The sequence below is a fragment of the Leptopilina heterotoma genome, unplaced genomic scaffold, assembly GCF_015476425.1.
Source record: "Leptopilina heterotoma isolate Lh14 unplaced genomic scaffold, ASM1547642v1 Lhet_61, whole genome shotgun sequence".
NCBI classification, from domain to species: Eukaryota; Metazoa; Arthropoda; class Insecta; order Hymenoptera; family Figitidae; genus Leptopilina; species Leptopilina heterotoma.
The window spans coordinates 1,006,482-1,109,977 of NW_025111142.1; the positions used below are offsets into that span (position 1 = coordinate 1,006,482).

At 22.2% G+C, this 103,496-nt stretch overlaps 7 protein-coding genes across 8 annotated transcripts; 4 read left to right on the forward strand and 3 right to left on the reverse strand.

Moving 5' to 3' along the window:
- Nucleotides 1-9,281: 9,281 nt before the first annotated feature.
- On the forward strand, nucleotides 9,282-10,680 carry LOC122509688. Its single transcript, XM_043623916.1, has 3 exons — nucleotides 9,282-9,498; nucleotides 9,816-9,993; nucleotides 10,342-10,680. Exons 1-3 carry the CDS (start codon nucleotides 9,429-9,431, stop codon nucleotides 10,433-10,435), a joined length of 342 nt encoding a protein of 113 aa, XP_043479851.1. The 5' UTR covers nucleotides 9,282-9,428; the 3' UTR covers nucleotides 10,436-10,680.
- A 183-nt stretch (nucleotides 10,681-10,863) lies between these two features.
- Nucleotides 10,864-13,174, reverse strand: LOC122509689 (trypsin epsilon-like). Of its 2 annotated transcripts, none has more exons than XM_043623918.1 (6): nucleotides 12,878-13,055; nucleotides 12,520-12,605; nucleotides 12,146-12,249; nucleotides 11,892-12,051; nucleotides 11,664-11,786; nucleotides 10,864-11,489 (listed from the first exon to the last, which is right to left on the reverse strand). In XM_043623918.1, the coding sequence occupies exons 2-6, from the start codon at nucleotides 12,580-12,582 to the stop codon at nucleotides 11,199-11,201; spliced, it is 741 nt and encodes a 246-aa protein (XP_043479853.1). In that variant the 5' UTR covers nucleotides 12,583-12,605; nucleotides 12,878-13,055; the 3' UTR covers nucleotides 10,864-11,198. The 2 variants fall into 2 exon arrangements, with proteins under 2 accessions (XP_043479853.1, XP_043479852.1); XM_043623917.1 differs by lacking the exon at nucleotides 12,878-13,055 and adding an exon at nucleotides 13,119-13,174 and having other exon boundaries at nucleotides 10,866-11,489.
- An 8,326-nt stretch (nucleotides 13,175-21,500) lies between these two features.
- Nucleotides 21,501-76,629, forward strand: LOC122509690 (torso-like protein). The gene is made up of 4 exons (XM_043623919.1): nucleotides 21,501-21,973; nucleotides 64,436-64,784; nucleotides 67,287-67,613; nucleotides 75,791-76,629. The coding sequence occupies exons 2-4, from the start codon at nucleotides 64,482-64,484 to the stop codon at nucleotides 76,184-76,186; spliced, it is 1,026 nt and encodes a 341-aa protein (XP_043479854.1). The 5' UTR covers nucleotides 21,501-21,973; nucleotides 64,436-64,481; the 3' UTR covers nucleotides 76,187-76,629.
- LOC122509624 lies at nucleotides 36,615-37,463 on the reverse strand. Its single transcript, XM_043623819.1, has one exon. It carries the CDS (start codon nucleotides 37,461-37,463, stop codon nucleotides 36,615-36,617), a length of 849 nt encoding a protein of 282 aa, XP_043479754.1.
- A 5,247-nt stretch (nucleotides 76,630-81,876) lies between the features above and the next one.
- On the forward strand, nucleotides 81,877-83,645 carry LOC122509691. The gene is made up of 4 exons (XM_043623921.1): nucleotides 81,877-82,176; nucleotides 82,756-82,940; nucleotides 83,028-83,194; nucleotides 83,333-83,645. The coding sequence occupies exons 1-4, from the start codon at nucleotides 82,008-82,010 to the stop codon at nucleotides 83,532-83,534; spliced, it is 723 nt and encodes a 240-aa protein (XP_043479856.1). The 5' UTR covers nucleotides 81,877-82,007; the 3' UTR covers nucleotides 83,535-83,645.
- Nucleotides 83,646-85,532: 1,887 nt separating this feature from the next.
- LOC122509692 lies at nucleotides 85,533-91,313 on the forward strand. Its single transcript, XM_043623922.1, has 4 exons — nucleotides 85,533-85,831; nucleotides 89,804-89,985; nucleotides 90,346-90,512; nucleotides 90,806-91,313. The coding sequence occupies exons 1-4, from the start codon at nucleotides 85,663-85,665 to the stop codon at nucleotides 91,005-91,007; spliced, it is 720 nt and encodes a 239-aa protein (XP_043479857.1). The 5' UTR covers nucleotides 85,533-85,662; the 3' UTR covers nucleotides 91,008-91,313.
- A 971-nt stretch (nucleotides 91,314-92,284) lies between these two features.
- On the reverse strand, nucleotides 92,285-103,145 carry LOC122509597 (tetratricopeptide repeat protein 5-like). The gene is made up of 8 exons (XM_043623778.1): nucleotides 102,864-103,145; nucleotides 101,643-101,993; nucleotides 101,151-101,390; nucleotides 101,000-101,053; nucleotides 93,678-93,863; nucleotides 93,358-93,530; nucleotides 93,117-93,261; nucleotides 92,285-92,641 (listed from the first exon to the last, which is right to left on the reverse strand). Exons 1-8 carry the CDS (start codon nucleotides 102,945-102,947, stop codon nucleotides 92,522-92,524), a joined length of 1,353 nt encoding a protein of 450 aa, XP_043479713.1. The 5' UTR covers nucleotides 102,948-103,145; the 3' UTR covers nucleotides 92,285-92,521.
- Between the last annotated feature and the right edge of the window lie 351 nt (nucleotides 103,146-103,496).

The window sequence follows — 103,496 nt, forward strand, 5'->3', positions numbered from 1 at the left end:
TCCTTAATTAAAGTCGTATATGAATACTATTTTTTTCATGTATATTAAATATATAATATTTAACTAAAATAATATAATATATTTCTTGAGATAAGTATTGAAATATAATTTATTCTTAAATAATTTGAAATTTTTAGGGGTCAAAATAAAAGAAATGCAAAATGAAAAAAACAATTGAAAGAATATTGTTGAGAATAAGGAGAGTATTAATAAATACATAAAAAAAATATATCTCAATCAAATATACATCGCTTTATTTTATTCACAGCCACAAATATACACATAGTCCAATTTTTAAAAATATGGTCATTTTTATTCTAAAAATAATAAAATATATAATTTCCACAAGAAACAGTACATATTAAACTAAATGTAAAATAAAATGAAACGCCTTTTACTGTAAGTTTTTTAAAATTAAGAAAATTTGTCAAATTTTGAAAAATGAGAATTTTAACAAACTTTGAACTGTTAAAATGCAGTACATTTCGAGATGTGAATCGAGTTTTGTCAAAAAATTGTGAAAATAAATGAAAAGTATGAGTTTTCAAAATTTAGCAGATTTCTTACATTCCCAGACAAATCATTTCAATTGTTCGATGATAATGAAAATGGTCATGTCGTGTTTATTTAAAATTTCCTGAAAAATCTCTTGTAGAGATTTTATTGTTGCGTTTTCTTGTTACACTGCCTCAAAAAGTGCTAAAAATGCGGTTTTTTTGGAAACTTTAATCTCGTTTTGTATGAGAATGACCGAATGAAAAAATTTTTTTCTGGTACATTCTTATTCAGTGACACCTAAACTTTGAATAAATACAGAAAATTTTAAATAAACACGACTTGCCTATTTTTTTGTAACCCAGTGCAATCATGCGATTTATACCTAACTATAAATCATTATAAAACCATTATTGGTTTTAATTAAGGGCATGTGGAATCAGCCAACTTCAATTGATACATGTATTAATATTCCAACCGGTTTTCTTCAAAAATATAAGATATATCTTGACAAAATATAAGAAAAATAATATTTTATTTATTGAGGCATATATCTCTAGTCCAATTAATACAAATATTTGCTTTTAAATATTATTTTTAATTTAATAAAAAGTTTGATATTTTTTGAGAAAAAAAGACAATCAAATACAAATTAATATTGAAAAAAATGAATAAATTTATATTTTTCTATTCAAACTTTCATTTTTTTGACAATTTTTGAGAAGAAAAGACAATCGAATACAAATTGTCATTGAAAAAAATGAATAGTAACATAGAAAAATATAAATTTATTCATTTTGCTTCCTCGTGAGGAAGCTTTGTAGTCGTTTAATTTACAAAATTTTTAAAAATCCTTTTAACAAATTTTCTTCTATATGGGACTATGTTATATAAGACCCTGAACAATTGTCCGGATGTATGTATGTGTGTGTGTGTGTGTGTGTGTGTGTGTGGATCCCGATTTTTGTGAACACGATAACTCGAAGAGGTTTTAACGAATTTGGCTAAAATTTACCAAATATATTTATCATAAAAATATCTCGAATTGGATTGATAGACTTTAAAAAATTCTCAAAAAAATAATTTTTTTTGACTTTTTTCTAAAAAATTTTTTTTTTTTTTTAATTTTTTTAAGTTGGTTATTGAAGTTAGTATATAATAAAATCTTATTCTTTGCACCAAGACGAATCGATTGGTATATAAAAAGTATAAATTGTATGAGAATTTACAGAGTTAATCACAATTAAAGCTGAAAAATTCGCGTTTTTATCAAAAAATGAGTGCTTTCCGCAAAATTATGTTGCCGTATAAGAAAATCTTACTCATTTATTTCTAAAATCTTATTCTTTGCACCAAGACGGATCGATTGGTATATATAAAGTATATATTGTATTTAAATTTATAGAATTAAAACCAATTATAGACAAAAAATTTGCACTTTTAATAAAAATTCATTTTTTCTTAAAAATCATGTTGCTGTACAATAAAATGTTATTATTTATTGAAAAATAAATCAAAAATCTTATTCTTTGCATCAAGACGAATCGATTGATGTATATAAAGTATATAATCTATTGAAAATTATAGAATTAATTACAATCAAATTTGAAAAATTCACTTTTTTACACAAATTTTTTTTATTTATTTAGATTTATATTACTGTTTAAGAAAATTTTATTCTTTCTATTAAGACGAATGCACTTGATTTTATAAATGTTAAATTGTATTAAAAGTTATTTAAAAATTAAATATACTTATTGTTAATGCTTCCTCCACGAGGAAGCAAATTTTTTTTGCTGATCGTAAAGAGGAAGCAAAATGTTCATGTAATGAACATCTGGATTTACAACTTGTTTTTCAATATTAATTTGTATTTGATTGTCTTTTTTTCTCAAAAAATATCAAACTTTTTATTAAAGGAAAAATAATAATTAAAAGCAAATTTTTGTATTAATTTGACTAGAGATCTATGCCTCAATAAATAAAATATTATTTTTCTTATATTTTGTCAAGATTTATTTTCTATTTTTGAAGAAATACGGTGGGAATATTAATACATGTATTAATAATTGAAGTTGGCTGATTCCACATGCCCTTAAATAAATATAATTAATGATTAATAATAATTAACTACTTAAATTAATTTATAAATTTATTCATTTTCTTATTTCACCTTTGAAATGTTGCAAAATTTCATTTTTCTATATTATATTTAAATGTTAAAACATTTTCATTTACCTAAATTTTATTTACTCGAATTTTTACATGATTTAAAGAATTTTTAACCTAATTCCCATATGACATATTTTTCAAATTTCCCAACTATTTTTTAACACATAATACAAGTCTCAGAAATTTCATTTTTGTCTTAAAATATTACAGAGATGGGAAAAATATTTTCAAATTTCATTGCTATTTTAGGACAAATGATATTTCTGGGAATCGGATTAAAATATTAAAAAATAATTCCTAAAATTTTGAAAATTACAACAAACGAAATTTCGGATAAATGAATTTTATGTTGAATGGTTTTGGCATAATATTTTTCTCGTAAAGATCATCCACAGCATCCACAGTACCCTAGCTGAGTTAATATGTTCAGTCATTTTAACCCTCTTTTAAATAATCTTATTTACACTTTATGAAGAATTGTATGCAACCAAAAATTGTAGTGCAAGTTACTGCAAACTATATGAAACATGAATTATATAATTTACAATTAAATCGAAAGCTAAATTAAATCAAATTATGTTATTACCTTCTCTATAAATGCCATTCCCAATTTTTGAAATCCAAACATTGAAAAAATTATTGGCAATTGTGTTATTCGTTGGCGTAAGTCATCCATCTAATAAATTGAAACAATTATCAGCATTAATGACTAGGACATTAAAATATTAATTTAAATTATTATAATTAAATAAATATATAATGCTTCTATTCATTCAGCATCAATAAAAGAAAATTTTTTTTACTTCTAATGTTTTGGTGTAGTCACTTCTTAGTTATTTGAAATATCATAATTAAGATGCTAAATATATGTAATTTACTTTTGCTTTGATTCCGAACATTCTTATTACCTCTATTACAAGTGAGTCGTTTATTTTGTAATGTACTAATTTGGACAGAGTTTTTATCATCTCATCGCTCTAAAATAAATTTTTTTTAAATTTATCAATAAACTTGTAAATCTTTTTTTGTAGAATAAATTATTTAAAATTTAACATTATATATTTACCTGCTTCTCGATTTGAAAACATGGCGCGACAATGAGAAAAAATCTTAAAGCGCTTTTAATAATTTTTAATAAACATGCATAAAACGTATAAATCATTCCATAAGAATATGCCGATATTGCGACCCGTGTGGAAAATGAAAATTGGTCCTAGCCAGGTCCTACCTATTTTGCCCTGTTAATAGCTTGGTCCTAGGTTGGCAGTGTAGGTTGGACCAACAATGGCTGGTGATGCGATTCTAGTCTGGTCCTAACTTGGGAGCCTAGTTAGGACCAGTTTATTTATATATTTTATTATAATTTTAATTAGTTTATAATATTTTCTAAAGAAATAACCTAAATTATTAATAATAAGTATTAGTTTTAATTAATTATTATTTTTTTCAATTAAATGATGGCCAAAAGCGAATTCATAAATAATGTTAGTATATGTAGAGATTAATATATATTCCTCTAATATATACATTAAAAATTATAAAAAAATTAGAATTTTGTTAATTAAATTATTTTACAGTATATATAATCATTAAATTGCATACTTATACGAATACAATGCAGAAAAATCGGAATAAACGCAAACCTAAGAAGTAAATAAAATCTAACGCACGCGGGAATCGAACCTACGACCTACGGACTACGAGACTAACGCCCTAACCACTATGCTAATGAAACTAGTTGAGATCAAAATTTTTATTGTCAGTGACTTGTGGACTTGCTTTTGATGATTCAATATAGTAATTATTGACACTAATACACAATAATAAATAAAAAAAAATAGTTTAACAACAACAATAATAATAAAATAATATCCAAATATAAAAATTCAAAAATTAATATTTTTATATTATATCAAGAAAAAAAATATCTATACATTTTCGTTAAAAACAGGTTTTTCATTGTTCTCAATCATTTTTAACATTAATTTCTTGGTCTAAAAAAAATATTCGTCTTTTGGACTTAGAAATTTTTCCTAATTAATTAAGCGGGTGATCCACTTTTTAAAAAAATGTCAAAAAAATTTATGTTAAAAACACGTTTTTCATTATTCTAAATCATTTTAAGCATTAATTTTTTGTTGCAAAAAATTTTTTAGACTTGGACTTAGAAATTTTTGCTAATGAAACTAGGAAGCCCAGGTAGGTCCTGGGTTGGACCTGGGTGGGTCAGCCCACATTCGAATTGCAATATCTCTTAGTGTTTAGCACCAACTTAAACGAAACTTAAAATCAGCGAACGAAATTAGAAATATATTTTCCTAATGATAATTATATTGCAGTCTGTATCTGTTTAAATAAATAAATAAATTTTGCTGTTTTATTAACTTTTGTAACAAATTACTTAAAAATTTGCAGTTTTTTATCTAACTTCGCGATTATTACACTTGAGTAGTGAAATATGAAGATAATTTATAATTTTAACAATTCAGCATTTGTTTAAACAAAAAATTGTTGTTATTTATTAATTTTTAAGACAATAAAGCGCCTAGACACTTTGTAGTCTTTTAAAATTTTGCAATTAACTAATCTGAGTATTTACTTATTGCAAAATTAGAAAAAACTGCTAGTTTCTAGGTTGATTGTGTAAAAAGTTAGTAAATAACAATTATTTGTTTAAACAATTGCTGAATTAATAAATAATAATTTGAAAATTAACTTTATTTTATAGTATTTGTATAACTTTCTGATTTATGTCAAACAATAAATTGTTTAAACAAATATGATTATCAATTAATTTTATAAATATTAATTAAGAATATTTATCAATTTTTACATGTTTTTCATGTATCAATTTTGACTCTTTATTTTCCTAAAAATTTTTCTAAGTCATAACTGGATCTCCTAGCTAGTACCAAGTTAGGACCAGCCCAGGATATATAAAAAGGGGTTGCCAAGTTAGGTCCAAGCTAGGGCCAATAATCATTTTAGGCATAGCATGGTGATTTCTACACGGGCGATGCTATCCCATGCCGCTAAATTATATAGGTTAGATAACATTTGCAAAAGTAAATGCATTTCATAAATTTGATTTAACTGCTGAGAATGAATGTAAAGACTCAAATAAAGGCATCTGAAAAAAAATTTTTGGTAAATTAAATATAAGAAACTTATTTATGAATATGTATATACTTACTTTATTTTTTGCAAACAACTCTTCTTTTCTTCTGTCAAATTTTCAGACACCAAATAAATTGTTTCTATTGACGAATGAAAATCAGAAGCATCAGATGCATTTGCGTTGAATGCAGAATGTTGTAACTGATCATGTAAGATGGATCCATTTGAATTTTTCTTAAACTTTTCTATCAGCAAGTTGTTTAAGAATTTGATTTTAATGGCAATGAATCTGTTACATAAAATAAAATAATCAGTTATTTCTCAAATAACATGTTTCTAAAAGACTTGTAAATTATTTTCAGTTGCTTTCTGATTTTAAAATACCATAAATATATACGTACTTAATATTAAAGTGTACATTCAAATCTATGACTGTTGAAAAGTAGAACACACATAATTGTATTGCAAACAATTGAGATTCTTTGTACATACAAATTTCTGTCATGAAGCCTAAACATAAAAAGGCAAATATCCATCCTAGCAGACTTTTAAAAGTTGTACTATAATTTTCCTTGAAGCCAAAATTTCTAGTCGCGTCATTCAGTTCCATCATACTTTTGTAAAGATCATCCAACTTCTATTAATTTGAAAAGCACAAATAACAATTCTTGCAGGAACTTTTAACATATGCTTGAATTTTGCCATAAAATTATTATCACGTACCTTAAAATTAAACCAACCGTTTATGTGAGCAGCAAATATTATTATTACCTCCATGACAAATATTCCTTCCAAAATATACTCAAATGGGCTTATCCATAAACTAGATTGTAATTCGTAAAAATCGTCACAAATCATCAAACAAAGAATACCTGTAGTAAGAATAAAATGAATAATAATAAATTAGAAAATAATAAAAATGAATAAAAAATTTTTGCAAGTCAATAATAAATTATTATTTAGTGGAGCCTTTTGCAGAACATACCTAAAAATATTATCCCCGGAATGAAACGGAATTTATTATATTTCGTACCGCCTAAGGGGTATCCACTGAAGCCAAAGATTGACAGCCAGTTCATGAAAATCAGAGGATAAATACTTTCACGAATGTTATTCGGAACCCACTTTACAAGTTTCAATAATCTCTCCATTGCTCTTCCTTTTTGTTCGAGTACAACAGTGACAATGTAGTAAATAATTATGAAAGCTCACTTACTATGTTTAGAATATATTTTGCAAATTATACGCTTGCGTTCTCTTCATGCTACACATATAATTGCAGCAATTATACGGCAACAACTGAATTATTTAGATTGATTTCTATCAACATTTGCACGTTTATTGCGAATCCTCTCATGTCAACTTCTTTTTAAAATCAGCCAGATCTATGACTTTCTGATATCTGATATGTTATTTATAGAAAAAATAGAATTTTTTCTCTTATAAGGAACTCAACTTCTCTTAAAATCAACATCGCTTTTTACTCAAATAAACTATTTAGTTTTAGAGCTGACGATTTTCAATTTCTGATAAGTATTTTAAACACTTTGTTGTATGAAACAAATGTTTCATTGAAATGAGGAAAATTTTTTAAAATAATTGAATTTTCAAGAAGAATTTTTAAATCTATAATCATAATAATTAGTATTTTGTATTAAGATATTTTTGTAAATTTTGAACATAATTGAATTTCTTATCAATCATTTGTAACTTCCTTTATATTCAAATTTTGTTGGGTTTTAACTAAAATTCTTTTATAAATTAATTATTTTTAATAATTAATTAAATATGTATTGGCAATTTTAACTAATTTTAGACGATTTTGAATTATTAAATTTTTCCAAAAATCTAAGTTCATTAAAATTTCTCATTAAACTCATTCAACATTGAAATTTTATAAAATTTCAAATTGAAACCGTTTGAAGAATATTTATTTATAAAAATTGTAAAGCCAACTCTTTAAAAAATTGAATTAATTTTGAAATATTTATGTAAAATTATTCCTAAATGATTTATTTATTTTATGATAGTTGTTCAAGATTTAAATTATTTAAAAAGAAATTTTTGTCAGAAATTGAAAAAATTGAAGGGTTTTGTATTAGAATTCGTTGCAACTTTATAGTTTATGAGTCAAACAAAAAATACACAATTATTTAGAATTTTACATTAAAATTGTACTGAAAATAATTAAATTTGTATACGATGAGCTTTATTATTTATGAAAATAATTGAATTCATAAAACAAATTTATTATTTATAAAAATAATTAAATTCATAAAAAAAAATTTATTATTTATGAAATTATTTGTATTATTGAGAAGAAATTTACAAAAAATTTGTTAATAAAATTGAATTCATGTGCATTTTTTATTATTTATGAAAATAATTTGTAACTGTTTGTGTACAATTTTATTAAAAAAATGAATTCTTTTAAGAAATTTTCAAAAAATTTATAATAAAATTCTTATAGCAAAATTATAATTATTTTTAAAAATAATAAAATTTTCACAGGTATTCAATTATTTACAAAGTTTTTAAAAAATTTCTTCGTAATAATTCAATTGTTTTTATAAATAATATTACAATTTTTTTTTTTTAGAAATTTATTTATTATTATAATTAAATGATAAAGCTCATAGCAGAATTTCAGTTATTTTAAATGGAATATTTTAATCAAATTCCCGACCAACAAATAAATAATTTTTAAAAAATCAGCAACTATTTTGAATCTATATCGAGGATTTCAAATCATACTTTATTTACATTAGGATCATATAAAGAAATCGTTAATTGTTATCTAACACAATATAATTTAATTATTAATCTTGATAAAAATGGAACTCTTTATAATTGGGGTTGAAAAATTTCTACATTTTTATTTTGAAATTAAAAGTTAGTGATATAATCCAAGGAGAAATTTAAATAGAAAAAACAGTAAATAATATGAAATATTGACAAATTTGAAATAAAGAATAATGAAGCGCATAAAATCATTAAAAGAGATAAGTGAAAATTATATAGTACTATCGATCCTTCATTATTAACAGATAATAAAAATTACAAGTTTGTCAAAAATTTCTATATAATTTTTTTCAAATTCACAATCAAATATTAAATTTAAAAAAAAAATTTCGAAAATTTTCTATTATATCACAAATTAAAATGTAAAAATGTAAATATTTTTCCTTTTTTTATCACAAAATTCTGCTATAAATAAAATAGTGAAAATTCGTAACTTTTGGAACCATTGTCAATTAAAATTAAAATTAGAAATTAAAATTAAAATATACTTTTTGTGAAAAATTACGCAAAATAAAAAATAATTAAAAACAATAAATTAAAACTCTTTTTAATAAAAAATGAATTTTCAAAACGTCGCTAGCATCTTATTAAAATTTTGTTTATCTGTAGTAATAAGCACCCTATTTAACAATTTTTCATCGCTTTTGTCATAAATTTTTGTTATAATTAGAAGCGATAGCAATAAATTTTAATGTAATTTGTTGCCTGTTGTGCAACTTCTCTTACTATATATACACTCGTTATCCTAAGAAATGTATGTAGGCCAACAATTTACTTCAAATTAATTTCTATCAACATCAATATAAGCATACAAACGAGTACATAATTTTCAAAAAAAAAGAATGCATTTCTCTTCATTATTGATATTGTTATTATTGATTAAAGTATATGATTGCGGTTCAATTATGAAAAGTAAGTTTATAAAATTTTCTTTAATGTTAATAATACAGATTTTTGTTTTTTTAACTCTACAACGCCGGAAGAACAAATATTTTACAAAATTTTTTAAACTCTACCAACCCAAATGCTTTAATGCTATCCTTCTGGTTTGACGAAATTTTGAAAAGTCATTTCATTTCTATCAAAAAATCTTAATTCTTGACATACTTTATGTTTACTCATGTCATAAACTGAAAACATTCTGACAGAAATCATACGATTTTTCAAAATTCCATTAAGCTGGAAGGACAGCATTATATAATAGTATATATAATAAAAGTGAAATACAGGGACAGAGGTACAAGATTATAGCTGTGTAACATGTATTAACCAAACACATGTTAAGCATGGATATTGCAGAGCAAAAAATAGAATTTGCCCAAGTCGTATTTTGCCCAACGATAAGGTTGTTGGACATAAAGACTGTCCACAAGGAGAATATTATTGCTGCTATCAAAGATACTTAGAGTAAGAACAAAATTTAGTAATTTAATTCTTTTAATGATTATTTCTTTTTTCTAATATAAATGTAGATGGTCATTCCTTTTTGTGTCCAGCAAAAAATGTGCTTGTTCGTAAAACCCAGTAGCACGTAATGTTTCAGTAACATTGACAACATTGAGGCAATATATTGGTAATGTTAAGGCAGTGTTCTCAATATTGCTAAAACATTACGTGCTACTGGGGAAGGAAGCAATAACATTATTTAGTTCTTTAGAAAATATTATTTACAAATCGATTTATTGCTTTAGTATATTTCTATATATATAGAGAAAAAGTTGTTTAAACTATTTATTAAAATTTTATAATTTAAAGCCCATCTCTGCTTCCTGAAAAAGGTCGTTCTACCGGACATAAACAACCATATCCAAAAGACTTTTGCAAATCCTACACCGGAAAAAATGCCTAGGACCCGTATACCAGGAATTGACTAGGGTTTCTAGTTACGAGAGGAACCCACTATAGAATCCTAGTCAAAGTAATAAAATTCAAGCATAGTTAAAGTGACCAGGAAAATAAAGTCAAATTGACTACGAAAATAATATGTATTAGATTTACACTGTGTATCATAATTATTTGAAATTGCTAATCAAATTCTTATTGTCAAATAAAAGAGAAAAACTTATTAAAAGAAAAAAAAAATTAATTACTGTATTTGAACATATTATTATACCTTAGAATTAATTTAAACTTATGAAATAAATATTTTACGCAGGGGGGAATCCTTATTACTTTTACTAGGTTAAGATTAACTATAGGGTCATAGTTAATAATACCAACGAGATTATTTTCGATGAAAAAATAAATTTTCAGCTTAACCTTTATGCCAGAAAATAAAATTCAAAATTCTCTAAGTCTTGATGTACGAGTACGAGTGACAAAACTTTTAAATTTAAAAACTATATATTCATTGACTCAAAAGCATATACTGTTAAATTAAAAAATTTTGTTCATTGATTCAGAAGGAATACCTTCAATTAATAATGATTAAATATTTATTTAAAAATGAAGTTTTTCGAGGATAAATGGAGTCCAAAGGAGAATTAATGATTCGAAATTGTATTTTAACATCATCATCATCATCATCATTAGCAGAACTATAAGAATGAAAGATTTTGATGTTTTTTAAAATTTCTTTTAATTTTTGGATGTATAAATAAATATTGTAGATGTTAATTAAGATCCGGGTACTTTTCAAGACGCTCTTGTCCAACGTAATATTTAATCCACTCGTAATAATAAGGAATTCCAGTGAGTAACAGTGGTAATTTTGTGACATTGCAAAATTCCTCATAGATCATCACTGCTGCCAATTTCCCTTTGATAACACCTGGATTTCCCGAATCTCCAAAACAAGATTTTAAATCTTTTCTATTGAGTAGCAAAAGACGTTCGTTAAGTTTATGTAACCGAACGTCATTTATTTCTAATATTTGTTCCCTCAAGTGGCTGAATTGTTGATTCTGAAAATTAATTGTAAATGTAGAAAATTATTTTAAAATGTACAAAGATATTTTAAAATATAAAAAATATTTAAAAATATATAAAAAAATATTTAAAAATATAAAAAAATATTTAAAATTATAAGAAATTAAAAACAGAATATTTAATTTCCATTCTGTTATAGAAATACTAACATATTCCCGTCCATAGCCAGTGATCGTCATAGTTAATTCATTTTCGATATTATTGTACACATCCTGAAGGCTCATCAGCGGAATGTAGTTAATTTTATACGAAAAATGCAACAAACTGGTTAACTGAAGGAATAATATTTTTAAAATTAGGAAATATTTATTAAATTAATTTCTGGGACGCAATAAAAGTTTATATAAAAAAAAATTGTAGCAAAAATTCGTACTTACCTCTATGAGTGCAATATTGTGATAAATCTCAGAGGAATCGTACTTCTCGTGAATGTAAACCTTATTTACACTGTGATAATTAGTGTTCTCGGTAAAATTATAATTTTCATAGGAACTTACGAGGGTGGATCCAGTAACAACTTTAAAATTCTTATGTTGACTGAAATAAAAGAGAAATGGAAATAAAATTTTTATTATAGGAAATAATGTTATTAAATTTGAATTTTTATTGAGAGAAAAGTAACTTCTCTTACTTTATAGAAAAGAAGTAGGCTGCAGAAATAAGATGCCGCGAGGTAATTATTGCTGCACCGCAAAATTCAAGTTTTGGAAAGGATTTATCAGCGAACACTACAGCCTGAAAATTTCACGAAAAAAATTCAATTATTTAAAAGAAATTGATAAAATCCATCCAAAATTCAATTATTTTCGTAAATAATCAAATTTCCACAGGAATTCAATTAATTTAGAATAGAATTTTCAAAAAAATGAATTATTTAACAAAATTTTAATACAATTCTTTTTATAATTAAAAAGTAATTTTAATTTTAAAGTAAAAAAAAAAAAAAAAAAAAAAAAAAAGTTTCCTGTTATAAAAATCTATCAATATCAACGACAAATCACTTACGTTGTACGGTGCTAAGTGAATGTCTATTTGAATGCCATTATACAGAACGTCAGAAGCAGACATTTCTGCGTCTTCCGATCGCCAGTCTTAAAGAACAAACAATCAAATATAAAAAAAATTTTGTAAAACTAAAAAGCGTGTAAATAAAATTAACATTGTTTAAAATTTGTCAAAAAATAACTATCATTGTTTGTTAAAAAAGCAATACAATAAAGCACTAAAATGATACCAAGGTATAAATACACAAAAAAAATCAATTATATAAAAATAATCGTAGTTTTGTTAAAAGTATCAAATTGATACAAAAGTGGATTAAATTGATGCCAAAAATCTGGATCAATTTTATTATTTCACTCACATTTTTGGTATCAATTCGTTGTGATTTGATTTTTATAATTCAACAGTGAAAAATGTTTCAATGAATAATATTTAAAAATAATATTCACGCCCTGAGAAATTTAAAATTCTTTTTAAAAACTAATCGATGGCGACTTTTCTTTAAATGCACTTAATTTTTTTTAAAACTCTCCCTTTAAATAAATTTTCTTTTAATAAATTTTTAAAATCCCTGGAAGGGAACTGAATTTTTTCAAAATTACCCGCATTTACAAATGAGATGATGTGAAAGAATAAAGAGAAAACGACGAATCTCATGTTCGGGAAAATACTGGTAATTCATTCAAGTCGATGGCAGTGGCAAAGTTTTAGAAAAAAAAATCACCGGAAGCTCATACGTGTTAATGATATTACTATCTCTTCTGGTATATGTGGAATTTTTAGAATAAACACATAATTAGATCAAGGTTATTGGACTAGATATAATTTATGAAGTCTAGTTATAATTAAAAAGACAGTAAAAATATATTTCTTCTAAATTTATGAATTTTACATCTGAAAATCACCTGAGTTCTAGTAGGGACTAAACTCTGCACAATCCATGAAAAATAGATAATTTTATTTCAAATTTATAATTTTATAATCAAATTCTTTAAAACGATTCAATTATATTCAAAAAATATTCGAAATACAATTATTTTCAAATTTTTAGTATGTTCATAAAATTTCGTAAAACTATTCAATTATTTAAAAAGCAAGTTGTTCATTTCATGATCATTTAGCATCCTCAATATAATATATACAAATTGTTTAATTTTTTAACATTGAATAATTATTTTAAAATGTTAAGATAAAATTTATAAAAATACAAAATTTCAATTTTTTGTGAAAACTAACAGAAATTCAATTAATTTAGAAGATCATTTATTAAAAAATTTTGACAAAATCAATTATTTAACAAAAGTTTTATACAATTCTTCACAATAATTCAACTATTTTCACTAATAATAATATTTTTCAAAAAAAAAAAAAAAAAATTTTTTTTTTAATTTTCATAAAATTTTAAGCAAAAATTCAATTATTTTCATAGATAATAAAAACTTATCGAAGAATTCCAATTATTTTTAATACTATTTTAAATTAATTAATCAAAAAATTCAATTTTTTTCACAAATAAAGTTTTTCACAAGACTTCAATATTATTTAGAATAAAATTTTCATAATATTTATTATATTTTGAAAATATTATTTTTATTTAAAACAATATTTATAAAATTCTTATGAAGAATTCAATTATTTTTAAAAATAACAAATTTTTTTACAGGAATTCAATTATTTTCATAAATAATAAAATTCTTCTTAGGAATTTCATTATTATTTTTAATTTTAATAAATTTTTTGCAACCATTCAATTATTTTCATAAATAATTAAATTCATTGCAGGATTTCAATTCTATTTTTAATATAATTTTCTTGGAATTGCTCAAAAAATTTAATTATTAATAATAAAATTATTCGAAAAAAATCAATTATTTTCAAAAACTTACAAAAATTCTTCGCAGAAATTCAATTATTTTCGAAAAAATCTAAAAAAAAATTGTCAACATTTCAATTATATTTATAAATGAATAGCAAAATTCTTCGACAAAATTCAATTATAATATTAATAAATTAATTATTAATTAATTTATAATTACCTAATGTTATTAATTTATTTTATTTTTTTTATTAATTTTTATTATTATTATTAATTAATAATAATTAATATTTTTCAGGAATTTTAATAAAATTCATTGCAAAATTTAATTATTTTCAAAAATTTGAAAAAAAAAATTCTCGTCAACATTTCAATTACATACCTTTATGAATAGCAAAATTCTACTCCGAAATTCAATTATATTCAGGAACATTAATAAAATTCATTGCAAAAATTCAATTATTTTCAAAAATTTTATCAAAATTCATAAAAAAATTTCAATTATTTTCAAAAATTTTTCATAGTTCAATGATTTTCAATATTCTACAATAAATATTTTAATAAAATTTCCCAAAAAATTCAATTATTTAAAGAAAAAATGTTGATAAAATTCTACACGAAAATTCAATTATTTTCTAAAAGCAAATAAAAATTTCACAGGAATTCAATGATTTAAAATAGAATTTGCAGAAATTTTTTCGAAAAAATCATATATTTTAAAATATGGCATTAAATTCTTCGCAGAAATTTAATTCTTTTATCAAAAATATCTAAAAAAAAAAATGTCAACATTTCAATTAACTTTATAAATGAATAGCAAATTTTTTTTAAACAAAATTCAATTATTTTGAGGCATTTTAATAAAATTATTTGCAAAATTCAATTATTTTCGCATAAATAACAATATTTATCAGAAGAATACAATTATTTTTAAAAATAATAAATTTCTTCTTGGAAATTCAATTATTTAAAAAAATTCTAATAAAATTCGTTGCAAGAATTAAAATTTCTTTTCAGAATTAGAAAGAAGTAAATATTTTTGATGAAAATCAGGAAAAAGTCAGAAAAATAAAAAATATGAAATGGAATTTTTGTCAGTTTTGTGAATATTGTCTAAAACTAGTTACAGATTTTTATTACAGCGCAATCTATGTAAGCGAACGAAGAACAGTTAATAAAATATATCTACTGCCGATAACAAGAATTCCATCTTACCAGTATTGGATTATTTAAATATTCTTAAAAATCAAATTAATTCGTTTTCCCTTTCTTGCATATATATCGAAATCAACTAATAAATTACAAGCTTATCTCATTACATAAATACAATTATCTAATCTAATTTCAATTTTATTCATAATTAAAAAAAAAAAAAAAAAAAAAAAAAAATTAATTAATTAATTAATTAACATTAAACAATTAAGAGCAAAAAAAATTTATTTTAACAAAAATAATATAAAATTACTCGCAATTTGAGAAAAAAATAATTTTTATTTCAATGCTATAATTATGAAAAAAAAAAATTTTTATTAAAAATCTTTCCTCGTACTAAGCACAAGGTTATAGTATAATATTAAAATATATTATAATAAGAGAATCGAGGATACGTTGTCAGGAATTTAAATAAGATTAAAACAATTGTTCAAAAAAAAAAAAAAAAAAAAATTATATTTATAATTTTACATTATTACCAGTAATTGAAAAAAAAATTTATATTACTACAATCAAGATAAATGCACTGCTAAATAGTTTAGATAGAGAAAAAAAATACTATTTATTTTTAATTTCGAAAAAAAATTAAAAAAAGGATAAAATAACTATGTTAATTTGTAAGCAAATTGGAAAACCTACTTTCTCCTCTTTTCGAATTTACACAATAGTCCTGAAGATAAATGTTAAAAAAATTGCAATAAATTTTTTTTTCTTTTTCCAATAAAAAACGAATAGGTACCTGTTCACGTTTAGTTGGCCCTGACCCAAGAATTGAAAGTGTTCTCCATTCTGACAAAGATCCTGAATTGGTTTTACTTTGTCCCAAATGGATTATTATTATTATTATTATTATTATTATTATTATTATTATTATTATTATTATTATTTTTATTATAATTTTTATTAAATAAATAAAATTTATTAATTTTTATTAAATAAATAAAATTTATTAATTTAATATTGTTATTGTAACTCGAGATTGTAATTTGTCTGTATTTTTTTTCTTGCAAACCTAATAAAAAAGAATTATTATTATTATTATTATTATTATATAAATAAAAATTAATTTTTAATTAATTTGTACAATATTTTTTATCTTTTCGCTTTTCCTAATTTACTAACCATATTTTAAAAATTATAAATTAAGTACAAAATACTTTTATTTAAACATTTAAATAACAACTTTTATAAATAAACTTCCATTTCTTTTCAAATAGCACGTTGTTTATGTATATGTTTACATTTCATCGACTACACTAATGAAATTTGTATGGCAAATAATTTTTCTTTGCAATTTTTATCTCTTTGTAAGCAGATTTCTCAAAAATCTCTAAGTACAAAATAATAATAATAATAATAAAAAAAAAAAAAAAAAGAAATGTAAAAAAAAAAAATTTAACTTTAATAAAATTCTTCTAAACAATTCACATAATTTCAAAAAATGTAATAAAATTCTTCGAACGAGATTCAATTATTTTCAATATAATTTTGAAAAAAAAAATTCACAAAAGAATTGAATTTTTTTTTAATAAATTTTAATTAAATTCTATATAAGGATTCAATTATTTTTAATAGAATTTTCATTAAATTCGTCGAAAAAATTTGAAAAAATTTAATTAATTTAATTAATTTTCACAAATTATCCATAAAATTCTACAAAACAATTCAATTATTTTCAAAAATTTCATAAAATTCTACGCACGAGATTCAATTATTTTCAATAAAATTTCAAAAAAAATTTCTCAAAAGAATTTAATTATTTTTTAAAAATTCTTAGAAAAAATTCAATTATTTTAAAAATTATATAACAAAATAATTTCTAGGAATACGATTATTTTCAAAAATTAAAAAAAAATTTTTGTCAACATTTCAATTATCTTTATGAATAGCAAAAAACATCGTCGAAATTCAATTATTATTCAAGAATTTTATTAAAATTCATCGCAAAATTCAAATATTTTCATATTTAAACAATATTCATCACAAGAATTCTATTATTTTCAGAAATTTATTAAAATTCTTCGCAAAAATTAAATTATTTTCGAAAAAATCTCAAAAATATTGTCAACATTTTCAATTATCTTTATAAATTGATAGTAAAATTCTTCAACAAAATTCAATTATTTTCATAAGTAACAAGATTCATCACAAGAATTCAATTATTTTTAAAAATTAATAAAATTTTTTGCAGAAATTCAATTATTTTCGAAAAAATCTCAAAAAAATTGTCAACATTTCAATTATCTTTATAAATGAATAGCACAATTCTTCGACAAAATTCAATTTTCTTTTCAGAAATTTTAATAATTGCAAAATTCAATTATTTTCATAAATAACAGTATTGATTACAAGAATTCAATTATTTTCAAAAAATTGTAATAAAATTCATTGCAAAATTTCAATTATTTTCAAAAATATTTCTTATTTCAATGATTTTCAATATTCTACTATTTTAATAAAATATTTCGCAGAAATTCAATTATTTTCAAAAAATCAACAAACAAAAAAAATGTCAACATTTCAATTATTTTTATAAATGAATAGCAAAATTCTGTGATAAAATTTAATTATTTAAAATAATTATAAAAAAATACTTCGTTGGAATTCAATTATTTACAAAAATTTTAATAAAATTCTATACAAGAATTGAATTATTTTCAATAAAATTTTTATTATTTAATTATTTTTTTCAAGATAAGAGATAAAAAATTTTTGAAAATAGAGAAAGTATTATTATTTTGACGAAAGTTTTTATCGGTATAGATAAAACTGATTATAAAAAAAAATTCTGTTTTAATCGATAATCATGTTAAAGTTTGAATGACAGATATTTTTTTGTCAGGGTAAAGAGTGAGATTTATCCTTAAAATATGCGACAAATGTGTCATTTTGTATTTGACTTCCTCTTCCTTCCCTTAGATAGAACTTTATCTTACTCAAAAAATTACGAGATTAAAAAGAATATCCCTGGAACCTTTAACTATTATGTATTTTTAAAATTATCTATTTAAAAAAAAAATATTTACTATTAAAATTTTTAATTCCTAAAGTTACAGATGCTAAAACTGTAATCCAATTATTATAGCACCTGTTTATTAACTTTCAGAATTTAATTTTATACCTAAATATTCTTTAAAAAAAAAAAACAATATAAATATTTTTAAAATAAAATCTGGGTGCTTGTTTAAGATTCATTAAAAATAATATTAAAACAGTATTTTGGAAATTATATTAATTTTAATATTTTAAAAAGCAAACACATGAATTTTTTAACTGATTCTTGAAAGGTAATTTTTAAAAATTTACCTATATCCTCCTTATTCTTATTTTAATCGCAAAACTTTTTTCACTTCTGATCACTTATGATATTTTATATATATTTTTTTATTCTCTTGTCTTTCACTTTTTATCATCCCATATATTAAGAATATTATTAAGAATGATGAAGAATATTTAAGAAAAAAAACACGTGTTCTTCACTTTGTAATCTGTAGTATTCTGTAATTCTCTGTAATATTCATCATGTATCATGTATAATACTCAGATTTTGATCGCTCGACGTAGACTTAAAATTTTGAAAAAATAAAACCGCCCTCAAGATTGGCAGTGTCTAGCCATTCATTAATATTTTTCAAAATACAAAATAATAATTTGCACATGGAAAAAAAGGAAAAAATAGGTGAAAACATTCTTTTTCAATGTTTCGAAGCAGTATATAAACACGGTGGGAAGAATGATAAAATAGAAAAAGAAACTCGCTTGCGTGAAGAGCGATGGGCTTTGAAAACCACACGAATCCTGAATAATAAGCACGTTCGGTTAGAGAGCAATAATATCATATCCGCGCGCATGGAAGATATTATTATAAATACATATACATATATAGAGATTGTCTGCACGCATGTTGACCTTCACCCTTTTGTTTTATTTCAGGTAAATTGGTTCAAAAATATTCCCCATATGTGATTTACAGGTGTTTAACAGAAACATTCTTATTATAACAGAAAAATAATTTTTAAGATTCAAACGTTTTTTTTTTTTTTATTAAATTTTCTTGAATAATCTACAAAACGACAAAATATGATGTTTTAGATATTTTCTAGAATAATTTTTCGTACAGAAAAATTGTTCTAAATTTTTTGAACCTTTTTTTGTCCAAGTTTGACGGTCTGCACTTTCTAAGAAAAAAATTACACGTTAATGGCCTATAAGTAATTTTTATAGTGTGGCAAATGACATTTAAAATAAGCCTAAGATCATTAAAAAGCGTTCATTATTTTAGAACTTTTAGAAGTTATTCAAATTTTTGTAAAACAATGAATATGACGATTTTTCTAAAAATATCTAAATGAAATATTGTCGAAATCTTAAATTAAATTAAAATAATTAAATTAAAAAAAAAAAAAAAAAAAATTAAAAAAAAAAAAATTTTAATTAAATCTTAAATCTTTATCTTTCAAAAAAGAAAAAAATTTTACATTCCATACGTTTTATATTTTAAAATGTTTTTCAATCACCTGAAAATGGGTGGTCTCTCAATTTTGACCGGTAGTGTTAGTTAGTTAGCTAGTCAGTTAGTCATGGTTACCACAAAGCCTGTAAATCCTGGAAAACCTGGAAAAGGTATGGAATTTAGAAAAAGGTAAGGGAAACCTGGAAATAGTATGGAATTTAAAAAATAATCTCGAATTTTGCCTGTTTTAAAAGATTTTGAGAACAATTTGTTCTAGCAATAGTTTAGGAGCAGTAAAAAATTATATGACTAAAAATTGTTAGTAATCAGAAGATAAATTTCGCTCTAAATAATTTTTCATCCTCTGCTGATTATCGGCTGTGGTTACTTTTTATGAATTGTGAATTAAATAATTTTTTACGACTCAGATATTAATTGGAATTATTCTAGCAATAGTTTGGAACAAGTAAATAATTTTATGACTAAAAATTGTTAGGAAACAGAAGATGAAGTTCGTTCAAAACCATTTTTCATCTTCTGCTGATTATCGGCTGTGGTTACTTTTTATGAATTGTGAATTAAATAATTTTTAATGACCCAGATATTAACTGGAATTGTTCTTGTTATAAGTTAGGACCAGGAAATAATTTTATGACTAAAAATTGTTCGTAAAGTTCGCTCAAGAATAATTTTTTATTTTCTGCTGATTATCGGCTGTGGTTACTTTTTAGGAATTGTGAATTAAATAATTTTTTTGTGACCCAGATATTAACTGGAATTGTTTTAGTAATAAGTTAGGACCAGTAAAAAATGTTATGACTAAAAATTGTTAGTAAATTTCGCTCAAAAATAATTTTTCATCATCTGCTGATTATCGGCTGTGGTTAGTTTTTAAAAATTGTGAATTAAATTAATTTTTATGACCCAGACATTAATTGGAATTATTCTAGCAATAGTTTGGGACCAGTAAATAATTTTATGAGTAAAAATTGTTAGTAAGCAGAAGATAAATTTCGCTCTAAATAATTTTTCATCTTCTGCTGATTATCGGCTGTGGTTACTTTTCATGAATTGTGAATAAAATAATTTTTTATGACGCAGATATTAACTGGAATTGTTCTTGTTATAAGTTAGGACCAGTAAATAATTTTATGACTAAAAATTGTTAGTAAATAGAAGATACAGTTCGCTTAAAATAATTTTCCATCTTCTGCTAATTAACTGTTTACTATAGAAAACAGTAATTACCAACTTTTTAAATGTACTCGAATAAATTTAAATACAAAAATGAAATAGTGAATTTTTTTTTGGCAGAGGGGTGGGGGTATCGAAAAAGTCATGGTCAAAGTTTGGTCCATTTTGAGAGTATAGAGTGTATGACACGCACACGTGCGTGCGTGCTTGCATGTAAAAAGAAGTGCTCCCCGCACGCTCACCAAAAATGAGACAAGACAAACGAGAAGAAAAGTTCTCCACACTCCTGACACACGATGGAAGGCAATGATTCGTTGTTGGTTTGTTGCATGTATTAAACAAGCGACATTCACGAGTGGCCTCACGGCTATCCGATTCAGATTTGCCTGTGCAGTCGCAGCCGGTCTCTTCGGTACATAACGACGACGACGACGAGGACGACGACGACGACGCACTCTCAACAGTGAGCGTCGCGACGCCAATCGAAATTTTTGTAGAGTCGCGCGTGTTTCGAAAAATTGCGCGCGAATTTATTTCAAATTGGTGCGCGAGTGTTTTTCATTTTTTTTTGTGATAATTTTTGTGTGCTCTTAAATCAATAATTAATACATTATCATCAAGCATGATTAGTGGAATTTTTTGTTTAAAAATTAAATCAAAAAAATAAAATTTATTTTTTAAATTTTAAGTTCTCTATGGTGGCAAAAGAAGGGACAAAACTCACCGGTATTTGGTGTTCTGGTGTATAATTATCATGACGTAGATCTAGTTCTTGAGCGCAGGTAAATTTTGTCTAAAATTAAAAAAAAAAGAATCATGAAATTATTATAATCTGTCAGTTGGTAAACATTATGTCAAAATTATTTTTTGTATATTTTTAATCCATGGGTAAAAAATGTCAAAAACTTTGCCCATAGATTCAAATTTTTTTTTTTTTTTTTTTTTTAACTTTTAAACTATAAACAATCTTTTTTTCTTCTTTCCAAAAATTTTCAAAAATTTGAAGTTTTCGCACATTCAATAAAAAATTAATTTTCGTTCTCGAAATTCTTGAAATGATAACCAATTTAGATTTTTTAATCTTATTTTTGACTTTTATCTTTAAAAAAAAAAATTTTTGATCACAAGTAAAACACTTGAAATAAAAAATAAAAATGATAAAGTTAAGTTATAAAATAATAGAAAAAATATTTTTTTTTTCGAGGGTGAAAAATATTTTTTTTTTCGGGGGTAAAAAATATTTTTTTTTTTTTCGGTGGTGAAAAATATATTTTTATTGCTTGTTCCAAATAAATATTCATTGATTAAAATAAAAGTGAAACGTCACGTCGATTTTTATTTTGAATCAGCAAATTTTTGTGCATCTCGCAACGAATATGGTCGGTTTTTGTTGCTCGGTGCGCAAAATTTATACAGTTCTAGTTTTATGATATCGAGAATGGAAAAAGTCTCTGAGCGCGTAACAGGCCAACTTTTTCCGCATAGAGTATCTCTCTCTCGTGAACTGACGAGAGTAGATCGTGAGTTCTGCTCCACTTGCAAAACTATTTGACTCGCAAATTGTACCTTTTTCTATTCTCTCCACCCCCCCCCCTCTCCCTCCACCAATTTTTCTTACCATTACCACCCCCAACTTAATTATTATTATTATTATTAAATTCGAAAAATTTAAAATATTTTCATAAATATGATAAAATTCTTCGTAGAAATTCAATTATTCACAAATATATATTTGTTTTCAAAATTCATTGAAAGAATTTATTTTTTTTCGAAGATTTTAATAAAATTCTTTGATAAAAAAAAAAAAAAAAAAAAAATAATTTTTTTTTTGCAAAAATTTTAATATAAAATTCTAAATAATAATGAAAATTATTTCTGAAAAAAAATTATAATTTATAGAAATTATAGCATTTTTTTTAAACAAAAATTTTTAATAAAAGTTTAATAAAATTTTTCAAAACTATTCACTTATTTTCAAAAAATTTAATAAAATTCTTCGAATGAGATTTAATTATTTTCAATACAATTTTGAAGAAAAAAATTCACAAAAGAAAAAAAAATTAAAAAATTTAAAAAAAAATTAAATAAAATAATAAATCAAATAATAAATAATAATAAATAATAATAATAAATAAAATTCTATATAAGAATTGAATTATTTTCAATAGAAGTTTAATTAAATTAAATTCGTCGAAGAAATTTGCAAAAATTTAATTATTTTCATATACATATATAATAAAATTCTTCGCAAGAATTCAATTTTTTTTTGCAATTTAATTTTAATAAAATTTCTCCAATAAATTCAATTATTATTTTTTATATAAAATTCTTCATAAAAATTAAATTATTTTTAAAATAATTTTAATTGAAAAACTCAAAAGAATTTCATTATTATTCTCGCAAAATTTCCATAAAATTTTTCAAAATACATTATTGAATAATATTCAAAAATTTTAATAAAATTCCAAGGCAAAAAATTATAAACCTAAATTTTTTTTTATACTTAGGTATTTTTTTTAAGGTAAACAAATTATTTCTCACAAATTATTTCAGAAAATTGTAATAATTACAAAAATAACAATTATTTTCAATAAATAATTTTAATAAAATCTTTCGGAAGAATTCAATTATTATTTTTTTAAAATTAAGTAAGTATCATTTATACACAAATTTTTTTTTTTTTTTTTTTTTAAATGGTATACATATTTACAATTTTTTGTCCCTTTATTTATCAATTTTACATTTATTGACGATAAATACATTGTTTGATGATATAAAAATATTTTTAACTAACTTCCTGAACTATAAAAAATAATTTTTTTTTTATCACCGACAATTATAATATTTATTATGTAACAATGGTTGATAATAAACACAATACTACAGTTCGAGTATAAAAAGGCAAGAAAATTTCAAATTCATTCAAATATTCCAAAACATTTTTTTGAAGTCAAATTGAAAAAAAATCAATAATGAAAACTTATTCAGCAATTCTTTTTGCAACAGTTTTAGTTGTTTGCTGGGCAGCAATGGCAGTGGCTGGTCCTGAGGTTAAAACTATAGGTTAGAGACAAAAAAATTTTAATATTTTTAAAATATTTGAATTTCTTTGGGAAGAATGTTATTATTTATAAAAAAAAATTAAATTCTTACCATATTTTTGATTTCATTAAATTTTATTTTTTTTTGAAAATAATTGAATTCCTACGAAGTACTTAATTTTGTTACAATTATTAAAATAATTGAATTCTTTTAAAAGAACTTTATTTAAATTTTTGAAAATAATTTAATTGCTTTGAAAAATTTTATGGAAATTTTGTGAAAATAATTAATTCTTTTCAGGAATAAGGAATTCAATTAAAATTTTATTGAAAATAATTGATATTTTTTAAAGAATTTTATATAAATAATAATTGAATTCTTTAGAGAAATTTTATTAAAATTATATTAAAAACAATCTCGTACGAAGAATTTTATTAATGTTTTTAAAAAAGTAATTGAATTCTTTTGAAGAATTTTTGTGGAAATTTTGTGAAAATAATGAAATTAATTAAATTTTTGCAAATTTTTTCAACGAATTTAATTAAATTAAATTCTATTGAAAAAAAATCAATTCTTATATATAGAATTTTATTCAAATTAGAATTTAAAAAAAAAAATTTATTAATAATAATTAAATTGTTTAAATGAATTTTATTAAAGTTGAATTTTTGTAAATTTTCGAATCTGAAATTATTCAAAAATTGAATTTGATTTATTAAAATTTTAGAAATTTACTATAATTTATGTTATAATAATAAATTAAATATCTAATATTTTGCTGTAGTTATTCATATTATTTATAAAAATTAATTATTCAATTATTTTTGGAATTTTTGTGAAAATAATTAAATTTATTAAATTTTTGCAAATTTTTTTCGACGAATGTACCTAATTAAAATTTTATTGAAAATATAATACTTTAATAATTCTTATATAGAATTTTGTTAAAATTATTAAAACATAATTTAATTTTTTTGGGAATTTAGAAAAATTTTTTTGAAAATAATTGAATATTATTTTGTAGAATTTTATAAAAATTGATTTTTTCTTTAAATTTTGAATTTTTAAACTTCAATTACGTCAATTTTTGCAATATTGAAATTATACTGAAAGTAAGATTTATTTTTTACACTGTAATAAGTTTTTTAATTTTAAATTAAATTACTATTTTTTTATAGTTAAAAAATAGTTATTTTTTAGTAAATAATAATTCATCATTGTTTAGTAATTAATAACTAGTTTTTTTTTAAATTCTAGTTTACTTATTTGGTACCAAAAATTAGTTATTTTTTTTACTAATAATTAGTTTAGTACAAATTTTTTGTACTGTCAATTATTTATTTCTGTAGCCATAAAATTATGTATTTTTTAAAATACCTAATAATTATTTTTTTTTTACTAATAATTACTTACTTTACCAATAATTACTTACTGAAAATATTAATATAAATAAATTCACAATTATTTAAATAATATAAATATGAAAATTAAATTTTTTTCTGTTATCTTACAATTCAATATTTCAAAAAAAAAAAAAAAAAAAAAAATATTTTTTATAAAAATTTTGCATTACGTATTTATTATAAATAATCGCGAAAAATTTCAGGCGATTGATTGGTTTTTTTTTCTACAGTTGAGATTTTCATTTTCTTATCAACAATCACGTGCAGGAATGTAGAAAATATTTATATACGTCTAAATGTATATGAATAAAAAAAAAATATTAATATTAATTAACAAATTAAATTTATCGATAAAAATAATGTAACTGACTCTTTATTAATGTAATAAAAATAAAAAAAAATAATAATAAATTGAAATTAAGTTAGAAAATAATTAATTTAAAAACGAAAAAAAATCATTCGTGATAGAGGTATAAATATCAAATTATTATTATTATTATTATTATTATTATTATTATTATTATTATTATTAAATTATAATAAAATATAAATAATAATGTTAATAATAAAAATAGTTATATTATTGTTACCATCATTTTACTTTTCTGATTTTTATTATTATTGTTATTTATATTTATTTTTAATTTTTTATTATTATTTATATTATTATTAATATTATTCTCTTTATTTATTTGATTGATTTTATAATATATAAATTTTTTTTTCATAACAATAAATAATTATTAATAATAAATAAATTAAAAAATATTAGTAGGTGTTATAAAATATCAGTGAAATATTTTTTTTTTTTGAAATAATAATAATAGAAAAATTAGCAAACAATTTTTCCTTTCATGCAAATGAAAAACGTGATTTATGTTAAGATTTACGACTACATATATAAACGTTTCATGTGGAGTGAAAAGTACCTTGGACTTAAATATATGTACATATACAAACACATTTTTTTTTTTTTTTTTTTTTTTTTTTTTAAAGTGCATTTTACTACATACCTGTGGACCCTGTGGACCAGAATTAAATATTTTATTGAGAAAGTGTCTGTGGACTGTGTACGAGGAAACGTTCATAAATATTGTCACGCTCTCTTGGGGGGTTAAAGGAAAGGGGGGTGGTGGGTATTAAACGTTGTCAAATTTTTTCTCGAGTATAACATTTTTTGTGTTATGTTTAATAGGGGTTAGTGTTTAAAAATTTTTAAAAAGTAAAAATTAAATAAAGACTTTAAAAATTATAAAAGTACGAAAAAATCGCTGTACTTGTAATTGGAAAAAACAAAAAAAAAACTTTTTAAAAACTTTTTTTTTTTTTTTTTTTTTTAACTATAAAATAGTAAAAGAATAAAAATTACGTTTGTTATATAATTGAATTACATAACTGTCGAATTAGTCAATATAAATAATTTATTCACCATCGTTAATGTCACTTTTAATTAACCCATTTAATGCGGCTAAGAGTTCGTAATTCAATCCTTAATTTTGCATATATGAACTATATTATACGTTAAATAATCCGCCGCGTTAGGAAATAATCTATATTATCTTAAAAGTATTGTGAATATATATAATAATAATAAAATAAAATTTTTAGACCCGTTATATATTTTTTATCGTTTCCATAGTGTTAACTATATATTTAAGCGCTCGCATGTTAAATGTGGTGAGAATTAGAGTTTGCAAACTATTATAAAAAGTTCTTCCTGAAACAGGAGTGAAATTTCCCTCTGTTTTCAATTTTTTTTTTTTTTTTTTTTTTTTTTTTTTTTTTTTTTTTTATTCACTGTTGGTACTCGCAGACAAAAAGTCTTTGGACAATAAACCGCTTTTGAAGTAGCTTTGAAGTCCTGAGAAAGAAACTTGTTTTACTAGTGAAAATGTCACTGCCTTGACAAGTTTAACGTAATCGTAGTCAAGTCAAGGCTAATTCGAGGGCTATTTTTTATCATTTATTAAGTGTCAACGTTCGTATTATTTCACACTAACAACTTATAGTAAATAAATTTTTTTTAAAACTATATTTATTAAAAAAATCGTTTCTTTAAAACGATTCAATTATTTTCAAAAAATATTCAAAATTCAATTATTTTCAAAAAATATTCAAAATTCAATTTTATGTATTTTCAAAAAATATTCGAAATTCATTTTCAATATCTAATATTTTCATTAAATTTTCCAAAAGAATTCAATTCTTTCAAAACAAAAAATCGATAAAATTCATCCAAAATTCAATTATTTTCATTAATAATAAAATTTCCATAGGAATTCAATTAATTTAGAATAGCATTTTCAAAAAAAAATTCGAAAAAATGAAATTAATCAATTATTTAACAAAATTTTTATACAATTCTTCACAATAATTCAATTACTTTTACTAATAATAACAATTTTCATAAGAATTCAATTTTAAATTTTTTTTTTTTTTTTTTTTTTTTTTATTAAATTTCTAATAAAATTCTAAGCCAAAATTCAATTATTTTGATAGATACCTAATAAAACCCATCGAAGGATAACAATTATTTTTTATACTATTTTAAAATAATTCAATCGAAAAATTCAATTATTTTCACAAATAAAGTTTTCCACGAGTATTCAAGTATTTAAAATAAAATTTTCGTATAATATTTATTATCGAAAAAATTAATTATTTAAAACAATGTTTATAAAATTCTTATGAAGAATTCAATTATTTTCAAAAATAACAAAATTTTTCACTGAAATTCAATTCTTTTTAAACAAAATTTTTCGAAATAATTCAATAATTTTTATAAATACAAAAAAATTCTTCTCAGAAATTCAATTATTTTTGGAATATTTTAATAAAATTCTTTGCAACTTTTCAATTATTTTCATAAATAATAAAATTCATCGCAGGATTTTAAATATTTTTAATAAAATTTTACAGGAATTGCCCAAAAGTTGTATTTATTCTTAATAATGTCATTTTGATTCCTCGAAAAATTCAATTATTAAAAAAAATTTTTTGTTAATTATTTGGAAGAATTCAATTATTTAGAAAAATATTAGAATTTTTTTACAGGAATTCAATTATTTTCAAATATTTTAATAAAATTCTTTGCAAAATTCAATTATTTTCATAAATAATAAAACTCATCAAAGAATTTCAATTATTTTTTTAAAATTAATTAATCGAAAAATTCAATTATTTTTACTAATGAATGTTTTCCACAAGAATTCAATTATTTAAAATAAAATTTTCACAATATTTATTATATTTTGAAAAAATTAATTAATTTAAAACAATGTTTATAAAAAATTCTTATGAAGAATTCAATTATTTTCAAAAATAACAACATTTTTCGTAAAAATTCAATTCTTTTCATTGAACAATAAAAATTTCTCAGGATTTTAATTATTTTTGAAAATTTTAATAAAATTCTTCCCAAGAATTCAATTATTTACAGAAATAATAATATTCTTCGAAAGAAATCAATTATTGAAGATAAATAACAAAATTATTCCTGGAAATTTAATTATTTTGAGGCATTTTAATAAAATTCTTTGCAAAATTCAATTATTTTCATAAATAACAATATTCATCACAAGAATTATATTTTTTTTAAAGTAATAAATTTTTTCTCGATAATTCAATTATTTAAAAAAATTCCAATAAAATCGTTTGCTGGAATTCAATTATTGTCATAAATTTTATTTGAATTCTTTGTAAAATTTAATTATTTAAAAAAAAAATTCGCAATTCAATGATTTTCAAACTTTTCATAAAATTTCCAAACATAATTCAATTATTTAAAATTTCTTTTGTATAAATCTTCGTAAGAATTCAATTCTTTTCATGAATAATAAAAATGAATTGAATTTCTCAGGAATTCAATTATTGAAATTATAGAATTTGCCTAAAAATTAATCGAAAGAAATGAATTATTTAAAAATTTTTATAAAATTCTTCGCAAGAATTAAATTATTTTTACAACTATATTTAAATTCTTTTACGAATAATAAAATTCGCTGCAGAAATTGAATTTATTATCGCAGGATAAGAAAGAAGTAAATATTTTTGATAAAAATTAGGAGAATATAATAAGAATAATATTTATTTATAATTATAATTTATAATAATATTTATAATAAGAATATATTGTTACATTGCATAAGTACTATAAAATCATTTAACGATTGATTGTTCATGATTTATCACAATTACTACAAATGACGAATATAAAGACGCTTTACTACCGTTTGACCTAAGAAAGACAAACAACAGTCTTCCTTTTTATTAACTGATTTTATTTATTATTTTATTATTATATTTTATTTTTTTATTTATTATTTTACTGCATATTTTTCAATTTTGTGTCATTTCTTTTTTATTTTAGTTTTTGAATTACAATTTTCCTTATTTTATTACTTTTCTTTTTATATTTATCATTTTCTTATTTACTTGATTTATTGACAAGTTTATTACTTTTTTTTTAATTTCTTCTTCTCTGAATTATTTTTTAATATGTGAGAAAAAATTACTAATTTTTAGTCAAAACTAACTGAAACTAATTTTTTTTTTTTTTTTTTTATAAGTCAGTTATTTTTTATTCTAGAGAGAAGGGTCAGAAAAATTGATTTCTTCATTAGAAAAGTAGTGACAACATAAGTAAAATGTATTCCAAAAAAATGTTGTTTTAAATTGTTTTTTTTTTTTTTTTTTTTTTTTTTTTTTTGTTTTGAAAAAAGTATTTCTTTAGATAGTTAGTACCACGCACAATATTTCTATATTCTGACACAGATCCAGTTAGATAAAAAGTGTACTTTCTTCGCTCTAAAATAAAAGAATGCGTACGCACAACAATTGTAAGCAACGTATTCATTTTAGTGTATAATTATAAAAGAAAAACGTAAAGTGTTACAATTACATTGGTATATGTATACTTTGTGTTAAATATTTTTGCATTCTTGCATACTAATGTAATTCTTATTACTAATGTAAAAAATTTCAAAAATGTTTAAAACAGTTTCAAGTGAAACATAAAAATAAAAGAAAAATTATCACTACGCACAATATTTATGGGTTCTCGTTTTTTTTAGAAAGAAAAAATTTTCTAAATGCAAATAAAAATTTATCGCACTAGAGCAGAGTGAAGAATTAATAAAGCAAAAAAAAAAAAAAAAAAATTAATTGAAAATTATTCATAAAACTCCGGAACGTTGAAGAAAAATATAGATAATATAATTGCGGAGAGACAAAATCAATTCTAAAGATTCAAGAATTGAGAAATGGTGAATGTGCGCGTATCTTCAAGATGCAGTGAATGATAAATATTTCCAAAGATTCTATCTTCGAATATTTCGTAACTGTTGAAACTGTAATTTCGTTTAAATCTACTGACATCAGAACTGTTTAGCAGATGCTTTGTCTACAAGGCAAAAAAAATGCTTTATTATTCGATAATAAAATAATAAAAAAAAAAAAAAAAAAAAAAAAAAAAAAAAAAAATTCAAAGCCAAACGTCAGGCTGATTAATTAAAATTAGTAATAACTTTTTTACTAATAATAAACTAAAAAATAATAAACAATTCAAATTTAGAGAGTCAAGTACTGTGGGTGACATTCATCTATATCTAATTCCCTATTAATTTGCTCCTAAACCAGTTTGTCAATTTTAAAGTCTTTAACAACTCTTGTAGTGATCATTCTACTGGAATAAATTAAATAAATTATTTTTAATAATAATTGTCTTTTTTTTCAACATTTCCTTTCGCTTTCTTAAATCCCAGATTGTGACAATCTAATTTTGTTAATGTTCCTTTTGGTTTATTGTTTCAATTGGACAAGATGCTTAACTACATTTTCATCGCAGTGCTTCGAGTAATGGATGCGCAATAAAACGACATTATAAGCAATAAGCAATTCAAGCCATTGGATTGATATAAAATTAATGATGGATAATAATGATACATTATATAAAGTTACTCCATAATCATATTGAATATTAGAAAATCAAATATAAACCGCTTAGAATAATTGTAAAATTTATTTTTCTATTTACTTTTAAAAACAATATTGTTACTGAAAAACTAAATTACCTAGAAAATGACTTATTTACTCTACTTACTTATTGTGTTAGAAAAAAAGGTCATAATATACTTTTAAATCTTGTCGATCCTTGACGTTAACGAATCCAATGATTGTTTTTCAAAATTCAAAATGGCGGATTCAAGATGGCGGTACAAAAAGATCAAAATCACTCGGATTTGCTTGATTCTCAAAAATTATAGTCACAAATTCTTCAAAACGATTCAATTATTTTCAAAAAATATTAAAAATTTATTTTTAATATCTAATATTTTCAAAATAATTTTGCAAAAGAATTGAATTTAAAAAAAATTAATAAAATTCATCCAAAATTCAATTATTTTCAAAAAAAAAAAAAAAAAATTGGAAAAAATAAAATTAATCAATTATTTAACAAAATTTTTATACAATTCTTCACAATAATTCAATCACTTTCAATTATTTTTAATACTATTTTAAATTAATTAATTGAAAAATTCAATTATTTTCAAAAATAACAATTTTTCACAGAAATTCAATTTTTTTTTAAACATTTTAATAAAATTTTTCGAAATAATTCAATTATTTTTATAAATAAAAAAAAATTTTCACAAACTTTCAATTATTTTTGAATATTTTAATAAAATTCTTTGCAACTATTTAATTATTTTCGAAAATAATAAAATTCTCACAGGATTTCAATTATTTTCAATACAATTTTACAGGAATTGCGCAAAAAATGTAATTAGTCTTAAAAATTTAATTTCAATTCCTCGCTAAAATTCAATTATTAAAAAAATTTTTTTTCATTCTTTGGAAGAATTCAATTATTTACAAAAATATTAAAAATTTTCACAGTAATTCAATTATTTTCTAATATTTTAATAAAATTGTTCCCAAGAATTCAATTATTTACAGAAATAATAATATTCTTCAAAAGAATTCTATTATTAAAGATAAATAACAAAATTATTCCCGAAAATTCAATTATTTAAAAAAATTTTAATATATAATTCTTTGCAAAATTCAATTATTTTCGTAAATAACAAAATTTTACGTACGAATTCAATTATCTTCATAAGTAATAAAATTCTTTGCAAAAATTCAATTATTTTCAATTTTTTTTTAAAGAATTTTTAGTCGTTCGGGTAATTTATAAGAATAAATAAAAATACAACAATTTAAATTAACAAAATCAATAATTTATTAAAAATATTTTGTTCTCGGAGCGAGGTTGTGCTCAGGACGAGAAGTAGGCAATTACTGAATGTAAAATGGCTACTACCAAACTTAAGCGTCGCTTGGGAAAAGAGATAGAGAAAAATTAGCCAAAAATATGTAAAGGATAGAAAAAGATGAAAAAGTGGTAAAGAGTGGGAATTGCAAGTTTAAACCTGCATATTTGCTATTATCCTGTACGAACCGATTTTTATGATAGGGTCTCGGTGTAGGTATACACGTTGACCGTAAAGGGAAGAAAAGTTTCGTACAGAACACTTTTAAGGAAAACTAAATTTACATTTAGAAAACTGTATAAGTTACAATTTATATTAATATTATTTTTGAGCACAACCAAGAATTCAACATAAGAAACATAATGATATTTCATGTAGTGTGTTACATTATGTGTGTGTATGTGTGTTTATTTGTTTGTGTCAATTCCGTGTAATAAAAAATGATATTAGATTACAGTCGCCACAGTACCCCCCTGCTAGTGATTGAGTCACGAAAAACCAGCTTGTAGGCGGTCTGGAAATCGTACTCTTCTACCTGATCGCGTACGTAAAGTGCGATCGGGAATCTCATCTCTTGGTGGTACTGCAGCATTCCCGGGCTCCGGAATAGGTTCCGGTACCGGAACTTGTGGTGGAACAGGAAATGGTTGGTAGAGCGGCATTGGTCGTGCTAGGGCACGTTCTCCCTGAACGTACGCTGGCACTTCTTCTTCATCGCTGTCACTCTCGTCAATGGTAACGTCATCCGTTACATAGGCTGGCTTCAAACGGTCAACTGAAACACAAATGTTCTTACCACGCACTTCAATAACAAATGTTTTATTGGAGCGCGTGATAACTTTAAAAGGTCCCTCATATGGATTCTGGAGTGGTGCTTTGACAGAATCTGTGCGAAGAAACACGTAATTCGTCGTTTGAAGGTCCTTGAACACGAATGTTGTTTTGGTTCCATGCCTGGAACCTTGCGTTGGTCGCAATTTGTTCATGTGTTCCCGCAGTTCCTTCACGAAGGCGGATTGTGTTGTTGCGCTCTCTGAATATGCTGCAGACGACAGGAACTCTCCAGGAAGGCGAAGTTGTTGTCCATACAGCATTTCTGCGGCTGTTGACTGCAGATCTTCTTTCCAAGCTGATCTGATTCCTAACAAAACTGAAGGTAGGATTTCAGTCCAGCGAGAGTTGTTGTGGCACTTGATGGCTGCTTTCAGTTGTCGATGTAACCTCTCCACCATTCCATTTGCTGCAGGATGATAAGGCGTTGTCCTGAAGTGAGTAGTACCTGTCAGATGGTTAAGTTCTCTGAACAGGTGCGACTCAAATTGTCTTCCTTGGTCAGTGGTTATCTTCAATGGTGTTCCGAATCGCGAGATCCAGTTAGAGAAGAAGGCACGGGCAACAGTTGCAGCTTCTTGGTCCAGCATTGGCACAGCCTCGGGCCAACGAGAAAAAACGATCAACGCAAGTCAGGCAGTATCGACATCCTTCAGAACTTGTCATTATTATTATGTCCAAGTGAACATGTTCGAAGCGTGCAGATGGCAGTTGAAAAGTTCCAGGCGTAGAATGCACATGTCGCGTGACTTTGGCTCGTTGACATTCAACACAATTTTTGGCCCAGGATCCGCAGTCTTTTTTAGCTGACGGCCAAATATAACGTTGCGTTATCATTTTGATCGTTGCCTTCACACCTGGATGGCTTAGATTATGAACCAAATCAAATATTCTTTTCCGGAACGGTTCCGGAATGTATGGGCGAGCAACTGGTGTACTCACATCACAAACTAACGAGATGTCTGAATTTGGCATCTTTATTAGTTTGAGTTGCAAAGAAACTGATTTTTCAGTTTCCAACCTTCTTAATTCAGGATCATTCCTTTGTCCCAATTCTAGCTCCTTCAGGTCCAGAGTGGATTCTACTTCTTCAACGCGTGAGAGAGCGTCAGCCACGACATTCTCCTCTCCTGCGATGTGACGGATGTCGGTGGAGAATTGTCCTATGTAATCCAGGTATCGGAATTGACGTGGTGTAGATTGATGATCCTTTTTCTTGAACGCATATGTTATAGGCTTGTGATCGGTAAAAATGGTGAAAGTACTTGCTTCAAGCATGTGTCGGAAGTACTTCACTGCTGCGTAGATGGCCAGAAGTTCGCGATCGTAAGTTGAGTACTTACGCTCAGTGCTACTCAACTTCCTTGAGAAGAAAGCAAGAGGTTGCCAATCATCATTTACCTGTTGGTGCAAGGCAGCGCCGATTGTGTTATCAGACGCGTCGCAAAAGATGGCTAGTGGACAGTTGACGGTCGGATGCGAGAGGAGCGTGGCGTCCGCCAGACTCTGCTTTGTTTCTTCGAACGCAGCTTCTGCCTCTTTTGTCCATTGAACGGGCGTTTTTCCCTTCACATTTCCTTGAAGCAGGTCGTTCAAGGGAGCCTGGACATGTGCAGCATTTGGTATGAACCTTCTATAAAAGTTAATCATACCTAGAAACCGACGAAGTTGTTTCACTGTCTCTGGTCGCGAAAAATTCACTACGGCGTCAACCTTCCCGGGCAGAGGTTGAGTACCACTTTCACTAACATGGTAACCGAGAAACTTCACTTCTTTCTGTCCAAACACGCACTTTGACGGGTTCACAACAACACCATAAAGTCTTAGTTTCTCGAACACTATTTTGAGATGTTGAAGGTGTTCCTCCGGTGAAGAAGATGCAACAAGGATGTCATCTATGTAGGTGAAGCAGAAGTCGAGATCACGTAACACTTCATCCATGAAGCGTTGAAAAGTTTGAGCCGCATTTCGAAGTCCGAAAGTCATGAACGGAAACTCAAACAAACCGAAAGGCGTTGTGATGGCAGTTTTACATATATCGTCATCTGCTACCGGGATTTGGTGAAACGCTTTTACCAAATCAATTGTTGAAAAAATGTTTTTTCCCGCCAGATTGTGTGAATAATCGTGAATATGTCGAACCGGGTAACGATCAGGTTCCGTTCTTGCATTTAAACCGCGATAGTCACCACATGGCCTCCATTCGTCATTATCTTTCGGAACGAGATGGAGAGACGACGACCATGAACTTTCCGACGGTCGCGCGATACCGAGTTTCACTAATGTGTTGAAATCTTTTTTAGCAGTATGTAACTTTTCTGGAGCTAACCGACGCGGTTTACTTGACACAGGCGGTCCTGGTGTCGTTCGAATATGATGAACCGTATTATGTTTCACTGACGAGGTGCCAGCAGGACGAGTAATTTCCGGAAATTTTGATAACAGTTCATGATAAGCACTTGAACCAGAGATAACTTTAATGTTCGGTGATTCACTCGTTACACTTTTTCCCGCAGAAGTTAGGTTAGTTTTCTTGTCGATTAACGATCGATTTTTTACGTCTACGAGAAGTTCGAAAAAAGCTAAAAAATCGACACCGATGATCGGTTTTGTGACGTCAGCTACGACAAACCTCCAGGGAAAATCGCGACGAAGTCCCAAGTCAAGCGTCATGACAGATGTACCGTATGTCGCGATAGTTGATCCATTCGCGGCGGAAAGTTCGTAGGAGGATTTGGGAAGTTGGTCGCGGATCATAGACCGCGGAAACACACACAAATCTGCTCCTGTGTCCACCAAAAATTGCACTTTGGAACTTCGATCCTGAATAAAAATACGGCGTGATTGCATTGGGCCAGTACCGTCTGACGCCATTAAGCACTGGCCTTCGCGTTTCCCGCTTTGTACGAACACGGCGTCGTACACTTCGTAGCGTTCGGTCCATGACGCGCGTGGTACCAGCAGACGCCTTCGGCTGCATAATTACCGCGAGATCGAGAGCGCGCGCGAGATTTCGATCTTTCGCGAGACCTGTGAGGTCCATTATTACCGCGGATTTCCGACACTTCGAGTTGCAACTTTGTTACCTTATCTTCTAAAGAAGTTAGGACTCGGGTAAATTGTTGCACCAGATCTTCTGTGATCCTGGACGTTTCTGCAACCATTGGCTTTGACCTTGTGAGATCATGAATGTGGTCTGCCATCTCAGCCAGTTTGTCTAAACTTGCATCCTTTTGTACGGCGAGTATCGGCTGCATAGCGACAGGAAGTCGTCCGGACCATAACGTTTTCAACATCGCATCAGTGACTGTTGATCCTGCGAGTCCTCGGAGATGACGGAGAAATTGAGAAGGCTTCCTATCTCCAATATCTTGAGATTCTAGCAACATACGAGTTTTTTCCTCTTGAGAAGAACACAATCTTTTTATTATTTCCTCCTTTAATTTTGTGTATGGTTTCTCTTGTGGCACATTGAACAATATATCACGCACTTCATTTGACACTCGCGAATCAAGCACCTTTGTCACGTACATATATTTTTCACGTTCCGAGGTAATATTTCCCGCGAGAAATTCTTCCTCCGCTTGCACGAACCACAATTCCGGATCAGAAATATTGAAAGCAGATAACTTGATTCGTTGCCGATTACCCGCGAGCGCGTCACGCAAAAGTCCCAAAAGCGCGCCTGCTTGGTTTCCAAAATCGTTTTCTTCGTTTGTCATTTTGAATTTAAATAATAAAATATTATACTCAAAATCACTCAAGCACGACTTAAAACGCGAAAAGATTATCGCGGTTACGGATGAGTCTGTTGTATTCTAATTAGTTACACAAACGACCTTTTTTTTATTTTATTTATCATGAACTTATCACGTCGGGGTCACCACTTTAGTCGTTCGGGTAATTTATAAGAATAAATAAAAATACAACAATTTAAATTAACAAAATCAATAATTTATTAAAAATATTTTGTTCTCGGAGCGAGGTTGTGCTCAGGACGAGAAGTAGGCAATTACTGAATGTAAAATGGCTACTACCAAACTTAAGCGTCGCTTGGGAAAAGAGATAGAGAAAAATTAGCCAAAAATATGTAAAGGATAGAAAAAGATGAAAAAGTGGTAAAGAGTGGGAATTGCAAGTTTAAACCTGCATATTTGCTATTATCCTGTACGAACCGATTTTTATGATAGGGTCTCGGTGTAGGTATACACGTTGACCGTAAAGGGAAGAAAAGTTTCGTACAGAACACTTTTAAGGAAAACTAAATTTACATTTAGAAAACTGTATAAGTTACAATTTATATTAATATTATTTTTGAGCACAACCAAGAATTCAACATAAGAAACATAATGATATTTCATGTAGTGTGTTACATTATGTGTGTGTATGTGTGTTTATTTGTTTGTGTCAATTCCGTGTAATAAAAAATGATATTAGATTACAGTCGCCACAAATTATTGTAAAGATTTCAATTATCTTTAAAACTAGCAAAATTCTTTGCTAAATTTCAATTATTTTTAAGAATTTTCATAAAATTTTTTTTAAAATTTCAATTATTTTCAAATATTTTTGCGAAAAATTGAATTATCTTTAAAAATAACAAAATTCTTTTCAGAAATTTAATTATTTTCAAAAATATTGATAAAATTCATGCCAAGAATTTCAATTATATTCATAAATAATAAATTCTTTGCTGCAATTTAATTATTTAGAAAAGCATTCATAATATTGTTCCCAAGAATTCAATTATTTTCATAAATAAAAAAAATTCTTCTCAGGAATTCAATTATTTTTGTAAATTTTAATAAAACTCTTTGCAACTATTCAATTATTTTGAAAAATTATAAAATTCATCGCAGGATATCAATTATTTTTAATACAATTTTACACGAATTGCTCACATAAAATGTAACTATTCTTAAAAATTTAATTTCAATTCCTCGAAAAATTCAATTATTTAAAATATTTTTTTTTCTTTATTGTAAGAATTTAATTATTTACAAAAATATTAGAATTTTTCACAAGGAATTCAATTATTTTCATAAAATTGTTTGAAAGAAATGAATTATTTTAAATACAATATTAATTAAAATTTTTTTTGTAATAATTCAGTTATTCTTTTAGATTTTAATGAAATTCTTTCCAAGAATTCAATTATTTACATAAATAAAATTCTTTAAAAGAAAATTCAATTATTAAAAATAAATAGCACAATTATTCCCGTAAATTCAATTATTTTGTGGCATTTTAATAAAATTCTTTGCAAAATTTAACTATTTTCATAAATCACAATATTCATTACAAGAAATCAATTATTTTTAAAAGTAACAAATTTTTTCTTCGAAATTCATGTATTTTAAAAAATTCTAATAAAAATTTAATTATTTTTAAAAACTTTTTGCAATTCAATGATTTTCAATATCTACTATTTTCATAAAATTCCCAAACAAAATTCAATTATTTAAAAAATTTTTTGTAAAAATCCTAGTAAGAATTCAATTCTTTTCATAAATAATAAAAATTTCTCAGGAATTAAATTATTTAAATTAGGTTTGAAACCTAATTTAATAATAATAATTTTTATTAGGTATTATTATTAGTATTATTATTAGTATTATTATTAGTATTATTATTATTACTATTATAATTATAATATTATATTAGGTAGTAATTAGTAATATTATAATAGTAATTATTATAATTCTTGTTATAATTATTTTATTATTATACTATAAGTAATACAAAAATAATAGAACAAAATTAATAACAATTTTCGATCTACTGTTTTGTAATCCTGTTTTTTTTTTAAATGCAGTTTTTCCTTTTAATATTTACACAAATGGTATATATATATACATGATTTTGAAGGTAAAAATGTACCATTATTATTATTATTTGCCTCTAACCATTTGGGAATAAATTAAAATACAGAATACTTAAACATTCTTCTATTGAATTCAAAATTTACTTATGTAAATGACTTTAAAGAAACCTTCTATTTTACCCGTCTGTTAGTTTTTCTTTAAAAAAAAAAAACTATATAAAAATTGACAGAAGTGCAGTTTGATTTTTATATAGTTTTCTAAAAGTATCGAACGGTTAAAGGAAGAAGGTTTTCAAAGTAATATTCTGAAAATATTTATAAATATCGATTCAACGGATTGAGATCGTATTCGGTACTCGACTCGTGTTGCAGGTGAGACTGAATCAGCATTGAGTAAATGTGCACTGGGCCGTATCACTCTTGCAATTTGTGAGTGTGTTTTTCTCTTTTTTCTCCTCCTCTTTCTTTTTTTTCCTAATTATATTCCAATATTTTAACAACTCCTTACTCTTACCAATTTTCGCATAATTAGTTTTTCGAAAAGAAAAAAAAAATTATGTTTATGTCTATATTGACAGATTATAATTATAAGTTTTCCATTAATTTTATTATTATAATTAAATTTCTAAATTGGATATTTTAAAAAAAAAAAAATTATTATTTTCTAATATTCATATTTTAAAATTACTTTTACTCCAATTATATACTTTATAATATTAATAAATTAGTATAATTAATATCAATTACTACCTAATATTATAAAATTTGTGTCTTTATATATTATATTTATATTATATTATATTATATTATATTATATTATATTATATTATATTATATTATATTATATTATATTATATTATATTATATTATATTATATTATATTATATTATATTATATTATATTATATTATATTATATTATATTATATTATATTATATTATATTATATTATATTATATTATATTATATTATATTATATCATATTATATTATAATTTATTTTATAATTTATATACTATTAATATATATATATATATATATAATAATTAGTAATTTTAATTACAATAATTTATAATTAAAATACGAAAGGGCACTGACCGTAGATTTGTAAAACAAATAAATAAATAAAAATCAGCAATTATATTATTATAATAATTAGTAATTATAATTATAAAATTTAGTAATTACTATAATAATAATAAGTAATTTTTAATATATAACAATTAAACGCTTCGTACTCGATAATTAATTTTAAAAAAATGTCAAAAAGTAGTTTTAAGACTAAAAGAAAATTGTAAAAATGCATCTATCGAAAAATTAAACTTGAAGACTCAATTTACTCATAATTTATTCAAATTGACTTACATTCAAAAATTGAATAATTTTTTTAAAATAAATATTTAAATAGGTACCTATTTATTTTTTCACAGGAATTAAAATATTTTAAATGATTTCAATGTAAAGTCTTTTTTGAAATTTAACTATATTTCTAAAAATTACAACTGTAATTCTTTCAAAATTGAATTATTAAAAAAAAATTTTTTTTTAAATTCTTCAAACATTTCATTAATTTAATTTAAAATAAAAATATTGTTACATGAAGTTTTACAATAATTAAATTTTCAAAGATTTGAATCGAAAAAATCTTTTGAATTATTATCTCAATTATTATCTAATATTTTTACTGAAATTCAATTTTAAATCAATTCTTCAAAGAAAGTTCGATGAGAATTTAATTATTTTATTATATTTAAGAAAGTAATATTGAATTCTTTAAACGAAATTTATTAAAATTTGTTAAAATAATTGAATTCATATAGAAAAATTTTATTATTTATAAATGTAATTGAATTTCTGCAAGGAATTTATTATTTTTAAAGATAATTGAATTTTTGTCAAGAATATTCATTAAAATTTTTGAATATAATTAAATTTCTCGGAATTAATTTTATTATTATTTTTGAAGGATAATTGAATTCTTGGCAAGAATTTTCATTCAAATTTTTGAAAATAATTGAAATTTTAAAAAGAATTTTTAAAAAATTCTTGAAAATAATTGAATTTTAGCGAAGAATTTTGCTAGTTTTAAAGATAATTGAAATCTTAACGATAATTTAAAAAAAAAATGAAAATAATTTAATTGTTGTAACGAATTTTATTAAAATATTTTAAAATAATTGAATCCCTAAGAAAAAATTTATTAATTATAAAAATAATTGAATTTTTCAACAAGTTTTATTAAAACTTTTTAAAATAAATGAATTTTTGCGAAGAATTCATTACTCTTAAAGATAATAAAAATTCTTGGGATGAATTTTGTCAATATTTTTGGAAATAATTGAATTTCCGAGAAGAATTTTATTATTTTTAAAGATAATTGAATTTTTGTCAAAAATTTTATTAAAATGTTTACAAATAATTGAATTTCTTGGGATTAATTTTATTATTATTTTTTAAGAATAATTGAATTCTTGGCAAGAATTTTGATAAAAATTTTTGAAAATAATTGAACTTTTGACAAGAATTTTATTAAAATTCTTGAAAATAATTGAATTTTAGCGAAAATTTTTGTTGGTTTTAAAAATAATTGAAATCTTTACACTAATTCTTTAAAAAATTTTTTAAATAATTGAATTTTTGCAATGAACTTTATTAGAATTTTTTTAAATAATTGAATTCCTAAGAAAAATTTTATTAATTATAAAAATAATTGAATTTTGCAGAGAACTTTATTAAACTTTTTTTTTAAATAATTGAATTATTGCAAAGAATTTTATAAAAATGATTTTAAATAATTGATTTTTTTCGAGAAATTTTATTAAAATTGTCTTTTAAAGAATTGAATTCATCAGAAGAATTTTATTAAATTTATAAAAATAATTGAATTCCTGCAACTAATTTTATTTGATTTTTTTAAATAATTGGATTACTAAGAAAAATTTTAAAATTTATAAAAATAATGGAATTATTGCGAAGAATTTTATAACAATGTTATAAATAATTGATTTTTTTCGTGAAAAATTTAATGATTTGAAAACATTTATATATTTTTATAAAATATTATTCTTATACAAAATAAAATTCTTCTCAGTAATTCAATTATTTAATAGACAATTTATATAAAACTTTTTAAAAAAAAATTAATTGTTTAAACTTTAAAAACATTTTTATAAAATTCTATGCAATAATTTAGTTATTTAAAAAAAATTTTGTAAAGTTCTTTGCAAAATTCAATTATTTTTAAAAATTATAAAATTCTTCTTAGGAATTCAATTATTTAAAAATTAAAACACAATTTTGATAAAATTTTTTGAAATAAATCAATTATTTGTAAAGATTTTTTATAAAAATAATTAATTTTTTTTTAAATTTTATGAAAATTGTGTTTTAAATAATTGAATTCCTGAGAAGAATTTTATTATTTATAAAAATAATTGAATTTTGCAAAGAACTTGACAAAATTTTTTTAAAAAAAAAATTCTCCCTCAGAATTCAATTATTTAAAAAAAATTTTGTAAAGTTCTTTGCAAAATTCCATAATTTTTATAAATGATAAAATTATTGTTAAATAATCGAATTCTTTTAAAAAAATTTAAAAAATTAATTTAATTAATTAATTAAAATAAAAAATTAAATTAAAAATTAATTAATTAATTAATTTTTTATTAATTTAATTTTTAAAATTTAATTAATTTTTTTTTTTTTAACATAACCATAATGATAATAATTAGTGATTTACTAAATAATATCGATTCAATATTTAACTTGTTATTGATATTGTTATATAATATAATGACTTCCCAGGCGAGAACTGACGCTGGATTCAGGCTTTACGGAACCTTCGTTGAGGCTTGGTCAACATTGATCAAGCCTTGGTGGGACGGCGGAACGAAGGTTGCTTCTAGCTATAATGTAACACTTATTTAAGACTGACGCTCCAGTCTTTGTTGTAGATTGGCGTTCAATGTTCAATCAATGCTGCGGAACCCTAATGCAGGACTGAAACAAGGCTGCTTCCACTGTTCCCAAATTTAGGCGTCTCTCGCGCTCATTCAATATAATATGGATATATGAATTGTATATAATAATAATAATAGTAATAATTATAATTATAATAGTAATGAATATTATTGTTATTATTTTTATTCATATTATATGCGTTTGTTAATTTAATGGCATTAAGTTACTATTATAATAATTATATTATTATCATATAAATAATATATTACTAACAATAAATGTCATTTGAAATAGTAATATTAAAAAAATAATTTTAGTAAAAGAAAACTATTTTTCTGTTAATCGGTACATTTTTTTCTCGATTTTTCAGCAGACTTTTTAATATTATTTACAAACATATTCACATTTTTTATTCACAACACAACACACAATTTTATTATTAGATATAACGCTTAAAACAAAGAATGAAAAATATTCGCTCGCATGTGGGATCGAACTCACGCACCCCGCCCCTAACGCATACCGGAAGTCCTAAACGCACGCATTTAAACCGCTCGGCCACAGAAGGCTGGAAGGCACCTCGCCTAATCTACTATTTCAATGCCAGCGCCGTATATTCTGTATATACGGCGCGTCACTCAATATTTGTTCAGCATGGGACACCAATGTTCGTCCCATGTTCGATTCAAGACTCGGTCAATCTTGATACAATATTCACTTTCTTTATTACCGTGTGCACTGAACAATATTAAATATCAATATTTATAAATTATTTATTATTAAAATATTTTTTATGATAATTTTATAAGTTAAATTATATGACGGGTTCCACGTTAAGTGACCCAGGTCAAAATTTTAAATGTTTGGGATCGGGTTAAAATTTTGCAGAAACAGTAGTCCTATTAGATACAATTAAAAATACCAAATATTATTAATTTATTTAAACAAATATTAAAACTGGAGGGGGTCAAAGTTTAAATTTTTGGTCTAACATGGAATATTTGAAAAATTTGTAGTTTCTTTAAAACAAAACGAAAATACGTTTTCTATTTTGGGTTTTTCTGCTGTTTTTCAACACTCTCTAATGGTGTAAACAAATGTAGAGAAAAAAAATGTTAGACCTTGAAAAATTAAATTAAAAAATAAAATTTCATTTTTTCATCAAATGGACAGTTTTTATTTTTTAAAAAAAATTTTTATCATAAAGGTGACGTTTTTTCCTAAAAAAAATGTATAGGTCAAAACGTGGGACAAGAACTTTTAACTGGTCAAAATAAACATTTACTTCTGCAATCCACCGCCCCTGCTCGTTGTTGGGCTATATATTGTTTATAACAATTGAAATAAATTATTTTATGCTTTATTAATTATCTGGTGGTCATATTGGATGAATTTAAATTGATTTAGATCGTGTGCATCAACGAAATAAGAAAATAAACCTCCTTTTTTTAAAAAAGTGTATTAATTTGTTAACTTTGATTTAAAAAAAATTATAAATAATTAAAATCTCCAAAATCAGCCTCGAAGGATGTCTTAAGAATTTATTCCCCTTTAACTTAAGACAAAGAACACTCAAATCGGTTAAAAATTGTAAGCTATAGACATTTTTTAATAGTAAATTGTAAAAAAAATTCCACTGTGGGACGGTGCACGGCAGAAGTAAATGCTTAATTTGACTAGTTAAAAGTTCTTGTCCCACGTTTTGACCTATACATTTTTTTTAGGAAAAAACCTCACCTTTATGATAAAATTTTTTTTAAAAAAATACAAACTGCCCATTTGATAAAAAAATGAAATTTTATTTTTTAATTTAATTTTTCAAGGTCAAACAATTTTTTTTCTCTACATTTGTTCACACTATTAGAAAGTGTTAAAAAACAGCAGCAAAACCCAAAATAGAAAACGTATTTTCGTTTTGTTTTAAAGAAACTACAAATTTTTCAAATATTCCATGTAAATTTTTGACCTGGGTCACTTGACGTGGAACCCGTCATATATATTATTTTTTTTCTCGCACAGTGTCAAATTATTATTTTCAAAGTTTAAGAGTTTCGTTTATCTGAAAAATTATTAGTGAAAAAAATGTTCATTAGGTAGTAATAAATATTTATGCTTAGTAGTTTTACACTAGGATTAACTGTTTAGTAAATATTATCAAAAAACTATTTTTTGTCAAACGCGCGCGACTAAACACAAATAACCTTGAAACTCCAGCATTACCAACTCAACACATACGTTAAACTCTTGAGTTGGCAATGCTAAAGTCTCAAGGTTATTTGTGTTTAATCACACGCGTTTGACAAAAAATAGTTTTTTGATAATACATATTTACTAAACAGTTAATCCTAGTGTAAAACTACTAAGCATAAATATTTATTACTACCTAATGAACATTTTTTTCACTAATAATTTTTCAGATAAATGAAACTCTTAAACTTTGAAAATAATAATTTGACACTGTACAAGAAAAAAATAATAATGTATAATTTAACTTTATTTATATAAATCTTATATAATTAATAATAATAATAATTATTATTATTATAATAATAGAAAAAATAATATTTAATATTTATTTTTAATTTAATATTTTTTTATAATAATAATAATAATTATTATTATTATTATTAATAAATTAATAATTAATATAAATATTATACACTAAATAAATATTAATATTTATTTACCAATTGATATCTTAATAATAATAATTAATAATAATTTTTAAATAGTATACAAAATTATCATAAAAAATATTTTAATATTAATTAATTTATAAATATTTATATTTAATATTTTTAAGTGCACACGTCAATAAATAAACTGTCAAGATTGATTCAGGCTTGAATTAAGATCAGATGTTCGAGCTTCACTCACGAAGATTGACCGAGTCTTGAATCGAGCATGGAACGAACATTGGTGTCCAATGCTGAATCAACATTGAGTGACAGTGGTATAAAGACTGCTTCAACACTGGGTTACCCAGGCTGGGCGTTCAAGGCTCAATAAATCTTCAATCCATCGTCAGCATTGGTCTTTCGCGCCTGGGTTAATGTTAATTTAATATTAATTCTGAACACGTTACCTATTACATTCAAATATTATTTAAATACACAATCTGATAGAAAACAAGAAGCTAGGAATTTAATTTAATTTCATTGTATTAGAATTTTTTATCTTATGTTTAGGTCAATAGCTTTAGTATGTAAATTTTTCGAATTTTAAAATAAACGAATAATGCTGTTTAAAAAAAAAAAAAAAAAAAAAAAAAAAGTACTGTTTTCTTATACAAGTATTAAGTATGCCCATCGTAATTACACACTTGTTCCATACAAAGCGAGAACGGAAATTGCAATTTCACACGTCGTCAACTCTCTAATCATCTCCACAATCGGCGTTAATTTTTCATCATGTTCTCCTTTTTTCTCCCCTGTAATCAGACCCTTCATGAATGTAAAACTTAATTAATGCATAATTCACGATTAAATAAGTGTATTTTTAATGGCAATATTTATAGCGTTATGTAATTGACTGATTACTTCACGCACATTTAGTATTATACTTCTAGAATGTTTATTATTTCTATATTAATATTTTTATTTTTATCACACTTTTTTAATTTTTACCAGTTTTTTATTTATTATTATTTTAATCATAAAGTTTTTTTATTTATTTTTATTTTTATCATAAAGTTTTTAATTTTTACCAGTTTTTTTAACACATTCGTATTTTTAACTATTATAAATTTTTATTATCTTTCTGTTTTACTCGTTAGTATTTTTTCTCGTTACTTTAATAAATTTTTTTAAAAATATTTTTTATTATTTTTTGTATAACATTTTTGTTCTATATATTATTAATTATTAGTGAAGAAAGGTACCTAAGAAGCAAATAATTTTAAGGTTATGTTTGTGTTATTTTTACTTAATTAAAAGTATTAAAAAATTTGGCGTTAAATTTTTAACTAACATCATTTTTTATTGAATATTTTGGATGTAATTTTTATTGTTATTATACTTTTCTAATTTTTACCATTTTTTTTACACTTTCATAGTTTCAGTTCTTATAAATTTTTATTATTTTTCTGTTTTTCTCTTTAATATTTTTTCTCGTTATTTTAATAAATTTGTTTAAAAATTTTTTTAAAAAATATTTTAAATTATTTTTTTTGTAACGTTTTTGTTTTATATATTATTTATTATTAGTGAAGAAAGGTACCTAACAAAACATAACCTAAAATTGTTACTTTTTTCAAGGTATTTTTTTTAGGAGTGCGTCACACTTTATTATTAATGTAACTACTATTTTTTCTAAATAAAATGTTATTTTTGTATATTTGCATTCTTCATTTACGATTTATTTTTCATTTTATTTATAACATTGAAGGGACAAGCCCCTTTTGTAGAGTTTGACCTTTATATTCTTTATTTTTACTTTCCCTTTTAATTTTACTTTCTCAGATGATTATTTTTTAATTTTAATAAATTATAATAAATTTTTATTGAAATTTTTTTTTTTTTTACACTGTTTAAATTTAATTTTCAAAACAATTATTTTAAAAATTAAAAAGTCTTTTTTTTAATATTAATAATACCTATAAAAATGTAAAATTACAAGAAAATATAAAAAATACGAATTAAAATATAAAAAGTAAAAAATAATAATATTAATAATATATTTAAACAGTGTATTACAATTAAAACAAAAACGAACCTTGTGAAAAATAAAAATAAAAATATAAATTAAATTATAAAAAAAAGATTTTATAAAGTATGTATGAATGATTTAGCAAAAAGTAGGTACAAATTTGCGGTAACTAATATTATTCAGCGAAAATATAATTTCTTTCCATTAATATTTCTTGAGCAATCTTATGAGTCTTGTAAAATATCAGTTTAACTTTGGTATTTACGATTACATTAACATTTCTTTTTTTTTTTTTGCAAATATAAAAAAAATGTAATATTTTAAAATTTATTTTTTTAAAAATCTTTTCTATAATGATATAACGGAAATTTAAATAGAAATGTCTCGCAACCCCTTAAGCTAGTTATCGCGTGATAATTTAAACGTGTAAAGCTAATTTACTGACGACTTTAAATTTTAAAATAAGTGCTACAAAATAATATATATAATATTAACAATAATTACTTATATTAAAATTTCCATTTTATTTTATTTACCTTTTTGTTATTTTTGCATTATAATTTTTTTTACTATTATTTTTACTTTATCATTTTTTTTAATTATTTGTTCGTTAATTATATTTATAATTTTTATCTATTTTGTCACCTATTTTTAGAAAATGAAAATGAAAATGAAAATGAAAATGAAAATGAAAATGAAAATGAAAATGAAAATGAAAATGAAAATGAAAATGAAAATAATAATTCGTTAATTATATTTATAATTTTTATCTATTTTGTCACCTATTTTTAGAAAATGAAAATGGAAATGAAAATGAAAATGAAAATGAAAATAATAATAATAATAATAACAATAATAATAATAATAATAATAATTATTATTATTATTATTATTATTATTATTGTTATTTTTTTATTATTATAAATAATAATTGTATTGTTAATAACATAACTTTTCTGGTTATTTAATTTTGTAGACAAATAATTATGAATAAAAAAATTTTTTTTTTGAGTCGGTTGCATTAAAATTATTGGTCAATATGCAATATTGTCTCTCTAAAAATTGAGACCATTCAAGGTTTATTGTCACAATAATTTTCGTCTCACGACATGGTTAATTTTATTTAATTTTCTTGCATATACTTTCACTTTACAACTCGCGGCTCTAGAAAAATAATATATCAAAATTAAGAAGATTTTTCACAAGAGCAAAATATTAATTAATTTTCAACGTGCACACACTACGCATTTAAAGGTCAAATATATGCATGAACTTTATATGAGTCAACTAATATTTCCAATTTTATAATTTTTACATTAATTTTGATAATGCAATCAGAACGCATTCAACGCACTTGTTTTATAAATTTTAATTTTTTCAATCAACTTATTACAATTAATTTTACTTATTTCTATTTCATTCAATATTTAACATTTAATAAAATATTTAACATTTAATAAAATATTTAACATTTAATAAAATATTTAACATTTAATAAAATATTTAATATTTAATAAAATATTTAATATTTAATAAAATATTTAACATTTAATAAAATATTTAACATTTAATAGAATATTTAACATTTAATAAAATATTAACATTTAATAAAATATTTAACATTTAATAAAATATTTAACATTTAATAAAATATTTAATATTTAATAAAAATAATTTTGTTTTTTTAAATAAATAATTTTTCTCTCTGCCATTATTTTTGTAAATAAAAAATTTTTTAAATTATATTTTAAAATACAGTGAAACCTGTCGGAATGCAACTCGATTTTTTAAATTTTATTACAATAAGCAATCTTTAAAAAATTGTTTTATAATTTTATGTTGTAATATTTTTACAATATTCTGGAACTCAGTGAAAATAATATTCTTGTTGGATATTTTTGAATAAAAAATAATTATAAAAATAGAATTGGATTCCAACAGGTTCGACTGTAGCATCGAGTAATCGATGCTCAATTTCATAACATTTAATAAAAAAAAAAAAAAAAAAAAAAAAAAAAAAAATTGTTAATTTTTGATGAAAATGTGTTTTTTGCCCCATTGTAAATAAATATAGGCATATATTAATAAAATCGCGTGAGTGTAAGTATGCTACATGATTTCATTGAAACTAAAACACAAAGTACGCGGAAAATCTATTACAAGATCGCATTTGAAAAATAAAAAAAAAAATTGAATACAATTCTTTTTTATTCTCATCAATTGGGATTCACACACTTGTTTTTTTAATATATGTATATGTATATGTATGTTTTATTCACCTTGTGATGAAATCCATTATACGCATAGATATTAAAAAAAGAAGAAAAAAAATAAGTCAATGTCACGACCTTTATATGCGTAATCGGAGAGTGACATTCCAACTAGCAGATGAGAAAGTATAAACATTGAGTAATACTACCATATAAAAAACAAATCATCTTTATATGAACGAGAAAAAATGCAAATTATCATTATGCATTATTATTGTCACACCTCCTAAGATACTAATTTTTCAAAAAAAAGGTCAGTAATTCAAAAAAAAAAAATTTTTTTTAATTTTTTAAAAAACTTTTTTTTATTTGACAATTAAAAAAAAAGACTAACTTTTTCTTTTGATTTGAGTTTCATACAAGTTCTCCCTTTAAAAATGTCATATTTTATAAAAGTTATAACTTTTTTAAAAATTTTTTTAAATTTTTAAAGATTTTTAAAATTTTTTATTTACATTTTTTTATTAATATACTTGTTTTATGTGTTAAATTAAATTCATAATTGTTTACAATAATATCTATGAATTGCGTTTTTAGCGGAATTAATTTAAACCTATATTACAAAAAATTGAAAAACGTATAATTATTATTAAAAATTTGAATAAAATTTATTGCAAAATTCAATTCTTTGCAGAAATTCGACTAATTTCAAATTTTTTTTTAAAGAATTATCGTAAAGATTTCAATTATCTTCAAAACTAGGAAAATACTTGAGAAGAATTTAATTATTTTTAAAGATAATTGAATTTTTGTCAAGAATTTTATTAAAATTTTTAATAATTACAAATAATTTTAATTTTTGTAATATGAACAATTTGACAATGACAATAATACTAATAATAAAATAACAATTAGCAAAATCTAAAAATGATATAATTTCCATGAAAAATTAAATTGAAATTATAAAAGAAAGTGCTGATTTCGCGTTTGCAAATAGTAGGATGCGGCGTCAGTTTAAATCGCGAAAGAGCCGTGTCATTTGTTTCTTAACGGTGATGCAAACAAGATTAACAAAAAATGTGTTTCAGTAGGTTAATATCTTCACGGAATAAAAATTGCTTAGTATATGTTTCATTTAATGCCAACTTTTATTCCTCTTACAAAAGAAAAAAAAATTTTTTTCTTCATTTCCCACATAAAATTTCATCGCTTTATAGTTTTATACACATTCAATGTTTTAAACATTATAAAATATTATAATATTTAGAAATCTTATACCTTTACATAAAATAATTTTTTATTTTTTAGATTATAAGATATTTCTTCTTTTTTCTTTATTTAACAAAAATTTTTATAAAATTCTTTGAAAACATTCAATTATTTTCATAAATAATAAGATTTTTACAGAAATTCAATTATTTAATATATAATTTTCATAGAATTTTTCGAAATAAATCAATAATTATTTAAAAACATATTTATAAAATTAATTGCAATAATTCAATGATTTTAAAAAATAGTTTATTTTTTTAAAAATTAATTATCGAGTACGAAGCCTGTTATTATTACTATTATTATCTTATTTCTTGATAAAAAAAATAATAACAAGAAAACTTGAAATTTCTATTATTATTTTGAACATCGGATTCGTAATCAACGACTCTGAAAAATTTATAATACCTACCGAGTTTTAAAAAAAAATCAAATTAAATTTCCAAACTTCGGTCCGCCATATTGGATCCGCCATTTTGAATTTTGAAAATCTGACTAATTATATCCCAAAAAAACCACTTATCAGATTAATAAGTCTTTCGAAATTATTATTTCTTTTATTATTATTGTTATTTTATTAAAAAAAAAAAAGAAGATTAACAAGAGTAGTTAAATAATTTAATAGAAAAATTATAAAAACAAAAAATGTATGAAAAATATAGTTAATTCGAGATGTGTGGTAGTTATAAGAATAAAACTTATTTATAACCATCTCCATTGAATTAGAATAAGCCAAATTACCTCGTTAAATAATACAGACGAAGCGTAATGTCGTGATTTAATTAACTGGACTAGAAAATCTCATGAAATTGATTGCGTTCGTTCATGTAAAATGTGAAATAGTGTGAATGACAGTGCAATGTGTGCGTAAATTTGCTGGAGATTTCAATTGACTGATAAAAAGCAGTTCACAATGGAGGCATAGAATAATTATTGTAAACAATGAAAATTTTTACTATACCTTTTTCGATTTATTATAATATATATACTACCTATTTTTTTCACAATAACACACAAATAAAAAACATGCTTTTTTTTATTTGAATGTTTTTTTTTTATTGGAAATTTTATTTCCTTCTTTCTTGAGAAGAAATATTTTACTTTTTTTTTCTTTTATTTTTGTACGTATTCAAAAAAAAAAAAAAAAAAAAAAAAAAAAAAAATAGTAACAGACTTCGGACTCGACAATAATATTAAATATTATTAAAATTAAATGATAAATAATAAATAATTAAATAATTGAATAATTAAATTAATTAAATTAAATAATATTAAAAAAGTATCAAAAAAGTAGCTTTAAGACAGGAAAAAAGTAGTAAAAAAAGTAGCTATCGAAAAATTAAACTTGACTCAATTTTTTTTATCATTTCTTAATTACATTAAAAAATAGAATAATTTTTTAAAATAAATATTTAAATACCTATTTATTTTGTCTACCTGCAGGAATTGAAATATTTCAAATTATTTCAATGTAATAATAGTAATAGTAGTAGCAGTAATAATAGTAATAGTGTAGTAGCAGTAGTGATAATAATATTAATAGTAGTAGTAATAATAGTAGTAGTAGCAGTAATAGAAACAATAATAGTAGTAATAATAATATTAATAGTAGCAGTAATAATAGTAGTAGTAGCAGTAAAAGTAGTAGTGGTAGTAGTATAAATAATAATAAAAATACAACAACAATTATAGTACTAATGATAAGAATGATAATGGATTTATTTATATACATGTAACAGATGCGATGAATATCTATTACAAGTATTGTTGAGTTAATAGATTTTATCTATGGGGGGCTCAGAAGAAATCCGTACCCGCACCGGATCAGACAAGTTTACTCCACTTCCGGTAATCTGTAACCCTTTACAGTATGTATAGAACGCGACATGAAAACATTCCCTGCTTCTCCCATGATTCTAATTGTTATGGGTCAGTGACTGAATGCTTGCTACAAGAGAGCATAAGATAATGCCATCTTCCAACGTTGCCATTGTTATATATACACACACTACTTATTATTGTATATCATAGATATAATTTCAAATCTTTATTTATTTTTCGACATTTAATTTTATTATTTTATTTTATTTTTTTATTTATTATTTTTTTTTATTTTTTTTTTTTTTTGAATAAAATATTATCAACCGACTCAATTGACAATGAGGCGCTTTCTTTTTGATAGTGAGTCCCAAGTCAACAGAACCTAACCTCTAAATTGTTTTTCTAAGAATTTTATAAAAAAAAAAAAAAAAAAAAAAATTTTTCCGGCCAACAATAAAATATTTATTATGCAGAAAATCAATGAAGGACAAAATGAAAGGGTTATTGCACTTGAATTAATCGCGCATTAAAATAGTCGAATCACGTAATGCATTTTCGTGTTTATGCAAAAGAGGAACGCTATACGCATTCTGCACTGCTAATGACGCCAATTAAAGAATAAAGTTGATAGTCTACTCATTATTGAACAAAAAAAAATACAATAACATCTGCTTAATGTAAAAATTTATTTAATATTATATTATTAAAAAAGAACAAGAAGATAATATTTGCAAAAATTTTTTAATTAAAAATTATTAAATTACTAATATTAGGGGTCGTTTATAAACAATTTTTTTTATCAATTTTTAACCCCCCCCCCTCTTCCCTCCTTGTGGACAAACGTGAATTTTTTATGAACTGATTCATAAATACTAATTTTAGGGGGGGGGGGCAAAAAAACTGTCCCCCTACTACGAACGACCCCTTACATAATTTATATAATCTAGACACGTAGAATTATAATTAGAATTATTATAATTTTATATAATAATAAAGATTTTTTTTTTTTTTTTTTTTTTTTTTTTTTAAATATAATGTTGCAATTTTAATAATATATATAATTATTAATTAATCATTAGTGTGTAGTGAAAAAATATGAATCTGGAACATAAAGCAGTATTAGTATAGCAAGAACAGATATAGATATTATAAAATGTGTATATGTATAAATGTTGGATACAAAAGAAAGAAAAGACAAGAAAAGTGAGAGTGAGACTTGCTCTCAAGCCCTCTTTGTGCTTCGTGCCTGAAAATATCAACAAAATAGATTAAACTAAATTTATTAAATACATTTATAATCCAATAAAAGACCCGAATAACGTGTATTCAACTCTCAACAAGGTTACTTCTATATATACATACATATATATACAAATTATGTAATTTTACTTTCATTTCCATTATTGATATATATATATATATATATATATATATATATATATATATATATATATATATATATATATATATATGTACATTATATGTACGATGCTACTTTTTGAGAAAAGTTCATAAACATTAAAATGTTGCATAATTTTTTTTAAGGATAATAATAAAAAATAAGAATAATAAAAATGATAATACATAATTTAAAAAAAATAATGAACGATAATAATAAATATTAATTATAATAGATAATAAATTATTAATTATAATTATTATAATTATTTTTTAAAAATACATAGGTGACAAAACGGAGACGAAAAAAAATATAAATATAAATACAATTAACTAATTAATTATTACTTTTTTAACGTTTGAAAAAAATTCTTCGTAAAAATTCAATTATTTTCATAAATAAGAAAACACTTCGAGGAAATTCAATTATTTTCAAAAATTTTAATCAAAATCCTTGAAAAGAATTAAATTCTCTTTAAAAATAATAAAAAAAAAATTTTGAGAAATTCAATTACTTTTAAAAATTTTAATAACATTCTTGACAAGAATTCAATTATTTTCAAAAATAACAAAACACTTTGCAGAAATTCAATTATTTTCAAAATTTTAATCAAAATTCTTTAAAAGAATTCAATTCTCTTTAAAAATAATTTAAAAATTCTCTCAGAAATTTCATTACTTTCAAAAATTTTAATAATATTCTTGCCAAGAATTCAATTATTTTCAAAAATAACAAAACACTTCGCAGAAATTCAATTATTTTCAAAATTTTAATCAAAATCCTTGAAAAGAGTTCAATTCCCTTAAAAAAAAATAAAAAAAAAAATTCTCTCAGAAATTCAATTACATTCAAAAATTTTAATAACATATTCTTGCTAAGAATTCAATTATCTTTAAAAATAATAAAATTTTTTCCACAAATTCAATTATTTTCAAAAATATAAAGAAAATTCTTTGGCGAAATTCAATTATTTGTAAAAATTTTAATGAAAATTCCTGCCAAGAATTCAATTATTTGTAAATACGAAATAATAAAATTTTTTTAGGGAATTCAATTATTTAAAAAAATTCTAATATATAGTTCATTGCAAGAATTGAATTATTTTCAAAATTTTTTAAAGAATTATTGTAAAGATTTCAATTATCTTTAAAACCAGCGAAAAGTTTTTCTAAAATTCAATTATTTTCAAGAATTTTAATAATATTCTTGTCAAAATCAAAAGTTCAATTATTTTCAAAAATTTTATATAAATTCATGCCAAAAATTCAATTATCCTTAAAAATATACCTAATAATAAAATTAATTCCAAGAAATTCAATTATTATTTTCAATAATTTTAATGAAAATTCTTGCCAAAAATTCAATTATCTTTAAAAAATAATAACATTTTTCCCAGAAATTCAATTATTTTCAAAAATACTAAAAAAAATTCTTTGGTACAATTTTCAATTATTTTTATTTTACTTTATTTTATTTTTATTACAATTCAAAAATTTTGATAAAATTCTTCCCAGAAAGTTAATTTTTTTTATAAATAATGAAATTCTTCGCAGAAATTCAATTATTTTGAAAAATTTTAATAAAATTCTTCACAGGAATTCAATTATTTTCAAAAATTTGAAAAATAAAATTTTTGTCTATAATTCAATTATCTTAATAAATAAAAAAATTCTTTGCAGAAATTCAATTATTATTGTCAAAAATATTAATAAAATTCTTCTCACTAATTCCATTTATTTCATAAATATTAAAATTTTTCGCAAGAATTTAATTATTTTCAAAAATTGTAATGAAAATTCTTGCCTAGAATTCAATTACTTATAAATAATAAAAGTTTTCTCAGAAATTCAATTATTTTCAAAAATTTTAATACAATTCTTCTTCCCAAGAATAAAACTATTTTCATAAATAACAAAATACTTTGTAGAAATTTAATTATTTTTATAGATAAATAAAATTCTTCGCAGGAAATAATTTATTTTCATAAATAATTAAATTCTTCGTAGAAATTCAATTATTTTCAAAAATTTCAACAAAAAAAAAAAAAAATTAAATTCAAAAAGAAAAAATTAAAAAAAAATTTTTTTTTTTATTTTTATTTTTAATTTTTATTATTATTAATTAAATTAAATTAATTTTAATTAAATTAAATTTTCAAATTCTTGGCAATAATTCAATTATCTTAATAAATAACAAAATTCTTTGTAGAAATTAAATTATTGTCAAAATTATTAATAAAATTGTTCTCTTGAATTCAATTTATTTCATAAATAATAAAATTTCTCGCTGGAATTCTATTTTCAAAAATTTTAATAAAAATCTCCCCAGGAATTCAATTATTTAAAAAAATTTTAATAAAATTCTTGGAATAATTCTAATTATATTCAAAATAATAAATTTCTTTGCAGAAATTCAACGATTGTTGAAATTTAAAAAAAAAATAATTTTCGATTTAATTTCGTCTAAAGTAAAGTAACAATTTTTCACATATATAAATTTTGTCGAAAGTAAAATATAATTAGAAAAAAAATTTTTTTTCTCGAGAGTCATTTAAAAAATTGTAAATCATTTATTTTAAACAATTGGACATTAATCTCCACTATAATTGATATTAATTTCATAATTAGAATTATTTTTTTGTACTAATCAACCTCTTTGTAAATTCAAGGCCAAATCATAGAGGCAAGCAAGTTTTCTAACATGACCTTCAAACACACTCACAGTGACACACGCGATTTTCTATTCTAAATTTTTTTTTTTCGACCACCTCGAAGTACATGACAAAGTAGCATTTTTTTTAATAACATAAATTACATATATACTCATAAATCTTTCAGAAATTGTAACAATATTATTGGGAAATTTTTCCTTTTATCAAATACTAAATAATTTTTATTTGTTTTATACATAAATGGATTTTTTTTCTTCGCGTGAGTTTTTTTTAACATGAATTGCATTTTTTAAATTCTTAACAATTGTGATACATTATTTTTTAAATTGCTTTTAAATTTAAAATTAAAACTCAAAATAAATTTAAAACATATTTTTAAACAGTTATTTTAATTGTTTTCTGAAAAATTACCAATATTTTTAAATATATTTGTGACATGCTCCGAAAAAAGGTAGCTTAATGAAGAAGAAAATTTGTAGGTTATGTTTGTAACTTTTGGAATAAAACTGCACAAAGGGGATCAAATTTCATTATAAACTGATAATTTTCTATTCTTTATTACATTTGAAATAATTAATAAAAACTGATGTTAGTCTAAAATAAATCAGCAGAAACTTTTAATTTTAAGGTAAATGTAAAGTAAACATAACCTAAAAATTATTTTGTACTACGTCGATATCTTCCTTCAAAAATTTATTTATAAATTATTATAAATGTTTTTATAAGAATTTATTTTAAATATTTTTATAAATATGAGGGGACGGCTTCTAAAAGGGGATACGCGTGGATTCTCGCGTTTAAGTTTTGTCCACTTGGTCAATTTTTGAAAGTATTACAAATTGCAATTTGAATTACCGAAGTTTGTGGAAAATGGAAAGGCGCATCTTTTTTCTTTAAGAAATAAATTTATATCTTTTTTAGTTTATGAAATAATGAGAAAAAACTAAATTTTTGAAAACCAAAAAATTTAAATGTTTTACGTCTTTAACTCGTGCTGGTGTTTTTGATTTTTCATATTTTGTAATCAAACAAAAACAAACTCACAGATTAAGGTTTCCTGAAACCAACTATGTTTTTAAAACTTCAAAATCTTAATTAATAAAAAGTTTATTAATTTTTTCGAAAGACATTGCAAAAAATGTTTTTTTTCAACTTTCAACGCTTCGTTTATCTAGGAAATTTCAAGGTACGAAAAACTTTCAGTGAGAAAGTTTTTTATTACGATACGGACAAGTTTTTTCTAAAATTTTATTAAAATGATATGGATATTTACAAAGTTATTAATGTTTAAAGCGTATGGTGCGTCAGATTTCTTGCGCCTGGAACGCATTGAGTACCGAATTGTTCGTTTGCATGGAACATATTAAGACTATTTTAGTTTATTCATTTGTTTACTTAAAATAAATACAATTTTTATTAAAGTCACTGATAAATTTTTGCAATATTATTATTATTAAGAAGTAACCAATAATAATTAGCCAAAATCGTCTGGAAATAGTTAAAATTTACTGACATACAAATAATTAGTACACAGTTATTTTGACATAAATGTAATGTTAATTTAACTAATAAAAGTTTATTAAGAATAGTAAAAATATTATTATTTTAATTTTTGACTGGTTTTTTAATATCAAAGTAATTATTTTTAAATAATATTTAACTATGGATTATGACGATTCATCTAACTTTATATAACAGTAGCATCAGTTTATTTATTCTAACATGTATTGTACGTAAAGATATATGAAATTATTTTTAAAAAAATATTGCAGAATTATTCGCAAAATAAATTGTACAATAATTCCATATTGTATTTAATACTTGAAGTTAAAACAAATTTTATTTTATTTATATCTGTATTTTGGCAAACATTTTCATACAATAGATTTTTTTTTGTTATCATGTGCACTTCAAGGAAGTAACCCTTTTTTATATGCTATTTTTCTCAAAGTTGTCATTTGTTTTCACTCTACGGAAAAATATGGTGTCCAGATGAGTCGCGGTTGCCGCGACCGTTGACTGCAAAAAAAAGGGTTCGGTAAAACCCAATACAATTTTCCCAGGATTTCGAGATTTTTTTATCACAATTAAGGAAATCGATATCTTTCTCCAAACGGACAGGAGTTTTTTAATAATTATTTTAAAAACATTAAATGTAGTAAACGAGATCAGTTTTACGAAGAGTGGAAACCTTGAACTAAATGAAACAAGAAACTTAAAAGTAAGAAATATTATTTTAGTTGACTTTTGTACATATAACAAAATAAAATATTTAGGTTAAAAATAAATTTCAATAAATTTTATTATATATATTGACAAAATATTTTTAACGCGTTGCAAACGAACAATTTGGGACTCAATGCGTTCCAGGCGCGAGAAATCTGACGTACCATATGCTTTAAACATTAATAACTTTGTAAATATCCATATCATTTTAATAAAATTTTAGAGAAAACTTGTCCGTATCGTAATAAAAAACTTTCTCACTGAAAGTTTTTCGTACCTTGAAATTTCCTAGATAAACGAAGCGTTGAAAGTTGAAAAAAAACATTTTTTGCAATGTCTTTCGAAAAAATTAATAAACTTTTTATTAATTAAGATTTTGAAGTTTTAAAAATATAGTTGGTTTCAGGAAACCTTAATCTGTGAGTTTGTTTTTGTTTGATTACAAAATATGGAAAATCAAAAACACCAGCACGAGTTAAAGACGTAAAACATTTAAATTTTTTGGTTTTCAAAAATTTAGTTTTTTCTCATTATTTCATAAACTAAAAAAGATATAAATTTATTTCTTAAAAAAAAAGATGCGCATTTTCATTGTGTATAAATTTATTTCATTGAATTTGAAAATTGAAAATGTTTTAAAATCACACTATTCGTCAATACTTATACGTGAGAATCCACGCGTATCCCCTTTTAGAAGCCGTCCCCTCATATTTATTTATAAATTTGTTCATAAATGTTTTATTATGAATGTTTTTATAAAAAATTTTAAAAAAACAACAAAAAAACAACAATTTTTAAACAAACAATTTTTTTTTTTTTTTTAAATAAATAAATGTTATTTATTTATTCATTTTGTTGTGGAATTTTTTTTTAATATGTTTTTTATAAATGATTTTATAAATATTTATTTATAAACGTTTTTATAAATATATTTGTTTATAAATGTTTTTATGAATGATTTTATAAAAATTTAGTTATAAATGTTTTATCATGAATGTTTTTATAAATGTTTTGTTATGAATGTTTTTATAAATGTGTTTTTTTATAAATGTTTTTTAAAAATGTTGTATTAAATATTCATTTATAAATGTGTTTATAAGTGTTTTACTATGAATGTTTTTATAAATAATGTTTTGTTATGAATGTTTTTATAAATATTTAGTTATAAATGATTTTATAAATATTTATTTATAAACTTTTTTATAAATATTTGTTCATAAATGTTTTTTATGAATGTTTTTATAAATATTTAGTTATAAATGTTTTTTTACTAATGTTTTTATAAATATTTAGTTATAAATGTTTTTTTACGAATATTTTTGTAAACATTGATTTACAAAACCTTTTATTCCTCAAAAAATGAATAGAAAAAAGTATTTTTAAATGGAAATTAGAAAATTTTAATTTGTTGCAAAAATCCAAGTATGTATATAAATACATATATATATCAGAAATGATTTTCTTTTCCGCATATGCGAAAGTTGCTTCCTTAACCGATTTGGCGAAGATCACTTTTTTCCAATCTTTATCAAGTTTTTTTAATACTATCGGGAAGAAGTTGAAATGTGGGATAACTTGTTTCAGAAGAATCTAGCCCCGCACATACCTCGAACCCACGAGAGGGCATTAACTTTGTTTTTTTTGTATTCTTTTTTTTTAAACTCTAACCGATGTAGCTACAGGCTCTTTCTGCATCCAAACGGTTACAATCTATTTTCGAGTGTCACCGATTTAATTTAGAAAAAATAAATCCACATTATTATTTATTTCATCCTCTCTTTATTTTTAAACCGCAATAATATTTTATAAATTTTTTATTTCTATAATAAATAAATCAATTACTAAAAATTAATTTTTTTTTTTTTCATTATTTGGTAAATTTAAAAAAAAAATAAATTAACTTTCCGAAAATATCGTTGAGAGAAAAAAAACAAAAAACGAATAAAAATTGTTGCATCGCAACAATTTTCATTCATTTTTTTTTTTTTTTTTTTAATAGTGAAAATAATTATGACATAAAAAAATACTATAATGAAACTGACAATAAATTAAAAATTAAATTATGAAAGAGTAAACAGACAGTAGTAATATTATAGGAATTAAAAATACTAAAATTACTGTGCTGAGTTTGTACAACAAAATAAAAGAGTTGAAAAAAAAGAAGCGAGAAAAGGAAGATCGCGAAAGGTTACTGGGACAAAGAATAAAACACTTTGCTCGAGAAACTCTGCAACAGTCATTACGCGAATCAGTTTTACAATAGTCTCGCGGCGATTTCTTAAATAATATATTATTACAATGAGTTGATTTAATAAACTTTTAATTAGCTACATTTATACCATGGACTACAATTATTTTCTATTATCAAAACTTTTACATTTTATATATATAAAACATGTACACGGTTAAATTATTGCATTTTTTTAACTAGTTTCTGTATACTTTTTATTACTATCGTGTAATAACACGTAATATCGTGTGACACTGTTATAACATTACGTAATTATTTTATTATTTTTTTTATTTTTATTAATACTAATTTTTTTTTTTTTTTTTTTTTTTTTTTTTTAATTTTATTTTACTACGTGACAAAATGGAGGCAAAAAATTATAAATATATTTAACTAACTAATTAATTATTACTTTTTTTAAACGTTTTAATAAAATTCTTGTCATGAATTAAACAATTTTCATAAATAAACAAAACTATTCGTACGAATTCAATTATTTAAAATTTAAGATTTTAATTTTAATAAAATTTTTGTGTCAAGAATTTAATTATTTTTATAAAATAATTAAATTCTTCTCCGAAATTCAATTATTTTCTAAAAAGTTTAATAAAATGGAAACTTTCGATTATTTAAAAAAAACTTTTTTAATGAAATTTTAAAAAAATTTCTCGAAAAATCCAATTATTATCAAAATAATTTCAAGATTTCAATATAATAATAAAGAAGTAAACAATCGATTTATATTAAGGAGTTGATCCCATTTCTGTTTTCCATTTCAAAGATTACAAACATAACCTCAAATTTTTACCTTCTTAGGTTTTCTTCGGAAAGCGTTTTTTTTTTTTTTTTTTTTTTTTTTTGCTTAGAGTATTATATTAATATAATTCTAAAATAGTACTGTATAATGTTATAATAGAACCGTATTATATTGTTATAACAATGTATACAGATGTATAATACAAAACCCATAAAATACAAATAAAAATGAAATTTCTGAAAACTTTTAAAAAATAATTTTTTTTTTCTACTTTTGAATAGTGAATAATAAATTAAATGCAGTTCGTAGTGTGTAATATTACATTATTCTGTATAAATAAATATATATATAAATATAGTTATGGGGTCTCCTCTCATCCAGACTTGATAATTGATGCTATTAATAGTAATTTTGTAGCGTGCTACCACTGTGGAACAAAAACAGTCGAAGGAAAAACCACGCGGATCACGTGCAAGCGCTCGATCATGTAATTTATGCTTATTTGTGAAAGGTCGTGATAGTTTTAACGTCAAACAGATTGAATCTTTCAAAATAAAATACTATCGTAATAACATTATTACTTCCCCTTCCCTCTCTTTCTCTCTCTCTCTCTCTCTCTCTCTCTCTCTCTCTCTCTCTCTCTCTCTCTACACGTTCCTTTTCAAAGCAACAAAATTTTGATATTTATCAAAAATTTTCAAAAAGTACTTTTTCGATTTTTTTCCATTTTCTCTTCGGTTCTTCTTCATCAATTCTTTTTAGAAAATATTCAATTAAAATTTTATTTTAAATTTATGTTTTTCTAGACCTGTGTTTAATTATTCGTATAAAATTAGTTAATAACAGAAATTTTGATTTTTTTTCATTATCTCATTTGATATTATAATTTATTAAGAGGAAATAATTTATCTATTATTGAGGAAATAATTTGTATAATGTTTTTCTTGATTAGGCAATTTAAGAATGATTCTAATTTACAACTGTTATTGTTTACTAGAATTTTTTTTTTTTTTTTTTTTTTTTTTTTTTTTTTTTTTTTTTTAATCATGGGAAAACAATAATTGTTCGCCGCCTTGAAAAGTAAAATGGACATACGTGGCATATCCTGGTATAAAGAGCACACACCACTTTCGAGAGTCTTTAAGGCATTAACACCTTGAGAATTCAATGCTAATCAATTAAATGCATTCCTGATTTAATCAATAAAATCGTATTAAAGTATTTTGTATGTTCATGTTCTCGATTATTTTCACATAAATCTCTATCAGTTTCAATATGCAAAGTGAAAAGGAGAGGTATTCTTTTCACACTCCTTTACAATTACTTCTACTATTTTTTTCAAGTCTCTTTCTTAAGTAATTTATTCTTTTGGCAGAATTTTCATTTACATATTAATAATATTTTTAATGTTTTTCATTTAATAAAAATTTACATTTGACAGAATATTTCTCACAACAAAACTCAGGGTTCAAATATTATATTTAAAAAAAAATTTTTTTTTTATTTCATAAATAGCAAAATTCCATCAAAAGAATTCAATTATTTTCAAACTTATTAAGGATTATAATAATTCAAACAGATAATAAATGAGTTTTCAAGTTCATCGATTTTAAAACTTAACAATTTATATTAATTTTAAAAAAAATATAATAAATAAACCCCAGCTTTCTCTGGTTTCAGGTGTGCCGTTTTTAGGAGAGGATTGTGATCGAGGATCAGTTGCGAAATGTGGCAAAATTTGCGACTCGCTCTGATAATTGCAGTCTTGATAATAACCAGACTTGAAATCTCAAGGTCACAGAAGCCAAGATTGGGTGGTGCCATTAACATTTTCAATAGATACGGCCATCTAACGATCAGTATGAGGGTTGTGTCGCGAAATGACACGGGGACGTGGATTTTTCGTGAACCAACCGTTGACGTTTTTCATAATTTACTACCAGCGCCACCCAAACAAAGTAAATCCACAACAGTATTTCACGGCGATTTTCACATGGAATTCTGTGACAATGTCCGACAACTCCAACAGGTGAATTTAGAAAATACTTTTCTACTTCTTTTTTTTAATTCAAGGTTGCCACAAATATTTAATTTTATTTTTCCCTGATTTCCAGACAAAATTCTCACTTTTTTCCTGACCCTAAAAAATATTCTCTGATTCACTTTAAAAATTATTAGAATCTCAAAAAAATGTTCTATTACATTTATTTACAAATTTCATTAATTGTAAAATTATTCAAAAACATCAATAATTTCTCTTTTAAATAAATATTTAATCATTATTATTCTTCCGTAGAAATTAAAATTCTTCAATACATTCAAAATCAAACCTTTATGAAATGCAACAACTTATAAGAATATTATTACAAAACATGAAGAAGACGATCACTCCGAGTCTTCGACTCGGAGTGATCGCCTTCTTCATGTTTTGTTATAATTTTAATTACCATTTTTCAAAAAAAATTTTATTATTTACAAAAATCCTAATAAAATTCTTCGCTAGAATTCAATTATTTTTAAAAAGTAGTAAATTTTCTTAAAAAAAATTCAATTATTTTGAAAAAATTTTAATAAAATTCGTTGCAATAATTAAATTATTTTCATAAATAAATAAATCGATTATTCGGTAATTCATTTTTTTAATCAAATTTTACTAGAAAATTCTAGAAGAATTCAATTATTTAAATTATAAAAAAAAATAATTTATTGAATAATTGAATGTTTGTTAAAATTGAATTCTCATAAAGAATTTTATCAACAAATGTTTAAATAATTCAATTATTTTGACAAATTTTAATGAAATTTTTAAGAATAATTAAATTTATCGAGGAATTTGATTAAAATATTGTATCAAAAATTAATTAAAATTCTGCGATAAGATTTTATTATTTATGAAAATAATTAAAACTTTTCCCAAAAATTTTATAAAAATTTTTCTAAAATAATTGAATTTCAGTGAAGAATTTTATTATTTATAAAAATAATTGAATCTTTGAAAAGAAATTTGTTAAATTTTTTTTAAATTATTGAATTCATGCGACGAATTTTATAAAAATCTTTTTAAATAATTGATATTTTTCGAAAAATTTTATGAAATTTTGTATATTAAATAATTGAATTCATGTGAAAATTTTATTATTTATGAAAATAATTGAATTATTTCAAAGAAATTTATTAAAAATTATATAAATTATTGAATTTCAGTGAAATTTTAACAAGAATTTTATTCAAGTTTTTAAAAATAATTGAATTTTGAAGAAGAATTTTATTAATTATAACAATAATTGAAATTTTGACGAGAATTTAAAAAAAATTTTTTTAAATAATTGAATATTAAAGAATTTTATTATTTATAAAGATAATTGAATTCTTGGGAAGAATTTTTTTTTAATTTTTGAACATAATTGAATTTCTGCGAAAAATATTATTCCTTTTGAAAATAATCTAATTCTTCCAACGAATTTCATTCAAGTTTATAAAAATAATTGAATTTTTGTGAAGAATTTTACTATTTCTAAAAATAATTGAATTCTTGAAAAGAACTTTGTTAAATTCTTTTTAAAAAATTGAATTCATGCCACAAATTTTATAAAATACTTTTTAAATAATTGATATTTTTCGAAAAAATTTTTGAAATTTTTTATATTAAATAATTGAATTCCTGTGAAAATTTTATTATTTATGAAAATAATTGATTTATTTCGAAGAAATTTATTAAAAATCTCGTAAATTATTGAATTCCTGTGAAATTTTGCCAAGAATTTGATTAAAGTTTTTAAAAATAATTGAATTTCGTAGAAATTGTATCATTTATAAAGAGAATTGAAATTTTGACGAGAATTTTTAAAAAATTTTTCAACATAATTGAATTTTGGAGAAGAATTTTATTATTTTTAAAGATATAATTGAAATTTTGACAAGAATTTTTTTAAATTTTTGAATATAATTGAATTTCTGCGAAAAATTTTATTACTTTTGAAAATAATTGAATTTCTGGAATTATTTGTAACTTTTTCAAAATTCAATTTTTTTTTAGGATTTTTAACTAAAATTCTTTTATTAATCTAGTATTTACGAAAATTGTAAAAATGATTCACTAAATAATTAAAGTCATAATTTTATGATAGTTCTTGTAAAATTAAGTTATTTAAAAAGAAATTATTGTCTGAAATAGAAAAAATTCAAGGTTTCGTATTAAAATTCGTGGTAATTTCATAGTTTACGAGGCAAATAAAAAAAACATCAAAATTCAGAGTTTTTTCATGAATTTTTAAAATTCAATTTTTTCCTGTACTTTTACTAAAAATCCCTCACTTTTCCCTGACTTCCCTGACCTGTGGAAACTCTGTTTTTTTTTTTTTTTGAAAATGAAAATTTTTTTTTATTTATTTTAAAATTAGGGTAGAGAGCCCCGAGGTACTTTTTCAAAAATTATTTTCATAATTTCAATTTAATTTAATTATTAATTTCTAGAATTATTTAACTAAAATTCTTCTTTAAATCAATTATTTTTAATATAAATTTTTTACAGGCCTACTTTCGAGATTTTACAATTGAAAACATCGAGAGACCATGGAGGGCATTTACGAGTAGTTGGACGCCAAATGTAATGGCCAAACATCTTGGCATTAATTCCTCGTACATATACAGTGATCATTGTTTTGTCTTAGTGCGTGTGTCGCGCTTTAGAGAAAATCAGGAATTAATGGGAAATATGGAAACATTAGTTTTAAATGAAGATGTTGAAAATGAAGCAAACACTATTTCAATTGGTGATAAAGATAGTGTTCTCTATTTTGTTAGAAATTTTGGATCTCACTATATAAAATCATTCGTCACGGGGAATTCCCTCTATCAGGTAATTTCTTTAAATATATTTAAAAAAAAAATTTTAATTAAAAAATTTTAAATTAATTTTTTCTTTATTTTTTTAAAATTTACCTCGTTTTATTATTCGTTTGAATTATAATTAAGTTTAAAACCGAATAACTCATTAAATAATTAATAATTGAATTTCGAATATAAAATAATTGAATTGTTTTAAAGAATTTGATTATAATTTTTGAGAATTATCAATTGGCCGAGCATACTAAAAATACTTTTTTTCGTTATAATTTTTTCTCCGAAGCTTTTTTGCATATCGTGACAACATTTCTTTCCATAAAAAAGAATGACCGTTATTAACTATTTCTTAAAATCAACTTACAATAATGTCAAAATCCTTATTACCGAGATTTGATTTTAGGACTTTCACTTCAACATGAACGTATTATTATTTTGTTATTTTCGAAAATTATCCTCTAGAGCGAGAGAGAGACAATTTGTTCGGGATTCTTTTGTAATTTGAAAAATACAAAGATATATAAACGTGTGTGTCGCAAACAAAAAAAAAATTATTTATCTGATGAGATTTTGCAAGATTTGCATTATATATATATATATATATTATAAGAAAAAGTATTAACCTTTCTTTTAAGCTCATTGAAACCTTTAAATTTTCATTCTTAATCACAAACTGAGTGTAAGAGTGTAAATAAAATTATGGAGAAAAAAAAGAATGAAAAGAAATATAAGGAATGAATAAATTGATGGATGAATCTATATGGACTATGTATATATATGTACAAAGCAAAGGTGTGCATTACTATCATCCGAGTATCTGGTATTACATTGACAGTTTACATCATCGTCTCTCATTGAGCAGACAACGAGAGGCGAAAGTTATATAATAATTGTTATTCCCCTTTCCGAAATGTTAACTATCGCCTTGTAATGTCGAATAGGATTCAATTTTTCATTTTTCGAAATTTTTCCCAATGATAATTATTACTTACTTTTTCTTCCTCATATCTTTATCTTTTGATTCTTCTTTCATTAATTAAAGCATCATGTGGAAGAAATCCTTAATTTAAAAACTTGAACTTTAATTAAAATGATCAGTATCTTTCTATTTTATAATAATTAAAGACGACCGAGTGATAAAACCATTATTTTATATTAACATAAAATTTTCAAATTAACGTAAAATCTTTAACTTAATATAAATTTAAACTTAAAATCTTTTAATTCACATAAAATTTGACTTTAAATCTTTAACTTAACATAAAATTTAACTTGAAATAATAAACTTAACATAAAATTAACTTACAATCCTTAACTTAAAATCTTTAACTTAAAATAGAATTTATCATAAAATCATGAACTTTAATTAAACTTAAAATAAAATTTAAATTAAAGTAGAGAATTTTCAGTTAAATTTTTTGTTAAGTTAAAATAACGATTTTAACTTATTTATCCTTAAATTAAAATTCTTATTTTATCTAAAAATCCTTAATATGTTTTAAAATTCTTAATTAAATTAAAAATTTGACTTAAAATCTTTAACTCAATATAAAATTTAACTCAAAATCTTTAAAATAACATCAAATTTTACCTAAAATCATTAATTTAACTTAAAATCTTTAACTCAATATAAAATTTAACTTGCAATCATAACCTGAACTTCAAATTAAATTGAAACACTTAATTTAACATTAAATTTAACCAAAAATCTTTAATATGTCTTGAAATTTTTGATTAGATATAAAATATAACTTAAAATCCTTAACTCAAATTAATATTCTTAAACTAACTTTAAATCCTGAACTTAACTTTAAATTCTCAATTTAACATAAAATTCTTAATTAAACTTAAAATCCTTAACTTAACTTAAAATTTAACTTAAAATCTTTAATTTAACATAAATTTAACTTAAAATTCTTAATTAAATTTTAAATTTAACTTAAAATCATTAACTCAATATAAAATTTAACCCAAAATCTTTAAATTAACGTAAAATCTAACCTAAAATCCTTAATTTAACTTAAAATTAAATGTACAGTCTTTTAATTAACATAAAATTTTTCTAAATATTAAATTAAACTTAAATTCTTTTATTTAACATAAAATTAAATTTGAAATCATTACTTTAACTTAAAATAGAATTTATCTTAAAATCCTTAACTTTAATTAAACTTAAAATAAAATAAAATTTACAAGTTAAATTTTATGTTAATTAAAAATAAGGATTTTAAGTTAATTTATCCTAAACTTAAAATTTTTAATTTAACTTGAAATCCTTAACTTAAATTAAGATTCTTAAATTTAACTTCAAATCTTTAATTTAACATAAAATTGACTTAAAATTTTTAATTAAATATAAAATTGAACCTAAAATCTTTAACTCAATATAAAATTTAACTTAAAATCTTTAAAATAACATCAAATTTTACCTAAAATCATTAATTTAACTTAAAATTTAATTTAAAATCCTTAAATTAACAAAAAACTTAACTTAAATTTCTTAATTAACATTAAAATATAAATCAAAATCTTTAGCTTAATATAAAATTTAACTTGAAATCATTACCTTAACTTAAAATTAACTTAAAATCCTTAATTAAACTTTAAATTTAACTTAAAATCCTTAATTAAATTCAAAATTTGACTTAAAATAATTTTAAATTTTTTTCTTTACATAAAATTTAACTTGAAATCATTACCTTTACTTAAAATTTAACTTAAAATCTTTAACTTTACATAGAAGTTAATTTAAAATCCTGAACTTAAAGTAAACTTAACATAAAATTTAATTTAAAGTTGAGAATTGTAAGTTAAATTTTAAGTTTAAAATAAGTTAAGGATTTTAAGTCAATTTATCCTTAATTTAACTTAAAATTCTCAATTAGATTTAAAATTTAACTTAAAATCTTTAATTTAATGTAAAATTTAACTCATAATCTTTAAATTAACATAAAATTTAACTTAAAATCCTTAATTAGACTTAAATTTCTTAAATTAAGTTCAAATGTTTCACTTAAGATAACTTGAAATCTTTACCTTAACTTAAAATCCATATCTTATATAAAATTTAACTTCAAATAATTAACTTAACGATTTTTTGTTAACATTTTCTTTTTACTTCTTCCTTGAAACAAATCATTAATTCTCCTCTTAATTATGATAAATTATTATCGAGTGAAACAAAAACAAAAAAAATGGTATTGAATGAAAGAAATTTATATATTATGAAAAGAAGGTAATTTGAGAGACAATCGTGACTATAAACTTAAAGTTCAAGGCAAAAGTGATTTAAATCTCTTTATTAAAAAAGAGATAAGAAAAATCTTTTTTTTTCTCACGATAATTACACGATGTAGTTAAAGATACAACATATATTTTTATCACTTTTGAAATTTCCTTATTGCATTATTTGTGTGATAATCTTGATATCTTTAATTGCTGTCAATATTATTATGATAAGTTCAAGTATCGATTAATATTAATTTGCATATTTTCTAATTACCTAACCAAAATTTGTTTATCCAAAATTTAATTTTCTTTAACCTGAATTTTTAATGAATACATAATGTATACATTTAAAATTTCGGTTAAAGAAAATTAAATTTTGGCTAAATAAATTTTTGTAAATTAAAAATTGTCGAATAAAATTTCTATTATTTTTCAATTTTTCTTATTCTTTTTCATTTCATTTTTCTATTTTATATAAATTTAAGTATATAATAAATTTTAAGTGACTTTTATTTTAAAAAATTTAATTTAATTTAACTTTTAAAAATTATATTAATTTTTTTTTTAATTTTCTAAGAAATTCTTTTCTGTTTTTAGTCCTAAAAATGGGTCGGTATCGACTCGAAAGGTCGACTCTTTTGTTAATAAAAAATTTTTTTTAAATAAAAAATTTAATTTTTTTTTTTTTTTTTTTTTTTTTTTTTTTTTTTTTTTTTAACACAATTGAGAAGCTTTTTACTCAATAATACATAATTAATAAACGGTCACTAACTTCAAGTATGTATTTATAATTATATTATATTATATTATATTATATTATAAAATATAATAATATTAAATAAATAAAAATAATAATAATATTGATAATGAAAGTACAATAGTTTCCTTTTGATTATATATACATATAATCTCTGACAAACTTGCACTTTATCCAAGGACGGAAATCTATGTTGAGATAGGCCTTTATCAGACGAAAAAAAATAATGCTAGAAATGAGTCAGAAGACTGTAAAAGTCGAATATTGTTCCGAGAAAATAATTTATTTTCCCATTATGAGAAAATTGACATTGATTTATTAGGTCTTCATTATATATATAAGTATATTCTTTCATAAAACAATTCGTAGAAATTGGTTAACAATATTATTACCAGTATCATTACTAATAAATACTATTATTATAAATAATAATGAGAATGCAAAATTTATCACGTGCTCTTTAAAATGAGATAAAAAAACAGCAATTTGTAAAGTTTATTATTTACCTCCATTATATTATATACAATTTGTATTATATATTATTCACATTTACACTAATTACTATTTTATGCCTTTAGTAATTTGTTTCTGTTATTTATTATCTTCAGCTGTATATTTAAAATTTTGTATTTTTAAAAATTTTTTTTGATGACTTTTTAAAATTATTAGTTTTCTTCAAAAATTATTAATTTTATAAAATTAAATTAAAATTCAATTAAATTAAAAATAAATTAAAATTAAATTAGATTAAAATTAAATTTAAATTAAACTAAAATTAAATTTAAATTAAATTAATTTTTTTTGTACATTCTAGATTCAATCTAACATTCTAAATTTTAAAAATCTGTCTTCTAATTCGAAATCAGTGACCTCAAAAACCCCAAAAAAAAACAAATTTTTCAAGCGAATCTACTAATTTTTAATTTTTTCCGTCCGCCATATTGCATCCGCCATTATGAATTTTTAAAAATTGAATTTACATTTATAATCTCGATATTAATAACATTCAATTCTAAATTTTTGAAAAAATTCAATTATTTTTTCTTAATTTTAATTCAAAATTCTTCAAAAATACAATAGTTATGTTTAAAAAAATATTTTATAAATAAGTAACAAAATTAAATTCTTTAAGGGCATTTGAACCTTGATGACGTCACAGTTTGTGCAAAGCATTAGTTTTAAATCTGTGACGTCATCATGGTTCAAATGCCCTTAAAATATATAAAAAATTTATTTTAATTAAAATTTGACAAAATTTGCAAATAATTGGAAACTATAATCTCTAATCTAGTTTTCAATTATTTACGAGAATTTAACTACCAACAAAAAATTTTAATTACAAATTTTTCAAATGAATCAATTTTATAATTTATATATTCTATACGATTCTTTTTTCTAAATTACAATAATGTAATGATGCGCCTTTTAATGGTTTTTCAATTGTAGGCTGAATAATTTTGCAATTAAAAAAAAAAAAAAAAAAAAAAAAAAAAAAAAAATTATTTTTATATAATTTCTGAAATAAATTACAATTAAAAGATAAAAAAAATTTTGTGAAACAAATATTTAAATAGCTATTTATTCCTCCAGATTTTTTGCTGAACTATTTAAAGAAAATTATTGAAAACTTTAAATATTTTTTAAGAAAATAAATTAATAATTTTAAAAAAATAAACATTTAAATATTATATTTAATAATGTATATTAATAAATAATATTATTAGACAGTAGGCTATGTTATTTCGCAAATTTAAAAAAAAAAAAAAAAAAAAAAACTTTTCAAGTTTTTAAAAATTTTAATTTAAAAAACTTTTGATGCTAAACTATTTCTAAAAATCCTTTTTGCTTCTAATATTGAATTATTATATAAAAATTTAAATAAAATACATTTTTAAATCAAGTTTTTTAGAAAGTTCTATGACAATTCAATTATTTAAATACCGAAATAAATAATTTATTTAATAATTGAGTGTTTCTTAAAATTTAATTCTTATGCAAAATTTTTTCAACAAATTTTTAAATAATTGAATTGTTTTTACGAATCCTATAATAAAACTTTAAAAAGTAATTATATTTTTCAAAAAATTCATTTAACAAAAATTTTATTGAAAATAATTGAAATTTACAATGAGTTTTATTATTCACAAAAATAATTCAATTTTCGTGTAAACTTATATATTATTTTTGAAAATAATTGAATTTTTTCGAACAATTTTAATAAAATTAAAAAAAAATAATTACATTTTTCGAGGAATTTATTTAAAAATTGTATTAAAAATAATTGAAATCATATGCGATGAATCTTATTTTTTTGTGAAAATAATTAAATTTTTATAGCGAATTTATATTAATTTAAAAATAATTGAATTCCTAAGATAAGAATTTTTTTTTTTCAAAATAATTGAATTTTTTTCCAACAATTTTATAAAACTTTTTAAAAATAATGTCATTTTTCGAGGAATTTATTTAAAAATTATTATATTCAAAATCATTGAAATAATGCCATGAAACTTATTTTTCTTGAGAAAATAATTGAATTATTTTCAACAATTTTAATGAAATTTTTGAAAATAATTACATTTTTCGAAGAATTTATTTGAAAATTGTATATTAAAAATAATTGAAAAATTGAATTTTATATGAAAATAATTGACTTTCTGAGAAGAATTTTATTATTTGTGAAAATAATTGAATTGTATCCAACAATTTTAGTAAAATTTTTAAAAATTAATTTTATATTTTTAGAAGAATTCATTTAATAAAAATTATATATTAAAAATAATTGAAAAATTGAATTTTCTATGAAAATAATTGATTTTGCTGAGAAGAATTTTATTATTTGTCAGAAAATAATTGAATTTTTTCCAACAATTTTAATAAAATTTTTAAAAATATTTGAAAATTGTATTAAAAATAATTGAATAATTAAATTTTCTATGAAAATAATTGTTTTTCTGAGAAGATTTTTATTCAAAAAGAAAATTTTTATTATTTTTGAAAATAATAGAATTCTTGCAAAGAATTTTTATTAAAATTTTCGGAAAATATTTGAATTACTGAGAAGAATTTTATTATTTCTGAAAATAATTGAAGAAGTGTTTTATTAAAATTTTTTTAAATAATTGAATTTCCGTGAAAAATTTCACTTGTAAAAATAATTGAATTTTTGTCAAGAATTTTATAAAAATAATTCCTTTTTATCGAAAAATTTTATAAAACTCTTTTAAATTATTCAATTCTTTTCGAAAATTTCATTAGAATAGTTAGATGTTGAAAATAATTGATTTTTTTTTTAAATTGAGTATAGGCAGTTAAATATTGTTTATATTACAATTAATTAATTAAAGATTAATGGTAAACATTATTTAGCAAAATGAAATTATTATCAACGACTGATAATACTTTCTGTCTAAAATTGCAGATTCCTACTTAATAATTTCTATAATGAATTAAATATTCACAATTTTTTTTTTATTAAAACTATTTTTTTTTTGTAATTTTAATCAAAAAAATTTGAAATTTTGAATAAAAGTCCTAAAATAAAAAATGTTGAATAAAAATACTTGATTTAACTGGGTTAAACTACAGATTTCTGTTATTTACCATTAGAGTAAAAAGATCGATTAAGAAGAAATCTGCCTTGCATTACCAGCGAAAGAAATTTATTCAAGTTCCTAACTTTAACACCAGGGTTCACAACAGTTGAATCTTTAATCTAACCCACTCAACACTCTACACTATCCACCCTTTTTTAAAACCTTTAAATTTCTCAAAAAAAAAAAAAAAAAAAAAAAAAAAAAAAAAAAAAAAAAAAAATCTTAACTCTTTCCAAACGCGTGTACACCGAAACGGTACCGGAAGCGGAAGCCCGAATTTGCATATAAAAATAAGTCGAAATAAATGAATTATTTAAAACAATTTTAATAAAATTCTTCCCAAGAATGAAATTATTTTTATAAATATTTAAATTCTTTCATAAATAATAAAATTCGTTGCAGGAATTCAATATATTATCAAAATCCTAAGTAGATGTAACCCCTTAAAAATAATGGAAATTCTGCAATGAGATATTTATTATTATTTATGAAAATAATTAAATACTTGAAAAAAGCTCAAATATCAGTGTAACGTACTTTATTGATGGCCCCTAATTAGGAAATTCATTCTAAATGGAAATTTTCTTATATTTTAAATTAAAACTTTTGCAGGTTTTCGTCTACAGGCCAGAGGTGTATCTGCAAATAAAAGAGCGATTAAAAACACGAGGCGTTGCCGATCTTTCGAATCTCGAGTTAAGTAACTATTTCTCGCCATGGTACGCCGAGCACATGGGTCGAATTCAATCGGCAAGTGGAAATCATACAGTCGAAGATTGGGCGAAAAAACAACTCGAGGTTCAATATTTTATTTTCACTTATTCGAGTCTTTTGAAACTCCACGGGGACATTGATCTTCTTCGTCAGCTCAATATTCTCCTCGGCAATGAAGCGCTCCTTCAACTGCAACTTCGCGCCCTTCTGCCCCTCTTCAAGGACATCAAACTCAAAGAATGGTTCCTCGAAGTTATGGACAATTACTCGAAACTCTGGGAAGTGAACGAATGAAAGAACCAAAGGTGCCTTAGATAAAATATTACTGAAGAAAATATAAAATATTTAAAAAAAACGAAAAAAAAAATGAAACAAACAATGACGACGCTAAAAATGCTTCGGAGATATTTACCTGACAACTCGTTAATTTCCAAAATGAGTTTCGAGACTGAGAAGCAGAATGCGACGTTTAATTTTAGAACAAACACGAGACAAACACCTGTTATAATTGTTGTTATCAAATAAGTATTTATTGTGTAATCGAATTTTATACGATTTTTTTTAATTGTTCATGTAAACAAGCATTAATTCCTATTCGGGGCTCGAACTAGGGAAAGTATTTTATTTCAAAATACGCAAATTATGGAACAAAAATTTTTAAATTTCGGACCCCAATTACCCGATAAAAATATAAACATGGTCGCCACAGGTCAGGAAAGTCAGGGAATTCAGGGAAAAGTCAGGGAAAATAAAATTGGTCAGGGAAAAGTCAGGGATTTTTAGTAAAAGTACTGAAAAAAAATGAATTTTAAAAATTCATGAAAAAACTCTGAATTTTGATGTTTTTTTTGTTTGCCTCGTAAACTATGAAATTACCACGAATTTTAATACAAAACCTTGAATTTTTTCTATTTCAGACAATAATTTCTTTTTAAATAACTTAATTTTACAAGAACTATCATAAAATTATGACTTAAATTATTTAATGAATCATTTTTACAATTTTCGTAAATACTAGATTGATAAAAGAATTTTAGTTAAAAATACTGAAAAAAATTGAATTTTGAAAAAGTTACAAATAATTCCAGAAATTCAATTATTTTCAAAAGTAATAAAATTTTTCGCAGAAATTCAATTATATTCAAACATTTAAAAAAATTCTTGTCAAACTTTCAATTATATCTTTAAAAATAATAAAATTCTTCTCCAAAATTCAATTATGTTGAAAATTTTTTTTAAAAATTCTCGTCAAAATTTCAATTATCTTTATAAATAATACAATTTCAACGAAATTCAATTATCATAAGATGGTAAATGGGTTTTTTCCGTGATAATAATTATTATAAGATGGTAAGGTGTCAATTTAGCGGATATATATTTATTTCGCTTATCATCGATAAGACAGAAATCAATATTTCAAAATTAATACTTCATTAATATTTGAAAATATATTTTATTTTGAAATTCAATTATTTTTGAAAACTTGAATAAAATTCTCAGCAAAATTTCACAGGAATTCAATAATTTACAAGATTTTCAATTAATTTCTTCGAAATAAATCAATTATTTTCATAAATAATAAAATTTTCACAGGAATTCAATTATTTAATTTAAAAAATTTCAAAAATTTTTTCGAAAAATATCAATTATTTAAAAAGTATTTTATAAAATTCGTCGCTGGAATTCAATTATTTAAAAAAAATTTAACAAAGTTCTTTTCAAGAATTCAATTATTCTTAGAAATAGTAAAATTCTTCACCGAAATTCAATTATTTTTATAAACTTGAATAAAATTCGTTGGAAGAATTAAATTATTTTCAAAAGGAATAAAATTTTTCGCAGAAATTCAATTATGTTCAAAAATTTTTAAAAAATTCTTGTCAAAATTTCAATTATCTTTATAAATAATAAAATTCTTTAATATTCAATTATTTAAAAATTTTTTTTTTAAATTCTCGTCAAAATTTCAATTATTGTTAGAATTAATAAAATTCTTCTTCAAAATTCAATTATTTTTAAAAACTTAAATAAAATTCTTGTTGAAATTTCACTGGAATTCAATAATTTATAAAATTTTTAATAAATTTCTTTGAAACAATTCAATTATTTTCATAAATAATAAAATTTTCACATGAATTCAATTATTTAATATACAAAATTTCATAGAATTTTTCGAAAAATATCAATTATTTAAAAAAATTCTTAATTCTTCACAGAAATTTATAAAAATAATTGAAATTTTGCGAAAAATTTTATTAAAATTTTAAAAAATAATTGAATTTTGGAAAAGAGTTTTATTAGTTTTGAAAATAATTGAATTCCTAATAATATTTTATTATTTATGAAAATAATTAAAATTTTTCGAAGAATTTATATTTAAAATTTTTGATAATAATTGAATTTTGGAAAAGAGTTTTATTAGTTATTAGTTTTGAAAATAATTGAATTCCTAAGAATATTTTATTATTTATGAAAATAATTGAATTCCTAAAAATATTTTATTATTTATGAAAATAATTGAATTCCTAAGAATATTTTATTATTTATGAAAATAATTGAAATTTTGCGAAGAATTTTATTATAAATTTTTAAAAATAATTGAATTTTGCAGATATTTTTCATTTGTTTTGAAAATAATTGAAATTTTGAGAAGAATTTTATTAAAATTTTTTAAAATAATTGAATTTTAGAGAAGAGTTTTGATACGTTTCTAAAAATTATTAAATTATTAAAAATAATTGAATTCCTATGAACATTTTATTATTAATAAAAATAATTAAAATTTTGAGAAGAAATTTTTTCAAATCTTTAAAAATAATTGAATTTTGGAGAAGAGTTTTATTAGTTTTGAAAATAATTGAATTCCTAAGAATATTTTATTATTTATGAAAATAATTGAAATTTTGAGAGGAATTTTATTAAAATTTTTTAAAATAATTGAATTTTGAAGAAGGGTTTTTATACTTCTCAAGATAATTGAATTATTAAAAATAATTGAATTCATATAAATATTTTATTATTAATAAAAATTGAAATTTTGAGAAGAATTTTATTCAAATTTTAAAAAATAATTGAATTTTGGAAAATAGTTTTGATTCTTATCAAGATTCAAAAAATGTCTATAAAATTTTTAAAATAAGATTAATAGGTATATATATTAAAAATTTAACAGAATTGAAATTCAAATTTAAAAAAAAAATTAATTCTACAGAATATATTAATTGAAATTATGAAAAATTCAGATTTCTCTCAAAAAATAATTCGAATTTGACAGCTTTTCAAAATTCAATTATTTCTAAAAATTCATTTTTTAAATATTCTTTTAATAATCAATTATTACATAAAATTTCAAGTAAAATTCATTTTTCAATCAATTTTTATTAAAAAATTCTATGTAAATTCAATTATTTAAAAAGAAAAATGAATTATTTTATTGAATAATTGAATGTTTCTTAATATTGAATTCTCACAAAGAATTTTTATCAAGTAATTTTTAAATAATTGAATTCTATTGACGAATTTTAATCATTTCTTTTGCCAAAAATTTTATTATTTATAAAGATAATTGAAATTTTGACGAGAATTTTAAAAAATTTTTAATAATTGAATTTCTGAGAAGAATTTGATTACTTTTGGAAATAATTGAATTTCTGCATTCATTACTAAAAAATTTCAATTTTTTTCGTGTTTTTAACTAAATTCCTTCTATAAATCCATTATTTTTAATAATTAATTAAATATATATATATATATATTTAAAAATTGAACTAATTTTAGAAGAATGTGAAATATTAAAATTTTTCAAAAATCTAAGTTCTTTAAGATTTCTAATGAAATTGATTCAATATTGAAAGTGAGATTTCCATGACCAGTAATTTTAGTTCGAGCCCTGTGTATTCCATCCGAAACTCTTCGAAAAAGTGCAAGAGAAAGTTTCTCCTTTTTTTTTTGAAAATTTTTAATTTCTAAGAATCTTGGCGAAGTTCTCACATATTTATTACTTAATAATATGAAAAAAAATTTAATTAAATAAATTTAAAGAAATTGTATTTTTTCTAGTATTATTCTCTCTAAAATTAAAAATAAAAATTTTGTAAAAATTCCAACAAAATTATCCAAAAATGTAAGAAAATTTATTTTAGTTTATAAAAATAAATAGAAAATTTTTCTTCTTTTTAAAAATGAAATTGTTAATTTTTTTTCATTTTTAGAAGATTAAAAATTAAAAAAATAATATTCTGTAACGATAAGAGAAACTTTTTCAGACTGCGTAGAATTTTAAGTTTATATAAAACATGAGGAGAGAGGAGAGCAAGTGCCAAAGTTTGAGTATTATAAGTAAGCAATGACGATGTAAATAGATAATTATAGAAGACAATAATAAAAATAAATACATATCCATTAAATATTGTGCATTTACTAAAAAAAAATTTTAAAAATAATAATAATGTCTACTAATGTAAAAATATGACGCATTCCAAAAAATCTTAGTTAACCTAACCTAACCTAAAAAATATTTAATTCTTTATTACATTTAAAATAATTAATTGTATTTAAAATAATTGACAAAAATTCCATTCCATATTTTTTATTTTCCTGACTTTTTCCTAATTTTCATCAAAAATATTTACTTCTTTCTTATCCTGATAATAAATTCAATTTCTGCAACGAATTTTATTATTCATCAAAGTATTTAAATATTTATAAAAATATTATAAAATTTTTAATATTATTGCGAAGAATTTTTTAAAAATTTTAAAGTAATTCATTTCTTTCGACTAATTTTATGCAAATTCTAATTTAAAAAATTGAATTTCTCAGAAATTGTTATTATTCATAAAAATAATTGAATTCTGTTGGGAAATTTTATAAAAATAATAGATATTGAAAATGTCTGTGGCATTTTATTAATTTTGTTGTTTAACAATATAATTTAATTGTTTTGTAGAATTATTTAAAAATTATGAATAATAATTAATTTCCTGAGACTATAATTAAAAGTTATTTTTTTAAAATAATTGAATTATTGCAACGAATTTTATTATTTTATTTATTAATCAAATGTTTCTTGAATTCTTTTGTCAAGTTTTAAAATTTTTTAAATTTTTATAATTTCATTTTTCGAGGAATTTACTTAAAATTGTATATAAAAAGTATTTGAAATTCTGCGATCAAAATAATTCGAATTCCCAAATGAAATTTTATTATTTATGAAAATAATTAAATATTTTCGTAAAATTGTGTAAAAAAATTTTTTTTTTTTTTAATCAATAAATCTTTTGATAAATTTTATGAAAATAGTAAATATTGAAAATTATTGATTAACAAATTTTATGGTAGTGAACGAAATTAAATTGAGTTCAATTCTAATCGCCTTTATTGGAAATAAAATCCGTATGAAAAAATAATATTGATTTGTCATTGAAATTATTCAAAATTGATAGCTATATTTGTAAACATTTTAATTTCTTCCAATCCACCTCTTCTTACTGGGTTGATTGAATTATAAAATTAATGATAACTTAAAAACTGAAAAAATTAAAAATAAACAATTAAATTTAAATTATTACGAATTTTGTCAAAAAACAATTTATCGGATCGATATTTATAACAATTTTTAATTTATAGAATTTATAATTTGCAAATTAACTAATATATGAGAATTAACTATTTTAAAACTTTACAATATTGTATAATTTGAAACTTTTATTATTTTAAAAATTTGATTAAAAATAATAATTAAAAATAAAAATTATTTATGTAATTCAAGTAAAGTAAATATACGTATTTTTTAATTGTAAAAAAAATAAATAAATAAAAGGATAAAAAGTTGTCAATGTATTTTTTGAAAATATATAGAAAATAGTTACTTTGAATTTATATTAAAGGAACAAAATTTTATTTACAAACTAGACTTTCATTTTCAAAATTGATACATGGTAGGTATTAGTTATTCTATTGTTACTTCTACAGTAGTTTTCATTGTTCATTCACTTTTCGCCAAGTCTGAATGTATTATAATTTAATATTTTATCATTTTATCTATTTATTTTGATATGTTCATATTTAAAGTTAATTTACCATTAATGAGTATCTATATATTTTTTTGTTAATCATGAATTCAAACAATAATTTTTCTAATTTTGTTAAAAATGTGGAGATTATTAAAAATGGTGAAACTTTGAAATTCACTATTCAACCGATTCCAAAAGACAGATATGATGAAGCTGTTGATCATATGTGTAAATTTTTCATAGCTGATGAACCTTTATGTAAATGTGAAAGTAAGTTATTATTATTTTTTATTTTTAATATTTTTATATTTTTTTTTTAAATTTTTAATATTATTATTTTTATTATTACTATCAATTTGCATTTGATTATATACTTTTAAAAATAATTGAATTTCTGCAATAATTTTTAACGCATCTCCAAACTAGAATGATTTTAGTTTTTTTAACTAAAATTCTTCTATATAAATCCATTATTTTAATAAATATAGTTAAATTTATTTGAAAAATATAAAATTAAATAATAAAAATAAAATATTAAATAACTCAACGAACAGTTCATTGTCTTATTTATTTTCTTTTTTTTTCATTTTTTTATATTTTAAAAAATTTAACTAATTTCAGAAGAATTTTTTGTAAAAATTGTAAACCAAATTTTTTGAAAATCCCATCAATTTTGAAATATTTAAGTAAAATTATATTTATTAAATAATTTCTAAGTGATAATTTTATGGATAGTTTTTTCATGAATTAAGTTATTTAAAAAGAAATTTATTTTCAAAAACAAAAAAAAAAAATTGTCCTTCTATTTTAAAAAAATAATTTTTTTCAATACAATTTATTCACCTCTAGATGTCAAGGATGATCCAGAAGCTATAGAGGATATGAGATCCATATTTAAATTCGTATTAGATGATAATTTAAGTGTTGCGGCATTTTTTGAAAATCCCGAAGGTGGAAAATCTATAATGGCAGGACTAAATATTCTCTATCTCGGCGGAAAGAATCAAAGAGTTGATTTTAGTAAATTTACTAATGTAAAGTTTATTTTTCAACCATTGAATAATTGAATACTAAATTTTTTATTTGAAATATTTTTATAAAATTTAAACCATATTTTTTAGTTGAAAACTGAGAAAATTGAGAAAATAATGAAAATTATGGGCTCTTTGGGCGCAGATGTGGATGTGGAAAAATCTTTCGGTTGTGACAAATATTTAGGAGGTTTTGGACTCAGTGTTGATCGTGATTATCGTGGTCATGCAATTGGATACCATCTTCTTATGGCTCGGTATGTGGCTTTTAAATTTGATATAAAATAAAAAAAAAAAAAAGAAAAAATTATTTTTTTTTTAAAATTTTTTTATAGAAAAGACTAATAATTTTTTGTTCCTAAATGTAGATTAAATATGTGACAAAATTTTTTCAGAAATGAAGTTTGTGAGAGGAATAATATTTTTGCGACCATAACAATATTCACATCGCCAATATCAATAAAATTAGCCGCTCGCGCTGGATTTGAAACTCTTTCGTATAAAACTCGTAAGGAAATTGTCGATGAAAAGGGACAATTATTACTTCCCTCTTGTGATTCAGATATATTTAAATGTATGGGAAAGAAAATTAGGTAAATTTTTTTTTCTGTTAATGTGTAATGTTTATTTTTACTGTCAAAACTAAAAGTTGCAATTTTAGGTTATGTTTATAATTTTTAGAGTGAAAATAAAAATTCTTCATTAATTAATTTGTAGAGCTGATTTTAGTCTCTGGCCTGGTAATTACCTTGAAACTTTAACAGGGTTGCCACAAATATTTAATTTTATTTTTCCCTGACTTTTCCCTGATTTCCAGACAAAATTCTCACTTTTTCCCTAACCCTAAAAAAATATTCTGATTCACTCTAAAAATTATTAGAAACTCAAAAAAATGTTCTATTCCATTTCTTTACAAATTTCATTAATTGTAAAATTATTCAAAAACATCAATAATTTCTTTTTTAAATAAATATTTAATCATTATTATTTTTTCGTAGGAATTAAAATTCTTCAATACATTCAAATTCAAACCTTTATGAAATTAGTTCTGTAGAACTAATTTTTTTGAAAAATTTAAATTTCAATTCTGTTAAATTCTTCTAAAAATTTCAATTTTCATTAATAATAAAATATTTTTATATGAATTCAATTATTTTCAAAACTAATAAAACAAAAAATTTCTCCAAAATTCAATTATTTTTAAAAATTTTAATAAAATTCTTCTCAAAATTTCCATTATTTTCAAAACTAATGAAAAACTTTTGCAAAATTTAATTATTTTTAAAAATTTTAATAAAATTCTTCGCAAAATTTCAATTATTTTCATAAATAATAAAATATTCTTACGAATTCAATTATTTTCAAAACTAATAAAACTCTTCTCTAAAATTCAATTATTTTAAAAAATTTGAATCAAATTCTTCTCAAAATTTCAATTATTTTTATTAATAATAAAATGTTCATAGGAATTCAATTCAATTATTTTTAATAATTCAATTATCTTGAGAAGTATAATTTAAATTTTTGAATATAATTGAATTTTTGCGAAAAATTTTATTACTTTTGAAAATAATTGAATTTCTGGAATTATTTGTAACTTTTTCAAAATTCAATTTTTTTTAGTATTTTTAACTAAAATTCTTTTATTAATCTAGTATTTACGAAAATTGTAAAAATGATTCACTTAATAATTTACGTCATAATTTTATGATAGTTCTTGTAAAATTAAGTTATTTAAAAAGAAATTATTGTTTGAAATAGAAAAAATTCAAGGTTTTGTATTAAAATTCGTGGTATTTTTATAGTTTACGAGGCAAACAAAAAAAACATCAAAATTCAGAGTTTTTTCATGAATTTTGAAAATTCAATTTTTTCCAGTACTTTTACTAAAAATCCCTGACTTTTCCCTGACCAATTTTACTTTCCCTGACTCTTCCCTGAATTCCCTGACCTGTGGCGACCCTGTTTAATTTAAGTTAAAAATAATACAAACAGAACCTTAAAAAGATTTTTACTTCTCAGGTATCTTTCTTCGTCATAATATTAATAATACTTAATATAAAAATAAAAAAAAATAAAATAATTATAAATTTATAATTAATAATTACCCGGAAATTACCTTGAAACTTTTAATTAAGTTCGAAATAATACAAACATAACCTTAAAATGATTTACTTCTCAGGTATCTTTCTTTACTGTCGTAATATTAAATACTTAATATAAAAAGAAAAAAAAGAAAATAGTAATAATTATATGATATAATTAATAATTATGTAATAATAATATAATTAAATGAATATTAAATTACATAACTTTCATAATGAGTAAGATAGAAGAGAATTACCTCCGATTGTCTCTATTCAAGTAAATGGACAGTTAATGCTATTATTCCCTTGTTCTCATTCAAGGAACCAATATTTATGTACCAATAGGGCTGTTAATTTCAAAATTGATATGCCGTCTTTTATCGAAAATGTACAGTTTATCGGTTTAATAATATTTTAAAAGGTATAATATAATATAAGACTCAGAGTATACATTCTAAAATTATTGTAATGAAGATTTAGTATATAATAGTATTGTTAACTTCTATAATTTATCATTGTCCGTTTATGTGTCGTCCAGTTTAAACGTCTTAAATTTTAAAATTTTATCATTTTATATACATATTTATTTATTTATTTATTTATTTAAAGAAGCAATTTTATTTTTTTTAATATTAATTATGGAATCGATCAATAATTTTTCTAATTTTATTAAAAATGTGGAAATTACTAAAAAAGGCAATACTGTAAAATTTACAATACAACCGATTCCAAAAGATCGATACGATGAAGCTGCTGATCATATGTGCAAATTTTTTTTAGCTGATGAACCTTTATGTGAATGTGAAAGTAAGTTATTATTTTTTTTCTAAATTTATTTATTTATACTTATATTAGTCATCTTTTAATTTTTCTATAAAATTTTATTGAAAGAAAAGTGGTACACTACCAAACAAAAATTATGATATTTTATTTATATAATCATTACTTTCATTTTTTTCGTATAAGAATTAAGATTTTTACAAATTTCCAATCCTTTAAAATTCAATAAAATTTATCATCAATTTTTACTGTAAATTATGAAAAATTATTTTCATGGTTTCAATTCTATTATTTTCTATAGAATTCTCAACTAAAATTCTTCTTTGGTTCAATTATTATTTTTTATAATTTTCGAGAAAGTTTCTTAAAAATTTAATTATTTATTTAAAAAAAGAAGTTTATCTAAAATATTTTTGAAATCCACTTGTTTTTAATTCAATTTAATGAAATTTTAAATATTTTTAATTGAACATATAATTTAAAAATACAAAAAAATTTTTAACAATTTGAATAAAAATATTTCAAAAATAAACTTATTCAGAATTTTCAATTAAAATTTTTTTAAATTCAACTTTTTTAAAACTTCGATTTAAAATTTTCCGAAATTTAGACTATGTTAATAATATTATTAATATAATTTAAACATTCTAAAATATAAAAGTTTTTACTTATAAATTATTATAGAAAAACTAACTGATTTAACTAACTATTTAATTTTAATTTAGAAATTAAGTTATTTTTCACTATTTTGTAAATGTGAAATCTTTTTCTATTTTAAAAAGCAAAGATTTTTAATAGGTTTTTATATTATTTTTTACATTACTTTTTGTATTTTTTTGTAGCTTTTTATAATTTTAATTATGAAATAATTTAATTGTTGTATGGATTTTATTAAAATTTTTGAAAATAACTTAATTGCTTTTAAGAATTTTATAAAAATTTTGTGAATGTAATATTGAAATACTTTTGAGGAATTCAATTAAAATTGTATTAAAAATAATTGAAATATTTTAAAGAATTTTTAAAAAATTTTTTAAAAATAATAATTGAATTCTTTTAAAAAAATTTATTAAAGTTAAATTTTTAAAAATTTTGTAGTTTACATAATAATAATAAATAAAATAGCTTCTTTTGTTAGTTATTTAAAATTATTTTTAAATTAAAAACTTAAAAATATTATTAAAATTTATATATATAGGGTAAGTGTGCCAATTATGGCGCGGTTCTGGTTTAGCCGTCTTTGAAATAGAAAATTCAAAAATTATAATGAAAGAAGTAAATTTATGGCTTATTAAACTAAAAGCCCGTGTCATATAGATAATAAAACTTTTATAAAAACTTTATAAAAATTAATTATTTAAACAAAATTAAAGCAATAAGAATTAAGATTAAAAACGTCAATTATGGCGCGGTTGAGTCAATTTCGGCGGGGAAAATAACGTGTATTTAGAGGTTGTGTTGCGCGCCATAACTGGAGCACGCACATTCAATGAAAATGTGCCAATTATGGCGGGGCACAATTTTTGTACTTAAATAATTAAACCAATAATAGTTCAAATGTGTTTTTTTTCGTACAATTATATCGAGTAAGGTCGAAAATAACTTTTTCTATCATTTTCAAATAACTATATTATTCTAAAATAGTAAATAATTCTATTTTTTACAAAGTCGCCATAATTGGAGCACCCGCCACAATTGACACACTTACCCTATGTGAGTCAATATTTTATTAGTTTGCATCATCAAGACATTAAAAGTTGCTCTACATTCTACACTCTACATTTTTGTAGGTATATTTACTAATAATCATCTGAAAATGATTCTGCATTTTTTTTAAAAATTCATTATTATTTACTAATGAATGAATGTATATACTTTCTTAATAAGATCATTTTTTTAAATCGTTTTACAATGATTTCAAGTTCATTGAATTTTATTTTTAAATAATTTTTTTTTGTATTTATTTTTTATTTTTAAGTAAATTTGAAGAATTAGTTTTTAGTCAGCATTTACATTATAAATATATATTTTGCTATTATTAATTTTTTATTATATTAAAAATTTTAAGATCTTTTTTGCTTCTATTTTTCTTAAATTTCTTCTAAAACTTATGAGAAAACCAGTTTTCCATTACTGGCAAAAATAAATTAATAAAAATGTGTGAGTTGAAAAAGCAGTCTTTTGCTTTACTTTAAAACAAATCAAAAATCTTATTTTTTGCATTTTGTATTTTTCTAATTTACTTACCTTGACAGTGAAGAATAAAACGAATAAAACTCACCACTTCGTCTGCATTTAGAAACATAACCTATATTTCACTCGGCGCGTCAATTCTTCCACGAGTTTTCGACCCATGACAAATGAATATTAATTCCTTGGCAAAGATTCGAGTTTGTATTGATTAAAAGATTATTATATTAACTAATACAATAAAGAATTTATTATTATTTTCAAATGCATTTATTGTATTTAATAATTTAATTTATTAGTTTGCTTGCATTACTTTAATTAGCAAGAGTTTCGACAACTGTAACTTTATAAAGCAGAACTGTCACATGTGCCTGCCATTTCACCAACGACCAGTGTTGCCAAATGTAAATTTCATTCTCTACTAGTTACAAAAATATTCTGCCTACCAAAATTCACTAGATTTATTTTTCTCCCCAGAAACCAGATAATTGTATACTATTAATTTTAAGGTTTTTAAATTCAAATTGTGAACAATTATATTTAGATAAATAGTAAATTAGTTATTAAAAATTGTTATTACAGTTAAATTTATTTCTTAATTGAAATATTAATTCGGTAAAAATTGTCCAGAAAGTACTAGATTTAATGCTTGTATCTTTATGGATGGGAATCCCCAGTGAAAGAATTTAGAAATTAACGCCGACTTTACAATTTCGGAAAGAGGACGTACAGCCAAATGCATGTATGTTGTCCTTCCGGTTTGAATTATGGAATTTTGAAAAATCGTCAATTCTATAAAATATTTTCAGTTCGTGACGTACGAATGTTAAATATTTTTAAAAGCTCTAAATTTGATTTCAAGGTTAAACGTAAAGTACATAAAAGTGATACGTTTAGAAACGTATGTAGAACTACAAAAATAGATAAGAATTATTATACCCTAACTATAAGATTATTTTTAGAGTGATAGCCCATGATTAAACACAACAATATTGATTATTAGATTAAAAAAAAATTATCAAAAAAATTTATCATTTTTTCAAGTACAAGTTAAATTATGTTCCTAGACGTTTAAAAGTGGAAATCGAGTATATCTTAAATCCATTCTATTAACATTTTTTGTACATATAATTCTGTTTTTTAAGGTTAATTCTCTCAAGGTTCATATTTAGTTCTTTTATATTTTTTTTTCAATACTTATATATAAATATCTATTTTTATTAATTATGGAATCCAATTCATCTAATTTTGTTAAAAATGTGAAAATTGTGAAAAATGGAAAAACTTTGAAATTTACTATTCGACCAATTTTAAAGGATAGATATCAGGATGCCGCCGATCATATGTGTAAATTTTTTCTAGCTTATGAACCTTTATGTGCATCTGAATGTAAGTTTCAATATTCACAATTTTTTTTACTATTATTTAAAATAACTTAAAGTTCGAATTTTCATTTAATTAAATCTATAATCACCAGAATATTTATTGAAACAAAACGTTTCATTTTTCAAATTTTTATTTGCAAGAATTGTTAATATTTGATAGAATTCTCAAAATAACGAATTTGCAAATGGCCGACCCGCGAACACGATGTATGAGATAGAGAAGGACACGATTATATCTATCCTTTTCTATCTCATGCATTTCGTTCTTGAATTTGTTTTATTTACGGGGGAATCCCATGGGGCATTTTGTCCCCAAGGCCATGAACCATGAGTGTAATAGAGATGCATACATATGTTTGCTATGTTCACTCCCATGGCTAAGATTATAACAATTTTTTTAAAATATAATTTCCTCTTTTGGCAGATTTGGTCGATGATTCAGAATCGGTTGAGGAGTTTAGATCACTATTTCTAAAGGCACTGGAGGACAATTTAAGTATAGCGGCATTTTTCGAAAATCCAAAAGGAGGAAAACCTATAATTGCTGGAATGAATGTTCTTTTTCTTGGCGGAAAGGGTGAAAGAGTTGATTTTAGCAATACAATTGTAAAAACTGACTTTAATACAAATTGAATGAATTTTTTTATTAACCCTAGCCTAAGATAGTAATATTCATCTAGATGCGTCATGGATCCTGGTGGCGTGTGGACTAACTAAAAAATCACATTTAAGTAAGAAAAGGACGAAGATATGTCTATCCTTTTCTTACTAATGGGATTTTTAGTTAGTCCGCATGCCACCAGGAGTCATGACGCTTCTAAGGTGAATTATCTTTGCTGTTTCACAATCTAGTGATAAACTAGTAACTTTTACCTAGAAACTTTTTACCTAGCGACATTGGGTTAATGAAACACTAACATTTATTCTAATTTCAATTTAAAATGAGAATGTAAAAACGTATTTTAGTGTAAATCGAAGAAAGTTGCAAGAGTAATGGAAATTATGGGAATGCTGTCAGAGGGCGTTGATGTGGAGAAAATATACGGATGCAAGAATTATCTAGGATGCTTTGGACTCAGTGTTGATCCATCATTTCGTGGAAATTCACTAGGATACCATCTTTTGGCGGCAAGGTAAATATTCCAGAACGCAGAAACCCTAGTTCTGTGCTCACATACACCTAAATGCATATATGATGTACTTCCGGTTTGACGGAATTTTAAAAAGTCGTGTCATTTCTATCAAATATTCTTAGTTCGTGACGTAAGAATTTTTATGTCATGAACTATGAAAATTTCGACAGACACGACTTTTTTAAAATTCCATAAAACCATCAGGAAAGCATATATGCGTTTGACTGTACGTACAGTAATGAAAAAAAAAATTAGAAATTCAAAGCGAAATTCCAATTTCGTATTTTTTTCAGAAATGAAGTTGGTAGATGGAATAATATTTCGGCAACTTATACCGTTTTTACGTCACCAATATCGACCAAATTAGGTATCGACGCTGGTTTTGAAGTATTATCCACGACATTGCGCCATCAAATTGTCGACGAGAATGGAGAATTATTGACGCCAAAATGTAAGACCGAAATATTTCGATGTATGGGTATGAGACTTGTTTGAATTTCTTCTTTGATATCTGAAACAAAATATTGACAACGATAACAATTTATTTCCATTCTTATCAGCATTTTATAATAGCTTTTGATGATATTGCATCATTGTTAAATTAAATATATATATATATATAAACACTTAATTACCAAAAATTGAATGAATGCATTGTAGAAAGAGTCTAAGGTAATGAATGTTGAGTACTTGGGCATGCGCGCAAGTGCAATATATTTGTCTCTGTCTTTCTCGTAAATTCACACAAATAAAAAAAACTAAAGTCACAAAAATTTAAGCGACGGTGACAAATCCTTTTAATTTGTTTTTATTTTCTTACTTTCTGAAGGTATTCTCTTATTATTTAAACGAGTAAAAATATAAATAAAAAATTAAATAAATTTAACAAGACTGATGAAAGAAAAAGTTACAAATTCCATTCAGCAGGGTTGGGCAGCTGCAACTAACAAAAAATGAAGTGCGATTAAGAGAAAGTTATTGTAGAAGTGCCTAAAATGAATAGTGAGAGAGTGGGAATTCCCTAATTTACAAAAAAAGATTAATTAATTCGAAAAAAATCTTTAAACAAGTTTAAACCGTTTGTTATTTATATAACATTTCAATAAATAAATAAATAAATAAATAAATATAATAATAAATAATAAAATAAATAATATAAATAAATAAAATAAATAAAATAAATAAAATAAATAAAATAAATAAAATAAATAAAATAAATAAAATATAAATAAATTGAGGAGCAAATTTTCAAAAGCTGATAAATCCATTTTTAAAAAAATTAAGATAAACATAAATTTAATAGAAAAAAATTAAATAAATAAAAAATAATAAAAAAAATTAATTAATAAATCAATAAATACCTAACATTTATAAAAATGAAACATAACCTCAAAATTTTTTTTGCTTCCCTTATTCAGAGCGTGTTACTTATTATAAATTTACGAAAGGAGAAAGAAAGAAATAACATTTTTTTCTGAGTTTCATATCACAAATATCGTAGAAATAATTTGAAAATTTGTTTTATTTCTGAGATCGAAATCATATTTAAATCTATAGTTATCTATATAAATCTATAATATTGTTTTACAAACATTTTTTTTTTAAATCGTCGTTATAAATTATACATAGTATTCTTTTTTTTTACAATATTGTTAAAAAATAATTCTATAATCATAATTTAAAAAAAAATCGATAATTAGAAATTTTATCTTTTTAAAATTATTTTAAGTACAAAATTTAATTTTCTTTGTTCAAAAAAAAAAAAAAAAAAAAAAAAAAATTTGAGTCAATGATTGTATAGAAAAAAATTTTATGACTAGGAAAAATTGTTCTGTACACAATTTGTAAAATTCGATCTAAATTTTTATAAATTTTACTAACTTGTGTTTAGTGACTGTAAACAAAAATTGGTTGTCACTTAAAAGTTTTGAAAAATATTAATAAAACAAAAAATTTGAAAAAAAATTGTTTTTTTTTAAAAACTATTTCAAATTTAAAAAAAAGAGATGCTAATCACTTTTTTTCATTGAAGAAATTCTAATTCCCGCCTGTTGTTCCCAGCTCATTTTTTTTCCATTCACAACAAGAATTAATGGCGTCTCAACTCTTATCGACATGAAGTCAAATGTCTGTAACAAAAAAAAAAAAAATTAGAAAATAATTATCATCAAAATTGTGAAATTATGAACAGTTTAGTTTTAATTGAATTAAATTAGAACCACTTTAATTTTAACAAAATTGAATTAATTAAAATTTTATTTTAACTGAATTAAATTAATTAAAATTTTATTTTAACTGAACTAAATTAGGATAAATTTAATTTTAACTAAATCAATTAAAATTTAATTCAGTCGATTTTTCTTCAATTATATTAATTTTTACTCAATACAATCGATTTTTCTTCAATAAAATCAACTTTTATTGAATTAAATACATTTTTATTTAACTAAATTAATGTTAATTCAATTAAATTATAATTTTATTCTCAACTAACAGAATTTATTTTAATTTTCATTAAATAATTAAAATACTATATATTAAACAAACTTAATAAATTTATGTTATGTTTTTTGATGTAGAAAAAAATAAATAAAGTCTATTTACTTGTTCTTTGTTACTGAATTTCTGATGAGTAACGAAAGGTTCAGGAATCGCGACCGAATCACCATTTGTCACACCGCGGCCTTTCGCTAAATTATAAACAGTCACAGCCACGCAAGTTTGCTCCTTATCAATAAGACAAAAGGTACTGAAAAAATTGAAAGCAAAATGTTAAAATTAAAATATTAAATATTAAAATTAGAATATTAAATGTTAAAATTAGAATATTAAATGTTAAACTTACAAAGGCACACAATCAGAATCCTGAATCCAACACACAACTTTTCCAAAAATAACTTTTTCTAAATTCACTCCAGGAATTAAATTTTTTAATAAAATTTGTTCTAATTTTACAGTTTTGTTTCCAACTGTGTAAGAACCGCCGCTATAAGGTCCCAAATGCTTCGAGTCTAGAGACTGAAATTTAATTTTTAATAATAATATTTTTCATAATCAACCTTGAAATATTTTGAAAGGTTTTTTTTCTAATAAAAAAAATATTAAAACAAAAAAAAGTAGGTAAATAGGTGGAGAAGAATTTTTAGAATAAGAGATAAAATTTACTTTTATCATTTGAAGAAGCCTCTTGGGTTTCAGTCTTCCTTTACTATTAACTGAAGTTTGTAGGTCTTTGAGGTACTGAAGGAGATCCTCTTGCTTTGTCCGAGGAACATCCCATGTTGGATCCAGTAACATCGACCTTTCAAAAGCCTCAAGTGCGGATTTATATTCCTCTTGATACTTAAGTGCCTGGTGGGGTATAATTCATATTTATTATTGCCCTGCTTTTTTTTTTAAATAATATTAAATTATCTATTTTAATATTTTCCATCGATATTATAGACTTAAATACGAAAATAAAATCTAGACTTAAAATCTTTAAAGTAATCAATTTTTCTAAACTTTTTCAATCCATTTAACTACAATTCTTCTTTAAATCAATTATTTTTAATAATTTTTTAAATTTAATTAAAATCTTACTGAAATTTATTATATTAAAGAATTTTATAACATTTTTTGAAAGTAATTGAAAACTTTTTCAAGAATTTTATTTAAAATTTTTTTAAATAATTGAATTCCTAGGAGGAACTTAAATAATAATTTTTATGTAATAAACTATAATTGGATTCATGCGAAGAATTTTATTAAATTTTGTTTAAATAATTGCAATTTTGCAAAGAATTTAATTAAAATGCCTCAATAATTGAATTTTAGGAAATAATTTTGTTATTTATCTTTAATAATTCAATTCTTTCGAAGAATTCTTTATAAAAATAATTAAATTTTTACGAAGATTGTTAGAACAAATTATTAACATTTTTTTTGAAAATAATTGAATTCGTAAAAAGCATTCTAATATTTATAAAAATAATTAAATTTTTGTGTACGATTTTATTAGAATTTTCTGTAATAATTGAATTTCCAAGAAGAAATTTATTACAGTATTCCAACAAAAATCCGAATTTAAAATTCCATACTTCTCCATGATTTCCAGGTCAAATTTTTACGAAATTCCAGTGAAATTTTAAATCTAATTTCATTATTTTTGGGCTCTTTAAAAACACTTTACTTATTTAAAAGTCTCCACCTTTTGGTGAAAAATCTAAAATTATCATAAATTCGAAAAAATTCAAAAATCCGAATTTCTTAAAATTCAACATTTTTTCCTTTTTTTTATGGGATTTAGCTTCATTATTTTTGTGCTTTTGGTAAATACTTTACTTATTAAATAGTCTCAAATCTTTGGTAAAAAATCTAAAATTATCATAAATTTTCAAAAATTCAAAAATCCGAATTTCTTAAAATTCAACATTTTTTCCTCTATTTTATGGGATTTAGCTTCATTATTTTTATGCTCTTAGAAAATACTTTACTTATTAAATAGTCTCGACTCTTTGGTAAAAAAACTAAAATTATCATAAATTCGAAAAAATTCAAAAATCCGAATTTCTTAAAATTCAACATTTTTTCCTTTTTTTTATGGGATTTAGCTTCATTATTTTTGTGCGCTTGGAAAATACTTTACTTATTAAATAGTCTCGACTCTTTGGTAAAAAATCTAAAATTATCATAAATTTTCAAAAATTCAAAAATCCGAATTTCTTAAATTCAACATTTTTTCCTCTATTTTATGGGATTTAGCTTCATTATTTTTATGCTCTTAGAAAATACTTTACTTATTAAATAGTCTCGACTCTTTGGTAAAAAAACTAAAATTATCATAAATTCGAAAAAATTCAAAAATCCGAATTTCTTAAAATTCAACATTTTTTCCTCTTTTTAATGGGATTTAGCTTCATTATTTTTGTGCGCTTGGAAAATACTTTACTTATTAAATAGTCTCGACTCTTTGGTAAAAAATCTAAAATTATCATAAATTTTCAAAAATTCAAAAATCCGAATTTCTTAAATTCAACATTTTTTCCTCTATTTTATGGGATTTAGCTTCATTATTTTTATGCTCTTAGAAAATACTTTACTTATTAAATAGTCTCGACTCTTTGGTAAAAAAACTAAAATTATCATAAATTCGAAAAAATTCAAAAATCCGAATTTCTTAAAATTCAACATTTTTTCCTTTTTTTTATGGGATTTAGCTTCATTATTTTTGTGCGCTTGGAAAATACTTTACTTATTAAATAGTCTCGACTCTTTGGTAAAAAATCTAAAATTATCATAAATTTTCAAAAATTCAAAAATCCGAATTTCTTAAATTCAACATTTTTTCCTCTATTTTATGGGATTTAGCTTCATTATTTTTATGCTCTTAGAAAATACTTTACTTATTAAATAGTCTCGACTCTTTGGTAAAAAAACTAAAATTATCATAAATTCGAAAAAATTCAAAAATCCGAATTTCTTAAAATTCAACATTTTTTCCTCTTTTTAATGGGATTTAGCTTCATTATTTTTGTGCGCTTGGAAAATACTTTACTTATTAAATAGTCTCGACTCTTTGGTAAAAAATCTAAAATTATCATAAATTTTCAAAAATTCAAAAATCCGAATTTCTTAAATTCAACATTTTTTCCTCTATTTTATGGGATTTAGCTTCATTATTTTTATGCTCTTAGAAAATACTTTACTTATTAAATAGTCTCGACTCTTTGGTAAAAAAACTAAAATTATCATAAATTCGAAAAAATTCAAAAATCCGAATTTCTTAAAATTCAACATTTTTTCCTCTTTTTTAATGGGATTTAGCTTCATTATTTTTGTGCGCTTGGAAAATACTTTACTTATTAAATAGTCTCGACTCTTTGGTAAAAAATCTAAAATTATCATAAATTTTCAAAAATTCAAAAATCCGAATTTCTTAAATTCAACATTTTTTCCTCTATTTTATGGGATTTAGCTTCATTATTTTTGTGCTCTTAGAAAATACTTTACTTATTAAATAGTCTCGACTCTTTGGTAAAAAAACTAAAATTATCATAAATTCGAAAAAATTCAAAAATCCGAATTTCTTAAAATTCAACATTTTTTCCTTTCTTTTATGGGATTTAGCTTCATTATTTTTGTGCTTTTGGAAAATACTTTACTTATTAAATAGTCTCGACTCTTTGGTAACAAATCTAAAATTATCATAAATTTTCAAAAATTCAAAAATCCGAATTTCTTAAAATTCAACATTTTTTCCTCTCTTTTATGGGATTTAGCTTCATTATTTTTGTGCTCTTGGAAAATACTTTACTTATTAAATAGTCTCGACTCTTTGGTAAAAAATCTAAAATTATCATAAATTTTCAAAAATCCGAATTTCTTAAAATTCAACATTTTTTCCTCTATTTTATAAGATTTAGCTTCATTATTTTTGTGCGCTTGGAAAATACTTTACTTATTAAATAGTCTCGACTCTCTGGTAAAAAATCTAAAATTATCATAAATTCGAAAAAATTCAAAAATCCGAATTTCTTAAATTCAACATTTTTTCCTCTATTTTATAAGATTTAGCTTCATTATTTTTGTGCGCTTGGAAAATACTTTACTTATTAAATAGTCTCGACTCTTTGGTAAAAAATCTAAAATTATCATAAATTTTCAAAAATTCAAAAATCCGAATTTCTTAAATTCAACATTTTTTCCTCTATTTTATGGGATTTAGCTTCATTATTTTTATGCTCTTAGAAAATACTTTACTTATTAAATAGTCTCGACTCTTTGGTAAAAAAACTAAAATTATCATAAATTCGAAAAAATTCAAAAATCCGAATTTCTTAAAATTCAACATTTTTTCCTCTTTTTAATGGGATTTAGCTTCATTATTTTTGTGCGCTTGGAAAATACTTTACTTATTAAATAGTCTCGACTCTTTGGTAAAAAATCTAAAATTATCATAAATTTTCAAAAATTCAAAAATCCGAATTTCTTAAATTCAACATTTTTTCCTCTATTTTATGGGATTTAGCTTCATTATTTTTGTGCTTTTGGAAAATACTTTACTTATTAAATAGTCTCGACTCTTTGGTAAAAAAACTAAAATTATCATAAATTCGAAAAAATTCAAAAATCCGAATTTCTTAAAATTCAACATTTTTTCCTTTCTTTTATGGGATTTAGCTTCATTATTTTTGTGCTTTTGGAAAATACTTTACTTATTAAATAGTCTCGACTCTTTGGTAACAAATCTAAAATTATCATAAATTTTCAAAAATTCAAAAATCCGAATTTCTTAAAATTCAACATTTTTTCCTCTCTTTTATGGGATTTAGCTTCATTATTTTTGTGCTCTTGGAAAATACTTTACTTATTAAATAGTCTCGACTCTTTGGTAAAAAAACTAAAATTATCATAAATTCGAAAAAATTCAAAAATCCGAATTTCTTAAAATTCAACATTTTTTCCTTTCTTTTATGGGATTTAGCTTCATTATTTTTGTGCTTTTGGAAAATACTTTACTTATTAAATAGTCTCGACTCTTTGGTAACAAATCTAAAATTATCATAAATTTTCAAAAATTCAAAAATCCGAATTTCTTAAAATTCAACATTTTTTCCTCTCTTTTATGGGATTTAGCTTCATTATTTTTGTGCTATTGAAAAATACTTTACTTATTAAATAGTCTCGACTCTTTGGTAAAAAATCTAAAAATATCAAAAATTTTCAAAAATTCAAAAATCCGAATTTCTTAAAATTCAACATTTTTTCATCTATTTTATGGGATTTAGCTTCATTATTTTTGTGCTTTTGGAAAATACTTTACTTATTAAATAGTCTCGACTCTTTGGTGAAAAATCTAAAATTATCAAAAATTCGAAAAAATCAAAAATCCGAATTTCTTAAAATTAAACATTTTTTCCCCTCTTTTATGGGATTTAGCTTCATTATTTTTGTGCTCTTGGAAAATACTTTACTTATTAAATAGTCTCGACTCTTTGGTAAAAAATCTAAAATTATCATAAATTCGAAAAAATTCAAATATCCGAATTTCTTAAAATTCAACATTTTTTCCTCTATTTTATGGGATTTAGCTTTATTATTTTTGTGCTTTTGGAAAATACTTTACTCATCCAATAGTCTCGACTCAATGATAAAAAAACTAAAATTATCGAAAATTTTCAAAAATTGAAAAATCCGAATTTTTTAAATTCAACATTTTTTCCTCTATTTTATGAGATTTAGCTTTATTATTTTTGTGCTCTTGGAAAATACTTTACTTATTAAATAGTCTCGACTCTTTGGTAAAAAATCTAAAATTATCATAAATTCGAAAAACTTCAAAAATCCGAATTTCTTAAAATTCAACATTTTTTCCTCTCTTTTATGGGATTTAGCTTCATGATTTTTGTGCTCTTGGAAAATACTTTACTTATTAAATAGTTTCGAATCTTTGGTAAAAAATCTAAAAATATCAAAAATTTTCAAAAATTTAAAAATCCGAATTTCTTAAAATTCAACATTTTTTTCTCTATTTTATGGGATTTAGCTTCATTATTTTTGTGCTCTTGGAAAATACTTTACTTATTAAATAGTCTCGACTCTTTGGTAAAAAATCTAAAATTATCATAAATTTTCAAAAATTCAAAAATCCGAATTTCTTAAAATTCAACATTTTTTCCTCTCTTTTATGGGATTTAGCTTTATTATTTTTGTGCTCTTGGAAAATACTTTACTTATTAAATAGTCTCGACTCTTTGGTAAAAAATCTAAAATTATCATAAATTCGAAAAAATTCAAAAATCCGAATTTCTTAAAATTCAACATTTTTTTCTCTATTTCATTGGATTTAGCTTCATGATTTTTGTGCTCTTGGAAAATACTTTACTTATTAAATAGTTTCGAATCTTTGGTAAAAAATCTAAAAATATCAAAAATTTTCAAAAATTTAAAAATCCGAATTTCTTAAAATTCAACATTTTTTCCTCTTTTTTATGGGATTTAGTTTCATTATTTTTGTGCTCTTGGAAAATACTTTACTTATTAAATAGTCTCGACTCTTTGGTAAAAAATCTAAAATTATCATAAATTTTCAAAAATTCAAAAATCCGAATTTCTTAAAATTCAACATTTTTTCCTCTCTTTTATGGGATTTAGCTTTATGATTTTTGTGCTCTTGGAAAATACTTTACTTATTAAATAGTTTCGAATCTTTGGTAAAAAATCTAAAAATATCAAAAATTTTCAAAAATTTAAAAATCCGAATTTCTTAAAATTCAACATTTTTTTCTCTATTTTATGGGATTTAGCTTCATTATTTTTGTGCTCTTGGAAAATACTTTACTTATTAAATAGTCTCGACTCTTTGGTAAAAAATCTAAAATTATCATATATTCGAAAAAATTCAAAAATCCGAATTTCTTAAAATTCACAATTTTTTCCTTTCTTTTATGGGATTTAGCTTCATTATTTTTGTGCTCTTGGAAAATACTTTACTTATTAAATAGACTCGACTCTTTGGTAAAAAATCTAAAATTATCAAAAATTTTCAAATATTCAAAAATCCGAATTTCTTAAAATTCAACATTTTTTCCTCTCTTTTATGGAATTTAGCTTCATTATTATTTAAATTTCTATTTAAGAGAAGAAGTGGAAAACAGGAGAAATTTATAAACTTTTAAAAATTCCAGTTCTTTTCCATGATTTCCCTGATGTTCAGAAGCCTTTTAAAATCTTAAAATCTTTTTAAAATGTTTTTAATCTTAATCCTTTTTTTATAATTTCCATGATTTCCATTATTTCCAGATTCTGGAGGAACCCTGTTATTACTTTTAAAAATAATTGAATTCATGTGATGAATATTGTTATTTATAAGAATAATTGAATTTTTCAAAGAATTTTATAAAGACGACTCAAAATAATTGAATTCTTGTGAAAAATTTGAAGTTTCTAATTATTTATAAAAATAATTTGAATAGTTGCTAAGAAATTTATTAAAATTTTCAAAAATAATTGAATTCTTAAGAAGAATTTTATTATTTAAAAAAATAATTGAATTATTGCGAAAAATTTTATTAAAATATTTCAAAATAATTGAAATTCTGCGATGAATTTTATTACTTATGAAGATAATTGAATTTTTGGGATGAAATTTTATCAATATTTTTGAAAAATAATTAAATTTCTGCGAATAATTTTATTATTTATGAAAATAATTGAACTCTTGCTTTGAATTTAATTAAAAAATTTTTTAAAAAATTAAATTTTTATGAAAAATGTTATTATTATTAGTGAAAGTAATTGAATTATTGTGAAGAATTGTATAAAAATTTTGTTAAATAATTGATTAATTTCATTTTTTCGAATTTTTTTTTTAAAATACTATTCTAAATTAATTATATTCCTGTGGGAATTTTATTACAATTATAAAAATAATTTTAGATGAATTTTATTAATTTTTTTTTAAATAATTGAATTCTTTTGCAAAATTTTCTAGAATATTTACGTACCACTGCCTTATTGTAGAAAAGATCGGGATTACTTTTGGCAATAATGTCTTTTTCCTAGAATGAAAAAAAATAAAATTATAAAAATGATGATCAATGTCTTTCGTATAAAAATAGAAAATAAATCTTTTTTTTTTGCTTATATTCCTCTTACGGCTTGATTGTAGGCGGACATGCAGAGACGTAAAGTTGCCGGATTTTGTTGAACAGTAAAAAATGAAGAGAGGTAGGCGTTACCCAAAATAGCCCAAGATGTACCGTCCGAAGTGTCGAGGCTCACCGCATCCTTTGCATGCTCAACACCCTGCTGAACATTTTTTATCCTTTGTTCCTGTGTCGCTGGCTCTTGTCTCAAAACCATCGATAAATTTCTCAACGACACCTTATTTCTGCCCTAGAAAAAAAATATTCCTCTCTTAGACAATGAACTTCAAATAAAATTGCGGATATTCAAAATATAAAAATATTCAAAATATAAATATTCTAAATATAAAATGAATAAAAAAAAATAAACAAAAAAAAGAAAAAGAATAAAATAATGAAATGAATGCAAAAAAAGTAAAATAATGAAATGAATGAAAAAGAAAAATTTTTATCAATAATAATAATTATTCTCGGTGTTAAATTTAAAAAAAGAAAAACGTACGTGAGGCAAAGCTCCGGAAAAACAATTTTTCGCCTGTTGAATATCGTCATTTTTCCAATAACATTCACCGAGTTCATTCCATGCTTCAATTAATTTTGGTTCCAATTTCACTGCTTTACTTAAAAGTTCCTCCGCCTGTGGAACGTGTCTATTTATTACATTGAGTGCTTTGCCTTTTAAAAAATAATATTTCGCACGAGCGCCATCGATTTCATAGCCTTTATAATCGTCGAATTTCGTTAAAGCCTCCTTCATTTCTTTTTCAACGTCTCGATTCTTATTGATTGCCTCCTCAATTGCATGATTCTCGAAATAATGATCGCGAAACAAATAAAGTGACTTCACTTTTTCCTGAAAATTTCCAAAACAAATTTTTACTACATATTTACTTTTAATTATTTTTATTCATTTTATTACATTTTATTAGAATTACAAAAAATAATTCCATCCGCAAAAAAAATTCCTTTTTCTTTAAAAATTAATTTAAAATTAAACCTAACAATTTATTTATTTATAATTTATTAAATTCAATTAATGAAAAATACCGAATTGACGAATTTCAATTTTTAATAATAATAAATTAATTATTTACTATTTGTAAATTATTTTTTATAAATAATTTATTTAATTTTGTTAATACTAAATAATAATAAATAAAATTAAATAAATAATTTTTTGCTGAATAATAAATATATTTTTTACTGAAAATATTAATTTTATCAAGGAATTTAAATTATTTGATTATTTATTGTTAAGCAATAATTAACTATTAACAAGAAAATTTATTGTAAATTATAAATATTATGTTTCTATTTATTCAATAAATTGTTAAAAAAAATTTTTAAGTAACAATTAACTAACAATAAATATTATATTTTTATTTGCATTTATTCAATAATTTTAAAAAAAATTGTTAATTAACAATTAATAGTAAACAATAAATATCGTGTTTATAATTATTTAAGAATTTTTTTAAGAAAATTAATTAATTAATAAAAAAATAAATAATGTCTATATTTTTATTTATTGAATAATTTGTTTAAAAAAAATTTGTTAACTAATAATTGACTATAGAGTGTAAATATTATGTTATTAGTTAATTAACAACTATTATTTTGTTAATTTTGTCAGTGAAATAATTAACTATATAAGCAATAAATATAATAAGCAATAAAATTAATAAACAATAGATAATAAATAATAGAAACAATAATTATTTACCGTTAAAATAAGAATTGGATCTTCTTTCACAACATTCGGATCTTTTGCTCCATCAACAACTTTATCGTCAATAATTGCCGACATTATTTGCGAAAAATAAAAATTCCCCTTAGTTTAGAGAAAATTCTCCACAAACATATTTTTAATTTTCACCAAAAACAATTTCACTTTGGAAATACACTTTTTAAATTGTTATATTTTTCCTAATTTTCGGATAAATATTAATTCTCCTTTTTTTTTTGTTTGACAACAGCGCGTGTTTTAGCTTAAAAGGTTATAAAGGATAAGTGTCAAAAAGGAAAAGAACACAAATTTTATTGTCTAGTGACCTCTGAGTTTGATAAGTTACCATTGACTCTCTACTTTACCATCGCTCGTAATAATTCTAAAATTTCTTATTAAAATTTTTTTCTGTTTTAAATATTTAAAATTTTATTATTTCCTAATATTCCTTATGTTTTATTATTAATTTTATTAAAAATAATTTGAATTCCTCCGAAATATTTCATTTTTTTTTCTAATTTTTAAAAATATTTGAATTTTATTAAAAAATTTTGAAAATATTAAAAATTTCCAACAAAATTGTTAAAAATAATTGAATTTACATGAAAATTCTCGAAAATAATTGAATTT

Coding starts and splice junctions, on each gene's coding strand:
- LOC122509688 (XM_043623916.1), top strand. CDS start 9,429: ATGCATTTCTCTTCATTATTGATATTGTTATTATTGATTAAAGTATAT. Junction 9,499..9,815: donor TTGCGGTTCAATTATGAAAA/GTAAGTTTATAA, acceptor AGTGAAATACAG/GGACAGAGGTACAAGATTAT. Junction 9,994..10,341: donor TGCTATCAAAGATACTTAGA/GTAAGAACAAAA, acceptor TATAATTTAAAG/CCCATCTCTGCTTCCTGAAA.
- LOC122509689 (XM_043623917.1), bottom strand. CDS start 13,173: ATGAGATTCGTCGTTTTCTCTTTATTCTTTCACATCATCTCATTTGTA. Junction 12,250..12,519: donor TTCACTTAGCACCGTACAAC/GTAAGTGATTTG, acceptor TGAAATTTTCAG/GCTGTAGTGTTCGCTGATAA. Junction 11,787..11,891: donor ACAATATTGCACTCATAGAG/GTAAGTACGAAT, acceptor TTATTCCTTCAG/TTAACCAGTTTGTTGCATTT.
- LOC122509624 (XM_043623819.1), bottom strand. CDS start 37,463: ATGACAAACGAAGAAAACGATTTTGGAAACCAAGCAGGCGCGCTTTTG.
- LOC122509690 (XM_043623919.1), top strand. CDS start 64,482: ATGTGGCAAAATTTGCGACTCGCTCTGATAATTGCAGTCTTGATAATA. Junction 64,785..67,286: donor ATGTCCGACAACTCCAACAG/GTGAATTTAGAA, acceptor AATTTTTTACAG/GCCTACTTTCGAGATTTTAC. Junction 67,614..75,790: donor CGGGGAATTCCCTCTATCAG/GTAATTTCTTTA, acceptor AAACTTTTGCAG/GTTTTCGTCTACAGGCCAGA.
- LOC122509691 (XM_043623921.1), top strand. CDS start 82,008: ATGAATTCAAACAATAATTTTTCTAATTTTGTTAAAAATGTGGAGATT. Junction 82,941..83,027: donor ATTTTAGTAAATTTACTAAT/GTAAAGTTTATT, acceptor CATATTTTTTAG/TTGAAAACTGAGAAAATTGA. Junction 83,195..83,332: donor TACCATCTTCTTATGGCTCG/GTATGTGGCTTT, acceptor AAATTTTTTCAG/AAATGAAGTTTGTGAGAGGA.
- LOC122509692 (XM_043623922.1), top strand. CDS start 85,663: ATGGAATCGATCAATAATTTTTCTAATTTTATTAAAAATGTGGAAATT. Junction 89,986..90,345: donor TTGATTTTAGCAATACAATT/GTAAAAACTGAC, acceptor AACGTATTTTAG/TGTAAATCGAAGAAAGTTGC. Junction 90,513..90,805: donor TACCATCTTTTGGCGGCAAG/GTAAATATTCCA, acceptor TATTTTTTTCAG/AAATGAAGTTGGTAGATGGA.
- LOC122509597 (XM_043623778.1), bottom strand. CDS start 102,947: ATGTCGGCAATTATTGACGATAAAGTTGTTGATGGAGCAAAAGATCCG. Junction 101,054..101,150: donor TGTCCGCCTACAATCAAGCC/GTAAGAGGAATA, acceptor TTTTCATTCTAG/GAAAAAGACATTATTGCCAA. Junction 92,642..93,116: donor AATTCAGTAACAAAGAACAA/GTAAATAGACTT, acceptor TTTTTGTTACAG/ACATTTGACTTCATGTCGAT.